Raw genomic sequence first — 144,179 nt, forward strand, 5'->3', positions numbered from 1 at the left:
GCACACGAGCACTAATTAAACTCTGCATCGCAATGTGAAATCAAATTTAAGTTCACAGGATTGCCAGATGGTTCCTATGGCAACTATTGTCAGACTTTGCTTGTAACTTTGCTTCAAGTGTGGGCACATATCAGAGCTGCGTCTGTCATTATAATTGTACAGCAATATTTTATTACGGAATATTGTAACTGGTACAACAATTAGGACGATCTATGGAGAAGAGTCTGTAGATGACTTCTTGGAGAAAGGCTACAATGATGCTTTGGATTACACAAGCCCAATAGTAAAGACAAATGAATTGAACAGAATGTGTCTGTTGTATTGTTCATCTGGAATGAGATATTGCAGCCTTTGTCTGTATCCCAGGAGGGCTCTGTCAGACATGAGTCAGCAGCCAATCAGATTTACTGCCAATTGATTTAATTGGCATGTTACTGACCAAGGAAAGGAGTAAGGAAGACAAATAGGAAATTGTGCTCTACCATGAATAATTCATATAATTATGGAGAGGGCACAACACGCATGAGACAGTATTAGGCACAAGGTTACCACAAAGTTACACATCCTGAATGATATACAGCTACTGTATAACAACTATCTGTTGTACTCCAAGTCCATATATTAAACCTAGAACATATGTAAACAAGTTTGCAAAGTCAATAAATTATAATAATAACAACAATTACAATAATAATAATAATAATAATAATAATAATAATAATAATAATAATAATAATTTTGTATTTAATCTGAATGATTAAATAAAGCATAAAAAAAATTATAGATCACAAAAAACCACTTTTCTTTTAATATTTTCCATTTTTAATCTCTCAGTTTGGCATCCTCTGTACTATTCTGTGCTGCTTCTAAATGAAATCATTTATAATTAGCTTAGTTGACAATGTAATAAAAATCTTAAAAACAAACTTGTGTCAGCCCAGAAATTAAGGCATCCTATCTGCACCCTATTTTGAGTTTTGGTACTGCAAACATTGGCAAAGTTAGATTTTCAGATTTTGCCTGGAGCATTATTCTAATTGAATATTCATATGTAGCAGATTGCAGAAATTTCTCTAGTGGTCAAATGATTATAATTAGAGATGAGCCACCCCCCTAGCGTTCGAGTTCGGTTCGGTTCGCCGAACGGAGGCTCCGTTCGACGAACATTCAATGAACTGTTCGACGAACCACTCAAACCCCATTGAAAACAATGGCAGGCAAACACAAACACGTACAAACATATAGAAAACACCTTCAAAGGTGTCCAAAGGTGACAAACAACTCCCAAGACACCACAAACACATGGGAAAGTGACAAGGACATATACTCATGCAAAAACAAAAGAGCTGAGCGAGTAAAAAGAGGAGGAGACACAGATATAGGCATGTTATGCCCTTCTAAAATCATGTAAAACACAGCAAGGGGTCTCCAAGCAGAGTCTCCCTTTTTTCCCAAAAATTGGGCCACACACACCACTTCAGTGGCATCACTTGTGCCCCAGTTGCAAACTAGATGTGTTGATTTGCATCAAGCACATTCAAAAATATGCCAGCCTTAACTGTCCCCAGGATGACACCGAGGTAGGTAGCAAAGTCCTTGCTGAACCATGACTTGTTTATCTTTGCTCAATGTTAAAAACACAGCAAGGGGACTCCAAGCAGAGTCTCCCTTTTTTCCAAAAATTGGGTCACACACACCACTTCAGTAGCATCACTTGTGCCCCAGTTGCAAACTGGATGTGTTGATTTGCATCAAGCACATTAAAAAATACGCCAGCCTTAACTGTGACCAAGGTCTCCCTCATCTGCTGAGTCTTCCATGCCCATCAACAGTTCGTCCTCAATTTCTTCCTTGTCTCTTACACCTTCCTCAACAGTTTGGCTGCTACCACGCGCTCTTGTTAATCCCTCTGCCCCACTGTCCCATGCCTGCCGCCTTGGTGATGCTGAACATCTGGACCTTGTGGATGCTGGTATCCCTTCCGCATATGAATCCTCCTGTACTTCCTCCCCTTCCTCTTGTCCCACCCACTGACTCTGAAGCATGTAAATGACTGGAATTGTGATGCTGATAATGGCATTGTCAGCGCTAAACATATTTGTCGCCATGTCGAAACTATTCAGAAGGTTGCATAGATCCTTGATCAGAGACCACTCCATCAGCATGATCTTCCCCACCTCTGCATCTTGTTGGCCCAGGCTATACATCATAACGTATTGCACTAGGGCTCGGCGGTGCTGCCACAGTCGCTGCAACATCTGGAGAGTCGCATTCCAGCGTGTCGGCACAACACATTTCAGGCAATGAACCGGCAGGTCGAAAGACTTCTGGAGTGATGCAAGTCGGTCAGCTGCGCCGGAAGTGAGCAGAGAGTGACCGTGCCCTGTGCAGAAGCCTATCTAGGCCAGGATAGTGGGTTAAAAATTGCTGGAGAACAAGGTTCAAAATGTGAGCCATACAAGGCACGTGTGTCACCTTGCCCCGGCATAGGGCCGCACCCGGGTTTGCAGCATTGTCACACATGGCCTTCCCTGGCTGCAGGTTCAGTGGAGACATCCATTTACTAAACTCGCTCTCCAGAGTTGACCATAACTCCTCAGCTGTGTGACTCTTATTTCCCAGACATTTCAAGCTAAAGACTGCCTGATGCCGTTGAGCTCTGCTGCCAGCATAGTAAGGAGGTGTGCAGGATTCCTTGTGCGCAGTTAAAACGTGGGTGGCTTGACCAGGCAGGTTTGAGGCGGAGATAGAGGACCCAGACGAGGTTGAGGAGGCAGAAGCAGTGGAGGAACTTTGACATACAGAGCATTGACGCAAAACTCGTGAGGACGGCAAGACGTGTACAGCAGACCCTTCTGCATCTATCACCATAGTTACCCAGTGCCCAGTCAGCGACATTTAATGTCCCTGTCCATGCTTACTGGTCCAAGTATCTGTGGTGAAATGCACCCTGTCACATACAGAGTTTCTCAAGTAAGCGGTGATATTGTGTGCGACATGCTAATGTAGCGCATTCACAGCTTTCTTGGAGAAGTAGTGGCAACTGGGCATCTGGTACTGGGGCACTGCGACGGACATAAGGTCTCGAAAATCCTCTGTGTCCACCAGGTGGAAAAGCAGCATTTCTGTAGCCAACAGCTTGCAGAGGGTGAAAGTCAACCTCTTAGCTTTGTCATGGCTTGGAGGAAATGGCCTTTTAACTGTCCACATCTGAGGGACCGAGATCTGGCTGCTGTGCGGAGTGGTGTAGGGTGTCCCTGGAAAACTGCTGGTCTGTGAGAAAAGTGCAGGCGGAGACATGATATTGCCTTCATCCAAATATGGTGCTCTCGATGTCTGAGAGAGCTCTACAACAGCACCTGTTTCCCCTCACAAAACAACTGATGATGACCTGCCAAGAAAACTGCCTGTTGTGGTTAAAGAGGTGGAAGGTCTGCGTAGAAAAACATGTGTGACAGCTGTCCCCACAGTCATAGAGGATGAAGAGCGCGTGGATGCACTTGAAGGGGAAGACGGTGGTTGGCCCGCTCCCCTAGGCCGCATTGTAGCACAGTGAGCTTCCCACTGGGACTTATGCTTGTTATTCATGTGATGGTTCATGGACGAAGTTGTCAAACTAGTGAGTTTTTGGCCTCTACTTACAGATTGGCGACAAAGCCTACAGATCACATGAGTTGGGTGATCCTTTGCGATGTCAAAAAAGGACCAGGCAATGGAACTATTGGAGTCCATGCGACCTGCAGAGCCACCCCGACTTGTGCTCAGAGGCAGAGTTGGGGCTGAGGATGCAGTTGTTGACGTGCTTCCAGTACTCTCTCTTTGTCCAGGAAGGTGCAAGCTAACCTTGTCATCAGTCTCATCCTCCTCCACCATCTCTGCTGACCTCCTCAAGTGCCTGACTGTGGGTTGACAGTAAGTGGGATCTAGAACTTCATCATCAACCGTTGTGTTTGCACTCCCATCGCCCTCAGACCTAACCTCTTCCTGCCATGACTGAATAGTTAAGTTGTCATTCCAATCAGGTATCTGAGTCTCATCGTCATCGGTATGTTCCTCATTGTCTCCACCAAGAGGTGTTACAGTTTGTGAATGAGGGTCTACATTATGCTCAGAATCTTGGTCATCAGGGCCTGAGTCAGACTCACAAAGCTTCTGAGCATCACTGCAGACCATTTCCTGGTCTGTACTCACTGTAGCTTGGGAGCAGACCTCTAATTCACAGGCTATAGTGTGACTGAACAGCTCTGCAGACTCACCCGTCTCTGTTACACCATACTCTGCATGGCGGGTGGAGACTTGAGAGCTGGGAGAAAGCAAGTGCGATTGGGGTGACAACTCAGAGGACTGTTGTTTTTTGGATGTTGAAGTTGTGGTGGAGGAGAGGCCACTTGTTGGAGCACTTGAGATCCATTCAAGCATGTTTTTTTTTCTGTGCATTATCTACCTTTGTTACAGTAGTTCGGTTCCGTTAAAAAGGGATCACATCAGATTGTCCACGGAAAGTAGTAGACATCTTACTTTTGCTTGAAGAAGCCCTTTCTTCAACAGATGTTACTGTAGCTTTACCACCTCCCCCACGGACACAAACTTTTTTCCCCTTTCCAACACGCCTGTTCCCCTTTCCACCAGCATCTGTCCTTTTGCTACTCATTTTGTTTGGACACTTAAAATGTCGTAGCAAAAATGGAGAGGCGGTGTACAATGCAGAGGTGGTCTAGCTTTATTGAGAGCTGAAGAATCAACACTGACTATCCCTGACAGTGCAACTATGGCCCTAAAACTGGCAGCACTGTTTGCTATAAAAATTTCATAGCAAAAATGGGCAGGTGTGTAGAATGCAGAGGGGGTGTACCTTGCTTGGCACCAGAGGAACACTAAGTTAGTATCCTAGACACTTTTAGTATGCCACTAAGTGTCAGCACTGTTTGCTATTAAAATTGCGTATCAAAAATAGGCAGGTGTGTAGAATGCAGAGGTGGTGTACCTTGCTTGGCACCAGAGGAACACTAAGTTAGTATCCAAGACACTTTTAGTATGCCACTAAGTGTCAGCACTGTTTGCTATTAAAATTGCGTATCAAAAAAAGGGCAGGTGTGTAGAATGCAGAGGTGGTGTACCTTGCTTGGCACCAGAGGAACACTAAGTTAGTATCCCAGACACTTTTAGTATGTCAATAAGTGTCAGCACTGTTAGCTATAAAAATTGCGTAGCAAAAATGGGCAGGTGTGTAGAATGCAGAGGTGCTGTAGGTAGCAGGACAGCAAAGGAAGCCTCAGTTTCAATCCCTGCCAATGAAAAAATGCAGCAAGGAATTGCCTGAGCAGATGTAGCCAGATGCTGTTATCTAAAGCCCTGCACAGCGTTGGCACGGACCTGCCTAGCAACAATGGCTATGAACGGCTGTAATGTAGTGAATTTACAAGTAGTCCCTAATCCCTAACGCGCTGTGTAGATTGCACTGTAAGTCTATAGCAAACAAAGCAGCAGCAGCGAGAGAGGTAACTATCACCAACAGCAGGAGACAGATAATAGCGGCGACGGGGAAAATGGCCGGATCTTATAGAGCAAAGACATGTGACATGCACAGCCTATGACACATGCCCTTGCTTGTCTGGCAAAAATCCACTTTGCTGTGTGTGTGTCTGTGATTTTCTGACAGCCTGGCCCGCCCCACTGTACACGCGGTTAGAAAAAAAAAATCGCGATCATCATTCTTTCAGCACTCAGCAGCAGCACTGATCTAAACCCCGTCCCCCCCGCACACTATATGCTGAATTTTGATAATATCATTATTCACAGTGACTCACACTATTACAGTGAGAAGCCAGCTAGTAACTAGCTACGCTTTTTGTTGATCGAACTGTTCTCGAACGTAACTTGAACTACCGAACTTTTACCAAATCGTTCTAGTTCGGCGAACAACTCGAACACCCCCCAAAATCACTCGAACATGAAACTGGCGAACCTCGAACATCGCTCATCTCTAATTATAATGTTGGTGAGCATGATCAGGATAGATTATATATCACCTTAGTTGAATAGGGGTTTCCTTTCAATGACTAAAGGCAAAGATCTTAAAAACTCCAATAATGGCTTATTCACACAAATAAGAAAGGGTTCTCTACATAGGAAAGGGTTTTTACAGTTAGAGCAGTCAGACTGTGTAATACCCTACCACAAGAGGTAGTAATGTCAGATACTATAACAGCTTTTAAAAAGGGCTGGATGATTTCCTCAGTGCACACAACATTGTTGGGTATAAGTGACTTAGTAACAAAATATAGAATTGGTGGAGAAAGATTGAACTAGATGGACCTAGGTCTCTTTTCAACCTATGTAACTATGTAAATATGTAAGTATTTGGTCAGTATTGTCAGTGTTTTTATGCCAAAACTAAGAGTGGGGCTTACAAAGAAAAATTATAATTTAATTAAAACAATTAAGCCCCTATAGGTACACAGGGGCTGAGACCATACACCAGAGTGCATGCAAACCTAATCCTAAAATTCTTAACAAATTGCTTGTAGAAAAGGTTTCCTAACCTTTTTGGCCTCAAGGCACCTCTGTGGAAAAGAATTACCGTATTTTTCGGACTATAAGACGCACCTGACCATAAGACGCACCCTGGTTTTAGAGGAGGAAAATAGGAAAATAAAATTTTAAGCAAAAAATGTGGTCATGACACACTTATGGGGCGAGGATCTGCTGCTGACACTGTTATGGGGTAATGTCCTGCTCATATACTCCCCAGCCTGCTCATATACTCCCCAGCCTGCTATGTACGCTCATCCTGCTCATATACTCCCCAGCCTGCTCATATACTCCCCAGCCTGCTCATATACTCCCCAGCCTGCTATATACCCTCATCCTGCTCATATACTCCCCAGCCTGCTCATATACTCCCCAGCCTGCTATATACCCTCATCCTCCTCATATACTCCCCATCCTGCTATATACTTCCCATGCTGCTCATAATATACCCCTATCCTGCTATTTGCCCTCATCCTGCTCATATACTCCCCATGCTGCTCATATACTCCCCAGCCTACTATATACCCTCATCCTGCTCATATACTCCCCAGCCTGCTATATACCCTCATCCTGCTCATATACTCCCCAGCCTGCTATATACCCTCATCCTGCTCATATACTCCCCAGCCTGCTATATACCCTCATCCTGCTCAAAAACTCCCCATGCTGCTCATAATATACCCCTATCCCGCTATATGCTCTCATCCTGGTGTATGGCCGCATCCTGTGGCACATAAAAAAAATAAACGTTCATACTCACCTCACCTCACTCCCTGCAGCACCGCTCCTCTTACCGTCTATGTCAGCGGCAGTGTGGCGCCCTGGGCAAGCCAGGACGTCACAAGCACTACACCAACACACCCCACACCCCCCGGTCAGGCACACCTAAGTCAGAGAAAAACCCTTGTTGCCTCCCTCCAGGGGCTGATATCCACACCAGGGGGTGGGCCAGGCGGTTGGTCCCGCCCACCAAGGAGTTCACAGTCCTGGAGGCGGGAAAAAGAGAGCAGATAGTTTTGGAAGTGAAAGTGAGAGGAGAGGGAAGTGGTAAAGGAGCAGTCAGAAAGTGGTCTGGGTGTGTGGCCCGGACGGAACAGCAAGGTTGGCAGATGGTGGTGACCGTCTGCAGGAGAGGCCGATTGGAGTGAGCCGTAAGGACCGTGGACGGGCGGTGGCCAAAAGGTACCGGACCGGTATGCAAAGAAAAGCCAGCACCATCCGGCAGGGGCTTACGGACCCCGACTAGGCTAGGAGTCGCCGTGCAATTTGTCAAATCCGTTAGCGAAGGGAACCTCCTGGGTTTCCCAGCAGCCAAGTCCCGACAGAAGGCAACAGTCCAACCGTTAGAGGGAAACACAGTCACCGCCAAGGCTAAAGTTCCCAGGGCCAGAGCCTGCGGGCAAAAGGGGCTCCTTCAGCAATCTTCAAGCTGGGGAGCGGGTTACCGGTGGAAACCCATTGGAACCGTTTACACTACACAGGTGCAGGGAAAGGCAGTCACCATCAACCTGCCGGGAGGAGAAACATCGCAGCCATCTGTGGGACCCGTCCATCCAGCCGTTTGTTTTACCGGAGACTTTGTGTACATCATTGGCTGAGTGAGTACCACCGTGCCGTGCGGCACAGCGCTGCCCCCGCGAACCTGCACCTCGCCAGGCCCCGTAACCCACCTGCCATGCATCCCTACCCCCTCACCGGACCCCGGGACAACCAACCCCCTACCCACGGAGGGGAGGACTAACATCCAGGCTGCTCCCTGTCATCGCTCCCGGGATCCCCGTCCAGAGCAGCGGTGGTGTCACTAAACTCACCACAACCGTGGGTGGCGTCACGGACAATATCAAATCCCCACAATCAAATCCCCTTTTCACTCATGGGCGAGGAACGCCGTCCCCAGGATCCGGCCCACAGCTCGAGCCACCACCGAGCAGCAGCAGCCGGATCCGAGCAGTGGGAGAGTGCAGCATCCCCTCCTCCGCCCGCAACAACTTGGCGTCACGAACAGGATCTTACCGCTCTGCCGTCTGGTAGAGGTGCGCCTTGTGACCGCCGGAGGTGTCCGGCCGAAAAATTTGAGAAGCCGCCATCTTGGGCGCGAAAAATTCCCGCTCGAGCGTCTCCTCAAGCAGTGGAGGCGCGAAGGCCAAAACCCCGCCCCTGTAGAGGAAGGGCCGGAAAGAGACTAAGGGGGACGGAAACAAGATGTCTGCACCCGACGAAGCCGCTGGAGGAGCGGTGGTCGCAGTCGCGGGGGCACCCGTAGATAGGAATGGGCCCACCCACCCCGGGAGGCGCCTCGGCCCCAGCTCTCGCTCAGGTGATGCCGTTCTCCTTGCCCTATGTGACCGGAGCTGCCTGGCTGCCGCAGTACGATGGGAAACCTGATGCCTTGCAGGTTTTCTGGAAGAAGCTTAGTCCGCTACTGGAACTGTACCCCCTGACTGATAAGCAACGTGCAGCGCTAGTGCTGGGGCAGCTAACCGGCGTGGCTGAGCAAGAGGTGGAGACCTGGGCCGAGGGGGACCGGTCCTCTGTAGCCATGATCTTTGAGAAGCTGCAAACTGCCTTTGAGACCCGTACCGAGGCAGAGTTGCGGATGCAGTTCTATCAATGCCGGCAATGGCCCGCGGATAGCATTCGGGACTATGCCTTGCGCCTGCAAACCGCACTCCGCACACTGAAGCGGGTGGACACCATTAACAGTGCGGACAGTAACAAAATGTTAAGTGAGCAGTTTGTGCAGGGGATGAGGTCCTCAGAGGACCGCAAACAACTTCGGCTGTGGGCCCTAGAACACCCTGATGTGGACTTTGCCGTGTTAAAGGAACGGGCCATCAAAGCCCTGCAACCCCCCGCATCGGAAGCCCCTGAGCCAGCCCCCTGGCCAGTTGAGACTGCTCCCGTCGTGGTGGCCCCTACCCCACCAGCACCTCCAGTACCTGCAGCCCCAAGCGGAACGATGGAAGAACTCGCTGCTCAGGTCCGCCGCATGGATGGGGACCTCGCTAAGATCCTCGCCGCACTCCAGCCTCCGACCAGATCCCAGGCCCCGGTGAAGATGCAGCTCGCCGACAGCCCTGAGGACGTCCCCTGGATACAGCGGAGAAGGGCTAATGACTCACGGTATGGACCCCCGATCTGTTACAGGTGCAGCAAACCCGGCCACTACTCCCGACGGTGTCCGTTAAACGAGCAACCCCTGGGGCCACGGGCCAATGCTCAGGAGTAGAACCCCATTGCCTCCCAGACTGGCGGGACTGGTACATCAGGGCCCGGCCCATCATCCCCGTGGCCATGGACGGCATACCGGTGATGGCTCTCCTGGACACTGGATCACAGGTAACCACTATACCATACACACTGTATCAACGGTACTGGGGAAAAGACAAACTGGCTCCCACAGACGCCAGTATGACACTGATTGCTGCTGATGGACTCCCATTGACCCAAGTGGGGTACAAACAAGTGGCCATGACTGTGGGATGAGCTGAACTGCAACACCAGGGTATGATTGTGATAATGAATGAACCCAGTGATCATAACCCGAAGGTAGTGCTAGGGACTAACATGATGGAGCACTGTATGAGTGACGTGCTGACCCTACTGCAGCAGCTGGCCGCCACGGCGGCGGGGAGCTGACAGAGAGCTGTGCAGCGTGAGATCCGAGCCCTGATGTACCGCCAACATGTGAACTCGACAGGAGGAGAGATTGGTGGGGTGAGGGTGATGGATGTTGCCCCTTTGATTGTACCTCCCAGGAGCGAGATGATGATTTGGTGTAGGGCAGTGGTAGGGCCCCAAGGGTGTGACTACCCCGCCATGATAGAACCCATGCCCTCTGAACACTGGCCCACAGTAATGGCCACCCGAGGGGTGGTAGACGTAAAGAAGGGGAGAGTGCCCGTGAGGGTGCTGAACTGCGGAGAGGAAGAAGTCAGGCTTCCCCGGTACGCTACCCTTGCCAAGTTGCTCACTCTGGATCCCCACACCATCCACGAGGCCATTCCCCCAACCTCACCACCTACTGCCAGCACTCACCCATCCCAAGGGGAGTTAGACGAGTGGTGCCGACAGCTACACGTACTGCTAGAGATAAGGAAACAAAAGGCGCAATAGGGTCTTACCCGGTAATAACCGTTTAGGAAGTAAAAGTAAAAACACTCACCTGATGAGGTTGTGCAAGTCACAACCCCTAGTAAGGCATGTGAGTGTCAGCGTAGTTCCAAGCAGCGGCCCCGTAGTGATCGTGGTAAAAATTTTTATATATGAATACACATATATGAGAAACGGGTTTGTGCCGCGCTAAAGAACACTGTATCCAAGGTATTTACTTAAAAATCTCTTTCTTTATTACAGTTCCAACGCGTTTCAGAGACATAAACCGTCTCCTTCCTCAGGGAAAAAGAGAAAATGTACACACAGTATGCAGACCGGTTGGTTATATAGAAGTCCATTAAAGCCACGTTAATCCTAATGACGTCAATGCTCTCATGGTTACAAGATGACTCATGAGCACGTGAAGACTACAGAGGAAATCTGTTAGTATTTAAAAAGTCCAAGCATCTGAACTTTTTCAACCGTACATAACTGAATAAAAATAGTAATAAAAAATGATGATAAAATAAAAATTTTGTATATATTAAAACTGTTTGGTTTTTTTCCAAAAGCGCATAAATGTGATAATAGACATAGACCACCTATTAAATGTGGTACTGGAACCCAAAAGAAACATTTCACTGGGTCCTGACTCAAAGTGATTATCCATTACTCTAAAGCTGGCTGTTTATTGGAAATGGGAGAATCAAACAGCTATTTGAATGACCCCATGATAAGGGGTTAAAAGTCTAAAATCATGATGTGCAGATGCGCTATTGTAAAGAGATGCATGTGTAAAAGCCAAAAAATTATAGGTATTAATATGTAAAAGATTGTGCCAGTTTCATGAAGAAATGTGCATTTGGACTTCATGCGTGAAAAGGTGGTGTATCCATTTAATAAGGAAATGTGCATTTGAATTAGAAAATCATGTGTATATACATGCTAGTGAGACTAGACCAAAGGAGCTTCCTAGGAATTCCTAGACAGCAAAGACCGTGAACTTAAAGTAGGAGAAGAGCGCCTGCGCAGAGATACTAAGCTGGTTCACAAATGAGAACCAGGGTGAAATAAGTTCAAACCGTGGGAAATAAAAAACGACGCATGCGTGAAAAAACACAGTGAAGGTAACTCGAGTTTAGATGCCGCACCAACACCCTGGGTGCGGGAGACCGGCACGCAAAAATATATGAATAAATGAAAGTATGAATAGATCAACGGATGTGGTGCACCAATTATTTCTCAAAAAATATATATATATGAGAATATAAATATATATAAAAATATAAAATTGTAAAAATATAAATCAATAACTTATATAGTGCAGATGACTTAAATGGAGAATATACATACATATATACATCTTAATAGATGCACACATTTGCATGAAAATAAATATAAAGGATATAAATCCATATAAAAATCTTTTCTATATATATATAAAAAAATTTTGGATCAATAGTGTAATACTTAATAATTATTAATTAATAATTAAATGAGGACTGACGCTTAAATGAGGAGACTAAGTCCGTATAACATTAAAACGCGCTGGAATAAAAACTTCAATAAAAAACCAATAAAACTCAAGTGGTTTTGCATGAAATACATCAATAATATTATTATAACACCAAGTATATAAAAACATATGCAAGTGTTTCATGTGAAAGGGATAAATTAGTGCTGATCTCCTTAAGGATTATGTAAAATTCATCAATGAACATATGGGAAATATTTTCATTGGTAAGGAGAAAAATAAGAACCTCAAATAGAGAGATATATATATAAAAAAACCGAGTCTAAAAGTTGGTGCTAGCTGGAGAGGGTAAATGATGGTATCATTGTCCATTAAAACCTGAAATCCAGCAATTAATAAAACAGATCTGCAACTTCATTCAAACCAAAAGGGGTTAGAGTATTCAGTTTGTGGATCCAAAAGGTCTCCTTACGACTAAGCATCTCTGATCTATTATGAATCAGGGGGCTGATCTGTTCTATTGGGGTGACCGTAAAGTCCAAACTCCTATTGTGCTGGACTGTGCAGTGTCTGGATAAGCTATGCAGGAGAAAACCCGATCTTACATTGTGGCGGTGTGAGTTTAACCTGTTGTGAAGGGCTTGGCTTGTTCTGCCCACATAAAATTTGCCGCAGGAACATTCTATGAGTCTGGGAAGTCATTTGAGAGACTCAGCTCACCTTATAGAGAAAATCAGTGACATTACTTGGAAGGATTCCTACATGTTCGTCACCATAGACGTGGCTTCTTTGTACTCTAATATTCAACATCATTTAGGTCTGTTCAGCATTGGTTTATTTTTGGAAAACGATATAAAGATACCACAGGCTCAGAAAGAGTTCATACTAAAAAGTATGAGCTTTATACTCCATAATAATTATTTTTATTTCTCTGACATATTGTATCACCAATGCCTTGGGACAGCGATGGGGTCAAAGGCTGCATGCTCTTATGCTAATTTGTTCATGGGGGTTTTTGAACTGTTACACATAGTGAATGGTCCTCATGCAAGAGGGATCATAACCTACAAAAGATTTATCGATGATCTATTTATGTTCATTGATGAATTTTACATAATCCTTAAGGAGATCAGCACTAATTTATCCCTTTCACATGAAACACTTGCATATGTTTTTATATACTTGGTGTTATAATAATATTATTGATGTATTTCATGCAAAACCACTTGAGTTTTATTGGTTTTTTATTGAAGTTTTTATTCCAGCGCGTTTTAATGTTATACGGACTTAGTCTCCTCATTTAAGCGTCAGTCCTCATTTAATTATTAATTAATAATTATTAAGTATTACACTATTGATCCAAAATTTTTTTATATATATATAGAAAAGATTTTTATATGGATTTATATCCTTTATATTTATTTTCATGCAAATGTGTGCATCTATTAAGATGTATATATGTATGTATATTCTCCATTTAAGTCATCTGCACTATATAAGTTATTGATTTATATTTTTACAATTTTATATTTTTATATATATTTATATTCTCATATATATATATTTTTTGAGAAATAATTGGTGCACCACATCCGTTGATCTATTCATACTTTCATTTATTCATATATTTTTGCGTGCCGGTCTCCCGCACCCAGGGTGTTGGTGCGGCATCTAAACTCGAGTTACCTTCACTGTGTTTTTTCACGCATGCGTCGTTTTTTATTTCCCACGGTTTGAACTTATTTCACCCTGGTTCTCATTTGTGAACCAGCTTAGTATCTCTGCGCAGGCGCTCTTCTCCTACTTTAAGTTCACGGTCTTTGCTGTCTAGGAATTCCTAGGAAGCTCCTTTGGTCTAGTCTCACTAGCATGTATATACACATGATTTTCTAATTCAAATGCACATTTCCTTATTAAATGGATACACCACCTTTTCACGCATGAAGTCCAAATGCACATTTCTTCATGAAACTGGCACAATCTTTTACATATTAATACCTATAATTTTTTGGCTTTTACACATGCATCTCTTTACAATAGCGCATCTGCACATCATGATTTTAGACTTTTAACCCCTTATCATGGGGTCATTCAAATAGCTGTTTGATTCTCCCATTTCCAATAAACAGCCAGCTTTAGAGTAATGGATAATCACTTTGAGTCAGGACCCAGTGAAATGTTTCTTTTGGGTTCCAGTACCACATTTAATAGGTGGTCTATGTCTATTATCACATTTATGCGCTTTTGGAAAAAAACCAAACAGTTTTAATATATACAAAATTTTTATTTTATCATCATTTTTTATTACTATTTTTATTCAGTTATGTACGGTTGAAAAAGTTCAGATGCTTGGACTTTTTAAATACTAACAGATTTCCTCTGTAGTCTTCACGTGCTCATGAGTCATCTTGTTACCATGAGAGCATTGACGTCATTGGGATTAACGTGGCTTTAATGGACTTCTATATAACCAACCGGTCTGCATACTGTGTGTACATTTTCTCTTTTTCCCTGAGGAAGGAGACGGTTTATGTCTCTGAAACGCGTTGGAACTGTAATAAAGAAAGAGATTTTTAAGTAAATACCTTGGATACAGTGTTCTTTAGCGCGGCACAAACCCGTTTCTCATATATGTGTATTCATATATAAAAATTTTTACCACGACAGCTACACGTAGGCACTGACGATACCCCTAAACATCACAAAGAAGGGGTATACCGGGTGGTACGGGAGTATGAGCGAGTTTTTAGCAAACATCCCCTAGACTTTGGGCAGATTAAAGGGGTCCAACACCATATCCCCACCGGTGAGCACCCCCCTATCAAAGAGAGGTACAGGCCTATTCCCCCTGCACACTACCAATGTGCCAAGGACATGTTGAGGAACATGAAGGAGGCAGGGGTTATTAGGGACAGCTGTAGTCCCTGGGCCGCCCCGTTGGTACTGGTTAAGAAGAAGGATGGCACCATGCGGATGTGTGTGGATTACCGAAAAATTAACCAGATAACGCATAAGGACGCTTACCCTCTGTCCCGCATTGAGGAATCCCTGGCTGCGCTGAGAACCGCTAACTACTTCTCCACCCTTGACCTCACCAGTGGGTACTGGCAGGTGGCTGTGGCGCCAGAAGACCGAGAGAAGACTGCATTTGCCACCCCTATGGGACTCTGCGAGTTTAATAGCATGCCGTTCGGGCTGTGCAATGCCCCTGGAACCTTCCAACGGCTGATGGAATGCTGTCTGGGGCATCTAAATTTCGAGACCATCTTGCTGTACCTGGATGATGTGATTGTGTACTCCCCGACATATGAAGCCCACCTGGAGCACCTAGCCGAGGTGTTCGCGTCCCTTGCTAAATATGGGATGAAGTTGAAGCCCTCAAAGTGTCATCTGCTGAAACCCAGAGTGCAGTACCTAGGGCATGTGGTTGGTGCAGAAGGTGTCGCCCCTGACCCCGAGAAAATCACCGCCATCCAGGACTGGCCGAGGCCGACTATGGTGAGGGAGGTGAGGCAGTTCTTGGGCCTGGTGGGGTATTACCGTCGCTTCATCAAGGGGTACACGAAGATGCTGCCCCCATGCAAGACCTCCTCGTGGGACAGACCAAAGGTGGTAGACCCCTAGGAGCCCCACTAGTGTGGGAAGAAAGGCATGAGGAATCCTTCCGCCAGCTGAGAGCGACCCTGACCGGAGAAGAAATCCTAGCGTACCCTGATTACAGCCACCCCTTCATCCTCTACACCGATGCCAGCAATGTAGGCTTGGGGACAGTCCTATCCCAGGTCCAAGACGGAAAGGAAAAAGTGATTGCTTATGCTAGCCGAAAGCTCCGACCGACTGAGAGGAACCCTGAGAACTACAGCTCTTTCAAGCTTGAGCTCCTGGCACTGGTGTGGGCTATCACCGAGCGGTTCCGCCACTACCTGGCAGCAGCTAAGTTCACCGCTTTCACGGATAATAACCCGCTGACCCACCTGGACACAGCCAAGCTGGGCGCGTTGGAACAGCGATGGGTGGCCAGGCTAGCCAACTACGATTTCACCATCAAGTACAGGGCCGGCCGTGCCAACGTTAATGCCGATGCACTCTCTCGGATGCCCCACCTGTCGGAAGAAGGGCCCGAAGATGACGACCTCGAAGAGATTGAGTTGCCCACATTTCATCGGCCGCCAACCAAGAAGGTGCATGTCCATCAACAACGGGTGAACCTGGACCCGCTGCCCAGCCTGGAGTGGCAAGAAGCTCAGGACCAGGCACCCGCTGTCCACCTAGTCAAGATCCTGGTAGAATAAGGCGCTGCTGGGATAGACCCTGCCGCCCCAGCCGAAGCCCAGCGCCTGTGGCAAGAACGGACCCGGCTGTATCTACACCAGGGGAAATTGTACCATGAGCTGATTAACCCAAAGACCCATGAGAAGATCCGCCAGTTGGTGATTCCACAGGCTAACGTGCCCACCGTCCTGCAAGCATACCATGATGGTGCTGCACACTTCAGATGGAAGAAACTAGAGATGCTGTTGAGAGAGCGGTTCTATTGGAGTGGAATGCGGGAATCTGTAGAGGCCTGGTGCCGAGAATGTGGCCCTTGCACGCTGAGAAGGAAAGACGAGGCCAGCCAGAAGGCGCCCCTACACCCGATTGTTACACATCAACCGCTGGAGCTGGTTGCCCTGGACCATGTAAAGCTCATCCCCAGCCGAAGTGGATACACCTACGCTCTAACCATTGTAGACCACTATTCAAGGTTCATGGTGGTTGTCCCAGTCAAAGACCTAACCGGCCGTATCGCCGCTAGAGCGTTCCAGGCTTATTTCTGCCGACCACATGGATACCCTGAGAAGGTGCATACTGACCAAGGCCCGGCCTTTGAAGCGGAGGTATTCCAAGAATTTTGTCAGTTGTACGGCTGCAAGAAAATCCGGACCACGCCTTACCATGCCCAAACCAACGGCATGTGTGAAAAGATGAACCACCTGGTCCTGGGCCTCCTTAAGACGCTGCCACTAGAAGAGCAGAACCTGTGGCCGGAGAAGCTACCTGACCTGGTCGATATGTACAACAATATCCCTTCCAGCTCAATGAAATGCACCCCAGCATACCTGATGAGGGCTCGCCCCGGCCGGCTACCGGTGGATCTGGACATGGGATTGGAAGCCCCGGAAGCATTCCCTTCGACAGCTGAATGGGACACTCGGCGGAGGGTGCAGTACCGACAAATCCAAGAGTATGTTGAAAAGAACTTGAGTCGGAGTCGGGAATAACAGGAGCAGCGCTTCAACCAGAAGGCATCTGCTGGCCCTTTCCAGCCTGGAGATGTAGTGCTGAAGCAAAAAAGGAGGACCCACAAGCTGGATGACCAATGGGAGCAAACCCCATATGTCATACAGCCCACAGGATGGGAGAATGGGAAGGCCTACCAGATCAGTCGTGACCAGGGGGGAACTTTGGCCATGGTTTCCCGGGACCATCTAAAGAGGTGCCAACCAGCATTGAAGGTAGCGGCTGAAGCTGCGGTTCCCAGACCGGCGGAGAAGGCAAAAGAGGTAATCCACACCATGATGGGTGATTTTCCAGCAGACTGGCCTACACAGAACGGCGTGGTGATTCTTCCAGTGATACTGTTCCCACAACCCGTGGATGAGGAAGTGATGGAAGTAGCCAACCATGAGCCAGTGCCCAGGGATGAACCTTTACCCAGCTCCCCTATGCCTCCGCCTGCCCCACACGATAGCAGGGAAGAGGAACTGATGGTTCCCTCTGCCCTACTCCCTGTCACCACTGACACCGGACCTCGGAGGTCCACTCGTCCCAACCTACGTAGACCCCCACTTAGGTACAGAAAAACTACTCTTTAGAGGGGGGACTTTGTGTGTTGAAAGTACCGTTGTGAAAGTTTTGAAAATGATAAGTGAATGATTACCGAAGAAGTTACCTGATTTTCAACTCTGATTTGAACCGGTCGTTGCCGGCAACTGTTGTCCCCGTGGGGACTGTTTGCAACCAATGCGTAGAAACTGCTACGGACAAGCCCGAGAACTGGCAGGGCAACCACGAACTTCTGGTAGTATGTAAATAAAAATGTTTTATGGCTAAACGGTTACCGCCTCCAGAGAGGCTGATTTGGAGGATGGGCCTGGAGGGAAGTGATGGCCCAGGCCCGCCACTACCGCAACCGGTGGCGATCCTCCGGGGGTTTCAGGGGTTCCCCATGGACGTGGGTCCCCTGAAAAGGACAGAACCCGCTCGGGTACCTTGTGATGGACTGGGGTCAAGGGGTGCTGCCCGTTTGCTTAAGGGCAGCATCAGGGCCAGGTTGCTTGAGTGGGAGAGAGCGGAAGCCGTTACCGTTAGCAACGTTTAAGTATGTGCCTCCCAATGTGGGAAGATTGAAAAATGTTTTTATATGTTTTACCGTTTATCTTTTTAAGTTGTGAAAATAAAACCGGTGATGGACGGGCAGCCCGCGGACGGTCTGCATTTTACTAAGGGGGAATGTGGCGCCCAGGGCAAGCCAGGACATCACAAGCACTACACCAACACACCCCACACCCCCGGTCAGGCACACCTAAGTTAGACAAAAACCCTTGTTGCCTCCCTCCAGGGGCTGATGTCCACACCAGAGGGTGGGCTAGGCGGTTGATCCCGCCCACCACCACCAAGGAGTTCACAGTCCTGGAGGCGGGAAAAAGAGAGCAGATAGTTAGCAGTAGAGTTTCAGTTTGGAAAGAAAAGTGAGAGGAGAGTGAAGTGGTAAAGGAGCAGACAGAAAGTGGTCCGGGTGTGTGGCCCGGACGGAACAGCAAGGTTGGCAGACGGTGGTGACCATCTGCAGGAGAGGCCGATTGGAGTGAGCCGTAAGGACCGTGGATGGGCAGTGGCCCGGCAGTACCGGACCGGTACGCAAAGAGAAGCCAGAACCATCCGGCAGGGGCTTACGGACACGGACAAGGCTAGGAGTCGCCGTGCAATTTGTCAAATCCACTATCGAAGGGAACCTCCTGGGTTTCCCAGCAGCCAAGTCCCGACAGAAGGCAACAGTCCAACCGTTGAAGGGAAACACAGTCACCGCCAAGGCTAAAGTTCCCAGGGCCAGAGACTGCGGGCAAAAGGGGCTCCTTCAGCAACCTTCAAGCTGGGGAGCGGGTTACCGGTGGGAACCCATTGGAACCGTTTACACTATACAGGTGCAGAGAAAGGCAGTCACCATCAACCTGCCGGGAGGAGAAACACCGCAGCCGTCTGTGGGACCCGTCCATCCAGCCGTTTGTTTTACCGGAGACTTTGTGTACATCATTGGCTGAGTGAGTACCACCGTGCCGTGCGGCACAGCGCTGCCCCCGTGACCCTGCACCTCGCCAGGCCCCGTAACCCACCTGCCATCCATCCCTATCCCATCACCGGTCTCCGGGACAACCAACCCCCTACCCACGGAGGGGAGAACTAACATCCAGGCTGCTCCCTGCCATCGCTCCCGGGATCCCCGTCCAGAGCAGAGGTGGTGTCACCAATCTCACCACAACCATAGGTGGCGTCACGGACAATATCAAATCCCCACAATCAATTCCCCTCCCTTTTCACTCACGGGCGAGGAACGCCGCTTGAGTCCCCGGGATCCAGCCCACCGCTCGAGCCACCACCGAGCAGCAGCAGCAGCAGACGGACCCAAGCGGTGGGAGAGCGCAGCGTCCCCTCCTCTGCCCGCGACAGAAGTGCTGCCACTGAAGAGGTGGGTGTCTGTGTGGCCCAATTTTTGGAAAAAAGGGAGACCCTTGCTTGCTGTGTTTTTAAAAAGGAGCCAAGATAAACAAATCATGTTTCAGCAAAGACTTTGCTACCTACCCCGGTGCTATCCTGGGGACGGTTAAGGATGGCGTATTTTTGAATGTGCTTGATGCAAATCTACCTGTGAAGTGTATAACTGGGGCACAAGTGCTGCCACTGAAGGGGTGGGTGTCTGTGTGGCCCATCTTTTGGAAAAAAAGGGAGACTCCGCTTGGAGTGACCCTTGCTTGCTATGTTTTTAAAAAGGAGCCAAGATGAACAAGTCATGGTTCACCAAAGACTTTGCTACCTACCCCGGTGCCATCCTGGTGACGGTTAAGGATGGCGTATTTTTGAATGTGCTTGATGCAAATCTACCTGTGAAGTGTATAACTGGGGCAATAGTGCTGCCACTGAAGGGGTGAGTGTCTGTGTGGAACAATTTTTAGAAAAAAGGGAGACTCCGCTTGGAGTAAACCTTGCTTGCTGTAATTCTAAAAATGATCCAAGATGAACAGATCTGGGATCAGCAAAGACTTAGCTACCTACCCCGGTGTCATCCTGGGGACGGTTAAGGATGGCGTATTTTTGAATGTGCTTGATGCAAATCAAAATATGAAGTGTACAACTGGGGCATAAGTGCTGCCACTGAAGGGGTGGGTGTCTGTGTGGCCCAATTTTTGAAATACGGTAGACTCCACTTGGAGTAACCCTTGCTTACTGTGTTTTTAAAAAGGCGCCAAGATGAACAAGTCATGGTTCACCAAAGACTTTGCTACCTACCCCGGTGCCATCCTGGTGACGGTTAAGGATGGCGTATTTTTGAATGTGCTTGATGCAAATCTACCTGTGAAGTGTACAACTGGGGCACAAGTGCTGCCACTGAAGGGGTGGGTGTCTGTGTGGCCCAATTTTTGGAAAAAAGAGAGACTCCGCTTGGAGTAACCCTTGCTTTCTGTGTTTTTCAAAAGGAGCCAAGATGAACAAGTCATGGTTCAGCAAAGACATTGCTACCTACTCCGGTTCCATCCTGGGGACGGTTAAGGATGGCGTATTTTGAATGTGCTTGATGCAAATCTACCTGTGAAGTGTACAACTGGGGCACAAGTGCTGCCACTGAAAGGGTGGGTGTCTGTGTGGCCCAATTTTTGGAAAAAAGGGAGACTCCTCTTGGAGTAACCCTTGCTTGCTGTGTTTTTAAAAAGGAGCCAAGATGAACAAGTCATGGTTCACCAAAGACTTTGCTACCTACCCCGGTGCCATCCTGGTGACGGTTAAGGATGGCGTATTTTTGAATGTGCTTGATGCAAATCTACCTGTGAAGTGTATAACTGGGGCAATAGTGCTGCCACTGAAGGGGTGAGTGTCTGTGTGGAACAATTTTTAGAAAAAAGGGAGACTCCGCTTGGAGTAAACCTTGCTTGCTGTAATTCTAAAAATGATCCAAGATGAACAGATCTGGGATCAGCAAAGACTTAGCTACCTACCCCGGTGTCATCCTGGGGACTGTTAAGGATGGCGTATTTTTGAATGTGCTTGATGCAAATCTAAATGTGAAGTGTACAACTGGGGCATAAGTGCTGCCACTGAAGGGGTGGGTGTCTGTGTGGCCCAATTTTTGAAATACGGTAGACTCCACTTGGAGTAACCCTTGCTTACTGTGTTTTTAAAAAGGCGCCAAGATGAACAAGTCATGGTTCACCAAAGACTTTGCTACCTACCCCGGTGCCATCCTGGTGACGGTTAAGGATGGCGTATTTTTGAATGTGCTTGATGCAAATCTACCTGTGAAGTGTATAACTGGGGCACAAGTGCTGCCACTGAAGGGGTGGGTGTCTGTGTGGCCCAATTTTTGGAAAAAAGAGAGACTCCGCTTGGAGTAACCCTTGCTTGCTGTTTTTTTCAAAAGGAGCCAAGATGAACAAGTCATGTTTCAGCAAAGACTTTGCTACCTACACCGGTGCTATCCTGGGGACGGTTAAGGATGGCGTATTTTTGAATGTGCTTGATGCAAATCTACCTGTGAAGTGTTAAACTGGGGCACAATTTCTGCCACTGAAAGGGTGGGTGTCTGTGTGGCCCAATTTTTGGAAAAAAGGGAGACTCCGCTTGGAGTAACCCTTGCTTGCTCTGTTTTTAAAAAGGAGCCAAGATGAACAAGTCATGGTTCAGCAAAGACATTGCTACCTACTCCGGTGCCATCCTGGGGACGGTTAAGGATGGCGTATTTTGAATGTGCTTGATGCAAATCTACCTGTGAAGTGTACAACTGGGGCACAAGTGCTGCCACTGAAGGGGTGGGTGTCTGTGTGGCCCAATTTTTGGAAAAAAGAGAGACTCCGCTTGGAGTAACCCTTGATTGCTGTGTTTTTCAAAAGGAGCCAAGATGAACAAGTCATGTTTCAGCAAAGACTTTGCTACCTACCCCGGTGCTATCCTGGGGACGGTTAAGGATGGCGTATTTTTGAATGTGCTTGATGCAAATCTACTTGTGAAGTCTTAAACTGGGGCACAAGTGCTGCCACTGAAAGGGTGGGTGTCTGTGTGGCCCAATTTTTGGAAAAAAGGGAGACTCCTCTTGGAGTAACCCTTGCTTGCTGTAATTCTAAAAATGATCCAAGATGAACAGATCTGGGATCAGCAAAGACTTAGCTACCTACCCCGGTGTCATCCTGGGGACGGTTAAGGATGGCATATTTTTGACTGTGCTTGATGCAAATCTAAATGTGAAGTGTACAACTGGGGCATAAGTGCTGCCTCTGAAGGGGTGGGTGTCTGTGTGGCCCAATTTTTGGAAAAAAGAGAGACTCCGCTTGGAGTAACCCTTGATTGCTGTGTTTTTCAAAAGGAGCCAAGATGAACAAGTCATGTTTCAGCAAAGACTTTGCTACCTACCCCGGTGCTATCCTGGGGACGGTTAAGGATGGCGTATTTTTGAATGTGCTTGATGCAAATCTACTTGTGAAGTCTTAAACTGGGGCACAAGTGCTGCCACTGAAAGGGTGGGTGTCTGTGTGGCCCAATTTTTGGAAAAAAAAAAGGGAGACTCCGCTTGGAGTAACCCTTGCTTGCTGTGTTTTTAAAAAGGAGCCAAGATGAACAAGTCATGGTTCAGCAAAGACTTTGCTACCTACCCCGGTGCCATCCTGGGGACGGTTAAGGATGGCGTATTTTTGAATGTGCTTGATGCAAATCTACCTGTGAAGTGTATAACTGGGGCACTAGTGCTTCCACTGAAGGGGTGGGTGTCTGTGTGGCCCAATTTTTGGAAAAAAAGGGAAACTCCGCTTGGAGTGACCCTTGCTTGCTGTGTTTTTAAAAAGGAGCCAAGATGAACAAGTCATGGTTCACCAAAGACTTTGCTACCTACCCCGGTGCCATCCTGGTGACGGTTAAGGATGGCGTATTTTTGAATGTGCTTCATGCAAATCTACCTGTGAAGTGTATAACTGGGGCAATAGTGCTGCCACTGAAGGGGTGAGTGTCTGTGTGGAACAATTTTTAGAAAAAAGGGAGACTCCGCTTGGAGTAACCCTTGCATGCTGTGTTTTTCAAAAGGAGCCAAGATGAACAAGTCATGTTTCAGCAAAGACTTTGCAACCTACCCCGGTGCTATCCTTTTACGGTTAAGGATGGCGTATTTTTGAATGTGCTTGATACAAATCTACCTGTGAAGTGTACAACTGTGGAACAAGTGCTGCCACTGAAAGGGTGGGTGTCTGTGTGGCCCAATTTTTGGAAAAAGGGAGACTCCGCTTGGAGTAACCCTTGCTTGCTGTTTTTTTCAAATGGAGCCAAGATGAACAAGTCATGTTTCAGCAAAGACTTTGCTACCTACCCCGGTGTCATCCTGGGGACGGTTAAGGATGGCGTATTTTTGACTGTGCTTGATGCAAATCTAAATGTGAAGTGTACAACTGGGGCAGAAGTGCAGCCACTGAAGGGGTGAGTGTCTGTGTGGCCCAATTTTTAAAAAACGGGAGACTCCGCTTGGAGTAACCCTTGCTTGCTGTGTTTTTAAAAAGGAGCGAAGATGAACAAGTCATGTTTTAGCAAAGACTTTGCAACCTACCCCGGTGCCATCCTGGGGACGGTTAAGGATGGCGTATTTTTGAATGTGCTTGATGCAAATCTACCTGTGAAGTATACAACTGGGGCACAAGTGCTGCTACTGAAGGGGTGGATGTCTGTGTGGCCCAATTTTTGTAAAAAAGGGAGACTCCGCTTGGAGTAACCCTTGCTTGCTGTGTTTTTCAAAAGGAGCCAAGATGAACAAGTTTTGGTTCAGCAAAGACGTTGCTACCTACTCCGGTGCCATCCTGGGGATGGTTAAGGATGGCGTATTTTGAATGTGCTTGATGCAAATCTACCTGTGAAGTGTACAACTGGGGCACAAGTGCTGCCACTGAAGGGGTGGGTGTCTGTGTGGCCCGATTGTTGGAAAAAAAGGGAGACTCTGCTTGGAGTAACAACAAGTTATGTTTCAGCAAAGGCTTTGCTCCTGATATTTACTCCCCGCATGACATTCATGCTATACTTGTGCAAGTCCAACCAAAACACCTGTCTATGGCCAGACAGCTCAGACTTGAATGTGCCCTTCTGATTCCTGAGTATGTCACCCTCAAGAGGTGTAATGTTCTGAATCCAGCCACCCTTTTGCCAGTAGATTCAGAAAAGGGGGAATTGGTGACAATGGTAGCAAGTGAGGATGAATACTTTGACATGACGCACGAGCATGACTGCATAGAGCTGATGAGTCAGGAGACAGCAGGTTTTCCACATATCTATGATACACCTATTACTAATGCAGATTTTGAGTTTTTTGTAGATGGCTCCAGATACCACTTGGATGGGAAATTCTACACTGGTTATGCAGTAGTATCCTCACATGAGGTAATCCGAGCTGAACCACTCCCGCCGCACATGTCCGCGCAGGAGGCGGAGCTAACAGCGCTCATTGAGGCGTGTAGAGCGGGATCAGGTAGGAAAATTAATGTTTATTCAGACTCAAAGTATGGATTTGGGATCTGTCATGATTTTGGCCCTATCTGGAGAAGTAGAGCTTTTCTTACGTCAGCTGGTAAGCCTATTAAAAATGCAGAATTGGTAAAACGGTTAATGGAGGCACTAATGTTACCAGTCCAGATTGGCATCATTAAGGTGAAAGCACACACAAAAGGTGACTCACTGGAGGTAGCGGGCAATAGAAGGGCGGATGCAGCTGTGAAAGCAGCGGCAAAGAGGCCTAGAGATCAGAGGATAGTGGCAGGGAGCCAGCAAGTCCCAGCCACAGTGAGTCTGGATGTCCTGAAATCCCTCCAGCATCAGGCTGCCCAAACAGAGAAGGAACACTGGGAGAAAATGGGAGCTGGGCTGAACTCGAATGGAGTATGGGAAAGTAAGGATAGGTTGTGTTTACCAAGGTCCCTGTTCCCTATGATGGCACAAGCAACACATGGCCCCACTCACGCCTCAAAAAGTCACATGTGTTACCAGGTGAATGCCTTCTGGACCGCTCCTGGCTTCAGTTACGTAGCCTCCAAACACGTACAATCCTGCATTATCTGCGCACAACACAACCCAGGTAAAACAGTAAAAGTCCCTAAGAAAGCAACACCCAGACCGCTCTACCCATTTCAACGACTGCAAATAGACTACATACAACTACCCAAGGTAGGAGTGTATAAATACGTCCTGGTATGTGTAGATCTCTTCTCAGGATGGGTTGAGGCCTATCCAGTAAAATGTGCAAATTCTAAAACAACTGCAGAAAAACTGATGAAGGAACTAGTCTGTCGGTATGGCATCCCAGAAGCCATAGAAAGTGACAGGGGTACACACTTCACTGGAGAAATAATGAGGGACATTATGCAGACCCTGGGAATAGAGCAGGCATTCCATACCCCTTATCATCCACAGGGCAGTGGAAAAGTAGAGAGATTAAACGGGACACTTAAACTAAAAATTCAAAAGGCCATGGCAGAGACAGGAAAGAATTGGGTAGAGTGCTTATCCCTGGCACTCTTTTCAGTCAGACACACTCCAAATAGAAAGACAGGCTTGTCTCCTTTTGAAGTCCTTTTTGGTAGTGCCCCAAAAACAGGTCTCTACTTTCCACAAGTGTTACAGATGCAACACGGCACTATGACAGCCTACGTCCAGGCCTTACAGGAAAGACATAATGTGGTGCATAAACATGTCTTTTCATCCATTCCAGATCCCAATGCAAGTGCAGATTTGCATCAGCTGAATCCAGGTGATTGGGTGGTCGTGCGCAGACACATGAGAAGGAGCCTAGATCCACGCTTTGATGGCCCATTCCAAGTCCAGCTGACCACATCCACCTCAGTGAAACTTGAGGGAAAACCCACCTGGATCCACGCTAGTCACTGTAAAAAGGTCACTCCACCGGCAGAATGACAGTTTTGCTAATTATCCTGCTAGGTGTAGCAGGGTTGCTGCACCAAACAAAGACACTGAGCGAACTTTTAAATACGGACTGGGATAATAAACTCATTCGCCACCATATTTCTCTTACTGAGGACATGGAAGGAGAAAAGCCAAAAGACTGTTGGATCTGCACACACAGTCCTATTTCTTCAAAGACTATGCCTTATTTAGCCTTACCTCTGGAACCACAGGAGGTATTGGTACCAGACTGTATACACAATGAAACCTGGACTCAATCTAGATTTTTGGGAGAAGATGTACCTCGTGATGTATCTGCTACATTGACTATAGTTGGATGGGTCACTAAACCCTGGTTCCAGCTAAATATCACACGACCCGATGGATACTCGTGGTGGATGGAATACGATTCAGACAAGGGCATAATTGCCAAAATAAAGACTAAGATTCCTCATTCGGGCCCCATTCCCCATGATGATTATGGTTCAGTCTTCAATACAGTGGTGTTGGAAATTGTGGAAAAGACAATAACTCTTTCTATATACATACACATGACTTAACCAAGGACAATGAGACAGTATATCAGAAGGGTATTGAGGGCTGTACATCATCATTTATTAGACGGACTTTTAGGAGGGAGCGGGGTAGCTGTATCTCGGGTATGACCGGAAAACAAATGAACAATACATGGTGTGCTCATAAAGTCATGAAGGGGCTTCTGAATCTGCTTTATTGTGTACAAAGTCAAACTCACTTTTGTATTTTCCCAGAGGGAGTGTTTTTGGTTTGTGGGAATTGTGCTCACAAGTGGGTGAGCCCTGACATGAGAGGGGTTTGCACACTTGCCAGACTTACACCTGCCACTTTCATAGTTCCTCATAGTAAAGTAGATGTAGCAGCTGTCCCAATTCATACCTTGTATAAACGAGCAGCAGATAATAAACCCCGGCCAAATGGTAGGCCTCATGTAGTAGAAATGGGAAAAGCAAATAAGGTATTTAGTGCTATTTTCATACACCCTTTCTTAATGCAAATGTGGGACAAGCTAGTAGAGTCCACTGACTACCTGGATGATCAAATTTTTCGGGTTCTTGAGATTCTAAATGCTACCAATGCTATACAAAAACAATTAATTGTAGTCACTAACCAGCATACTATAGTGCTAGACTTTGTGACAGCAAAAGACGGCGGAATGTGTCAAATAATTGGTCCTGCCTGTTGCCATTACATTGACCCTGCAGGCAACCTCCAGGTTAGAGCAGATATACAGAAAACAAGTGAACTTAGGGATAAATGGTTAAAAGAGCACGATGCCAACAAGGACTCCTGGTGGGGAAATACATTTTCTTTTATGAATCCAGCCAATTGGTTTAAGGGCCTAGCAGGTTGGGTTTCTGACATTATACAAACCTGTATGCAAATATTGTTGTTCTGTCTACTGCTTTATATAGCTGTAAAAACATTGATATATGCATTACCTAAACTAATGAATAATGTATGTTCTAAGAGTCCCAGCATTGAACACTCTGTAGTTTACTACGGACCCCAAATGGCCTCTGCTGACCGGGAGTAGGTGTCCACACTGAGGGTGGATGGGTGAAGTGGTAGGAAGACCCCTCATGGGTACTAGGCCCATGAGCCAGCAGCTCCTGTTTGGACGCCTACTGACCCTGTAGTGAAGGTTATACCATTTACAAAAGGGGGAAATTGATATAGAAGGGTTAATCGTTTCTCTATTTCTTCATTAAAGATATTTTATTGTTATTAGTAAGTATATCTGATGGTAGTTCATAGTCATGGAGCCTACGGAATAAGAGACAGGCTCAAGGATTATTATTGTCTCTAAATGTTCTTCTTATCTTCTTCTTATCTAATATGCATGACTCTACATTTTTGTTTTGCTAAAACTTAAAGGTCATATGAGCAACTTGTGAAGTCCAGCTAGAAGCTTTTTTTTTCAATATCAGATTGATCTGTAAATGGTATAAATAAACTGTACTTTGGTTAAATAAACAGAAAAATTGATCATGCTCACATGGATGCAGGTCTTTTTCTCCTAGCGCTCGATCTTGATTAGGTCTGAAGAGGTCTCATTCAGAGGACCTCACTGGTGATCCCATAAGCTGACTTGTGACAAAACAGAACAGCTACAACACTACCTACCCCGGTGCCATCCTGGGGACGGATAAGGATGGCGTATTTTTGAATGTGCTTGATGTAAATAAATAGACCTGTAAAGTGTACAACTGGGGCACAAGTGCTGCCACTGATAGGTTGGGAGTCTGTGTGGCCCAATCTTTGGAAAACAAGGGAGACTCCGCTTGGAGTAACCATAGCTTGCTGTGTTTTTCAAAAGGAGCCAAAATGAACAAGTCATGTTTCAGCAAAGACTTTGCTACCTACCCCGGTGCCATCCTGGGGATGGTTAAGGATGGCGTATTTTTGAATGTGCTTGATGCAAATCTACCTGTGAAGTGTGCAACTGCGGCACAAGTGCTGCCACTGAAGGGGTGGGTGTCTGTGTGGCCCAAATTTTGTAAAAAAGGGAGACTCCGCTTGGAGTAACCCTTGCTTGCTGTGTTTTTAAAAAGGAGCCAAGATGAACAAGTCATGGTTCAGCAAAGACGTTGCTACCTACTCCGGTGCCATCCTGGGGACGGTTAAGGATGGCGTATTTTGAATGTGCTTGATGCAAATCTACCTGTGAAGTGTACAACTGGGGCACAAGTGCTGCCACTGAAGGGGTGGGTGTCTGTGTGGCCCAATTTTTGGAAATAAAGGGAGACTCCGCTTGGAGTAACCCTTGCTTGCTGTGTTTTTCAAAAGGAGCGAAGATGAACAAGTCATGTTTCAGCAAAGACTTTGCTACCTATCCTGGTGCCATCCTGGTGACGGTTAAGGATGGCGGATTTTTGAATGTGCTTGATGCAAATCTACCTGTGAAGTGTACAACTGAGGCACAAGTGCTGCCACTGTAGGGGTGGGTGTCTGTGTGGCCTAATTTTTGAAAAAAATGGAGACTTCGCTTGGAGGAACCCTTGCTTGAAGTATTTCTAAAAATAAAACAAGATAAACAGATCTGGGATCAGCAAAGACTTAGCTACCTACCCCGGTGTCATCCTGGGGACAGTTAAGTATGGCATATTTTTGAATGTGCTTGATGCAAATCTACCTGTGAAAAGTACAACTGGGGCAAAAGTGCTGCCACTGAAAAGGTGGGTGTCTGTGTGGCCCAATTTTTGGAAAAAAGGGAGACTCCGCTTGGAGTAACCCTTGCTTGCTGTGTTTTCAAGAGGAGCCAAGATGAACAAGTCATGGTTCAGCAAAGACGTTGCTACCTACTCCGGTGCCATCCTGGGGACGGTTAAGGATGGCGTATTTTTGAATGTGCTTGATGCAAATCTACCTGTGAAGTGTACAACTGGGGCACAAGTGCTGCCACTGAAGGGGTGGGTGTCTGTGTGGCCCAATTTTTGCTAAAAAAGGGAGAATCCGCTTGGAGTAACCCTTGCTTGCTGTGTTTTTCAAAAGGAGCTAAGATGAACAGATCTGGGATCAGCAAAGACTTAGCTACCTACCCCGGTGCCATCCTGGGGATGGTTAAGGATTGGGTTTTTTTGATTGTGCTTGATGCAAATATACCTGTGAAGTGTACAACTGGGGCACAAGTGCTGCCACTGATGGGTTGGGAGTCTGTGTGGCCCAATTTTTGGAAAAAAAGAGAGACTCCGCTTGGAGTAAACCTTGCTTGCTGTGTTTTTGAAAAGGAGCCAAGATGAACAAGTCATGTTTCAGCAAAGACTTTGCTACCTACCCCGGTGCCATCCTGGGCATGGTTAAGGATGGCGTATTTTTGAATGTGCTTGATGCAAATCTACCTGTGAAGTGTACAACTGCGGCACCAGTGCTGCCACTGAAGGGGTGGGTGTCTGTGTGGCCCAATTTTTGTAAAAAAGGGAGACTCCGCTTGGAGTAACCCTTGCTTGCTGTGTTTTTAAAAAGGAGCCAAGATGAACAAGACTGATGACATGAACAAGCTCACAACCCGTACCCATGTGTCCCGGCGCAGAAATAACAACTACAACTTCATAACCTTTAGTGGACGGGGTCGGCCACAGCTTTATTTTAACCTTAAACTTGTTTTAACCAACTTCCACTCAACACGTGAGTGACATCTCTCTTTGAACCGAAACGGTTGCCCCTCCAGCTCCTGGAGGGCATGTGCGTCCTCGGTCCCTTAACTGTTGAAAATACCGCCTGCTGTGACTTGTATCATAATCGTTAGCAAATTGAAACCACAAACAGGGAGGGTGGGTGGGGAGCTCTCGTCAGCCGATGCCGGAAGAGGAAGAAAACGGGGGTGGGGGAACCTATAAGCCCAAGGGCTAAACCATAAACCCACCAACTATAGGGTGAGCACCATGCAGGGGAGGGGGAGGGGCCCAAGCCCTAACCAGCCCATTAAAGGTCATATGAGCAACTTGTGAAGTCCAGCTAGAAGCTTTTTTTTTCAATATCAGATTGATCTGTAAATGGTATAAATAAACTGTACTTTGGTTAAATAAACAGAAAAATTGATCATGCTCACATGGATGCAGGTCTTTTTCTCCTAGCGCTCGATCTTGATTAGGTCTGAAGAGGTCTCATTCAGAGGACCTCACTGGTGATCCCATAAGCTGACTTGTGACAAAACAGAACAGCTACAACACTACCTACCCCGGTTCCATCCTGGGGACGGATAAGGATGGCGTATTTTTGAATGTGCTTGATGTAAATAAATAGACCTGTAAAGTGTACAACTGGGGCACAAGTGCTGCCACTGATAGGTTGGGAGTCTGTGTGGCCCAATCTTTGGAAAACAAGGGAGACTCCGCTTGGAGTAACCATAGCTTGCTGTGTTTTTCAAAAGGAGCCAAAATGAACAAGTCATGTTTCAGCAAAGACTTTGCTACCTACCCCGGTGCCATCCTGGGGATGGTTAAGGATGGCGTATTTTTGAATGTGCTTGATGCAAATCTACCTGTGAAGTGTGCAACTGCGGCACAAGTGCTGCCACTGAAGGGGTGGGTGTCTGTGTGGCCCAAATTTTGTAAAAAAGGGAGACTCCACTTGGAGTAACCCTTGCTTGCTGTGTTTTTAAAAAGGAGCCAAGATGAACAAGTCATGGTTCAGCAAAGACGTTGCTACCTACTCCGGTGCCATCCTGGGGACGGTTAAGGATGGCGTATTTTGAATGTGCTTGATGCAAATCTACCTGTGAAGTGTACAACTGGGGCACAAGTGCTGCCACTGAAGGGGTGGGTGTCTGTGTGGCCCAATTTTTGGAAATAAAGGGAGACTCCGCTTGGAGTAACCCTTGCTTGCTGTGTTTTTCAAAAGGAGCGAAGATGAACAAGTCATGTTTCAGCAAAGACTTTGCTACCTATCCTGGTGCCATCCTGGGGACGGTTAAGGATGGCGGATTTTTGAATGTGCTTGATGCAAATCTACCTGTGAAGTGTACAACTGAGGCACAAGTGCTGCCACTGTAGGGGTGGGTGTCTGTGTGGCCTAATTTTTGAAAAAAATGGAGACTTCGCTTGGAGGAACCATTGCTTGAAGTATTTCTAAAAATAAAACAAGATGAACAGATCTGGGATCAGCAAAGACTTAGCTACCTACCCCGGTGTCATCCTGGGGACGGTTAAGTATGGCATATTTTTGAATGTGCTTGATGCAAATCTACCTGTGAAAAGTACAACTGGGGCAAAAGTGCTGCCACTGAAAAGGTGGGTGTCTGTGTGGCCCAATTTTTGGAAAAAAGGGAGACTCCGCTTGGAGTAACCCTTGCTTGCTGTGTTTTTCAAAAGGAGCGAAGATGAACAAGTCATGTTTCAGCAAAGACTTTGCTACCTATCCTGGTGCCATCCTGGGGACGGTTAAGGATGGCGGATTTTTGAATGTGCTTGATGCAAATCTACCTGTGAAGTGTACAACTGAGGCACAAGTGCTGCCACTGTAGGGGTGGGTGTCTGTGTGGCCTAATTTTTGAAAAAAATGGAGACTTCGCTTGGAGGAACCATTGCTTGAAGTATTTCTAAAAATAAAACAAGATGAACAGATCTGGGATCAGCAAAGACTTAGCTACCTACCCCGGTGCCATCCTGGGGACGGTTAAGGATGGCGTATTTTTGATTGTGCTTGATGCAAATATACCTGTGAAGTGTACAACTGGGGCACAAGTGCTGCCACTGATGGGTTGGGAGTCTGTGTGGCCCAATTTTTGGAAAAAAAGAGAGACTCCGCTTGGAGTAAACCTTGCTTGCTGTGTTTTTGAAAAGGAGCCAAGATGAACAAGTCATGTTTCAGCAAAGACTTTGCTACCTACCCCGGTGCCATCCTGGGCATGGTTAAGGATGGCGTATTTTTGAATGTGCTTGATGCAAATCTACCTGTGAAGTGTACAACTGCGGCACCAGTGCTGCCACTGAAGGGGTGGGTGTCTGTGTGGCCCAATTTTTGTAAAAAAGGGAGACTCCGCTTGGAGTAACCCTTGCTTGCTGTGTTTTTAAAAAGGAGCCAAGATGAACAAGACTGATGACATGAACAAGCTCACAACCCGTACCCATGTGTCCCGGCGCAGAAATAACAACTACAACTTCATAACCTTTAGTGGACGGGGTCGGCCACAGCTTTATTTTAACCTTAAACTTGTTTTAACCAACTTCCACTCAACACGTGAGTGACATCTCTCTTTGAACCGAAACGGTTGCCCCTCCAGCTCCTGGAGGGCATGTGCGTCCTCGGTCCCTTAACTGTTGAAAATACCGCCTGCTGTGACTTGTATCATAATCGTTAGCAAATTGAAACCACAAACAGGGAGGGTGGGTGGGGAGCTCTCGTCAGCCGATGCCGGAAGAGGAAGAAAACGGGGGTGGGGGAACCTATAAGCCCAAGGGCTAAACCATAAACCCACCAACTATAGGGTGAGCACCATGCAGGGGAGGGGGAGGGGCCCAAGCCCTAACCAGCCCATTAAAGGTCATATGAGCAACTTGTGAAGTCCAGCTAGAAGCTTTTTTTTTCAATATCAGATTGATCTGTAAATGGTATAAATAAACTGTACTTTGGTTAAATAAACAGAAAAATTGATCATGCTCACATGGATGCAGGTCTTTTTCTCCTAGCGCTCGATCTTGATTAGGTCTGAAGAGGTCTCATTCAGAGGACCTCACTGGTGATCCCATAAGCTGACTTGTGACAAAACAGAACAGCTACAACACTACCTACCCCGGTTCCATCCTGGGGACGGATAAGGATGGCGTATTTTTGAATGTGCTTGATGTAAATAAATAGACCTGTAAAGTGTACAACTGGGGCACAAGTGCTGCCACTGATAGGTTGGGAGTCTGTGTGGCCCAATCTTTGGAAAACAAGGGAGACTCCGCTTGGAGTAACCATAGCTTGCTGTGTTTTTCAAAAGGAGCCAAAATGAACAAGTCATGTTTCAGCAAAGACTTTGCTACCTACCCCGGTGCCATCCTGGGGATGGTTAAGGATGGCGTATTTTTGAATGTGCTTGATGCAAATCTACCTGTGAAGTGTGCAACTGCGGCACAAGTGCTGCCACTGAAGGGGTGGGTGTCTGTGTGGCCCAAATTTTGTAAAAAAGGGAGACTCCACTTGGAGTAACCCTTGCTTGCTGTGTTTTTAAAAAGGAGCCAAGATGAACAAGTCATGTTTCAGCAAAGACTTTGCTACCTATCCTGGTGCCATCCTGGGGACGGCTAAGGATGGCGGATTTTTGAATGTGCTTGATGCAAATCTACCTGTGAAGTGTACAACTGAGGCACAAGTGCTGCCACTGTAGGGGTGGGTGTCTGTGTGGCCTAATTTTTGAAAAAAATGGAGACTTCGCTTGGAGGAACCATTGCTTGAAGTATTTCTAAAAATAAAACAAGATGAACAGATCTGGGATCAGCAAAGACTTAGCTACCTACCCCGGTGTCATCCTGGGGACGGTTAAGTATGGCATATTTTTGAATGTGCTTGATGCAAATCTACCTGTGAAAAGTACAACTGGGGCAAAAGTGCTGCCACTGAAAAGGTGGGTGTCTGTGTGGCCCAATTTTTGGAAAAAAGGGAGACTCCGCTTGGAGTAACCCTTGCTTGCTGTGTTTTTCAAAAGGAGCGAAGATGAACAAGTCATGTTTCAGCAAAGACTTTGCTACCTATCCTGGTGCCATCCTGGGGACGGTTAAGGATGGCGGATTTTTGAATGTGCTTGATGCAAATCTACCTGTGAAGTGTACAACTGAGGCACAAGTGCTGCCACTGTAGGGGTGGGTGTCTGTGTGGCCTAATTTTTGAAAAAAATGGAGACTTCGCTTGGAGGAACCATTGCTTGAAGTATTTCTAAAAATAAAACAAGATGAACAGATCTGGGATCAGCAAAGACTTAGCTACCTACCCCGGTGCCATCCTGGGGACGGTTAAGGATGGCGTATTTTTGATTGTGCTTGATGCAAATATACCTGTGAAGTGTACAACTGGGGCACAAGTGCTGCCACTGATGGGTTGGGAGTCTGTGTGGCCCAATTTTTGGAAAAAAAGAGAGACTCCGCTTGGAGTAAACCTTGCTTGCTGTGTTTTTGAAAAGGAGCCAAGATGAACAAGTCATGTTTCAGCAAAGACTTTGCTACCTACCCCGGTGCCATCCTGGGCATGGTTAAGGATGGCGTATTTTTGAATGTGCTTGATGCAAATCTACCTGTGAAGTGTACAACTGCGGCACCAGTGCTGCCACTGAAGGGGTGGGTGTCTGTGTGGCCCAATTTTTGTAAAAAAGGGAGACTCCGCTTGGAGTAACCCTTGCTTGCTGTGTTTTTAAAAAGGAGCCAAGATGAACAAGACTGATGACATGAACAAGCTCACAACCCGTACCCATGTGTCCCGGCGCAGAAATAACAACTACAACTTCATAACCTTTAGTGGACGGGGTCGGCCACAGCTTTATTTTAACCTTAAACTTGTTTTAACCAACTTCCACTCAACACGTGAGTGACATCTCTCTTTGAACCGAAACGGTTGCCCCTCCAGCTCCTGGAGGGCATGTGCGTCCTCGGTCCCTTAACTGTTGAAAATACCGCCTGCTGTGACTTGTATCATAATCGTTAGCAAATTGAAACCACAAACAGGGAGGGTGGGTGGGGAGCTCTCGTCAGCCGATGCCGGAAGAGGAAGAAAACGGGGGTGGGGGAACCTATAAGCCCAAGGGCTAAACCATAAACCCACCAACTATAGGGTGAGCACCATGCAGGGGAGGGGGAGGGGCCCAAGCCCTAACCAGCCCATTAACACCAGGGCGCCCCCTGCCACATTCCACAATCCCTCCTCTTTTTTTTTTTTTTTTTTTAAACAGACTTTAATCATGTACCCCTTGGTACAAAACAGCTGCCGGACACTGCTCCATTCCTTCTCCTCCAACCTAGGCCCTCAGTCAATACAAAGAGAAGCCCTGCGTCACTGAAAAGATAGGTGCTCTGAGGTAAAAAAACATATACAAAAAGGGAGATAACCCCGGCACACTACCGCTCCCAAAAAGGCAATGATACATTAATTTGTATGCAAAAAAATTGTTTTATTGACAAATTTATTCAATATTTCATCACATGTACTTGGTCCAAAAATTGTAATTGACGTTTCGGCTGGAGGCCTTCGTCAGTATGGACTTTTTTATCATATACTTATAGATATAAGTGAAGATATATGGCAGTTAAGCCGCAAAATAACATGTGGAAAGTCTCTCAAAATCCTTATCTGTGACTTTAGGAGGACTTCGGGTAATAAATGTACATAAACAATTTTTTGGCAGGCACTGTGACCATATGCTGTGATGTGAAGGGAGAGAGGGTTCCAAAACTATGGACACCACGTCTTCAATGAGATAACGTATATTGGGTAGTATTGTCATATATGGTATAACCAATCGTCTGAATCGTGGATAAATTCTATACTCCTATAGGGAAGCAGAAATGACTGTCAGCAGTGGGACCCCCCAGCATTTGCAACAGGAATGTGGATAATTCAATCCTAACTGGTCCAGGAGGGGGAGAGAATCCGGTATAACCGGTGGGAGAATATGACCTTCCCTAATGGCTGCTGGACATGTGTTCAGAGAGGAGGGTCCTGCACAGTCCCTGAATTATCCACATTCCTGTTGCAAATGCTGGGGGGTCCCACTGCTGACAGTCATTTCTGCTTCCCTATAGGAGTATAGAATTTATCCACGATTCAGACGATTGGTTATACCATATATGACAATACTACCCAATATACGTTATCTCATTGAAGACGTGGTGTCCATAGTTTTGGAACCCTCTCTCCCTTCACATCACAGCATATGGTCACAGTGCCTGCCAAAAAATTGTTTATGTACATTTATTACCCGAAGTCCTCCTAAAGTCACAGATAAGGATTTTGAGAGACTTTCCACATGTTATTTTGCGGCTTAACTGCCAAATATCTTCACTTATATCTATAAGTATATGATAAAAAAGTCCATACTGACGAAGGCCTCCAGCCGAAACGTCAATTATAATTTTTGGACCAAGTACATGTGATGAAATATTGAATAAATTTGTCAATAAAACAATTTTTTTGCATACAAATTAATGTATCATTGCCTTTTTGGGAGCGGTAGTGTGCCGGGGTTATCTCCCTTTTTGTAGGCCCTCAGTCAGGGACTACTTGCCCATAAAGGGCTCGTACTCCATCAGACTGATGACATGAACAAGCTCACAACCCGTACCCATGTGTCCCGGCGCAGAAATAACAACTACAACTTCATAACCTTTAGTGGACGGGGTCGGCCACAGCTTTATTTTAACCTTAAACTTGTTTTAACCAACTTCCACTCAACACGTGAGTGACATCTCTCTTTGAACCGAAACGGTTGCCCCTCCAGCTCCTCGAGGGCATGTGCGTCCTCGGTCCCTTAACTGTTGAAAATACCGCCATGAAGGGGCTTGTGTACCCCTACACCAAGCCCCGACCGCCACGTAACAACAACAGCGCCTGCTCGACCCCGTCCTGAAGGCCTGACAAAAATATGTCCAAGCCTATCTCATTTAGGTGGACACCATCCGTTCCCATTAACCGCCGATTATCCCCTTCCAGTTGCCTATGACGGATCACCACCCCAGACTTGGACCGCACAAAACGTGATAGACGACAATTAATCGTGCGGCGAGACCGCTCTATTGCCTCCGCATCCCTTGCACCCTGCCATACGACCCTGGGAATCAACTCCGACCAAACTAAAATGACCTCGCTGAAAAAATTGATGATTCTCTCAAGATCCGCCCGCATTAAGGTCATCAATTCAGCCATCTTTAGAAAACAGAGGTCATTACCGCCAGCATGAATTACTAAAATGGTCGGTGGCCGTGCAACCCTGCTGATTTCCATTGCCTCTAGCAACACCTGGTTCCATACCAGCCCACGGGTCCCTCTCCAATACACATCGATGTCCCGTAGCCCGAGCTCTTTTCCACCGGGTCTGCACGCCGCTCTTTGTGATGCCCAAAATATGTATGAATGGCCAATCAGCCACACGTTCGGGCGACGGTGACCTGTAGAAGAAAAACCATTAGATCAAAAGTTCCGGACGAACATAACTATTTACACAGTCCGATTTCCACCTGCCAATCTGCTTCACTTTACCTATCGACAACCCTGCTCTGGACGCTTCTGTCGCTGCTGCAATTCTGAATGAATGAGTCCCGAAATCTCCTGGTGGAACCCCAACAACCGCTAAACATTTCCGCAAAACCGAAATGAATTGAAAACGCGTTAAAGGGGACCCATCAATATGGGATAAAAAGACCTGACCCTCAGTTCGACATGCTAAATATTCCGTGATTATTCTCAGTGGGCACGTGTGCCCCCGTACTGGTTGCAAAACTACCCAAGAACCCAGGCCTCCTTGGTCTGTCTTTGAACGCCGAATTCTCATCTGAACCGTGCCATTGCTTACCACTACGTCATTGTGCAAAAGGCCACCAGGACGCAATTTTGAGACTGATACCAACTCCCCTACCCGCAGCGCGCCGAAACAGGCTAAACAAAAAGCCGCACTAAAAAGCGACACTTCAAAAGGGTCCGTGCACACAGATCCCAAAGCCCCGATCAATTGACCCATCAGCTCATACGACACCGGCCGTCGATTCTCACGCCGCACATGCTGCTTCCTCCAACCCTTTAGTGCCTGCTGCACGAGAAAGATCTTTGTTACATCCGTCATTCCCCTCAGCCGTAGGTGAAAGCTAATACCCGACACCTTTTTAACCGCCGACGAGTATGGAACGCCTTTTTCCCGGAGATGAAGCAAAAAACCCACCACAAGCTCGCGGAGCCGAGCCGGGGGAAGGACCTCGGGGTTCTCCCCCGCCATGACACACCACTCCCTCCACGCCTTACCATATGAGTTCCAGGTGGATTCTGCAACTGACGCTCTGACCAGGGACATCATTCCTTCGTTACCAAGTCCCACACAAACTGGGGGCAGGGTTTGCCCACCCTGCATGCTTCCGGCATTAAACTGTGGAACTCCTGCCATTTGAAATGAGAAAGAGCATCAGCGCATTGGTTTTGAACCCTGGTATATGCCTAGAACGAAAAAACACATTGTGTTGAAGGCAGCGAAGAACCAAATGACGTAACAAAGACAAAACCGGCAAGGAGCTGGATGACAAACTGTTCAGCATTTCGACGACTGACATATTATCAGACCAAAAACAAACCCTCTTGTTGCTCAGCTCAAAGCCCCACAGTTCTATGGCCACCACTATTGGAAAAAGTTCAAGGAAGGCAAGGTTTCTACACAGCTCACCGTGCAACCACTCAGGGGGCCACCGAGCAGCACACCATTCCTTACCCAAAATGGCACCAAACCCAGTGGAACCTGCTGCATCCGTAAATAATGCCAATTCCTTGTTAGATACTTCCTCCGCCTGCCAGCACGTCCGGCCGTTGTAGCTCTCCAGAAAAACCCGCCATATCTCCAAATCCGCCTTCATTGCTCTAGTAACCCGAATCCGGTGCTCAGGCCTGGACACCCCTCTCGTTGCCAATGACAACCGCCAAGAAAACACTCTGCCCATAGGCATGACACGACACGCAAACACCAACATGCCTAACAGTGACTGCATTTGTTTCAAGGTGACCTTGGAAACCGCCAAAAAGCCCTTGACCAAACCCAGCAATTTACTGATCTTATCGGGTGGAAGGCGAAAAACCATTTGAACAGAGTCCAGCTCGATGCCCAGAAAGGTTAGGCACCGAGCTGGACCCACGGTCTTTTCTGATGACAAGGGAACTCCAAAGCGTTGCATTAGGGAGCAAAAAGAATTCAAAAGATAACTGCACCTGGAACTGTCCTGTGCAACGAAAAGAAAATCATCCAAGTAATGAATGATTGCTCTAGATCCCGCTTCATAGCGAGCAACCCACTCCAGAAAAGTGCTAAACAACTCAAAATAAAAACAAGAGATGGAGCAACCCATCGGCAAACATGTATCGTAATAGAATGCATCACCAAAATGACAGCCCAGTAGGTGATAACAGTCAGGGTGGACCGGGAGAAGCCGGAACGCTGATTCAACGTCAGACTTTGCCATGTAAGCACCTTCCCCCGCTTCCCTAAGGAGGGCAACTGCTCTATCAAACGATACATATGATACCGAGACTTCATCCTTAGCTATCCCATCATTCACCGAAGAACCCCTCGGGAATGACAAGTGGTGGATAAGGCGGTACGTGTTCGGCTCCTTTTTAGGTACCACACCTATGGGTGACACTCTCAAGTTTGAAAAAGGAGGGGAACTGAACGGTCCCATTACCCTACCCAAAGCGACTTCTTTTGCAATCTTATCTGCTACCACCTGGGGGTATTGAACGGCAGACTTCAGGTTCCTTGAAAACATCGGACAGCTAGAGAATACGAACGGAATAAAGAAACCGTAAGTAAATCCTACTCGTAGGCATGCCGCTGCGGACTTATTGGGGTATTGGTCTAACCATGGCCCCATCTCTCCCACTTTCACCGGGGCCTTTTCCTTCAACTGCACCTGCCGGGCGGACCTGTGTGCCAGGTTTTGTACACTTTGACGCGGCATGCTGCCCGCCACACGAGGAACACTCGTGCCTGTATTTACACAGGCCAAAGAAACGGCAGTGGCCCTCGTTAAACAGCCAGCATGCCCCCGGTCTACGCACGGCCGCTCCCCCTTGACCGTGGGATGCTGGGGGGGCGGCCGCCGGCTGAAAAGGCCTCTGTGACATCATTAAACGCAGCCACACATCTGTTGCTTTTACTCCCCAACCTATCTCAGGCTGCAAGGCGAGACGCCTGCGAAATTCCTCATCATAGCGGTGCCAGGCTGTACCGCCGTGAGATTTGTAAGCGTTATAAATCAAATCCATATACGCAAAAAGCTCGGAACAGCGCTCTGGGTGTTTTTGACCCATTACGTGACCCAGCACCGAGAATGCCTGCAACCAATTACCCATTGTTCTGGCTACCTTTGGTTTTCTGTCAATCCACCTGTCCGTGTTTGGTCTCCGCTCTCTGTCGATCGTGTGTTGATCAACAGACACCAGAGACCAAATATCTATATATTGGTTCGCCCATATTTTAGCTTTAGTGTCATCCTCCAAATGTGAACCTAAGGGACTTATTCCACAGAAAAAAGCTTCTTTATGAACTGAAGCCCGGGTTAAACTCTCTGACTGTGAAACCAAAGGGGCAGGGGGAGGGGGGTCACTGGAGGCTAACCTTGCTAACAGCGCTTTCACCGCTGATGCTAAACTATCCTCACTATCCCCCGTACCCCAAGCCCCAGCATAGTTAAACTCACCATCTCCAGACGCTGGAGCCGGCGTGGGCCCATGCAGGGAAAGCGGCACTACGCTGGCTTGTGATGCCTCGCGGAACGGCCCACTGGCCGACATCGACGACCTGTGTCTTCCTCTCCGCACCGACCCTGTGGAGCTAGCGGAGCTGCTTGAAGGCGACCTCCACCTCGACGAACGTGAGCGACGGGACCTGCTGCTTCCTCCTGATGATCTAGATCTGTGCCTGCTGCAGCGCCTGCAGTTTGACGCCGGTGTCCTGTCCTGAGCTGTGGCGCGAGAGCGAGACCTGGAGCGATCCCTCCTGCTGTACCTCCGCTCCCCTGCACCTTGAACTGGAGACCCCTCGCCTGGGGCTGCTCTGCTGTAAAACTCGGCCAATGGGGGAGGTGGAGTAGTTATCACTGTGGACCCCTGCTGTACAGTTTCTTGCTCCTGTGTGGGAGGAAGGGTTAATGTTTCCTTTGCAGAAGAGGTTGCCTGTGCAGAATTTCCCATAGTAATGTGCTGTACAGTGACTGAGCCCAATGCCAGCACTGCAGCTGTTTGTGCCTCCTCCGTGCTATGTGTGGCCCGTGAGCTAATAACACTGTCAGTGTTACAAGCAAGGGCTGCAGCAGCACACGTGTATGGGATAGACTGCACAGGGGGCGGGATTCCGGGGGGCGTGGCCACGACGCAAGAAGCAGAGGAAGCCCGAGGCTGTCTCACACTTCCCCCATTACCTCGCCGCCTGTCAGGGAAACTGGGACTCAAACGCTGAGGGGGGCGTGTCCTCCTTGCCGAGCGCCTGCCCCTCTCTACCAAAGTCTGCTGAATATTAGAAGCAGGCGCGCCGCTCACCTCACCACCTATGATATTCAGGAGGTGTTCCCTGAAGCACGGGTCGCTGGACTGGAGGCGTGCAGCCAGCACCGCCAAAAGCTCCCTGTCAGCCACCACTGGAGAGAGGTAACGACACACGCTGAGCTCTCGTCAGCCGATGCCGGAAGAGGAAGAAAACGGGGGTGGGGGAACCTATAAGCCCAAGGGCTAAACCATAAACCCACCAACTATAGGGTGAGCACCATGCAGGGGAGGGGGAGGGGCCCAAGCCCTAACCAGCCCATTAACACCAGGGCGCCCCCTGCCACATTCCACAATCCCTCCTCTTTTTTTTTTTTTTTAAACAGACTTTAATCATGTACCCCTTGGTACAAAACAGCTGCCGGACACCGCTCCATTCCTTCTCCTCCAACCTAGGCCCTCAGTCAGGGACTACTTGCCCATAAAGGGCTCGTACTCCATCAGTCATGGTTCAGCAAAGACTTTGCTACCTACCCCGGTGCCATCCTGGGGACGGTTAAGGATGGCGTATTTTTGAATGTGCTTGATGCAAATCTTCCTGTGAAGTGTACAACTGGGGCACAAGTGCTGCCAGTGAAGGAGTGTGTGTCTGTGTGGCCCAATTTTTGGAAAAAAAAAGGGAGACTCTGCTTGGAGTAACCCTTGCATGCTGTATTTCTAAAAATGATCCAAGATGAAAAGATCTGGGATCAGCAAAAACTTAGCTACCTACCCCGATGTCATCCTGGGGACGGCTAAGGATGGTGTATTTTTGACTGTGCTTGATGCAAATCTGAATGTGACGTGTACAACTGGGGCACAAGTGCTGCCACTGAAGGGGTGGTGTCTGTGTGGCCCAATTTTTTTAAAAAAGGGAGACTCCGCTTGGACGAACCCTTGCTTGCTGTGTTTTTAAAAGGAGCCAAGATGAACAAGTCATGGTTCAGCAAACACGTTGCTACCTACTCCGGTGCCATCCTGGGGACGGTTAAGGATGGAGTATTTTGAATGTGCTTGATGCAAATCTACCTGTGAAGTGTACAACTGGGGCACAAGTGCTGCCACTGAAGGGGTGGGTGTCTGTGTGGCCCAATTTTTGGAAAAAAAGGCAGACTCTGCTTGCAGTAACCCTTGATTGCTGTGTTTTTAAAAAGGAACCAAGATGAACAAGTCATGCTTCAGCAAAGACTTTTCTACCTACCCCGGTGCCATCCTGGGGACGGTTAAGGATGGCGTATTTTTGAATGTGCTTGATGCAAATCTTCCTGTGAAGTGTACAACTGGGGCACAAGTGCTGCCAGTGAAGGAGTGTGTGTCTGTGTGGCCAAATTTTTGGAAAAAAAAAGGGAGACTCCGCTTGGAGTAACCCTTGCATGCTGTATTTCTAAAAATGATCCAAGATGAAAAGATCTGGGAACAGCAAAAACTTAGCTACCTACCTCGGTGTCATCCTGGGGACGGCTAAAGATGGTGTATTTTTGACTGTGCTTGATGCAAATCTGAATGTAAAGTGTACAACTGGGGCATAAGTGCTGCCACTGAAGGGGTGGGTGTCTGTGTGGCCCAATTTTTGAAAAACGGGAGACTCCGCTTGGAGTAACCCTTGCTTGCTGTGTTTTTAAAAGGAGCCAAGATGAACAAGTCATGGTTCAGCAAAGACGTTGCTACCTACTCCGGTGCCATCCTGGGGACGGTTAAGGATGGAGGATTTTGAATGTGCTTGATGCAAATCTACCTGTGAAGTGTACAACTGGGGCACAAGTGCTGTCACTGAAGGGGTGGGTGTCTGTGTGGCCCAATTTTTGGAAAAAAAGGGAGACTCTGCTTGGAGTAACCCTTGCATGCTGTATTTCTAAAAATGATCCAAGATGAAAAGATCTGGGATCAGCAAAAACTTAGCTACCTACCTCGGTGTCATCCTGGGGACGGCTAAGGATGGTGTATTTTTGACTGTGCTTGATGCAAATCTGAATGTGACGTGTACAACTGGGGCACAAGTGCTGCCACTGAAGGGGTGGTGTCTGTGTGGCCCAATTTTTTTAAAAAAGGGAGACTCCGCTTGGAGTAACCCTTGCTTGCTGTGTTTTTAAAAGAAGCCAAGATGAACAAGTCATGGTTCAGCAAACACGTTGCTACCTACTCCGGTGCCATCCTGGGGACGGTTAAGGATGGAGTATTTTGAATGTGCTTGATGCAAATCTACCTGTGAAGTGTACAACTGGGGCACAAGTGCTGCCACTGAAGGGGTGGGTGTCTGTGTGGCCCAATTTTTGGAAAAAAAGGCAGACTCTGCTTGCAGTAACCCTTGATTGCTGTGTTTTTAAAAAGGAACCAAGATGAACAAGTCATGCTTCAGCAAAGACTTTGCTACCTACCCCGGTGCCATCCTGGGGACGGTTAAGGATGGCGTATTTTTGAATGTGCTTGATGCAAATCTACCTGTGAAGTGTACAACTGGGGCACAAGTGCTGCCACTGATGGGGTGGGTGTCTGTGTGGCCCAATTTTTGGAAAAAAAGGGAGACTCCGCTTGGAGTAACCCTTGCATGCTGTGTTTTTAAAAAGGAGCCAAGATGAACAAGTCATGGTTCAGCAAAGACTTTGCTAACTACCTCGGTTCCATCCTGGGCACGGTTAAGGATGGCGTATTTTTGAATGTGCTTGATGCAAATCTACAAGTGAAATGTACAACTGGGGCACAAGTGCTGCTACTGAAGGGGTGGGTGTCTGTGTAGCCCAATTTTTGAAAAACGGGAGACTCCGCTTGGAGTAACCCTTGCTTGCTGTGTTTTTAAAAGGAGCCAAGATGAACAAGTCATGGTTCAGCAAAGACGTTGCTACCTACTCCGGTGCCATCCTGGGGACGGTTAAGGATGGAGGATTTTGAATGTGCTTGATGCAAATCTACCTGTGAAGTGTACAACTGGGGCACAAGTGCTGCCACTGAAGGGGTGGGTGTCTGTGTGGCCCAATTTTTGGAAAAAAAGGGAGACTCTGCTTGGAGTAACCCTTGCATGCTGTATTTCTAAAAATGATCCAAGATGAAAAGATCTGGGATCAGCAAAAACTTAGCTACCTACCTCGGTGTCATCCTGGGGACGGCTAAGGATGGTGTATTTTTGACTGTGCTTGATGCAAATCTGAATGTGACGTGTACAACTGGGGCACAAGTGCTGCCACTGAAGGGGTGGTGTCTGTGTGGCCCAATTTTTTTAAAAAAGGGAGACTCCGCTTGGAGTAACCCTTGCTTGCTGTGTTTTTAAAAGAAGCCAAGATGAACAAGTCATGGTTCAGCAAACACGTTGCTACCTACTCCGGTGCCATCCTGGGGACGGTTAAGGATGGAGTATTTTGAATGTGCTTGATGCAAATCTACCTGTGAAGTGTACAACTGGGGCACAAGTGCTGCCACTGAAGGGGTGGGTGTCTGTGTGGCCCAATTTTTGGAAAAAAAGGCAGACTCTGCTTGCAGTAACCCTTGATTGCTGTGTTTTTAAAAAGGAACCAAGATGAACAAGTCATGCTTCAGCAAAGACTTTGCTACCTACCCCGGTGCCATTCTGGGGACGGTTAAGGATGGCGTATTTTTGAATGTGCTTGATGCAAATCTACCTGTGAAGTGTACAACTGGGGCACAAGTGCTGCCACTGATGGGGTGGGTGTCTGTGTGGCCCAATTTTTGGAAAAAAAGGGAGACTCCGCTTGGAGTAACCCTTGCATGCTGTGTTTTTAAAAAGGAGCCAAGATGAACAAGTCATGGTTCAGCAAAGACTTTGCTAACTACCTCGGTTCCATCCTGGGCACGGTTAAGGATGGCGTATTTTTGAATGTGCTTGATGCAAATCTACAAGTGAAATGTACAACTGGGGCACAAGTGCTGCTACTGAAGGGGTGGGTGTCTGTGTCGCCCATATTTTGAAAAAAAGGGAGACTCCGCTTGGAGTAACCCTTGCTTGCTGTGTTTTTCAAAAGGAGCCAAGATGAACAAGTCATGTTTCAGCAAAGACTTTGCTACCTACCCCGGTGCCATCCTGGGGACGGTTAAGTGTTACGAGGGGGACCCGGGGAAGCGTGCCAAGATGGGAAATGGACTGCTTCCGCCGGTCAAGGTCCACTGTGCGGTGTAAGGGACCGCCGCTATGGTGGGTGAAGAGTGAGCGGGTTGCTGCTAGCGATCGTCTGGAATGTCACAGACGATCTATGTACACCGATCTGCCCTAACCCGTGAGGGTTGTATGGCACAGATCTCACGGCTCGGTGTACCTGTTGCACGGGGAAGCACAGAGGTGCCCACGCACGTGTGCCAGTGGAAGTCACGAGAATATGGCACGAGGGTAGCACAGAGGTGCCCACGCACGTGTGCTTTCAATAACCAGGTGAGTCCAAAGGAGACTTGAGGAGCTCACCTGGGACAGGAACACGGCCTGTTGACGGGGGTACTGCCGGAGCAGCAAGGCAGGAACACGGCCTGCAAACGAGGTACTGCCGGAGCAGCAAGGGCCAAGCCCACAAGAGACAGTAATGCCTGAGCAGTGGCGTGGCAGCACGCTGCCAGACATCCAAACATAGAAGTACGGTCGCGCGCCGCCATGATGGCAGGGGGAGCTTTTAAGGAGGTGCAGCTCCACCCGAGGGCGGGCGCGAGGCGGAGATGACGGACTTGACCCAATCAGGGTCCACGACGTCCCAGCCTGGCCAGTCAGGATTCACCACGTCACCAGCCTTGTCATGAAGCCGTGTGACGTCAGTGAGCGAATCAGGACCCACCACGCATTGCACATGCTCACCCTCCTGCCTCTGGGAAATAGAGGCTGGATCCTCGGTCTCACAATGTGCAGAGATAACGGGAATCTCACTGCTTCCCTGAGCAGTAAACCTCTGCACATTGCGCAGCCTCGCAGACCTTCGGGGCCGCTGAGCAGGAGAGTCTGCGGCAGGCCAGGAATGGGAGACCGCTTCACTCCTTGTAACAGGAGAACCACTAGGTGTCACCCTTCTGCTGCCTCTCTGAGAAGGTATCTCCTGCACACTGTGCAGTCTGGCAGACCTTCGGCGCTGCTGAGCAGGAATGCTCGTGGCAGGCAAGGAATGGGAGACTGCCTCAGTCCTTGCCTCAGGAGAGCCACGAGATGTAACATTACCCCCCCCGTCTAGGCCCCCCCCCCTGTCTGTGCTCGAAGGCCGCTATCAAACCCGGGGCGCGGATATGATCCTCCAACTCCCAGGATCTATGCTCTGGACCACGGCCGGCCCACTCCACGAGGTAGTACCTCTTGCCCTGTATGACTTTTGTCTCCACAAGTTTTGCCACCTCAGGGTCGTCGGACGGGGAGTCGGTTTGAGCCGGCAGGGACCCCGAGAATTTATTAAGTCGTACGGGTTTCAGGAGGGACACGTGAAAGGTGTTGGCTATAGCCCAGCGTGGAGGGAGCTGGAGTCGATATGCCACTGGGTTTACCTGCTGTAGTACTTTAAACGGACCCAGATACCTAGGGGCGAATTTGGCTGCCTGTACCCGTAGGTTAACATTCTTAGAGGACAGCCATACTAGGTCACCAGGGGCGAAGGATGGTGCAGGGCGGCGGCGAACATCAGCCGTTGTCACCATCCGGTCTTTAGCCCTTTTAAGAGCCTCTTGGGTGTCATCCCAGATCTCCCGGGCCTTGGTCGCCCAATCCTCCACTCTAGTATCGGGTGACGTAATGGGCATCGGAACCGGGATTCTGGGATGTTGTCCGTTATTGAGTAGGAACGGAGTCTGGCCAGAGGATTCATGGACCGAATTGTTAATGGCAAATTCGGCCCAAGGAAGGAGGTTAGCCCAGTTGTCGTGGTGCGCGGATATAAAATGGCGGAGGTAAGTTACCAAGGTCTGATTAGTCCTCTCCACTAGTCCATTGGTCTCGGGATGGTATGCGGAGGAGATGTTCAGCTCTATCTGCAGGAGCTTACAGAGCTCTCTCCAGAAGCGAGACGCGAACTGGGGACCCCGGTCGCTCACCACCTTGTCAGGCATGCCATGCAACCTAAATACATGCCGAATGAACAAGGTGGCGAGAGCACGTGACGTCGGGAGTCGTGGGAGAGGCACCAAGTGGACCATTTTAGAGAAGTGGTCCGTGATGACCCATACGACCCTGTGCCCTGCTGACTTGGGCAGATCTCCCAGGAAGTCCATCCCCACCACTTCCCAGGGACGATCCGGCACTGGCAGTGGGTGAAGAAGACCTGCCGGTCTCTGCCGGGACGGCTTATTCTGAGCACACGACATACAGGCTCCCACATATTCCTGTATGTCCTGGGGTAGTCTCGGCCACCAATAATGCCTGGTCACCAGGTCTCTGGTCCTTTTGACCCCGAAGTGACCCCCGACCTTGGAGGCATGGGCCCACGATAGCACCTCGTTCCGTAGTTCAGGGGGAACGAGGGTTTTGCCAGGTGGCACCTGGTCCAAAGAAGTGGGAGTGACCATCCTCAAGCTGTCCGGGGGTAGTATAAGACGAGGCTCCTCCTCGTCCTCCTCCAACACAACCATACAACGTGACAAGGCATCGGCCCGTACGTTCTTCTCACCGGCCAGGTGGCGGATAATAAAGCGGAACCGGGAGAAGAATAAAGACCAACGGGCCTGCCTTGGGTTCAGGCGTTGTGCTGTCTGGAGGTATGTGAGGTTTTTGTGGTCAGAAAAAACCTCAAATGGATGCTTAGCACCCTCCAGGAGATGCCGCCATTCCTGGAATGCTAGTTTCATCGCCAGTAACTCCCTATCCCCTATGGAGTAGTTCCTCTCGGCCGGAGAAAAGGTCTTGGAGAAAAAGAAACACGGATGTTTCCTTCCTCGTTCATTTTTCTGGTACAGGACTGCACCTGCACCGACCGAAGAGGCGTCTACCTCCAGTAGGAAGGGTTTGGAGATGTCTGGACGATGAAGGATGGGAGCTCTGGAGAAGTGAGTTTTGAGAGTGTGAAATGCCTCTACCGTTTCCCGTGTCCATGCTTTGGGATTAGCGCCCTTGCGGGTAAGGGCAATGATGGGTGCTGCCACCGTCGAGAAGTTGGGAATGAACTGGCGATAATAATTGATAAACCCCAAGAATCGCTGGATCGCCTTCAGCGAGCGGGGTTCAGGCCAGTTCATCACTGTCTCCAACTTCCCCGGATCCATTGCTAACCCCTGACTGGACACTATGTACCCCAGGAACGGCAAGGATTCCTGTTCAAAAACACACTTTTCCAGCTTAGCATATAACGAATGGGTGCGGAGCCTCTTAAGTACTCGGATGACATCCCTCCGATGGGTGGTAAGATCGGGGGAGAAGATAAGAATGTCATCCAGGTATGCAACCACGGAAAGATACAAATCCCAGAAAATGTCATTCACAAAGTCTTGAAATACGGCGGGGGCATTGCAGAGTCCGAAGGGCAATACTAGATACTCGTAGTGACCGTCCCTGGTGTTAAAGGCGGTCTTCCACTCATCGCCCTTTCGGACTCGCACTAGATTATACGCCCCGCGTAGATCCAGTTTTGTGAAGACCTTTGCCCCGCGGAATCGATCAAATAGCTCAGTAATCAGGGGCAAAGGGTATTTGTTCTTGATTGTGATTGCATTTAATCCCCTGTAATCGATACAGGGGCGCAGATCCCCTTCCTTCTTCTGCACAAAAAAGAACCCTGCACCAGCCGGTGAAATAGACTTGCGAATGAACCCCTTCGCCAGGCTGTCCTGAATATATTTGGACATAGCCTCCGTCTCTGGAGCAGAGAGTGGATACACTCTGCCCCTGGGGGGCTCGGAGCCTGGCTTCAGGTCTATTCGGCAATCATATGGCCGGTGGGGAGGAAGAGTATCTGCGGCCCTTTTGGAAAAGACATCCCTGTAGGCCTCATAAGGTGTCGGTAAACCCGGCCCCTCAGTATTCCCTGAGGACCCAACCGACCTAATGGTAGCGGGTGGTTCGGTAGTCACGAGGTGCTCTCTACAGGATCCTGCCCAGGATGAGATCTCCCCTGTTGCCCAGTTGAGTATAGGAGCATGCTGTCTCAACCAGGGAAGACCCAGTAGGATCTCATCCGTCCCCCCTGGAAGCACCAGGAAGGACACCTGCTCATGGTGTCCCGGTGGTACATCCATCCTGAGAGGGATGGTGATCTGGGTGATAGGATCGAGTAGTATGGACCCGTCGACTACCCGGACCCTGAGTGGCTTGGGCAACAGAACCAGGGGAACTGAGTATCGGGTTGCCAGGGAGGTCGAGATGAAATTGCCTTCAGCGCCTGAGTCCAAGCAAGCCAGGGCAGAGAAGAGAGTAGTGCCGAACTGCAACTGGGCGCTGATAGTCAACCTAGAGGGAGAAGTAGCGTCTAGAGTCCCCCCTCTGATAGAAACTAGACGCTGTCTTTTCCCGACGGTTTGGGACATCGGGTAGCTATGTGTCCCCTCTGCCCACAGGAAAAGCAGATGACACAAGCCGAGAACCTGGGGCAGAGGAGACCACCTTGGACACCTCCATTGACTCCACGGAGTCGCCTACAGGACTGGCTGGGGGACCTGTCTGATGGAAGACGGGAGTCAGACGCTTTTTAGGCCGAGAAGACGTGGGTGCTGAAGAGACCTCGAGCCTTCGCTCCGCCTGGCGGATGTCTATGCGAGAGGCAACCTGAATCAAGGACTCTAAAGTGGCAGGCACCTCACGTGTGGCCAGTGCGTCTTTGACAAACCCTGCCAGGCCCTCCCAAAACACAGGGACAAGGACCTTATCCGGCCAGTCCAGCTCTGCGGCCAGTGTCCTAAAATGTACAGCAAAGTCCCCGACTGAAGCAGACCCTTGCCGAAGTTGTAGGAGGCGCAGCGCGGAATCGTGGGTGACTTGAGGCCCGAGGAACACCATTCTCATGGCCCCAAGATAAGCTGCTAAGTTATTCACCACACGATCTCCGCGCTCCCACAACGGCGTGGACCACTTCAGTGCTCTCCCTGTGAGCAGGGACTGGACGAAGGCTACCTTCGCCTTCTCGGTAGCGTAAAGAGTCGCGGACAGCTCTAAGTAGGTGGTAACCTGGTTTATAAAACCACGGCACTCAGAGCTGTTGCCACTAAAGCGCTCTGGAAGCGCAAGGCGAGGAGACCTTCCGCCCAATAGCACAGCATGGGTAGCCGCCTGGGTGGCGACTGTCGTCAGAGTAGTCTTATTGGAGGAAGACTGCTCCACTACTGCCAATCGTGACTCCAACTGCTGCACATAACGCAGCAACTGCTGCTGCTCTTCAGCCATAGCCAGACCTTTGGCGCGACCGTAATGTTACGAGGGGGACCCGGGGAAGCGTGCCAAGATGGGAAATGGACTGCTTCCGCCGGTCAAGGTCCACTGTGCAGTGTAAGGGACCGCTGCTATGGTGGGTGAAGAGTGAGCGGGTTGCTGCTAGCGATCGTCTGGAATGTCACAGACGATCTATGTACACCGATCTGCCCTAACCCGTGAGGGTTGTATGGCACAGATCTCACGGCTCGGTGTACCTGTTGCACGGGGAAGCACAGAGGTGCCCACGCACGTGTGCCAGTGGAAGTCACGAGAATATGGCACGAGGGTAGCACAGAGGTGCCCACGCACGTGTGCTTTCAATAACCAGGTGAGTCCAAAGGAGACTTGAGGAGCTCACCTGGGACAGGAACACGGCCTGTTGACGGGGGTACTGCCGGAGCAGCAAGGCAGGAACACGGCCTGCAAACGAGGTACTGCCGGAGCAGCAAGGGCCAAGCCCACAAGAGACAGTAATGCCTGAGCAGTGGCGTGGCAGCACGCTGCCAGACATCCAAACATAGAAGGACGGTCGCGCACTGCCATGATGGCAGGGGGAGCTTTTAAGGAGGTGCAGCTCCACCCGAGGGCGGGCGCGAGGCGGAGATGACGGACTTGACCCAATCAGGGTCCACGACGTCCCAGCCTGGCCAGTCAGGATTCACCACGTCACCAGCCTTGTCATCAAGCCGTGTGACGTCAGTGAGCGAATCAGGACCCACCACGCATTGCACATGCTCACCCTCCTGCCTCTGGGAAATAGAGGCGGGATCCTCGGTCTCACAATGTGCAGAGATAACGGGAATCTCACTGCTTCCCTGAGCAGTAAACCTCTGCACATTGCGCAGCCTCGCAGACCTTCGGGGCCGCTGAGCAGGAGAGTCTGCGGCAGGCCAGGAATGGGAGACAGCTTCACTCCTTGTAACAGGAGAACCACTAGGTGTCACCCTTCTGCTGCCTCTCTGAGAAGGTATCTCCTGCACACTGTGCAGTCTGGCAGACCTTCGGCGCTGCTGAGCAGGAATGCTCGTGGCAGGCAAGGAATGGGAGACTGCCTCAGGAGAGCCACGAGATGTAACAGTTAAGGATGGCGTATTTTTGAATGTGCTTGATGCAAATCTACTTGTGAAGTGTACAACTGGGGCACAAGTGCTGCCACTGAAGAGGTGGGTGTCTGTGTGGCCCAATTTTTGGAAAAAAGGGAGACTCTGCTTGGAGTAACCCTTGCTTGCTGTGTTTTCAAAAGGAACGAAGATAAACAAGTCATGTTTCAGCAAAGACTTTGCTACCTATCCTGGTGCCATCCTGGGGACGGTTAAGGATGGCAAATTTTTGAATGTGCTTGATGCAAATCTACCTGTGAAGTGTACAACTGAGGCACAAGTGCTGCCACTGAAGGGGTGGGTGTCTGTGTGGCCTAATTTTTGAAAAAAATGGAGACTCCGCTTGGAGTAATCCTTGCTTGCAGTATTTCTAAAAATGATCCAAGGTGAACAGATCTGGGATCAGCAAAGACTTAGCTACCTACCCCGGTGTAATCCTGGGGACGGTTAAGTATGGCGTATTTTTGAATGTGCTTGATGCAAATCTACCTGTGAAGTGTACAACTGGGGCACAAGTGCTGCCACTGAAGGGGTGAGTGTCTGTGTGGCCCAATTTTTGGAAAAAAGGGAGACTCCGCTTGGAGTAACCCTTGCTTGCTGTGTTTTTAAAAAGGAGCCAAGATGAACAAGTCATGTTTCAGCAAAGGCTTTGCTACCTACCCCGGTACCATCCTGAGGACGGTTAAGGATGGCGTATTTTTGAATGTGCTTGATGCAAATCTACTTGTGAAGTGTACAACTGGGGCACAAGTGCTGCCACTGAAGGGTTGGGTGTCTGTGTGGCCCAATTTTTGGAAAAAAGGGAGACTCCGCTTGGAGTAACCCTTGCTTGCTGTGTTTTTCAAAAGGAGCCAAGATGAACAAGTCATGATTCAGCAAAGACTTTGCTACCTACCCCTTTGCCATCCTGGGGACGGTTAAGGATGGCGTATTTTTGAATGTGCTTGATGCAAATCTACCTGTGAAGTGTACAACTGGGGCACAAGTGCTGCCACTGAAGGAATGGGTGTCTGTGTGGCCCAATTTTTGGAAAAAAAGGGAGACTCCGCTTGGAGTAACCCTTGCATGCTGTGTTTTTAAAAAGGAGCCAAGATGAACAAGTCATGGTTCAGCAAAGACTTTGCTAACTACCTCGGTTCCATCCTGGGCACGGTTAAGGATGGCGTATTTTTGAATGTGCTTGATGCAAATCTACAAGTGAAGTGTACAACTGGGGCACAAGTGCTGCCACTGAAGGGGTGGGTGTCTGTGTCGCCCATATTTTGAAAAAAATGGAGACTCCGCTTGGAGTAACCCTTGCTTGCAGTATTTCTAAAAATGATCCAAGATGAACAGATCTGGGATCAGCAAAGACTTAGCTACCTACCCCGGTGCCATACTGGGGACGGTTAAGGATGGTGTATTTTTGAATGTGCTTGATGCAAATCTACCTGTGAAGTGTACAACTAGGGCACAAGTGCTGCCACTGAAAGGTTGGGAGTCTGTGTGGCCCAATTTTTGGGAAAAAAGGGAGACTCCGCTTGGAGTAACCCTTGCTTGCTGTGTTTTTAAAAAGGAGCCAAGATGAACAAGTCATGGTTCAGCAAAGACTTTGCTACCTACCCCGGTGCCATCCTGGGGACGGTTAAGGATGGCGTATTTTTGAATGTGCTTGATGCAAATCTTCCTGTGAAGTGTACAACTGGGGCACAAGTGCTGCCACTGAAGGAGTCGGTGTCTGTGTGGCCCAATTTTTGGAAAAAAAGGGAGACTCCGCTTGGAGTAACCCTTGCATGCTGTATTTCTAAAAATGATCCAGGATGAAAAGATCTGGGATCAGCAAAAACTTAGCTACCTACCTCGGTGTCATCCTGGGGACGGCTAAGGATGGTGTATTTTTGACTGTGCTTGATGCAAATCTGAATGTGAAGTGTACAACTGGGGCATAAGTGCTGCCACTGAAGGGGTGGGTGTCTGTGTGGCCCAATTTTTGAAAAACGGGAGACTCCGCTTGGAGTAACCCTTGCTTGCTGTGTTTTTAAAAGGAGCCAAGATGAACAAGTCATGGTTCAGCAAAGACGTTGCTACCTACTCCGGTGCCATCCTGGGGACGGTTAAGGATGGAGGATTTTGAATGTGCTTGATGCAAATCTACCTGTGAAGTGTACAACTGGGGCACAAGTGCTGCCACTGAAGGGGTGGGTGTCTGTGTGGCCCAATTTTTGGAAAAAAAGGGAGACTCTGCTTGGAGTAACCCTTGCATGCTGTATTTCTAAAAATGATCCAAGATGAAAAGATCTGGGATCAGCAAAAACTTAGCTACCTACCCCGGTGTCATCCTGGGGACGGCTAAGGATGGTGTATTTTCGACTGTGCTTGATGCAAATCTGAATGTGAAGTGTACAACTGGGGCACAAGTGCTGCCACTGAAGGGGTGGTGTCTGTGTGGCCCAATTTTTTTAAAAAAGGGAGACTCCGCTTGGAGTAACCCTTGCTTGCTGTGTTTTTAAAAGGAGCCAAGATGAACAAGTCATGGTTCAGCAAAGACGTTGCTACCTACTCCGGTGCCATCCTGGGGACGGTTAAGGATGGAGTATTTTGAATGTGCTTGATGCAAATCTACCTGTGAAGTGTACAACTGGGGCACAAGTGCTGCCACTGAAGGGGTGGGTGTCTGTGTGGCCCAATTTTTGGAAAAAAAGGGAGACTCTGCTTGGAGTAACCCTTGATTGCTGTGTTTTTAAAAAGGAACCAAGATGAACAAGTCATGCTTCAGCAAAGACTTTGCTACCTACCCCGGTGCCATCCTGGGGACGGTTAAGGATGGCGTATTTTTGAATGTGCTTGATGCAAATCTACCTGTGAAGTGTACAACTGGGGCACAAGTGCTGCCACTGAAGGGGTGGGTGTCTGTGTGGCCCAATTTTTGGAAAAAAAGGGAGACTCCGCTTGGAGTAACCCTTGCTTGCTGTGTTTTTAAAAAGGAGCCAAGATGAACAAGTCATGATTCAGCAAAGACTTTGCTACCTACCCCGTTGCCATCCTGGGGACGGTTAAGGATGGCGTATTTTTGAATGTACTTGATGCAAATCTACCTGTGAAGTGTACATCTGGGGCACAAGTGCTGCCACTGAAGGGGTGGGTGTCTGTGTGGCCTAATTTTTGGAAAAAATGGAGACTCCGCTTGGAGTAACCCTTGCTTGCAGTATTTCTAAAAATGATCCAAGATGAACAGATCTGGGATCAGCAAAGACTTAGCTACCTACCCCGGTGCCATCCTGGGGACGGTTAAGGATGGTGTATTTTTGAATGTGCTTGATGCAAATCTACCTGTGAAGTGTACAACTAGGGCACAAGTGCTGCCACTGAAGGGTTGGGAGTCTGTGTGGCCAAATTTTTGGGAAAAAAGGGAGACTCCGCTTAAAGTAACCCTTGCTTGCTGTGTTTTTAAAAAGGAGCCAAGATGAACAAGTCATGGTTCAGCAAAGACTTTGCTACCTACCCCGGTGCTATCCTGGGGACTGTTAAGGATGGCGTATTTTTGAATGTGCTTGATGCAAATCTTCCTGTGAAGTGTACAACTGGGGCACAAGTGCTGCCACTGAAGGAGTGGGTGTCTGTGTGGCCCAATTTTTAGAAAAAAAGGGAGACTCCGCTTGGAGTAACCTTGCATGGTGTATTTCTAAAAATGATCCAAGATGAAAAGATCTGGGATCAGCAAAGACTTTGCTACCTACCCAGGTGCTATCCTGGGGACGGTTAAGGATGGTGTATTTTTGACTGTGCTTGATGCAAATCTAAATGTGAAGTGTACAACTGGGGCATAAGTGCTGCCACTGAAGGGGTGGGTGTCTGTGTGGCCCAATTTTTGAAAAACGGGAGATTCCGCTTGGAGTAACCCTTGCTTGCTGTGTTTTTAAAAAGGAGCCAAGATGAAAAAGTCATGTTTCAGCAAAGACTTTGCAACCTACCCCGGTGCCATCCTGTTACGGTTAAAAATGGCGTATTTTTGAATGTGCTTGATGCAAATCTACCTGTGAAGTGTACAACTGGGGCACAAGTGCTGCCACTGAAGGGTTGGGTGTCTGTGTGGCCCAATTTTTGGAAAAAAAGGGAGACTCCGCTTGGAGTAACCCTTGCTTGCTGTATTTCTAAAAATGATCCAAGATGAACAGATCTGGGATCAGCAAAGACTTAGCTACATACCCCGGTGTCATCCTGGGGACGGTTACGTATGGCGTATTTTTGAATGTGCTTGATGCAAATCTACCTGTGAAGTGTACAACTGGGGCACAAGTGCTGCCACTGAAGGGGTGGGTGTCTGTGTGGCCCAATTTTTGAAAAACCTGAGACTCCGCTTGAAGTAACCCTTGCTTGCTGTGTTTTTAAAAAGGAGCCAAGATTAACAAGTCATGTTTCAGCAAAGACTTTGCAACCTACCCCGGTGCCATCCTGTTACGGTTAAGGATGGCGTATTTTTGAATGTGCTTGATGCAAATCTACCTGTGAAGTGTACAACTGGGGCACAAGTGCTGCCACTGAAGGGGTGGGTGTCTGTGTGGCCCAATTTTTGAAAAAAAGGTAGACTCCGCTTGGAGTAACCCTTGCTTGCTGTGTTTTCCAAATGGAGCCAAGATAAACAAGTCATGTTTCAGCAAAGACTTTGCTACCTACCCCGGTGCCATCCTGGGGACGGTTAAGGATGGCGTATTTTTTAATGTGCTTGTTGCAAATCTACCTGTGAAGTGTACAACTGGGGCACAAGTGCTGCCACTGAAGGGGAGGGTGTCGGTGTGGCCTAATTTTTGAAAAAAAGGGAGACTTCGCTTGGAGTAACCCTTGCTTGCTGTGTTTTTAAAAAGGAGCCAAGATGAACAAGTCATGTTTCAGCAAAGACTTTGCTACCTACCCCGGTGTCATCCTGGGGACGGTTAAGGATGGCGTATTTTTAAATATGCTTGATGCAAATCTACCTGTGAAGTGTACAACTGGCGCATAAGTGCTGCCACTGAAGGGGTGGGTGTCTGTGTGGCCCAATTTTTGGAAAAAAAGGGAGACTCCGCTTGGAGTAACCCTTGCTTGCTGTGTTTTTAAAAAGGAGCCAAGATGAATAAGTCATGTTTCAGCAAAGACTTTGCAACCTACCCCGGTGCCATCCTGTTACGGTTAAGGATGGCGTATTTTTGAATGTGCTTGATGCAAATATACCTGTGAAGTGTAGAACTGCGGCACAAGTGCTGCCACTGAAGGGGTGGGTGTCTGTGTGGCCCAATTTTTGGAAAAAAGGGAGACTCCGCTTGGAGTAACCCTTGCTTGCTGTATTTCTAAAAATGATCCAAGATGAACAGATCTGGGATCAGCAAAGACTTAGCTACCTACCGCGGTGTCTTCCTGGGGACGGTTAAGGATGGCATATTTTTGAATGTGCTTGATGCAAATCTACCTGTGTAGTGTACAACTGGGGCACAAGTGCTGCCACTGAAGGGGTGGGTGTCTGTGTTGCCCAATTTTTGGAATAAAGGAAGACTCTGCTTGGAGTCACCTTGCGGTGTTTTACATGATTTTAGAAGGGCATGCCATGCCTATATCTGTGTCTCGTCCTCTTTTTCCTCGTTACGCTGTTTTGTTTTCGCATGAGAATTTGTTCTTGTCACTTTCCCATGTGTTTGTGTTGTGTTGTCAGTTGTTTGTCACCTTTTGGACACCTTTGAGGGTGTTTTCTAGGTGTTTTTATGTGTTTGTGATTGCCTCCCATTGTTTCCTATGTGGTTCGAGCGGTTCGTCGAACCGGTTCGCCGAAACCAACGCGAACCAGACCTCGGCTAGGCGAACCGAGCTCAAGCCGAATCGCGACCGGTTCGCTCATCTCTAGTCATGAGTTCCATTATTTCATTCTAATGATTCTCTCTTTATTTCAGGCATCCATTATCACCTGATGCATTTGTCTCCTGTGTCAGCAACCTGTCACCTCTATCGAATTGAGACCATCACCTGGCACCATGCCCACAATCTACTGCACGGCCATTGTTCAGCTATTTCACTGCCCATTTGCCTTACATTGTCTAGCACACAGGCTTGTGCTGCTTGCCCTTTGTGTGCGCTGTGCAAACTAACTGCACTGCGCATGCGTTGTGCGCGCTCCACAGGCCTGAATACTATAGCTCCACACTCAATGACGGATTGAGTGACGTCACCAGACACGCGCGGCATCTGCAGGCACCGCCCCATGGTCCTTCCCACACTCTGGCCTGTGCTGCGTGCCCGGCGCATGCGCGGTGCGGGACACCTACACTGCTCATGTGCGGCGTGCGCCCCACCGGCCAGCACACTGCATTCCACCGCACAGGAAGCAGGATGGAGGGCACGTCACCAACCACAGTATAATTAACGCTCTGGCCATGAATATAGTGCACACTCTCCTGAGGGCCCAAGGGCCCACACCCTGTATCACCAATGTAAAGGTATGTACTATTAAAACGAGCCATTCACTTCCCTATTTATACCCATGGTAGACTGTCACTCACCCCTATTTATATTTATGTTCTATTTTAGAATTACATCACCATAGCCCTTTTTGGCTTTCAACTATCCATATATATTGCCATTTAAGGTAATTGCTTATGCAGGCATCTCTCCTATGAGCCAGCATTGGTTGCATATTTGCTGCTGTTTATTCATTATGCATTCACCAGGTCCTTATAGAGCCTTTTTGAGAAGTGTTTTTTCTACATCAGCAACTCATCTAATTTATTACCCCCTGTTACCACATAAAGGTAATGTCTAAAGGTACCGTCACACTAAACAACTTACCAGCGATCCCAACAACGATACAACCTGATAGGGATCGCTGGTAAGTTGCTAGGAGGTTGCTGGTGAGAGGTCACACAGTCAGACGCTCCAGCGATGACACCAGCAACCTGACCTGGCACGGATTGCTGGAGCTTCGCTACACGGGTTGCTGGTGAGCTGTCACCAGCAACCAGTGACCAGCCCCCAGCCAGCAGCGACGCACTGAAGCGATGCTGCGCTTGGTAACTAAGGTAAATATCGGGTAACCAACCCGATATTTACCTTGGTTACCAGCGCACGCAGCTACACATGCAGAGAGCAGGGAGCAGCGCACACTGCTTAGCGCTGGCTCCCTGCTCTCCTAGCTACCTTACACATCGGGTTAATTACCCGATGTGTGCTGCAGCTACATGTGCACAGAGCAAGAGCCGCGCACACTGCTTAGCGCTGGCTCCCTGCTTTCCTAGCTACAGTACACATCGGGTTAATTACCCGATTTGTGCTATAGCTACACGTGCAGAAAGCAGGGAGCAGCGCACACTGCTTAGCGCTGGCTCCCTGCTCTCCTAGTTACAGCACACATCGGGTTAATTACCCGATGTGTGCTGTAGCTACACGTGCAGAGAGCAGGGAGCAGCGCACACTGCTTAGCGCTGGCTCCCTGCTCTCCTAGTTACAGCACACATGGGGTTAATTACCCAATGTGTACTCTGCTACACGTGCAAGGAGCAGGAGCCGGCACTGACAGCCGAGAGCGGCAGACGCTGGTAACGAAGGTAAATATCGGGTAACCAAGGACAGGGCTTCTTGGTTACCCGATGTTTACCGTGGTTACCAGTGTCCGCAGAAGCCGGCTCCTGCTGCCTGCACATTTAAGTCCCCTTTACACACTGAGACTTTCTAGCGATCAGGCTGCACAGCGGGAAACAAAGGACCAAAGAATGGTCCTGAACGATTTGTAGCGATCAGCAACTTCACAGCAGGGGCCAGGTCGCTGATGTGTTTCACACACTGCAATGTCGCTGGGGAGGTTGCTATTACGTCACAAAACCGGTGACGTTACAGCGATGTCGTTTGCGATGTTGCAGTGTGTAAAGCCACCTTTACATTATAACTAATATATTCATTGTTAGGTGTACCTTATACTGGCGTTGACTCACATAGGATTTGTTCCTTGGTCTTTATGATGTATCTAATTATAAGTTGTCTATACCACACAGAAAAAAAGAAAAAAACTTCTCTTGAATTACTTATACATCTTCTGCTCTCCACTAATGCAGAACGCATCGGGTAGATACATGCTGTATGTTTCCTTCACTCCCTGTATATTGATATCTACTTACATAGGTTCCAACTACCAATTGATACAGTATGCATTTTATTAGAGAAATTTTGATTTTTTTTTTTTAAATAAATTTCCCTTGATATAATGTATAAACCATACTAACATTGATATATGTATCCATTTAGTTTCTTTTATACGTCTCTACCAGACTTACACTGCGTCCTGTTCTTGGACACGGATTTCAGTAACTATCACATGACATCGGTGCATAAGGTAGTTATAATATATGCATACTGTAATCATTATTATTTTTCATATTCCTCGTCATACATACTTTTTGGCATTTTTTGATGTTAAACATATTATCTCTATTTCTTATACAGGATTACAAGATTATCTAACACAATATCCTATTGTGGCGATCATCAGTTTACAAATTACCCATTAGCCCGGCTTTTCCCTATAGGTGGGTGTATGTTTGCAATTTGTACCCTTTATATGACTTGATAGCCCATGGTTCCCCTGATTGGAGGTGAGTACTGTTCCCCACTTTTGATATTATTTTTGTATCATACAAGTACATAATTCTTCTAATTTTGTGCTAAAATTATGTCAATCAGATATACGTATTAGACCAAACATTATGTATCTGTTTTTGTAAAAATCTTTATTGTACAGAGATAAATTGTATATTGATTATTTATTTCTTTATTATTATTTTCTCAGATAAATCCTACCCTTGAGAAAGACCACAAATATACAGTCGAAACGTTGGGGATGAGATTTTATCTATTTTTTATGCACAAATAAATATATACACTTGAGCAGCAAAACGATTTCTCTTCTTGTCTTCATTCCTTAAGTGTGCCAGAACTATTCTTTCATCGGATGGACTTATTTTCTCTGAGCACCTAGAATTTGCACAGAGAGCGAGGTTTAATCAACCTTACTGCTACGTTGTCGTCACCCTGCACGGCCTTGGAAGGCCCTGATGCGCTCCCATCATCCGGTGCCTGCATTCTCTCTTCCCCCTCGGTCATTTTCACCACTCTCGCGGGGACTGAGGCACGCTGGGAGCTCCCAGGTCAGGTCACTTCCGACTTCCGCCCGCGCTTATAGGACTAGTAGGCGGGACTTCTGCTGGCGTGCTTTTACACTTTCGCGCCCTTTTTGGCACAGTGATGGCGCAGCCCGTTTTTCAGAATTAAAGATGGCGACAGTTTTGCACAATGAGTCCATTAATTACAGTCTTAAAGGCACACGTCACCCGAATTAATGGGCCTTGTCCGCATCCTGTTCGTGATGCCAGAAAAAGAAGCTGTGTCACCCAGGGAAAGGGGTACTCGGTCCCAGGCGGTTGCAACTGGTAATGTCACTCTGGTAGCCATTGCCCGGTCCATTACCCTGGGGCTTCTTTTGTAAAAGGGGAGTATTTACAGGGGAGATAAGAGTTAATGTTCGTGACGCCACCTGTGGGTTGCAGTTAAAGGTAGAAAACCGCCGCTGCTGAATGTGGGTACTCCCAGAGCTGGTGATGGTAGCAGCAATGATGTTAGGCCCTCCGCAGGTAGGGCTATGCCTGGGAGATGTGACAGGGTAATAACGGAGACCACACCAGGTTGTCTTGAACAGTCTCTACTCACTCAGGCCCTTGGATTATTGGTTCAGGTGCCTTGGAGTATCAGTGTCAATGTAGTGACCCAGGTTGCTCTGTCCCCGGCATTCTCTGTTGGTTTGGTCCCCGTAGCATGGAGCATTTGGGGCCCAACTGTCCATTTTGTAGGTTACAGTCTCCTTCTCCATATGGCGGGCAGTGCGGACCCTGTGGGGAGGTAAGTGTCTGAACCCCAATCCTAGTTTACTGCTGATGCCCCGGATTTTGTGGTTCGGTGAAGTCCGGGAAGGTGTCCTCACCGGGCAGGTATTTCTCAAGCCATGATGAACTGGTGCCTGATCTAGGGCCCTGTGCCCATGCGTACTTCAGTCCCAGAGGTACCCACCCTGGCGACCTCTCTTCCGTGCCCCCGGGGTCACCACTGCACGGACCCAGCTCCGGAACGTCTGCACACCTCTCTGTGAGCTTCACTTCTCTTGACTCACTGCTGATCCCTCCCACCAGGCTGGCTAATCCAGGGACTCGTTCCTTCCATGGTGACCATCCCCTTACATGGTTAACCCTCTATGCTTGGTGTGGAGTGGAGAACAAGGATTTTGGTTGTGCTTTGGTGGTATCGGCACTAGTACTCCAGGTCCCAAGGGGTAGGTCCTGCATCCCCAAGAGGATGCAGTTCCTTGTAGTGCCCTGATTGGCTCAGAGGTGCTACACAGGATTCTAACATATAACTTAGCATTGAGACCACCATCAATCCTGGTCAAGTAGCCAATACCTTTGGCTGTGAAACAACCCTATTTCTTCAGGCTTCCTCCACTTAAAATTTCTCTGTCTGTTAGCCAATTTTTTCCTTGTTTATTCCAGACCCATTTACACTCATCAGAGCCTAGACTTATGACTTTTATCTCATTGGTTCAAATCACCTGTTTACTATCTACTTTTCATATTTTTTTGCAAACTTGATGATGTTGAGGTTTAGGCTTCTTCATCCTTTTTCAGGCACCCATTCCAGACTTGTGTAATGTGCATTGCATGGTGCTTGCATGGACATCTGTGATCTCCCTATTGGGAAGCATACAAGCCAGCTCTACCGACATTGTTTGTCATGCCAGAACTGATAGACCTTGTGATGAGCCAGCTTGTTGACTCTAATATTTTGCTTATACGTCCACCTCTTGGCTTTTGAATGGATTGATGGACTTCATTTCTTGCTCTTCCATCTGTCAGAGCACCTACATGATGCAGTTTGTCAATTTATTTTGGCCGAGAGACCACTAAAGATGAGCTGGATGTAGCTGCTTCTCTTTTCTTGGGAAACATTCTTCATGGCTTCTCTTCGATTTAAATCAGTGACCTTTTGCTAACAAATCACCCTAATAACACATTAAACTATTAGAAAATTTAAAATTCACTACGAGCCTTAGGTTGTTTGGCTCGGGCTCAGTAACCCTAGCACTTTCCCCAAAAGTCGGCTATGTTCATTTTTGTTCGATAACTCATCGCGTTTTAAAAAAAATGTTTTTCTAATAACATGTTAGGCTTTTGGAAGCATTGTGGTGCTGTATGATGAACTGGGGTATGTGTTTAATGAGTGGAGGGTTTGGGGACTCAGGAGAAGCCAGAGGCATGTGGTGCCTTTTTTTTTTTCTTAACTTTATTTGCGAGTGTTCCTGCAGCCACAGTACAGCAAACATCCACAAGGTTCTGACACAAGGCCTTGTGTCATTTGCTGCCTAAGTCACATGTCCCTCTGCATATAAAATGAGGACAAGCAATCATGGCACTATACTCTAAGCCCTCGGCCCAGGTATATTCAAATGGGTATTTGTCCTCAGGATTTAATATAACAAATGGAACGAGGCAGGGGTGCCCTCTCTCCCCCCTGATATTCGTTCTATTGATGGAACCATTTGCTCAGGTCATAAGGAAGGAGAGAGAAATCTCCGGGATCAGTGTGGGAGCCTTGGAGAGCAAGATAGGCCTATTTGCAGATGACGTCATACTATGTGTCACGAACCCTGAGGTCTCCCTACCTCTTATATTTAGAATACTTACCCAATTTGGGCAAGTTAGCTACTATAAAATTAATCTGAGTAAATGCTTAATCCTTGATATGGGTATCCCACAGGCCACAAAACAGAAACTATTGGAACAGTATCCACTGACTTGGAACGCAGACAAAATCCCATACCTAGGGATTCAATTAACTTATCTGATCAAAAACCTGGGAAAAATAAACTATGCAAATCTATTGCAAAATATAAATAAGGAAATACAAGCATACCCCAAGGCAATGATATCCTGGTTAGGCCGGATATCAGTAGTAAAAATGATGTTATTACCCCAAATCCTATATTACTTTCGCAACCTACCTATTCAAATACCCCTGCACACCCTCAATAAGCTCCAGTCAGCTCTAATGAGTTTCATATGGAACTGACAAAAAGCAAGAGTATCGGCAAAATTCCTGTTCATGCCAATAAGGTCAGGGGGACTAGGATGCCCGTGTGTACGTGCATACTACCGAGCTACTATGCTAGATCAACTGAGATACTGGTGGGATGGGAACTCCCCAAAAGCCTGGGTAAAATTGGAAGCACAACTGGTGGGACATTCCTCTATGGCCTCATATATGTGGTATCTCTGTTTAGCCAAAAAAGAGGAATCACCAGGTTACCCCACAATACGAGCAGGAGCAAACATTTGGTTATCACAGAAGGTGGGGCAGAGACTACTCCCCACAAGAACACATAAGCTCCCGATAACCATTATTGGTAAAATGATCCAAAATATGAATCTGGGGGAGTCGATTTCAAAAGGGATAACCAAGGTAGGAGACATCATGAGTAACTTGGAGCTTAGACCGTTTGGTGACCTTGTTAGCACATTTGGGGTAAATAAGAGGGACTTTTACAAATACCTCCAAATTAGACACTTATTGTCAAATGTGAAAACAAAACAACAGGAGTTGGTATCATCATATGAAAATTTCTTTGAGGTTAACAAAGACCCAAAAGGGGGATATCAAAGGCGTATGAAGCCCTGAATGACACACAAAACCCGCACTCCTTACCTTATGTGAAGAAATGGGAAAAAGATTTGCAAACTCAATTCCTGGAAGAACAATGGGAGTATTCGTTTCAAATACACAAAAAAATGTCCCATTGTATCAACCATTTAGAGATATCAAGGAAACTCCTATATAGGTGGTATTACACGCCAGTAAGGCTAAAGAAAATGTATCCTCGGAGCTCAGATAAATGTTGGAGGTGTAACAACCAGCCGGGTTCATTGCTTCACATCTGGTGGGAGTGTGGGATGATACAACCAGTTTGGACAGAGACACAGCAGTGCTTAAGTTCAATACTGGGATATAATATGGAACTGGGCCCGGAAAAAGCTCTGTTGTCCATAGGCCTGGAAGACATGGATTACAATGATGCAATAATAACCGTACAATTTCTGACAGTGGTAAGAGTGTGCATTGCGAGTAAATGGAAAACACCGCAGGTTCCGACTGCTCAAGAAATAAGGGCCAAGATGCAACACAATTGTAGCATGGAACGGATGATTGCAATTAAAAATAATAGAGGGTTCAAGTTCGAAGTAACATGGGGGAAGTGGCTAGATTACTCCGATTCCAGGTCAGAATAGGAGAAGGGGAATGCTGGTGCTCACGTCCATCTGGTGCTGAAGTGGCGGTATAATCATTGGAGTTTGATATTATATGTTGACCGTTCAATTGTTAGCAACGAATGACTGGGAATTGATAATCTTTACTATTAAGGATAACCGACTGGTCAAAATAACTCATTACATGTATGTTCAATTTTTATTGTTAAAAATCAATAAAATGTATGGTTCAAAAAATGAGGACAAGCGGCATCAGCACCATTTTGTGAATGTTAAAGATTAAGGAAAGTGCTTCTGATGGTGCCACTGCTGCTACACAGTTAGCTTAGCTAGGGGTTTATTTAAAAGTAATGGAGATAGATAGGAGAGCGATAGTGTAGAATAGGGACGTGCAGTGTAGGGAAAGGTGTATGCCACAAATTGGCATTTCATGATAGAAATGGGGATTACTACTTTTGAGTGTCTGCTAAAGAGTTGCCAGTGACCAATCTAAATAGGTATTGCTACTTTTTACTGACTGCTCCAGATTACACATTGAACCACATTTCTAAGTATTGTTACTTAGTAGTGCCTGCTCTAAATTTTCTAGTGAACTAGCTAAATAAGTCTTGCACTGTGCCTGTGTCAGTGCCTGCTCCAAATTCCGCAGTCCACCAAATTTCTAGGTATTGCGACTTATTACTGCCTGTTCCAAATTGTCGAGTGAAACACATTTCTAGGTATTGTTACTTAATAGTCCCTGCTCTAAATTTGATAGTGAAATAGCTAAATAGGTCTTAACTAGTGATGAGCGAGTATGCTTGTCACTACTCGGTACTCGCACGAGTATCACTGTACTCGGGCTACTCGGCGGGTACCGAGTAATTTCGCGATACTCGTGCTGTACTCGTGGTCTTCATCCCTGCATGTTGGCGCTCTTTTGAGAGCCAGCCCTCATGCAGGGATTGGCTGGCAGACCACTGCAATGCCACAGCCCTGTTAGTTGTGGAATTGCAGTGATTGGCCGGCCCGCACAGCGTGACCGAGCCTTTATACCGGCGGGCGCGCTGTGCTCTGCACACAGCCATCTCATATTCCCTGCTTTCCCCGCCCACAGGCACCTATGATTGGTTGCAGTGAGACATGCCCCCACGCTGAGTGACAGGTGTCTCACTGCACCCAATCACAGCAGCCGGTGGGCGTGTCTATACTGTGCAGTAAAATAAATAAATAAATAATTTTAAAAAACCGGCGTGCGGTCCCCCCAATTTTAATACCAGCCAGATAAAGCCATACAGCTGAAGGCTGGTATTCTCAGGATGGGGAGCCCCACGTTATGGGGAGCCCCCCAGCCTAACAATATCAGTCAGCAGCCGCCCAGAATTGCCGCATACATTATATGCGACAGTTCTGGGACTGTACCCGGCTCTTCCCGATTTACCCTAGTGCGTTGGCAAATCGGGGTAATAAGGAGTTAATGGCAGCCCATAGCTGCCAATAAGTCCTAGATTAATCATGTCAGGCGTCTCCCCGAGAAACCTTCCATGATTAATCTGTAAATTACAGTTAAAAAACACACACACCCGAAAAATCCTTTATTAGAAATAAAAAACAATAACAAAGTCCCTCATCACCAATTTATTAACCCCGACAAAGCCCTCCATGTCCGGAGTAATCCACGGACCTCCAGCGTCGCGTCCAGCTCTGCTGCATGCAGGTGACAGGAGCTGCAGAATACACCGCCGCTCCTGTCAGCTTCAAACAGCAACTGAGGTGAGTAGCGCGATCAGCTGCTGTCAGTCAGGTAACTCATGGCCACCGCTGGATCCAGCGGTGGCCGCGATTAACCTCAGTGACAGCTCAGCTGATCGCTATACTCACCTCAGTTGCTGCGTAGAGCTGACCGGAGCGGCGGTGAGTAGCGCGATCAGCTGAGCTGTCACTGAGGTTACCCGCGGCCACCGCTGCATCCACCGCTGGATCCAGGTAACCTCAGTGACAGCTCAGCTGATCGCGCGGCTGTCTTCAGTTGCTGTGTGAAGCTGACAGGAGCGGCGGTGTATTCTGCAGCTCCTGTCACCTTCATGCAGCACAGCTGGATGCGACGCTGGTGGACTGTGGATTACGCCGGACATGGAGGGTTTGTCGGGGTTAATAAATTGGTGATGAGGGACTTTGTTAGTGTTTTTTATTTCTAATAAAGGATTTTTTGTGTGTGTGTGTTTTTTAACTGTAATTTACAGATCAATCATGGAAGGAATCTCGGGGAGACGCCTGACATGATTAATCTAGGACTTATTGGCAGCTATGGGCTGCCATTAACTCCTTATTACCCCGATTTGCCAACGCACTAGGGTAAATCGGGAAGAGCCGGGTACTGTCCCAGAACTGTCGCATCTAATGTATGCGGCAATTCTGGGCGGCTGCTGACTGATATTGTTAGGCTGGGGGGCTCCCCATAATGTGGAGCTCCCCATCCTGAGAATACCAGCCTTCAGCTGTATGGCTTTATCTGGCTGGTATTGGGGGGACCGCACGCCGTTTTTTTTAATTATTTAATTATTTATTTCACTGCACAGTATAGACACGCCCACCGGCTGCTGTGATTGGGTGCAGTGAGACACCTGTCACTCAGCGTGGGGGCGTGTCTCACTGCAACCAATCATAGGCGCCAAAAAGCAGGAAAGCAGGGAATACGAGATTGTTTAATGAGCGGCCGGCTTTTTCAAAAGAGGAAAAGCCACCGGAGTTTAGTGAACAGCTGTGCAGCGCCGCGGCAGTGATCGGGGAACGGTAAGTAAGAGAGAGGGGGGAGAATGACCGACAGACTGTGAGAGGGGGACAGACAAGACAGAGAGAGACCGACAGAGCGAGACCGACCGACGGGAGACAGAATGAAAAATAAATGACCGACATCGCTAGTAAAAAGCACAAAACGTGCGTTTTGGACATCGGAGTGCCACACAATGTTTTTACGTAAAATCTTTCATGTAATAATCTCAAAAAGTAACATACACCAGCTCTATCTCACTATTGGGTATGTGCCCTTAACATTTCCGCAATGAAAATTCATTTTGGTGTCATTTTGGAAGGTTTTCTGGTGAGTCCGTAAAAATGGCGTAAAACTCAGACAAAATTGTTCACAGCTGTAACTTTTGAGTGATAAATTCTTCAAGGGGTCTTCCCCATGCTGTTGCCATGTCATTTCAGCACTCTTCTGAGACTTTTGTGACATTTTTAGGGTTTCTACATGCTGCCGGGGGTCATTTCAGAAAAATACTCGGGTCTCCTATAGGATAACATTGGGCTCGGTGCTCGGGCCGAGTACACGAGTATCTTGGGATGCTCGGCCTGAGCCTCGAGCACCCGAGCTTTTTGGTACTCGCTCATCACTAGTCTTAACACTTTCAGTGCCTGCTCTAAATTACTCATTGAACCCCATTTCTAGGTATTGTTACTTAGTAGTGCCTGCTCTAAATTTGTAGCTGAACTAGCTAAATAGGTCTTGGCATTTTTCAGTGCCTACTCCAAATTATGCATTGAACCACATTTCTAGGTATTGTTACATAGTAGCGCCTGCTCTAATTTTGCAAGTGAACCAGCTAAGTAGCTCCTAAATTATGCAGTAAAACAAATTTCTAGATATTGCTACTTATTACTGCCTGCTCCAAATTACCCAGTAAACCACATTTCTAGGTATTGTTACTTAATGGTGCCTGCTGTAAATTTGCTAGTGAACTAGTAAAACAGGTTTTGGCAATTTTCAGTGCCTGCTTAAAATTACACAGTGAATCACATTTATATGTATTGCTACTTATTACTGCCTGCTCCAAATTACCCAGTGAACCACATTTCTAGGTACTGCTAATTATGACTGGCTGCTGAATATTACCCAGTGAACCACATTTCTTGGTATTGCTACTTATTAGTGCCTGCTACAAATTACTGAGTGAACCACATTTCTAGGTATTTGAATTTTTTAGTGCCTTGACAATATTGCCATCTCAGGTGAAGGGTTGCAAAACATCTGTTTAAAAGGGGAAGGTTACATCAATCATGAATAGTACATCACAATGAGGTTGTGGTGGAAGGGTGAATAGGCGGGGTGTTCAAGGTGTGCGTTTTGGACATTCTAATGTTAGTCAGAGCTCTAATGAGCAAACATGGGCTCATCCTATCCCAAGATAAATGAGAACAACTTCCGTTACTGGACAGCTTACTACATTAGGTTTATTTGGCAGCCGCACATCATTTCAACTTCGAAATGTGGGTGAGAAACAGCATGTACTAGAGTGGATGGCAAGTGCTGCATCAAGTGGCATCTCCTCCTCTTCCTGCACCTCAACATCACACATAGTTCATTCCTCAGAGGTGCTACCCCAATTCCACTTGTTTCTCCCAGCTTCACAAATTTCCAACTGGCCGGATCTCGGCCCTTATTAACTGACGTTAACCCCCCTAGACTGGAGGTGATGATGATGAGACTCATGCCTGAGGTGCACGTGTATTGTTCTGTGATGGGAAGTCAAGAAGAGGAGACGTGGGACAACATAGGCCATGACAAAGAAATTGTAGCTCCTACTGGTGTGAACCCAGAGGCATGCAGATGAGTAGCTCAGCAGATGAGGAGGAGGAAGGTGAGGAGGTTATGTTGGTGATTCCTGCACAAACACCTAGTGATGCAACCTCAGACACTGCATCCTCAGACACATCTCTGACTTTGACCAGCAGCAGTCGCAGGTCTGCAGTTTGCAGGAAAGGTTGCCAAGCCTGTGCTTTTTTTGGAGACCACAAAGGATGACCCAACTTTTGTTATCTGCCAACGTTGTAAACAACGACTCAGTAGAGGCAAAAATTCAAATAATTCAAATAGTTTGAGTACTACACGCATGAACTGGCACATGTGCAACCAACATGCATTACTGTGGGAAACTTACTGTGCTACAATTTGGACTATCGGGCCTACCCAACCACCAGCCAACCAAATCAACTGTGTCTACTGCTTTTTTCTCCTCCTTCATCACCATCAAAACTATTCAATCACAGGTCTCTGACAGCAGAACCTCCACTAGTTTACCCGCTTCAGTCGGGTGAGGGAGGGCCCTTCACCTGTTGCGGAAGTGACCATACCTGATATTTTTGACCCACATGAGGCACACATCCTGTGTGTTGCATGGACCATACCTCCTTGCTGGGCAAAGACACTATGGGTAAATGGGGGAGAGCAATTAATGACACTGTCCTGCTGTCTGTTTAAAATGTTTTTAAATGTCAAGACACCATGATGAGTCTCTTCAAGTTGTTTCTTGTCTGTATTAGCAGGGGTGTCAGAACAATAGGCCTAGTCCTGTCACTTATCCACTTTTTTGAATTTTAAAATGGAAATGCCAGGTCACATCCTTTGTGTTGCATGGAGCATACCTCACTGCTGTGCAAAAACACAATGGGAAAATGGGGGCAGGGGCAATTGATTATATTGTCCTGCTGTCTGCTTGAAATGTTTTTAAATATCAAGACTTCAAGATGGGTCTTGAAATTGTGTATTGTCTGTACCGGCAGGAGTGTGAGAGCAAGAGGCCTTATCCTGTCACTCAAACACTATTTGCCCGAAGGGCAACAAGAGGTACCCTAACTAAAGACCTAATCAAATAAACTTTATTTAATAATCGGACAAGAATTAAATTTAGTTTTTAACAGGCAGTGTAGGTGATAGCCAGCCATATTACGTTAGGAATTATCTAGAGTAGTGTTGGTCCGCGGCCGCACTCATCTAATACGGAATTGGCCTCCCACCTGCCAATTTTAATTCTTGTCCAATTATATAATTTAATAACATTTATTTGATTAGGTCTTTAGTTAGGGTACCTCCTGTTGCCCTTCGGGCAAATAGTGTTTGTGTAATTACCCCTACGCTGACCGGGTGTGACAATCAAAGGTTAGTGTTTGTGCTTTATTCTGTCACTCATGCACCTCTTGATTTTAATATGGAAATACCAGGCCACATCCTGTGTGTTGCATGGACCATATGTAACTGCTGTGCAAAGACATTATGGGGAAATGGGGGGGACAATTGATGCCACCTGAGGTGAGTTCACTGAGTTCAATCAGTTCACCTGAGGTGATGTTAATGTTGGCCATAAATTTACTTTGATGCAATCTAGTCATGCATCCCTCTTAAACTGTCTGCAGTCCAAATTATGAGTCACTTGTGGTAGCATGCATACCACTCTCTTTCACACACACCAGAGACGTACTCGGATATGAATAGAAAGTAAGACTGATTTATTCCGGAAGTGAAAATACATTTAAACGGACTTATTGGCTAGGTGCCAAGAATACGTAACACGTCTACTATTGGATAAAGTAGAACAGCTTATCCTGTGATATACAATATACTGTAATGTGCTTGCTTCCTCATTTATATTAAGCAATGTCAGCATGATTCACTTGTCACAAGACTCTGTCTGTCTGAGTCTTATGCCAAGAGATATATGTGTGGTACACTTCAAACACCATCTTAAATCCTGTTCTTTATGGATATCTCCATATAACTCTTATATACTCATAATAGTTCATAATCTGGTCCTTAACAGTCCCCCCTTTGGAGATAGCCAAAAAGTCTTTCCTTACTTTTCCCGAGTCTATTGATCTGTCCTAATGCCGATGGTTACCGCACTCACATATGAGATAACTAGTGATGAGCGAGTACTAAAAAGCTCGGGTGCTCGAAGCTCGGGCCGAGCCTCCCAAGATACTCGTGTACTCGGGCCGAGCAACGAGCCCAATGTTATCCTATGGGAGACCCGAGTATTTTTGTGAAATGACCCCCCGGCAGCATGGAGAAACCCTAAAAATGGCACAAAAGTCTCAGAAGAGTGATCAAATGACATGGCAACAGCATGAGGAAGACCCCTTGAAGCATTTATCACTCAAAAGTCACAGCTGTGAACAATTTTGTCCGCGTTTCACGCCATTTTTACGGACTCACCAGAAAACCTTCCAAAATGACCCCAAAATGATTTTTCATGGCAGAAATGTTAAGGGCACATACCCAATAGTGAGATAGAGCTGGTGTATGTTACTTTTTGAGATTAATACATGAAAGATTTTACGTGAAAACATTGTGTGGCACTCCGATGTCCCTGAGAAGAGACGTACATGAAGGCCTCTTGAGTCTAATGTGCCCATTTTGAGGAAGTGAGTCTTTGTAGTATTTTCCTTTGCCAGGGCAGTCCAAAATTGTGAGGTTCACCAATGCCCCTGCATAGAGACGTGCATGAGGGCCTGTAAACCTGAAGTGCCCATTGTAAGGAAGTGGGTGTATTATAGTATAGCCCTTTGGCAGGGCAGCCAAAAATTGAGAGGCTCCACATTGTCCCTGGATAGAGACGTGCATGAGGGCCTGTAAACTTGAAGTGCCCATTGTAAGGAAGTGGGTGTATTATAGTATAGCCCTTTGGCAGGGCAGCCAAAAATTGGGAGGCTCCACGTTGTCCCTGGATAGAGACCTGTTAGGTTCTTAGTGCCTCCGTGCTTGCATTTAAAAACCGCACGTGTGTGCCTGTTGGTGGCAGCTTTCCGCTGCACTTGTGTGCGTTTTGCAAAAACTTGGATATAACGCACAGGTCTAGTGAATACACATCAGCATCAGCACAGCATTGCAAAATGCGCAAGGGCGTTGTCAACGAACAAGGAAGTGGACGTGATGGTGGTGCAGGCAGAGACCGAGGTCGTGTGCAAGCTCTAATTTCGCCACAACAAAGGGCCACATCTACTAGCTCGCACGTCCTGTCCCAAATTCTTGGGGACCGCAGCAGTACACCGCTATTGAACCAAGACCAGTGTCAACAGGTTGTTAGTTGGATAGCGGATACTGCTTCCAGTCAGATTGGCACCACCACAAACACTCTGTCTTCCACACGGTCAAGTGTCAGTAGCCGTGATACTGCACCGCACATTTCAGAACCTGATCCTCCTTCCTACCACCAGGCCGAGTACACGTCCACGGACATTACTGATCCCACACTTGGACACTCGGAAGAGCTGTTCGTTCACGTTTCCATTCCCACATTCTGGCCTCTCGCCAGCTCCTGTTGAAGTGGGCCATGACGAGATTGTATGTACAGATGCCCAAATATTTGAGCAGCCACGTTCTCACGAAGTTGGCAACGTGTCTCAACAAGGGGTGGACGATGATGAGACACAATTGTCAGGAAGTCAGGAGGAGGAGCAGGGTGCGGAAGAGGAAGACGACGTGGTGGATGATCCAGTAACTGACCCAACCTGGCAGGAGGATATGCAGAGCGAGGACAGCAGTGCACAGGGGGAGGGAGGCGTAGCATCCCAACAGGCAGTAAGAAGCAGGGTGGTGGCCCCAGGCAGACGTCAGGCAACTGTTCCCCGGAACAACACGACACAAGGTGCCTGTACAAATGTTAGGTCTTCCCGAGTCTGGCAGTTTTTTAAGTTGGCTCCAGATGATTCTAAAAAGGCCATTTGCAACACCTGCCGTGCCAGCATCAGCAGGGGTACCAAAACTAGCAGCCTGACCACCACCAGCATGATCAGGCACATGTCAGCCAAGCACCCGACTTTGTGGGATGTACAACAGAGTCGAGGAGCAGTGCTTGCTGATGTCACTGCTTCGTCTTCGCTTGTTGTGCATGCGAGCCAATCCCCTGTCCATGCTGCCCGAGAACAAGCCTCCTCCGGCCCTGCACCTGCAGTTGCCCACGCAGAAATAACACCATCATCAAGCACGTCCTTGTCCCAGCGCAGCGTTCAGTTATCCATTCAGCAAACCTTTGAACGCAGGCGCAAATACACTGCCAACGACCCACATGCCACACTTGTAAATGCTAACATTTCGCGACTGCTTGCGCTGGAAATGTTGCCTTTTAGGCTGGTTGAGACAGAAGCATTCCGCGACCTGATGGTGGCAGCTGTCCCACATTACTCGGTCCCCAGCCGCCACTATTTCTCCCGGTGTGCCGTCCCCGCATTGCTAACCACGTGTCACAAAACATCACACGTGCCCTGAACAACGCTGTTTCACCCAAAGTCCACCTAACCACAGACACGTGGACAAGTGCATGTGGGCAAGGCCGCTACATCTCGTTGACGTCACACTGGGTTAATATTGTGGAAGCTGGGACCCAGTGTGAGCGAGGGACGGAACACGTCCTTCACACACCAAGTTTTGCAGGCCCTACCTCAGTCAGGGTTTCACCCACACTCTACAGCTCCGGAATGTCATGCTCCTCAGCCTCCTCCTCCTCCTGCGCATCCTCATCCACTTTACCCTACACACCAGTCCCAAGCTGGAAGTGTTGCGGGCGGAGGAGGGGACGCTGCGCTCTCCCACTGCTCGGGTCCAGCTGCCGCTGCTCTACGGCTGCTGCTGCTCGGTGGCTCGAGCGATGGCCGGATCCCGGGGACTCGAGCGGCGCTCATCGCCCGTGAGTGAAAAGGGGTCGTTTGGGTTTTGGGGATATTGTCCGTGATGCCATCCACGGTTGTGGTGATTGTGTGGACACCACCGCTGCTCTGGACGGGGATCCCGGGATCCTGTGACAGGGAGCAGCTTTGTTGTTATTTCTCCACGCCGTGGGTAGGGGGGTTGGTTGTCCAAGGGCCCGGTGATGGGGTAGAGATGGATGACAGGCGGGTTGCGGGGCCTGATGAGGTGCAATGTCGCAGGGGCAGCGCTGTGCCGCACGGCACGGAGGTACTCACTCAGCCCAATGATGATGACACAGTTCACGGTAAAACAAGTGGCTGGATGGACGGGTCCCTCGGACGGCTGTGGTTGTTCCTCCCTGCAGGTTAGTGATGACTGTCTCTCCCTGCACCTAAGTTCAGTGTTGGTAGTGATGGTTTCCCACCGGTAACCCGCTCCCCGACCTGGATATGGGCCGGAGGAGCCCCTTTTGCCCACAGGCGCTGGCCCTGGGAGACGGTTGCCCTTGGCGGTGGCGGTGTCTCCCCTTCACGGTTGGACGGTTGCCTTCTATCGTGACTTGGCTGTTTGGAAACCCTGAGGTCCCCTTCACTAACGGATTTGGCAAATTCACGGCGACACTAAGCCTTGCCGGGATCAGAAAGGCCCCTGCCAATGGTGCTGGCTTCTCTTTGTATACCGGTCCGGTACGGCCGGGTCACCACCCGTCCACGGTCCTTACGGCAGACTCCAATCGGCCTCCACTGCAGACGGTCACCACATCCTGCCAACCTTGCTGTCCTGTCCGGGCCACACACCCGGACCAACTTCAGGCTCTTTGCTGTCACTTTTCTCCTCTCTACTACTTTCCTCCTTCAACTTCTTTAGCTTAACTCTCACTGCCTGTTTTTTCCCTCCTCCTTGGTGGGTGGAGACCAACTGCCTGGCTCCACCCCCTGGTGTGGACAACAGCCCCTGGGGAAGGCAACAAGGATTTTGTGTTTTGACTATGATATGCCTGCAGGGAGTGTGGGGTGTGTAAGTGTTGTGCTCTGTGGCCCCTGGCTTGTCCAGGGCGACACAGAAGCACTGCAGCACTGCCTCGGCGAAGCGGCAACAGGCTGTGCTGAAGCTAATCTGCATAGGTGACAAACCCCACAATGCAGAAGAGGTGTGGACAGCTCTGAAACAGCAGGCAGATCACTGGCTCACACCTCTGAACCTAAAGCCAGGAAAGGTCGTGTGTGACAATGGCCGGAACCTGGTGGCGGCTTTGAGGCGAGGCCAGCTGACACATGTTCCATGCGTGGCCCATGTGCTCAACCTCGTGGTTCAGCGGTTTCTAAAGTCATACCCAGAGTTGTCTGATCTGCTGGTAAAAGTTCGCCACCTGTCTGCACATTTTCGAAAGTCACCTACTGCTTCAGCCGGCCTTGCTGGCTTTCAGCGCCATTTGCATCTTCCGGCTCACAGACTGGTGTGTGATGTCCCCACGCGTTGGAATTCAACTCTGCACATGTTGGTCAGGATATGTGAGCAGAAGAGGGCAGTTGTTGAGTACCTGCATCACCTAAGCCGTAGGGAAATGGGTCAAACTCCACACATAACACCTGAGGAGTGGGGATGGATGTCCGACCTATGTACCATCCGCCAAAACTTTGAGGACTCCACCAAGATGGTGAGCGGCGATGACGACATTATTAGCGTCACCATACCGCTTCTCTGCCTTCTAAAATGGTCTCTGCTCAAAAAACAACCATGATGCATTGCAGGCGGATCGCGATGAGTTTGAGCAAGAAACAGTAGTGGGTGTGGGTGATAACACACAGCCCAGCCTCGTCTCATCACAACGTGCAGTGGAGGACTATGACGAGGAGGAGGATGAAGACATGGAGCAACTCTCTGGCCAAATTGGGGATATGACATGCAGTCATATCCTCGGTTCAGCGTGGCTGGCCAGAGGACAGGGTAGATGATGATGAGGAGGAGGAGGAGGAGGAGGACAGCATGTTCAGTCATCGTGTTGGTCAGGATACTGAAGTGATGGCTGTTAAGAGTCTGGCACACATGGCTGACTTTATGGTAAGCTGCCTGTCTCGTGACCCTCGCGTTAAGAACATCTTGGCCGACAATCATTACTGGTTGGTAACACTGTTAGACCCACGCTACAAGGAGAACTTTATGTCTCTTATTCCCGAGGCGGAGAGGTCAGGAAAAATGCAGCAGTTCCAGAAGGCCATAGTCACGGAAGTAGGCAAAGCATTCCCCTCACAAAACGATAGCGGCATAGGTCAGGAATCAGTGGACAACCAAGGCGTACAGCCGAGAGGGGCACAAGTCCAATCCGCCAGAGGTAGGGGAACAGTCTTTAAGATGTGGGACAGTTTTCTCAGCCCCTCACATACCACAGCCCCTGAGGTGCGGGGTAGTGCCACAAGAAATCCTAAGTTTGCCCAGATGCTCAAGGAGTACCTTGCAGATCAAACAACTGTACTCTGACATTCCTCTGTGCCTTACAATTAATGGGTATCCAAGCTGGACACGTGGCATGAATTGGCTCTCTACGCCTTGGAAGTCCTGGCCTGCCCTGCCGCTAGCGTTTTGTCAGAGCGTGTTTTTAGTGCCGCAGGTGGAATCATTACAGATAAACGCACCTGCCTGTCAACTGTAAATGCTGACAGGCTGACTCTAATCAAGATGAACAAGGGTTGGATTGGGCCAGACTTCACCACACCACCAGCAAATGACAGCGGAATTTAAAGTTTGTAACGGGATTTTGCCATGTACCTCCACTCACCCATGGTAACACACTTCTGGACTTTGGCTAATCGCTGGACTGCTCCTCCTTCTCCTCATGCGCCATCATGATGACCGTTACAAGAGTTAGGCCTTTGTTTCAGGTATACCCCCAGTGGTAAATTTTTTCGCCCATTCTTTCAGAATGGGCATTACAACGACAGGAGACCCGCTCCTTTGCAATGGGAACAATGTTTTGAGGCCCTCATGCACATCTCTATCCAGGGACAATATGGAGCCTGACGCTGCCACCGACAGGCACACACATGCGGTTTTTAAAAGCAAGCACGGACGCAATAAGAACCTAACAGGTTTTTAGGAGCGACAATTACTGAGAAGTCTGACACTATCAGCCACTGCTGACTGACGTGTATTATTCACTAGACTTGTGCGTTATATAATAGTTTGTGAAAAACGTGCACCTGTACGCTGCCACCGACAGGCACACACGTGCGGTTTTTAAATGCAAGCACGGACGCAATAAGAACCTAACAGGTTTTTAGGAGCGACAATTACTGAGAAGTCTGACACTATCTGGACTGTTTTAGACTGTGTACACCAGCCCCAGATATGATGAAGGCTGGTATACGGTCACCACTAGGAATGGCTGTATACCCTGCCTGCCTGCCTGCCTGCCTGTATACTGCTACAATAGTCCTGACAAGGACTCTTTTGGTCACTAGCCTGTATTCCAACCTGGCTATACCCTGCCTGTATACAGCAATAATAGTTCTGAGAAGGACTCTGCTACTGTACTCCGACCTGGCTATACGCTGCCTGCCTGTATACAACTAGAATAGTCCTGAGAAGGACTTTTGGTCACACTGTTTGCAGCCCTGCTACGGAAATAGCTATAAAGGGCCGCAAACCTTTCTCTGAAGCAGCGACACTCTCCCTGCACTGACTGTCTGGATAGCTGTGAGCAGAGCACAGCGCGCCGGCCGGTATAAAAGCTCGGTCACGCTGTGCAGGCCGGCCAATCACTGAAATTCCACAACTAACAGGGCTGTGGCATTGCAGTGGTCTGCCAGCCAATCCCTGCATGAGGGCTGGCTCTCAAAAGAGCGCCAACATGCAGAAATGAAGACCACGAGTACAGCACGAGTATCGCGAGATTACTCGGTCCCCGCCGAGTAGACCGAGTACAGTGATACTCGTGCGAGTACCGAGTAGTAACAAGCATGCTCGCTCATCACTAGAGATAACCCATCCCTTGTGGATGAATCTCCCCACCCAACAGACTATGCATAGGAAGCCAGATCCTGACCGTATTCTCTAGACTGTCCTCATGGGTATGTTCCGCTGGCACACGTTATTCAGGAAGGGGGGAACGTGGCAGTAGTCCTCTAATTGGCTAATATTTATCAGGGTTGGTTTCACTCAGAGTCTCATGCTCCTCAGTCATCAGGCGGTAATGGTGGGACATCATCAAAGGTGAGATGTACAGTCATAAGTCATCTTTTGGGCCACAGGCTTGGATATCTTCTTGGCACAAAGTATCGGGTAGAATAGGGAAGACAGCCATCTCCTGGTCTCAGGTTCGGCATCTCTTTGTTGTGGAATGCATGGATCTTCGTCCGAAAGAAAAAAGTGAGAGAAGAGAGAGGAAGAGAGAGAGAAAGATTGAAAAGCGAGGAAGAGAGAGAAAGATTGAGGAAAGAGAGAGAAAGAGAGGAAAAGAGAGAGGAAAAGAGGAGAGAGAGAAAAAGAAAAGAGAAAAATCTAGATCTGGTTGGATCTGGAGGAGAAAACTCCAAAATGTATATTAGGCAAATGTTTAGTTAAACAAACAACAAGCTTAGTTGAAGTATCTGGGGGTACTTCTAAACAGGATTTCATAGGGTCTCAACCTAGTGGTCCCTACTGGGGTGTGTCTGACACTGAACAATTCAAGGGGAAGACTCTCATGCCCTTGCTTTCTACACTGCCCCATCCTCCCAACCTTCCCTCTATTCTGTGGCTGGTATGGGGTGTGTAGAGTCAGTTCTGTGTCTAAGGCCTGCCATATCTCTTTGGCTGGCAGTGAAAGCAGGTCACTAGACACTTTCTATGGTCTCCGGGAGCCCACAGCTGCACCCTATCTCAGTTTTCTTCTTCTTCTGAGACTTGCTCTTGTAGGGTCAGGACAATGTTTTCTCAAGACTTTCCATCTTTTCTTTCTTCTTCACATCGGGGTCATTCAAAAAGCACAGATTGACTGACTGTTTCTTTGGTAAGTGGTCTTGGGGCTTCTTTGGATGTTCTGTCAGTCAGGGCACTTCTTACTGCTTCCCTTGACTGCTCCAATGTAGGCCTCAACCCTGCTCACCGTTACTCTGTCTGGCAATAGCAAAGCTTCCATCCGTTCTTCTATGGCCTCATGGCAGCGTACAGTTCCATTGGCAGTGATCAAGTCTCTTGTCTTCCATACAGAGTAGATGCTGGCTGCCATCTTGCAGGCTTCAGCGAGAGCACATACATCTGCTTCTTCACAGACAGGCATGCGGATAGCGACTGCTCTATCAGCACAGCTTCTTCTGCTACCACCTCCATACCCATGTGGAACCGTCTTCTTGATGCACATCTTGATCCATCCGCAAAGGGGTTAAGTCAGGGTCCAAAGGTGTATCCGTCACTGTATCGAATCCAGAGTTTCCTCAGCTATGCCAGAGTCGACTACCTCTTCCACCAAGGTGTCAGAGGTGGGACACTCCCCCCTTGGAAGAGGGAGAAGTTCAGCAGGATTAAGGACCGCACGCCGGGAGATGGTGACTTTGTCAGGGAGCAGTGATGTCATACGGGCACTGATCTTCAACTGGTGCTTTAGGTAGGTGTTCAATCTGGCTGAGTAGTATTCACAGGGCTGCTGTCTTCTTCCAAGGCAAACAGGTAGAATGACTTCTGGGCTGGAGATGACGTGACAATACTCTTCAGGTGACTGTGACTGTGACTCAGGTGACTGTGACTGTAGAACATCTGTATGTGGGGTGATCTTGTAAGCTGTTAGATTCCTCTCCAGACATCTTGCCACTTGAAGGAGGGTGTCTTGGTCCTTCACTTCTGTAATCAGGAGTTACCAGCTGTAGTTGTTTGCATATGGGCTCTCGGAGACCTGATACAAAGGACTATACCTAGGTTTGTAAGAAAGAGCAATAAGTATAACTTGGGGTCAGGAGAACACTGAAATTCTAAAAACTAAGACTCCCTAAAACCCCGGGGAAAGAGAAAAGAGCACAAGAGGGTTTGGAAACTACCAAGCAGCACCCCCTGACTACATATACACAACTAGGAAAAAGCAGTGGAGCGTATCTACTCTACCTCTCCTGTGCTGACCCTGTAACTGGGGGCCCTGCACTCTCCCTCATCCCGACGGTAGACCTGATGGTGGTCAGGGTCGGGCCTCCAGCGTATCCCTCTCTCCTGTCAGATCCTGCAAACTAAGACACAAAGGATTACTGGGTGCTGCCAAAGAAAACCCTAATATATGCCAACTCCTGATGATCAATGTCCCCTTGGGACCATGTGATCCTCCACCCTCTCTATCAGGGAACTCTTGTGCAAAATACCAGGCTGGAAAACATATAAGTGAAAATATCTCAAACCAGGCTAAGCAGCAACTGCCATAGGCAGAAAAATATTCACCGTCCACCAGGACTAATAGTGAGCAGTCTATATGGTCTACTAAATTGTATACTAGATACAGCAAAAACAAACATGCAAAAGTGAAGGGAAAAGGTTTCCACAGGACTATCAGCAATAACCTCTGCTAAGGTTCATTAGTGGGAACACAATGGTGCACAACTGCATATATGACCGAAAACGGAGTGTGTGTTTCAGGTCCCTATGTCCCCCCCTCTGCAGCCTCTGCTGCATCAGCAATAAACAGAGCAGTGACTTTGGCTGCTGAAACAAAAATGGGCAACTGGGTGTCGGCTGGACTAAAATGGCGTCAAAAGATGAACTATGTAGTGTCTGAGTTAAAACGGGTGCTAAAGATAATTACCAATAAGAAACAGCCGCTAAAAGAGGAAGTAGGTGTTGGCCAAAAATGGCGTCTGAAGAGGCCTGGGAGGGAGTGACATGGATTGTGACATGGGTTGTGCCATCTACATTCAGGAGGTATTCAATCTGTCACTGGAAATATGGATTATATAGGGACCCCTGGGCTGACCCTGTAACTAGGGACCATGTACTCGCCCTCATCTCCTGTCAGCCCCTGCAATAATATCCCCATACCATACCCCACCCAGGGCTGGGCAAAACACAGAGTGACAGAAATCTACATTCAGGACAGGAAATAATGGGGTGGGCTTACGTGGACACAGTGCTCCACAGACAGTACACAAGTCCACCCTATATATCAGCTTATAGCATCTTATTTTCACAGACAGGTAAAATACACATAGTGTAGTTACTAGATTCAGAATTACATCTCTTCAAATCATCTCTCCCTTGGGAGAATTCTCTTTTTAAACATACATGTGTCACTTACAAGTAAACTTCACAGAAGATGAAATAGAAACTAACACTTTTCTTTTTTTTCCCCAATTTCAACTCTCCTATGGTGTTTCACACCAAAAACTGCATACATTATACATACAAATGTCTTCCAGGAAAAACTAGAGCACCAGTGTCACTTGGGTGATAATAAAGTACACTCACCACCCACCCTTACTGTAACACTGTAAACCTGGTTCCATTACTGGCCAGAAAGAATCTCCAGCTTTAATTTGGGTGAGCCCATACAAATCAGCATATGTGACAGAGTGGGTTTTCTGGATTTGGCACATCTTCCTATAAAAAGGCATGGGATGCAAATCAGGATCAGGACTACTAAGGCTTCCATGTCACATATTTAGGGCGTTCTTGTCTGGGACTATCGGAATAATGGTGCGATGCCATGTGTGGGCTGACGTCCTCAAATATGGACAGCACCTGTGGTTTACCTCTATAGCTGGAGATTGTGTGTTTGGTCTCTGCTGGGGACAGTTTTGATGGTGTGGTGGATCATTGTTAAATAATTGTCCTTTTCCTGCCCCCCCTCGGTGGCTTCTGTTGCTCCAGCAACAAATAGGCCAGTGGCCTTGGGTCTTAAGATGGTGGCTGGAAACTAGGTGCGGCCCGACCTGAAATGGAGTCTGGGGAGGCTAGGGAGGGCGTTAGACAACCCTCTGGGGATGACTGATAAGGAGGGGGGCATTGTTTCCTAATGGGCTTGGCCATTTCCTGAGCTGCCATTTTCTGAGCTGGTGCAATATAGAAATATCTACTATCTCCATCCCATTCCTCTTTCCATGCCAATTTTCTAACATCTTTTGACGTTCTATACCATGCCTCAGAATCCATAAGGAGATCTTTATCTTTCAAAATCCCTCGCTTATTTAACAAGACATCTTTCCATTCTTGCTCCTCTCATCCTCCTCTTGGCAGTGATCCCTGCCACCTTGAGGAGCAACTTCATATTTTTAACATACTTTTTACCTTTTTGCTCGCTTACTAATTCATCTGCCGTTAACTTGACAGGTGTGGACTGATTAGACCCCATGCTTAAAGGGTACACGACCTAAAACTAATACGTCAACCTGGATGTCTGGTCTGTGCCTTTATACACTTCCTCTCCTGGACCAGGGACTATACACATCCACAGAATACACAGATTTCTGTTATGATCCGGAACCATGGTACCTCCCGTACTTGTCCCACATGAGAGTCCCAATCATCAGAAAAAATCAAGATGTCATCCAAATACACAATCAAAAATTTACCAATAAGGTCCCGAAAAATATCATTCATGAAGACCTGGAAGACGGAGGGTGCATTAGTGAGCCCAAAAGGCATCACTAGGTACTCAAAATGCCCCTCAGGAGTATTAAAAGCCGTCTTCCATTCATCACCCTCCTTAATACGGTTGAGATTATACGCACCATTGAGATCCAGTTTCGTAAACCATTTGGCACTCTGCACTCTAGAGAACAGATCAGACATCAGAGGCAAAGGGTATTGGACTGTAATTTTATTAAGAAGACGGTAATCAATACAAGGCCTCAATGAACCATCTTTCTTAGCAACAAAGAAGAAGCCAGCACCCAAAGGAGAAGATGAGGGCCGAATGTGCCCCTTCTCCAATGATTCTCTGATGTATGACCGCATGGTATCATGTTCGGGCACAGACAAGTTGAAAATCCGCCCCTTGGGAAATTTACAACCGGGCACCAACTCAATGGCACAGTCACAGTCCCGGTGTGGGGGCAGAAAATCAGATTCCTGGTCATTAAATACATCACGGAAATCAGACAAGAAAGCCGGAACATCAACTGCCTGAGCAGACGTGGACGACACGGAAAGGTCCTGATGCAAACCTTGACAACCCCAACTAGCTACCGACAAGGAACTCCAGTCAAGAACCGGATTATGGGTCTGCAACCACGGAAATCCCAGTACCAAGGTATCCTGTAGATTATGCAATACTAAAAATGTACAAGTTTCCTGATGCGCTGGTGCAACTCTCATAGGCACCTGGGTCCAAAATTGGGGTTTATGTTCTGCCAAAGGGGTAGCATCAATGCCCCTTAAAGGAATAGGAGTTTGCAAAGGAACCATGGGAAAACCACAATCCCTAGCAAACCCAAAATCCATCAAATTGAGCGCTGCTCCTGAGTCCACAAAGGCAAATGCAGAAAAGGAAGACAATGAGCAAATCAATGTGACAGACAAAAGAAACTTTGGTTGCAAAGAACCCACAGAAGAAGAGGAAAAACACCAAAAAAAAATAAAAAAAAAAAATTTCTAAGCAGCTTTTTTTTTTCCTTCTTAAGAGTACCCTTTAAATTTGTTTGGCCGGATGTACTGTTATGATCCAGAACCATGGAAGATCACCACAAATCATTGGCAAAAAGGTGACAAGAGCATTGGCAACTAATCTGGCCGCCATCCCCTTACTAACCAACACAACTAGAAGTAGCCGAGTGGTGAACTAACATCCTGTGCACCGCGAACCCAGCCGGAGAACTAACTATCCTAAAGGTAGGAAAGATGAATAACTCTCTGCCTCAGAAAATAGACAAGAATAGCAAGCCCCCCACATTCAAAGACTGCGGTGATATAGGAAAAACACAATACACAGGTAGATGACAGGATTAGCAAAAGGTGAGGCCCCCGCTGACTAAAATAGGAAAGGACAGGAAAGGGACTGATGATAGCCAGAGAAAAACCCTGCAAAATACCAACTTTCTGATAGTACAAAAAGGCCCTCAGATCGCTCGATTTGAACTCCGTCCTATACCAGGTGCCCTTGTCATACCAATGAACAGAAAACAAGAATTATAACAAATTCAACAAGCCATAAACACATGGACCCAAAGGAGCTATACTCCACACAGAACTGCAGGGAGTTCCTCAACAATCCACTGAGGGGGAAAATCCCTGGAAGGAAATAAACTGAAACCAACCACAACAAATGACAAACCCAGATAAGCAAAAGAACCAGGCAATAAATAAAGAGCAAGAACTTATCTGGAGTGGATGTGGTGTAGTAAAGGATTAAGCAGGCTAGAGATACAAAGAACAACTGACATCCGGCAACAGCCTGCAATCAGACCAGGACTTAAATAAGCAGAGAGTTAGGAAAGGAAACACCCACTGCACAACACACCTGGTCTCTGTCCAAACCCTTTCTGGCCACCAGAGGGAGCCTCCCAGCAGCCAAGACATAACTAACATTCACAACAGTACCCCCCCTTGAGGAGGGGTCACCGAACCCTCACCCACGCCACCGGGTCGCTCGGGATGAGCATGATGGAAGGCGCAAACCAACCTGTCTGCAATGTCAGAAGCCACAACCCAAGAGTTATCCTCCTGCCCATAACCCTTCCATTTCACAAGGTACTGAAGCTGACGCCTACTGCGACGGGAATCCAGAATTTTTTCAACCTCATACTCCAGATCCCCTTGTACCAAAACAGGGTCAGGAGGCGCTGCTGCAGGAACTGCCGGCTCCACATGTTTCTTCAACAAGGACTTATGGAAGACATTGTGAATTTTAAATGACGCAGGCAGAGTCAAACGGAAAGATACAGGATTAATAATCTCCGAAATCTTATAAGGTCCAATAAATCTGGGCTTAAATTTAGGAGACGGAACTCTCATAGGAATATTTTTAGAGGACAACCACACCATGTCTTCTACTTTAAACCGGGGACCAACAGTCCGACGACGGTTGGCAAACTTTTGGGCAGTTTCTTGGGACTGAAACAATTTATCCACTACCTGCCCCCAAATCTGCTGCTTTCTGTTGACCACCGAATCCCCCCCCGGACAGTCAGACGCCTCAAGCTGCCCTGAGAGGAACCTACGGTGATAAACAAAATTGCAGAAAAAGGGGGACACCAACGTGGTAGAGCTAGCTCTATTGTTAAGGGCAAATTCAGCCAAAGGCAAAAATGAAACCCAGTCATCCTGATCAGCAGAAACAAAACACCGTAAATAGGTCTCCAGGGTCTGGTTAGCCCTTTCAGTCTGACCGTTGGTCTGAGGATGAAACGCCAAGGAGAAAGACAGCTGAACACCCAATTTGGAGCAAAAAATCCTCCAAAACTTGGATACAAACTGCACCCCTCTGTCAGAAACAATGTTTTCGGGAATACCATGCAAACGGACAATATGTTGCAAAAACAAAGGCACCAACTCTGATGAAGACGGCAACTTAGATAGGGGAACCAAGTGGACCATCTTGGAGAATCTGTCACAGATCACCCAAATCACAGTCATTTTCTGAGAGACGGGAAGCTCTGAAATAAAATCCATAGAGATGTGCGTCCAAGGTTTCTTAGGTACAGGCAAAGGCAATAATAGCCCACTAGAACGTGAACAACAGGGCTTGGACCTAGAACAAACTCCATCCGACTGCACAAAACGACGGACATCTCGGTACAGGGAAGGCCACCAAAAAGAGCATCTCACAAGATCCCGAGTACCAAAAATGCCAGGATGACCCGCCAAAACAGAGCAATGAACCTCAGAGACAACTCGGTCTCTCCATTGGTCTGGGACAAACAGTTTCCCTGTAGGACATCTCTCAGGTTTATCCCCCTGAAATTCCGCCAGTGCCAACCGCAGATCAGGAGAAATAGCCGAGAATACTACACCATCATTCAGGATAGTAGACGGTTCGACAACCTCCAAAGAGTCAGTGCAGAAACTCCTGGAAAGGGCATCAGCCTTAACATTCTTGGTGCCCGGCAAAAAAGAGACCACAAAATTAAACCGGGTAAAAAACAAAGCCCACCTGGCCTGCCGAGGATTCAACCTCTTGGCCGATTCCAGATAGATGAGATTCTTGTGGTCCGTAAGCACCACAACTTGATGCCTAGCCCCCTCCAACCAATGCCTCCACTCTTCAAATGCCCACTTCATAGCCAATAATTCCCGGTTCCCCACATCATAATTCCGTTCAGAAGGAGCAAACTTCCGAGAGAAAAAGGCACAGGGCTTAAGTTTACCCGAAGTAGCGTCTCGTTGAGACAGAACAGCACCTGCTCTGATCTCTGAGGCATCGATCTCAACTTGAAATGGGCGAGACACATCAGGTTGCTGCAGAACTGGGGCAGAAGTGAATCACCTTTTAAGCTTCTGGAAGGCCACAATAGCCTCAGGGGTCCAATGCTCAGCATCAGCTCCCTTCTTTGTCAAATCTGTCAGAGGTTTGACAATGGCAGAAAAATTGGCTATAAATTTACGGTAAAAATAAGCAAACCCCAAAAACTGCTGCAGGGATTTTAGAGAAGTTGGTTGCACCCAGTCGTAAATAGCCTGAACCTTAACCGGGTCCATTTCAATAGTGGAGGGAGACAGGATGAAGCCTAAAAAGGAAATCCTTTGCACCCCAAAGAGGCACTTTGACCCCTTAACGTACAGTGCATTATCCTTAAATATCTGAAAAACCTCCCGTACTTGCCCCACATGAGAGTCCCAATCATCAGAAAAAATCAAGATGTCATCCAAATACACAATCAAAAATTTACCAATAAGGTCCCAAAAAATATCATTCATCAAGGCCTGGAAGACGGAGGGTGCATTAGTGAGCCCAAAAGGCATCACTAGGTACTCAAAATGCCCCTCAGGAGTATTAAAAGCCGTCTTCCATTCATCACCCTCCTTAATACGGTTGAGATTATACGCACCATTGAGATCCAGTTTCGTAAACCATTTGGCACTCTGCACTCTAGAGAACAGATCAGACATCAGAGGCAAAGGGTACTGATATTGGACTGTAATTTTATTAAGAAGACGGTAATCAATACAAAGCCTCAATGAACCATCTTTCTTAGCAACAAAGAAGAAGCCAGCACCCAAAGGAGAAGATGAGGGCCGAATGTGCCCCTTCTCCAATGATTCTCTGATGTATGACCGCATGGTATCATGTTCGGGCACAGACAAGTTGAAAATCCGCCCCTTGGGAAATTTACAACCGGGCACCAACTCAATGGCACAGTCACAGTCCCGGTGTGGGGGCAGAAAATCAGATTCCTGGTCATTAAATACATCACGGAAATCAGACAAGAAAGCCGGAACATCAACTGCCTGAGCAGACGTGGACGACACGGAAAGGTCCTGATGCAAACCTTGACAACCCCAACTAGCTACCGACAAGGAACTCCAGTCAAGAACCGGATTATGGGTCTGCAACCACGGCAATCCCAGTACCAAGGTATCCTGTAGATTATGCAATACTAAAAATGTACAAGTTTCCTGATGCGCTGGTGCAACTCTCATAGGCACCTGGGTCCAAAATTGGGGTTTATGTTCTGCCAAAGGGGTAGCATCAATGCCCCTTAAAGGAATAGGAGTTTGCAAAGGAACCATGGGAAAACCACAATCCCTAGCAAACCCAAAATCCATCAAATTGAGCGCTGCTCCTGAGTCCACAAAGGCAAATGCAGAAAAGGAAGACAATGAGCAAATCAATGTGACAGACAAAAGAAACTTTGGTTGCAAAGAACCCACAGAAGAAGAGGAAAAACACCCAAAAAAAATTAAAAAAAAAATTTTCTAAGCAGCTTTTTTTTTTCCTTCTTAAGAGTACCCTTTAAATTTGTTTGACCGGATGTACTGTTATGATCCAGAACCATGGAAGATCACCACAAATCATTGGCAAAAAGGTGACAAGAGCATTGGCAACTAATCTGGCCGCCATCCCCTTACTAACCAACACAACTAGAAGTAGCCGAGGGGTGAACTAACATCCTGTGCACCGCGAACCCAGCCGGAGAACTAACTATCCTAAAGGTAGGAAAGATGAATAACTCTCTGCCTCAGAAAATAGACAAGAATAGCAAGCCCCCCACATTCAAAGACTGCGGTGATATAGGAAAAACACAATACACAGGTAGATGACAGGATTAGCAAAAGGTGAGGCCCCCGCTGACTAAAATAGGAAAGGACAGGAAAGGGACTGATGATAGCCAGAGAAAAACCCTGCAAAATACCAACTTTCTGATAGTACAAAAAGGCCCTCAGATCGCTCGATTTGAACTCCGTCCTATACCAGGTGCCCTTGTCATACCAATGAACAGAAAACAAGAATTATAACAAATTCAACAAGCCATAAACACATGGACCCAAAGGAGCTATACTCCACACAGAACTGCAGGGAGTTCCTCAACAATCCACTGAGGGGGAAAATCCCTGGAAGGAAATAAACTGAAACCAACCACAACAAATGACAAACCCAGATAAGCAAAAGAACCAGGCAATAAATAAAGAGCAAGAACTTATCTGGAGTGGATGTGGTGTAGTAAAGGATTAAGCAGGCTAGAGATACAAAGAACAACTGACATCCGGCAACAGCCTGCAATCAGACCAGGACTTAAATAAGCAGAGAGTTAGGAAAGGAAACACCCACTGCACAACACACCTGGTCTCTGTCCAAACCCTTTCTGGCCACCAGAGGGAGCCTCCCAGCAGCCAAGACATAACTAACATTCACAACAGTACCCCCCCTTGAGGAGGGGTCACCGAACCCTCACCCACGCCACCGGGTCGCTCGGGATGAGCATGATGGAAGGCGCAAACCAACCTGTCCGCATGAATGTCAGAAGCCACAACCCAAGAGTTATCCTCCTGCCCATAACCCTTCCATTTCACATGGTACTGAAGCTGACGCCTACTGCGACGGGAATCCAGAATTTTTTCAACCTCATACTCCAGATCCCCTTGTACCAAAACAGGGTCAGGAGGCGCTGCTGCAGGAACTGCCGGCTCCACATGTTTCTTCAACAAGGACTTATGGAAGACATTGTGAATTTTAAATGACGCAGGCAGAGTCAAACGGAAAGATACAGGATTAATAATCTCCGAAATCTTATAAGGTCCAATAAATCTGGGCTTAAATTTAGGAGACGGAACTCTCATAGGAATATTTTTAGAGGACAACCACACCATGTCTTCTACTTTAAACCGGGGACCAACAGTCCGACGACGGTTGGCAAACTTTTGGGCAGTTTCTTGGGACTGAAACAATTTATCCACTACCTGCCCCCAAATCTGCTGCATTCTGTTGACCACCGAATCCCCCCCCGGACAGTCAGACGCCTCAAGCTGCCCTGAGAGGAACCTACGGTGATAAACAAAATTGCAGAAAAAGGGGGACACCAACGTGGTAGAGCTAGCTCTATTGTTAAGGGCAAATTCAGCCAAAGGCAAAAATGAAACCCAGTCATCCTGATCCACAGAAACAAAACACCGTAAATAGGTCTCCAGGGTCTGGTTAGCCCTTTCAGTCTGACCGTTGGTCTGAGGATGAAACGCCAAGGAGAAAGACAGCTGAACACCCAATTTGGAGCAAAAAATCCTCCAAAACCTGGATACAAACTGCACCCCTCTGTCAGAAACAATGTTTTCGGGAATACCATGCAAACGGACAATATGTTGCAAAAACAAAGGCACCAACTCTGATGAAGACGGCAACTTAGATAGGGGAACCAAGTGGACCATCTTGGAGAATCTGTCACAGATCACCCAAATCACAGTCATTTTCTGAGAGACGGGAAGCTCTGAAATAAAATCCATAGAGATGTGCATCCAAGGTTTCTTAGGTACAGGCAAAGGCAATAATAGCCCACTAGAACGTGAACAACAGGGCTTGGACCTAGAACAAACTCCACACGACTGCACAAAACGACGGACATCTCGGGACAGGGAAGGCCACCAAAAAGAGCATCTCACAAGATCCCGAGTACCAAAAATGCCAGGATGACCCGCCAAAACAGAGCAATGAACCTCAGAGACAACTCGGTCTCTCCATTGGTCTGGGACAAACAGTTTCCCTGTAGGACATCTCTCAGGTTTATCCCCCTGAAATTCCGCCAGTGCCAACCGCTGATCAGGCGAAATAGCCGAGAAAACTACACCATCATTCAGGATAGTAGACGGTTCGACAACCTCCAAAGAGTCAGTGCAGAAACTCCTGGAAAGGGCATCGGCCTTAACATTCTTGGTGCCCGGCAAAAAAGAGACCACAAAATTAAACCGGGTAAAAAACAAAGCCCACCTGGCCTGCCGAGGATTCAACCTCTTGGCCGATTCCAGATAGATGAGATTCTTGTGGTCCATAAGCACCACAACTTGATGCCTAGCCCCCTCCAACCAATGCCTCCACTCTTCAAATGCCCACTTCATAGCCAATAATTCCCGGTTCCCCACATCATAATTCCGTTCAGAAGGAGCAAACTTCCGAGAGAAAAAGGCACAGGGCTTAAGTTTACCCGAAGTAGCGTCTCGTTGAGACAGAACAGCACCTGCTCTGATCTCTGAGGCATCGATCTCAACTTGAAATGGGCGAGACACATCAGGTTGCTGCAGAACTGGGGCAGAAGTGAATCGCCTTTTAAGCTCCTGGAAGGCCACAATAGCCTCAGGGGTCCAATGCTCAGCATCAGCTCCCTTCTTTGTCAAATCTGTCAGAGGTTTGACAATGGCAGAAAAATTGACTATAAATTTACGGTAAAAATAAGCAAACCCCAAAAACTGCTGCAGGGATTTTAGAGAAGTCGGTTGCACCCAGTCGTAAATAGCCTGAACCTTAACCGGGTCCATTTCAATAGCGGAGGGAGACAGGATGAAGCCCAAAAAGGAAATCCTTTGCACCCCAAAGAGGCACTTTGACCCCTTAACGTACAGTGCATTATCCTTAAGTATCTGAAAAACCTCCCGTACTTGCCCCACATGAGAGTCCCAATCATCAGAAAAAATCAAGATGTCATCCAAATACACAATCAAAAATTTACCAATAAGGTCCCAAAAAATATCATTCATGAAGGCCTGGAAGACGAAGGGTGCATTAGTGAGCCCAAAAGGCATCACTAGGTACTCAAAATGCCCCTCAGGAGTATTAAAAGCCGTCTTCCATTCATCACCCTCCTTAATACGGATGAGATTATACGCACCATTGAGATCCAGTTTCGTAAACCATTTGGCACTCTGCACTCTAGAGAACAGATCAGACATCAGAGGCAAAGGGTACTGATATTTGACTGTAATTTTAGTAAGAAGACGGTAATCAATACAAGGCCTCTACAAACCATCTTTCTTAGCAACAAAGAAGAAGCCAGCACCCAAAGGAGAAGATGAGGGCCGAATGTGCCCCTTCTCCAATGATTCTCTGATGTATGACCGCATGGTATCATGTTCGGGCACAGACAAGTTGAAAATCCGCCCCTTGGGAAATTTACAACCGGGCACCAACTCAATGGCACAGTCACAGTCCCGGTGTGGGGGCAGAGAATCAGATTCCTGGTTATTAAATACATCACGGAAATCAGACAAGAAAGCCGGAACATCAACTGCCTGAGCAGACGTGGACGGCACGGAAAGGTCCTGATGCAAACCTTGACAACCCCAACTAGCTACCGACAAGGATCTCCAGTCAAGAACCGGATTATGGGTCTGCAACCACGGAAATCCCAATACCAAGGTATCCTGTAGATTATGCAATACTAAAAATGTACAAGTTTCCTGATGCGCTGGTGCAACTCTCATAGGCACCTGGGTCCAAAATTGGGGTTTATGTTCTGCCAAAGGAGTAGCATAGATGCCCCTTAAAGGAATAGGAGTTTGCAAAGGAACCATGGGAAAACCACAATCCCTAGCAAACCCAAAATCCATCAAATTGAGCGCTGCCCCTGAGTCCACAAAGGCAAGTGCAGAAAAGGAAGACAATGAGCAAATCAATGTGACAGACAAAAGAAACTTTGGTTGCAAAGAACCCACAGAAGAAGAGGAAAAACACCAAAAAAAAATAAAAAATTTCTAAGCAGCTTTTTTTTTCCTTCTTAAGAGTACCCTTTAAATTTGTTTGGCCGGATGTACTGTTATGATCCAGAACCATGGAAGATCACCACAAATCATTGGCAAAAAGGTGACAAGAGCATTGGCAACTAATCTGGCCGCCATCCCCTTACTAACCAACACAACTAGAAGTAGCCGAGGGGTGACCTAACATCCTGTGCACCGCGAACCCAGCCGGAGAACTAACTATCCTAAAGGTAGGAAAGATGAATAACTCTCTGCCTCAGAAAATAGACAAGAAAAGCAAGCCCCCCACATTCAAAGACTGCGGTGATATAGGAAAAACACAATACACAGGTAGATGACAGGATTAGCAAAAGGTGAGGCCCCCGCTGACTAAAATAGGAAAGGACAGGAAAGGGACTGATGATAGCCAGAGAAAAACCCTGCAAAATACCAACTTTCTGATAGTACAAAAAGGCCCTCAGATCGCTCGATCTGAACTCCGTCCTATACCAGGTGCCCTTGTCATACCAATGAACAGAAAACAAGAATTATAACAAATTCAACAAGCCATAAACACATGGACCCAAAGGAGCTATACTCCACACAGAACTGCAGGGAGTTCCTCAACAATCCACTGAGGGGGAAAATCCCTGGAAGGAAATAAACTGAAACCAACCATAACAAATGACAAACCCAGATAAGCAAAAGAACCAGGCAATAAATAAAGAGCAGGAACTTATCTGGAGTGGATGTGGTGTAGAGAAGGATTAAGCAGGCTAGAGATACAAAGAACAACTGACATCCGGCAACAGCCTGCAATCAGACCAGGACTTAAATAAGCAGAGAGTTAGGAAAGGAAACACCCACTACACAACACACCTGGTCTCTGTCCAAACCCTTCCTGGCCACCAGAGGGAGCCTCCCAGCAGCCAAGACATAACTAACATTCACAACAGTACCCCCCCTTGAGGAGGGGTCACCGAACCCTCACCCACGCCACCGGGTCGCTCGGGATGAGCATGATGGAAGGCGCAAACCAACCTGTCCGCATGAATGTCTGAAGCCACAACCCAAGAGTTATCCTCCTGCCCATAACCCTTCCATTTCACAAGGTACTGAAGCTGACGCCTACTGCGACGGGAATCCAGAATTTTTTCAACCTCATACTCCAGATCCCCTTGTACCAAAACAGGGTCAGGAGGCGCTGCTGCAGGAACTGCCGGCTCCACATGTTTCTTCAACAAGGACTTATGGAAGACATTGGGAATTTTAAATGACGCAGGCAGAGTCAAACGGAAAGATACAGGATTAATAATCTCCGAAATCTTATAAGGTCCAATAAATCTGGGCTTAAATTTAGGAGACGGAACTCTCATAGGAATATTTTTAGAGGACAACCACACCATGTCTTCTACTTTAAACCGGGGACCAACAGTCCGACGCCGGTTGGCAAACTTTTGGGCAGTGTCTTGGGACTGAAACAATTTATCCACTACCTGCCCCCAAATCTGCTGCATTCTGTTGACCACCGAATCCCCCCCCGGACAGTCAGACGCCTCAAGCTGCCCTGAGAGGAACCTAGGGTGATACCCAAAATTGCAGAAAAAGGGGGACACCAATGTGGTAGAGCTAGCTCTATTGTTAAGGGCAAATTCAGCCAAAGGCAAAAACGAAACTCAGTCATCCTGATCCGCAGAAACAAAACACCGTAAATAGGTCTCCAGGGTCTGGTTAGCCCTTTCAGTCTGACCATTGGTCTGAGGATGAAACGCCAAGGAGAAAGACAGCTGAACACCCAATTTGGAGCAAAAAATCCTCCAAAACCTGGATACAAACTGCACCCCTCTGTCAGAAACAATGTTTTCGGGAATACCATGCAAACGGACAACATGTTGCAAAAACAAAGGCACCAACTCTGATGAAGATGGCAACTTAGATAGGGGAACCAAGTGGACCATCTTGGAGAATCTGTCACAGATCACCCAAATCACAGTCATTTTCTGAGAGACGGGAAGCTCTGAAATAAAATCCATAGAGATGTGCGTCCAAGGTTTCTTAGGTACAGGCAAAGGCAATAATAGCCCACTAGAACGTGAACAACAGGGCTTGGACCTAGAACAAACTCCACACGACTGCACAAAACGACGGACATCTCGGGACAGGGAAGGCCACCAAAAAGAGCATCTCACAAGATCCCGAGTACCAAAAATGCCAGGATGACCCGCCAAAACAGAGCAATGAACCTCAGAGACAACTCGGTCTCTCCATTGGTCTGGGACAAACAGTTTCCCTGTAGGACATCTCTCAGGTTTATCCCCCTGAAATTCCGCCAGTGCCAACCGCTGATCAGGCGAAATAGCCGAGAAAACTACACCATCATTCAGGATAGTAGACGGTTCGACAACCTCCAAAGATTCAGTGCAGAAACTCCTGGAAAGGGCATCGGCCTTAACATTCTTGGTGCCCGGCAAAAAAGAGACCACAAAATTAAACCGGGTAAAAAACAAAGCCCACCTGGCCTGCCGAGGATTCAACCTCTTGGCCGATTCCAGATAGATGAGATTCTTGTGGTCCATAAGCACCACAACTTGATGCCTAGCCCCCTCCAACCAATGCCTCCACTCTTCAAATGCCCACTTCATAGCCAATAATTCCCGGTTCCCCACATCATAATTCCGTTCAGAAGGAGCAAACTTCCGAGAGAAAAAGGCACAGGGCTTAAGTTTACCCGAAGTAGCGTCTCGTTGAGACAGAACAGCACCTGCTCTGATCTCTGAGGCATCGATCTCAACTTGAAATGGGCGAGACACATCAGGTTGCTGCAGAACTGGGGCAGAAGTGAATCGCCTTTTAAGCTCCTGGAAGGCCACAATAGCCTCAGGGGTCCAATGCTCAGCATCAGCTCCCTTCTTTGTCAAATCTGTCAGAGGTTTGACAATGGCAGAAAAATTGACTATAAATTTACGGTAAAAATAAGCAAACCCCAAAAACTGCTGCAGGGATTTTAGAGAAGTCGGTTGCACCCAGTCGTAAATAGCCTGAACCTTAACCGGGTCCATTTCAATAGCGGAGGGAGACAGGATGAAGCCCAAAAAGGAAATCCTTTGCACCCCAAAGAGGCACTTTGACCCCTTAACGTACAGTGCATTATCCTTAAGTATCTGAAAAACCTTCCGTACTTGCCCCACATGAGAGTCCCAATCATCAGAAAAAATCAAGATGTCATCCAAATACACAATCAAAAATTTACCAATAAGGTCCCGAAAAATATCAGTCATGAAGGCCTGGAAGACGGAGGGTGCATTAGTGAGCCCAAAAGGCATCACTAGGTACTCAAAATGCCCCTCAGGAGTATTAAAAGCCGTCTTCCATTCATCACCCTCCTTAATACGGATGAGATTATACGCACCATTGAGATCCAGTTTCGTAAACCATTTGGCACTCTGCACTCTAGAGAACAGATCAGATATCAGAGGCAAAGGGTACTGATATTTGACTGTAATTTTATTAAGAAGACGGTAATCAATACAAGGCCTCAACGAACCATCTTTCTTAGCAACAAAGAAGAAGCCAGCACCCAAAGGAGAAGATGAGGGCCGAATGTGCCCCTTCTCCAATGATTCTCTGATGTATGACCGCATTGCATCATGTTCGGGCACAGACAAGTTGAAAATCCGCCCCTTGGGAAATTTACAACCGGGCACCAACTCAATGGCACAGTCACAGTCCCGGTGTGGGGGCAGAGAATCAGATTCCTGGTCATTAAATACATCACGGAAATCAGACAAGAAAGCCGGAACATCAACTGCCTGAGCAGACGTGGACGACACGGAAAGGTCCTGATGCAAACCTTGACAACCCCAACTAGCTACCGACAAGGATCTCCAGTCAAGAACCGGATTGTGGGTCTGCAACCACGGAAATCCCAATACCAAGGTATCCTGTAGATTATGCAATACTAAAAATGTACAAGTTTCCTGATGCGCTGGTGCAACTCTCATAGGCACCTGGGTCCAAAATTGGGGGTTATGTTCTGCCAAAGGGGTAGCATCAATGCCCCTTAAAGGAATAGGAGTTTGCAAAGGAACCATGGGAAAACCACAATCCCTAGCAAACCCAAAATCCATCAAATTGAGCGCTGCCTCTGAGTCCACAAAGGCAAATGCAGAAAAGGAAGACAATGAGCAAATCAATGTGACAGATAGTGATGAGCTAGTACTAAAAAGCTCGGGTGCTCGAGGCTCGGGCCGAGCATCCCAAGATACTCGTGTACTCGGCCCGAGCACCGAGCCCAATGTTATCCTATGGGAGACCCGAGTATTTTTATGAAATTACCCCCCGGCAGCATGTAGAAACCCTAAAAATGTCACAAAAGTCTCAGAAGAGAGCTCAAATGACATGGCAACAGCATGGGGAAGACCCCTTGAAGCATTTATCACTCAAAAGTCACAGCTGTGAACAGTTTTGTCCGCGTTTTACGCCATTTTTACGGACTCACCAGAAAACCTTCAAAAATGACACCAAAATGAATTTTCATGGCGGAAATGTTAAGGGCACATACCCAATAGTGAGATAGAGCTGGTGTGTGTTACTTTTGGAGATTACATGAAAGATTTTACGTGAAAACATTGTGTGGCACTCCGATGTCCCTGAGAAGAGACGTACATGAAGGCCTCTTGAGTCTAATGTGCCCAATTTGAGGAAGTGAGTCTTTGTAGTATTTTCCTTTGGCAGGGCAGCCAAAAATTGGGAGGCTCCACATTGTCCCTGGATAGAGACGTGCATGATGGCCTGTAAACCAGAAGTGCCCATTGTAAGGAAGTGGGTCTATTGTAGTATAGCCCTTAGGCAGGGCAGCCAAAAATTGGGAGGCTCCACGTTGTCCCTGGATAGAGACGTGCATGATGGCCTGTAAGCCTGAAGTGCCCATTGTAAGGAAGTGGGTCTATTGTAGTATAGCCCTTTGGCAGGATAGCCAAAAATTGGGAGGCTCCACATTGTCCCTGGATAGAGACGTGCATGAGGGCCTGTAAACCTCAAGTGCCCATTGTAAGGAAGTGGGTCTATTGTAGTATACCCCATTGGCAGGACAGCCAAAAATTGGGAGGCTCCACATTGTCCCTGGATAGAGACGTGCATGATGGCCTGTAAACCAGAAGTGCCCATTGTAAGGAAGTGGGTCTATTGTAGTATAGCCCTTTGGCAGGACAGCCAAAAATTGGGAGGCTCCACATTGTCCCTGGATAGAGACGTGCATGAGGGCCTGTAAACCTGAAGTGCCCATTGTAAGGAAGTGGGTCTATTGTAGTATAGCCCTTTGGCAGGACAGCCAAAAATTGGGAGGCTCCACATTGTCCCTGGATAGAGACGTGCATGATGGCCTGTAAACCAGAAGTGCCCATTGTAAGGAAGTGGGTCTATTGTAGTATAGCCCTTAGGCAGGGCAGCCAAAAATTTGGAGGCTCCACGTTGTCCCTGGATAGAGACGTGCATGATGGCCTGTAAACCTGAAGTGCCCATTGTAAGGAAGTGGGTCTATTGTAGTATAGCCCTTTGGCAGGACAGCCAAAAATTGGGAGGCTCCACATTGTCCCTGGATAGAGACGTGCATGAGGACCTGTAAACCTGAAATGCCCATTGTAAGGAAGTGGGTCTATTGTAGTATAGCCCTTTGGCAGGACAGCCAAAAATTGGGAGGCTCCAAATTGTCCCTGGATAGAGACGTGCATGATGGCCTGTAAACCAGAAGTGCCCATTGTAAGGAAGTGGGTCTATTGTAGTATAGCCCTTTGTCAGGACAGCCAAAAATTGGGAGGCTCCACATTGTCCCTGGATAGAGACGTGCATGATGGCCTATAAACCAGAAGTGCCCATTGTAAGGAAGTGGGTCTATTGTAGTATAGCCCTTAGGCAGGGCAGCCAAAAATTGGGAGGCTCCACGTTGTCCCTGGATAGAGACGTGCATGATGGCCTGTAAACCTGAAGTGCCCATTGTAAGGAAGTGGGTCTATTGTAGTATAGCCCTTTGGCAGGGCAGCCAAAAATTGGGAGGCTCCACATTGTCCCTGGATAGAGACGTGCATGATGGCCTGTAAACCAGAAGTGCCCATTGTAAGGAAGTGGGTCTATTGTAGTATAGCCCTTAGGCAGGGCAGCCAAAAATTGGGAGGCTCCACGTTGTCCCTGGATAGAGACGTGCATGATGGCCTGTAAGCCTGAAGTGCCCATTGTAAGGAAGTGGGTCTATTGTAGTATAGCCCTTTGGCAGGATAGCCAAAAATTGGGAGGCTCCACATTGTCCCTGGATAGAGACGTGCATGAGGGCCTGTAAACCTCAAGTGCCCATTGTAAGGAAGTGGGTCTATTGTAGTATACCCCATTGGCAGGACAGCCAAAAATTGGGAGGCTCCACATTGTCCCTGGATAGAGACGTGCATGATGGCCTGTAAACCAGAAGTGCCCATTGTAAGGAAGTGGGTCTATTGTAGTATAGCCCTTTGGCAGGACAGCCAAAAATTGGGAGGCTCCACATTGTCCCTGGATAGAGACGTGCATGAGGGCCTGTAAACCTGAAGTGCCCATTGTAAGGAAGTGGGTCTATTGTAGTATAGCCCTTTGGCAGGACAGCCAAAAATTGGGAGGCTCCACATTGTCCCTGGATAGAGACGTGCATGATGGCCTGTAAACCAGAAGTGCCCATTGTAAGGAAGTGGGTCTATTGTAGTATAGCCCTTAGGCAGGGCAGCCAAAAATTTGGAGGCTCCACGTTGTCCCTGGATAGAGACGTGCATGATGGCCTGTAAACCTGAAGTGCCCATTGTAAGGAAGTGGGTCTATTGTAGTATAGCCCTTTGGCAGGACAGCCAAAAATTGGGAGGCTCCACATTGTCCCTGGATAGAGACGTGCATGAGGACCTGTAAACCTGAAATGCCCATTGTAAGGAAGTGGGTCTATTGTAGTATAGCCCTTTGGCAGGACAGCCAAAAATTGGGAGGCTCCAAATTGTCCCTGGATAGAGACGTGCATGATGGCCTGTAAACCAGAAGTGCCCATTGTAAGGAAGTGGGTCTATTGTAGTATAGCCCTTTGTCAGGACAGCCAAAAATTGGGAGGCTCCACATTGTCCCTGGATAGAGACGTGCATGATGGCCTATAAACCAGAAGTGCCCATTGTAAGGAAGTGGGTCTATTGTAGTATAGCCCTTAGGCAGGGCAGCCAAAAATTGGGAGGCTCCACGTTGTCCCTGGATAGAGACGTGCATGATGGCCTGTAAACCTGAAGTGCCCATTGTAAGGAAGTGGGTCTATTGTAGTATAGCCCTTTGGCAGGGCAGCCAAAAATTGGGAGGCTCCACATTGTCCCTGGATAGAGACGTGCATGATGGCCTGTAAACCAGAAGTGCCCATTGTAAGGAAGTGGGTCTATTGTAGTATAGCCCTTAGGCAGGGCAGCCAAAAATTGGGAGGCTCCACGTTGTCCCTGGATAGAGACGTGCATGATGGCCTGTAAACCTGAAGTGCCCATTGTAAGGAAGTGGGTCTATTGTAGTATAGCCCTTTGGCAGGACAGCCAAAAATTGGGAGGCTCCACATTGTCCCTGGATAGAGACGTGCATGAGGACCTGTAAACCTGAAATGCCCATTGTAAGGAAGTGGGTCTATTGTAGTATAGCCCTTTGGCAGGACAGCCAAAAATTGGGAGGCTCCACATTGTCCCTGGATAGAGACGTGCATGATGGCCTGTAAACCAGAAGTGCCCATTGTAAGGAAGTGGGTCTATTGTAGTATAGCCCTTAGGCAGGGCAGCCAAAAATTGGGAGGCTCCACGTTGTCCCTGGATAGAGACGTGCATGATGGCCTGTAAACCTGAAGTGCCCATTGTAAGGAAGTGGGTCTATTGTAGTATAGCCCTTTGGCAGGGCAGCCAAAAATTGGGAGGCTCCACATTGTCCCTGGATAGAGACGTGCATGAGGACCTGTAAACCTGAAATGCCCATTGTAAGGAAGTGGGTCTATTGTAGTATAGCCCTTTGGCAGGACAGCCAAAAATTGGGAGGCTCCACATTGTCCCTGGATAGAGACGTGCATGATGGCCTGTAAACCAGAAGTGCCCATTGTAAGGAAGTGGGTCTATTGTAGTATAGCCCTTAGGCAGGGCAGCCAAAAATTGGGAGGCTCCACGTTGTCCCTGGATAGAGACGTGCATGATGGCCTGTAAACCTGAAGTGCCCATTGTAAGGAAGTGGGTCTATTGTAGTATAGCCCTTTGGCAGGGCAGCCAAAAATTGGGAGGCTCCACATTGTCCCTGGATAGAGATGTGCATGAGGGCCTCAAAACATTGTTCCCATTGCAAAGGAGCGGGTCTCCTGTCGTTGTAATGTCCATTCTGAAAGAATGGGCGAAAAAATTTACCACTGGGGGTATACCTGAAACAACGGCCTAACTATTGTAACGGTCGTCATGGTGGCGCATGAGGAGAAGGAGGAGCAGTCCAGCGATTATCCAAAGTCCAGAAGTGTGTACCCATGTGTGAGTGGAGGTACATGGCAAATTCCCGTTACAAACTTTAAATTCCGCTCTCATTTGCTGGTGGTGTGGTGAAGTCTGGCCCAATCCAACCCTTGTTCATCTTGATCAGAGTCAGCCTGTCAGCATTTTCAGTTGACAGGCGGGTGCGTTTATCTGTAATGATTCCACCTGCGGCACTAAAAACACGCTCTGACAAAACGCTAGCAGCAGGGCAGGCCAGGACTTCCAAGGCGTAGAGAGCCAATTCATGCCACGTGTCCACCTTGGATACCCAATAATTGTAAGGCACAGAGGAATGTCGGAGTACAGTTGTTCGATCTGCAAGGTACTCCTTGAGCATCTGGGCAAACTTAGGATTTCTTGTGGCACTACCCCGCACCTCAGGGGCTGTGGTACAAGAGGGGCTGAGAAAACTGTCCCACATCTTAAAGACTGTTCCCCTACCTCTGGCGGATTGGACTTGTGCCCCTCTCGGCTGTACGCCTTGGTTGTCCCCTGATTCCTGACCTATGCCGCTAGCGTTTTGTGAGGGGAATGCTTTGCCAACTTCCGTGACTATGGCCTTCCGGAACTGCTGCATTTTGGCTGACCTCTCCGCCTCGGGAATAAGAGACATAAAGTTCTCCTTGTAGCGTGGGTCTAACAGTGTTACCAACCAGTAATGATTGTCGGCCAAGATGTTCTTAACGCGAGGGTCACGAGACAGGCAGCTTACCATAAAGTCAGCCATGTGCGCCAGACTCTTAACAGCCAATACTTCAGTATCCTAACCAACACGATGACTGAACATGCTGTCCTCCTCCTCCTCCTTCTCCTCATCTACCCTGTCCTCTGGCCAGCCACGCTGAACCAAGGATATGACTGGTGTGCATGTCATATCCTCAATTTGGCCGGAGAGTTGCTCCATGTCTTCATCCTCCTCCTCGTCATAGTCCTCCACTGCATGTTGTGATGAGACGAGGCTCGGCTGTGTGTTATCACCCACACCCACTACTGTTTCTTGCTCCAACTCATCGCGCTCCACCTGCAATGCATCATGGTTGTTTTTGAGCAAAGACCGTTTTAGAAGGCAGAGAAGCGGTATGGTGACGCTAATTATGGCGTCATCACCACTCACCATCTTGGTGGAGTCCTCAAAGTTTTGGAGGATGGTACATAGGTCAGACATCCATCTCCACTCCTCAGGTGTTATGTGTGGAGTTTGACCCATTTCCCGACGGCTTAGGTGATGTAGGTACTCAACAACTGCCCTCTTCTGCTCACATATCCTGACCAACATGTGCAGAGTTGAATTCCAATGCGTGGGGACATAACACACCAGTCTGTGAGCCGGAAGATGTAAACGGCGCTGAAAGTCGGCAAGGCTGGCTGAAGCAGTAGGTGACTTTCGAAAATGTGCAGACAGGCGGCGAACTTTTACCAAATCAGACAGCTCTGGGTATGACTTTAGAAACCGCTGAACCACGAGGTTGAGCACATGGGCCACGCATGAAACATGTGTCAGCTGGCCTCGCCTCAAAGCCGCCACCAGGTTACGGCCATTGTCACACACGACCTTTCCTAGCTTTAGGTTCAGAGGTGTGAGCCAGTGATCTGCCTGCTGTTTCAGAGCTGTCCACACCTCTTCTGCATTGTGGGGTTTGTCACCTATGCAGATTAGCTTCAGCACAGCCTGTTGCCGCTTCGCCGAGGCAGTGCTGCAGTGCTTCCAGCTTGGGACTGATGTGGAGGGTAAAGTGGATGAGGATGCGCAGGAGGAGGATGAGGCTGAGTAGCATGACATTCCGGAGCTGTAGAGTGTGGGTGAAACCCTGACTGAGGTAGGGCCTGCAAACCTTGGTGTGGGAAGGACGTGTTCCTTCCCTCGCTCAGACTGGGTCCCTGCTTCCACAATATTAACCCAGTGTGCCGTCAACGAGATGTAGCGGCCTTGCCCACAAGCACTTGTCCACGTGTCTGTGGTTAGGTGGACTTTGGCTGAAACAGCATTGTTCAGGGCACGTGTGATGTTTTGTGACACGTGGTTATGCAATGCGGGGACGGCACACCGGGAGAAATAGTGGCGGCTGGGGACCGAGTAACGTGGGACAGCTGCCGCCATCAGGTCGCGGAATGCTTCTGTCTCCACCAGCCTAAAAGGCAACATTTCCAGCGCAAGCAGTCGCGAAATGTTAGCATTTAGAACTGTGGCATGTGGGGCGTTGGCAGTGTATTTGCGCCTGCGTTCAAAGGTTTGTTGAATGGATAACTGAACGCTGCGCTGGGACAAGGACGTGCTTGATGATGGTGTTATTTCTGCGTAGGAAACTGCAGGTGCAGGGCCGGAGGAGGCTTGTTCGCAGGCAGCATGGACAGGGGATTGGCTCGCATGCACAACAAGCGAAGACGTAGCAGTGACATCAGCAAGCACTGCTCCTCGACTCTGTTGTACCTCCCACAAAGTCGGGTGCTTGGCTGACATGTGCCTGATCATACTGGTGGTGGTCAGGCTGCTAGTTTTGGTACCCCTGCTGATGCTGGCACGGCAGGTGTTGCAAATGGCCTTTTTAGAATCATCTGGAGCCAACTTAAAAAACTTCCAGACTCGGGAAGACCTAACATTTGTACAGGCACCTTGTGTCGTATTGTTGTTCCGGGGAACGGTTGCCTGACTTCTGCCTGGGGCCACCACCCTGCTTCTTACTGCCTGTTGGGATGCTACGCCTCCCTCCCCCTGTGCACTGCTGTCCTCGCTCTGCATATCCTCCTGCCAGGTTGGGTCAGTTACTGGATCATCCACCACATCGTCTTCCTCTTCCGCACCCTGCTCCTCCTCCTGACTTCCTGACAATTGTGTCTCATCATCGTCCACCCCTTGTTGAGACACGTTGCCAACTTTGTGAGAACGTGGCTGCTCAAATATTTTGGCATCTGTACATACGATCTCCTCATGACCCAGTTCAACAGGAGCTGGCGAGAGGCCAGAATGTGCGAATGGAAACGTGAACAGCTCTTCCGAGTGTCCAAGTGTGGGATCAGTAATGTCCGTGGACGTGTACTCAGCCTTGTGTTAGGAAGGAGGATCAGGTTCTGAAATGTGCGGTGCAGTATCACGGCTACTGACACTTGACCGTGTGGAAGACAGAGTGTTTGTGGTGGTGCCAATCTGACTGGAAGCATTATCCGCTATCCAACTAACAACCTGTTGACACTGGTCTTGGTTCAAGAGCGGTGTACTGCTGCAGTCCCCAAGAATTTGGGACAGGACGTGCGAGCGAGTAGATGTGGCCCTTTGTTGTGGCAAAATTATAGCTTGCCCACGACCTCGGCCTCTGCCTGCACCACCATCACGTCCACTTCCTTGTTCGTTGCCAACGCCCTTGCACATTTTGCAATGCTGTGCTGACGTGTAGTCACTAGACTTGTGCGTTATATCCAAGTTTGTGCAAAACACACACAAGTGCACCTGTACGCTGCCACCGACAGGCACACACGTGCGGTTTTTAAATGCAAGCACGGACGCACTAAGAACCTAACAGGTTTTTAGGAGCGACAATTACTGAGAAGTTTGACACTATCAGACACTGCTGACTGACGTGTATTATTCACTAGTCTTGTGCGTTATATACTAGTTTGTGCAAAACGTGCACCTGTACGCTGGCACCGACAGGGACACATGTGCGGTTTTTAAATGCAAGCACGGATGCACTAAGAACCTAACAGGTTTTTAGGAGCGACAATTACTGAGAAGTTTGACACTATCAGACACTGCTGACTGACGTGTATTATTCACTAGACTTGTGCGTAATATACTAGTTTGTGCAAAACGTGCACCTGTACGCTGCCACCGACAGGCACACACGTGCGGTTTTTAAATGCAAGCACGGACGCACTAAGAACCTAACAGGTTTTTAGGAGCGATAATTACTGAGAAGTTTGACACTATCAGACACTGCTGACTGACGTGTATTATATTCACTAGACTTGCGCGTTATATCCAAGTTTGTGCAAAATGCACACAAGTGCACCTGTACGCTGCCACCGACAGGCACACACGTGCGGTTTTTTATTGCACGCACGGACGCACTAAGAACCTAACAGCTTTTTAGGAGCGACAATTACTGAGAAGTCTGACACTATCAGGACTGTTTTAGACTGTGTACACCAGCCCCAGATATGATGAAGGCTGGTATACGGTCACCACTAGGAATGGCTATATACCCTGCCTGCCTTTATACAGCTACAATAGTCCTGAGAAGGACTCTTCTGGTCACTAGCCTGTATTCCGACCTGCCTATACCCTGCCTGCCTTGCCTGTATACAGCAACAATAGTCCTGAGAAGGACTCTGCTCCTGTACTCCGACCTGGCTATACCCTGCCTGCCTGTATACAACTACAATAGACTTCTGGTCACACTGTTTGCAGCCCTGCTACGGAAATAACTATAAAGGGCCGCAAACCTTTCCCTGAAGCAGCAACACTCTCCCTGCACTGACTGTCTGGATGGCTGTGTGCAGAGCACAGCGCGCCCGCCGGTATAAAGGCTCGGTCACGCTGTGCAGGCCGGCCAATCACTGTAATTCCACAACTAACAGGGCTGTGGCATTGCAGTGGTCTGCCAGCCAATCCCTGCATGAGGGCTGGCTCTCAAAAGAGCGCCAACATGCAGGGATGAAGACCACGAGTAGAGCACGAGTATCGCGAGATTACTCGGTCCCCGCCGAGTAGCCCGAGTACAGTGATACTCGTGCGAGTACCGAGTAGTGACAAGCATACTCGCTCATCACTAGTGACAGACAAAAGAAACTTTGGTTGCAAAGAACCCACAGAAGAAGAGGAAAAACACCAAAAAAAAAATAAAAAAACAAATTTCTAAGCAGCTTTTTTTTTCCTTCTTAAGAGTACCCTTTAAATTTGTTTAGCCGGATGTACTGTTATGATCCGGAACCATGGAAGATCACCACAAATCATTGGCAAAAAGGTGACAAGAGCATTGGCAACTAATCTGGCCGCCATCCCCTTACTAACCAACACAACTAGAAGTAGCCGAGGGGTGAACTAACATCCTGTGCACCGCGAACCCAGCCGGAGAACTAACTATCTTAAAGGTAGGGAAGATGAAGAACTCTCTGCCTCAGAAAATAGACAAGAATAGCAAGCCCCCCACATTCAAAGACTGCGGTGATATAGGAAAAACACAATACACAGGTAGATGACAGGATTAGCAAAAGGGGAGGCCCCCGCTGACTAAAATAGGAAAGGACAGGAAAGGGACTGATGGTAGCCAGAGAAAAACCCTGCAAAATACCAACTTCCTGATAGTACAAAAAGGCCCTCAGATCGCTCGATCTGAACTCCGTCCTATACCAGGTGCCCTTGTCATACCAATGAACAGAAAACAAGAATTATAACAAATTCAACAAGCCATAAACACATGGACCGAAAGGAGCTATACTCCACACAGAACTGAAGGGAGTTCCTCAACAATCCACTGAGGGGGAAAATCCCTGGAAGGAAATAAACTGAAACCAACCACAACAAATGACAAACCCAGATAAGCAAAAGAACCAGGCAATAAATAAAGAGCAAGAACTTATCTGGAGTGGATGTGGTGTAGAGAAGGATTAAGCAGGCTAGAGATACAAAGAACAACTGACATCCGGCAACAGCCTGCAATCAGACCAGGACTTAAATAAGCAGAGAGTTAGGAAAGGAAACACCCACTGCACAACACACCTGGTCTCTGTCCAAGCCCTTCCTGGCCACCAGAGGGAGCCTCCCAGCAGCCAAGACATAACTAACATTCACAACAGATTTCTCTCTCAGTCCTACCAGAAGAAGTGTCACGTGAGTGATAGAAACTAAATTCACCCTCACTATATCTTACTTCAAGTACTAGTAACCTCTGTTCACCTTATATACACCACATAAGTACGGTCAATCCAGACCATCAATAACCGTGATTAAGACCAAAATTAAGGATTTTCCCCAATGTATTCAATCCTAGGTAATCAAATACATTGACATCCACTAAAACAAAACCAATGAGTACGCATACAACGTTCAACTCACTGCTTAGCAGGAAAACCGTACCAGGTGACAGTCAGGGTTATCTCACCCTCCTTTCATAACACTGCACCTGTACATAGAAAACCCTTCCAAATCTTCTATTCCTGAAGATCAGGTCCAAGGCCTTATCAAACATCAACTATTGACCGGACACGTCGTCACAAATCGGTGTATCTTGCAGTATACACAGCAGTATACATAAACAGTTAACCTTCTCAAAGTACAGCTTCTGAGTTTTTGTTTTTTTTCCACTCAAAAGACAGCTCTCACTACATTATCGTGACACTTCCCCTTTTTCCGCCGTAACTGAACAAAACAGAACTTCCCGTTTCTCGTAAGTCAGAAAGTACTCCACCTGCTGCAGATAAACAGACATTTCAACAGGTAGACACAGGTAAACACAATGACATAACAATAAGGACACTATATATACCATCCAGGTGGCTGATCTCACCTGCAGATATAACCATATACAGTGCCTACAAGTAGTATTCAACCCCCTGCAGATTTAGCAGGTTTACACATTCGGAATTAACTTGGCATTGTGACATTTGGACTGTAGATCAGCCTGGAAGTGTGAAATGCACTGCAGCAAAAAAGAATGTTATTTCTTTTTTTTTTTTTTTTTTTTAAATTGTGAAACGTTTATTCAGAGGGTAATTTATTATTCAACCCCTCAAACCACAAGAATTCTGTTTGGTTCCCCTAAAGTATTAAGAAGTATTTCAGGCACAAAGAACAATGAGCTTCACATGTTTGGATTAATTATCTCTTTTTCCAGCTTTTTCTGACTAATTTATATCCCTCCCCAAACTTGTGAACAGCACTCATACTTGGTCAACATGGGAAAGACAAAGGAGCATTCCAAGGCCATCAGAGACAAGATCATGGAGGGTCACAAGGCTGGCAAAGGGTACAAAACCCTTTCCAAGGAGTTGGGCCTACCTGTCTCCACTGTTGGGAGCATCATCCGGAAGTGGAAGGCTTATGGACAGCCTTTGAAAGTTTCCACCCGTGCCGAGACTAGGCTTGTCCGAAGAGTCAATGCTAACCTAAGGACAACAAGTAAGGAGCTCCGAGAAGATCTCATGGCAGTGGGGACATTGGTTTCAGTCAATACCATAAGTAACGTACTCCACCGCAATGGTCTCCGTTCCAGACGAGCCCGTAAGGTACCTTTACTTTCAAAGCGTCATGTCAAGGCTCATCTACAGTTTGCTCATGATCACTTGGAGGACTCTGAGACAGACTGGTTCAAGATTCTCTGGTCTGATGAGACCAAGATCGAGATCTTTGGTGCTGACCACACAGGTGACGTTTGGAGACTGGATGGCACTGCATACGACCCCAAGAATACCATCCCTACAGTCAAGCATGGTGGTGGCAGCATCATGCTGTGGGGCTGTTTCTCAGCCAAGGGGCCTGGCCATCTGGTCCGCATCCATGGGAAGATGGATAGCACGGCCTACCTGGAGATTTTGGCCAAGAACCTCCGCTCCTCCATCAAGGATCTTAAGATGGGTCGTCATTTCATCTTCCAACAAGACAACGAGCCAAAGCACACAGCCAAGAAAACCAAGGCCTGGTTCAAGAGGGAAAAAATCAAGGTGTTGCAGTGGCCTAGTCAGTCTCCTGACCTTAACCCAATTGAAAACTTGTGGAAGGAGCTCAAGATTAAAGTCCACATGAGACACCCAAAGAACCTAGATAACTTGGAGAAGATCTGCATGGAGGAGTGGGCCAAGATAACTCCAGAGACCTGTGTCGGCCTGATCAGGTCTTATAAAAGACGATTATTGGAAAAAACTGTGGAAAAAAAAGAGCGCAATAGGGTCTTACCCCGGTAGGAAGGGGGGGTGAAGAGGGGTGGTCAAACTCACCTATAGGGGTTGTGAAAGTAACAACTCCTATGACAGCATGTAAGTAACTCCGAGTCACGGCAGCGGTCCCCAAAATGGCAGATAACAGAGAGTGGTAGAGCAGGGTATTTCCAAGCCGCGCCAATGACTACCAGATCATGAAGATTTGAAGATCAATGTAGCTTTATTTGTGCAGTGGTCAACGCGTTTCGGGAGACTCTGCTCCCTTCCTCAGGACAGTCAGGCAAAGAACATTAAATCTGCAGTAAAGCCGATGCTTACAACATTATATACCATAGCAATGATGTCATGATCCACCCCTTTTAGAAAAAATCGGCGGGAATCTATACATTTAAGGCAACCACATGACGTAGTATGTTGTATTAACAATATTTTAAGAAAAAAATCTCATCATCGCTTTTCCTATCCTAAGGATTAAAAATTAATGAATAAAAAAATGCTAATAAAAAAAATGTGTCTGAAAGTGTTTGATAATGTAAAACAACCAAAAAATAAAATTGTCAGTCTATGAGTACCCATGATTTGCTTTGAACACCGTATATAGTGTCATGTGTTAGCAAGCCAAGGTTGTAAGATTCCCTGTGAAGAGTGTGCAGCCGCTTATGCCACTGATCATGGTTATCAGAACGTGTAAGAAAAAGAAGGAGAAGAAGAAAGAAAGAACGGGGAAGCGATTCACCCTGAAAGGGAAAAAGGAGAAAGCCACGTATAGTGAATATGAAATTCAGGGTCAATGTAATGTTCTTGATAAAAAAAGAGGGGGGGGGGGGGTTCACTCAAGGGATCCACTGAAGAAAAAAGAACAAGCAGCAGAAAAAACGGGAAAATTAAATTTATTAATTAACCCTTTTGAAAACAAAGGGGAAATTGTGTGTCAATACCGTTAAGCAACTATGAGTGCAAACCCCTGACATGAGTGTATAATATTGGAAAGACAAGATGTTGGTGAAGCTGTATCAGCAGGGTGTGCTAATGTTACCATGTATATAGATTTGAATGAAAATCATATCCAAGTTTAATATGTTGTTTAACAGTGTAGAAAGTCAAAGGACAGAGGGGCAGAAAAATTAGAAAAAGACATGCTGTATCATTACCATCATCTGCCACAGCTAAAAAGCCGTGTCAGAGTAAAAGTAATAGCATAGACAGCGGGTTGAGCGCTGAGGTTAAACCCGATCAGGACCGTGGGAAAAAAATTCACCACGCATGCTCGGTTGGGCGATATAGAGCTAGTGTATGAAATTATCAATGTGCCCGAGTACAGGGGTGAAGCAAGTTCAGGAGCGTGGGAAAAGATTCACTGCGCATGCTCAATTTAGAAGATATGAAGCTAGTGTTTGAAAACCTCATTGTGCCAGAGTGAAAGGGTGAAGAAAGTTCATAAGCGTGGGAAAGTTATGTGTGCGCATGCCTAGGAGCCATTTTAAGGTGCAACGGCTCTGTAACATGAAAAATATAGTGTATTATATCTGTGATAGCACGAAAAATAGAATAAAAAATAATAATAAATAAAAATAAATGATAAAAATCCATACATGAAGATAAAACCAATGATAATGTAAAAATGTAAGATTAAAATTTGCGTTATTCCGACCAATAAAAAAGTGCCTATAAAAAAATATTAATAAAATATATACATAAGGATAATATACATATGGTAATAATTATTGAAAATTGGTAATCTTAATAGCCATATCACATATGATAAAAATATATATATGTATAGATATTTAAAAATGGTAAAAAACATAATACTAATAACAAGGTAATATATATAAATACAAAATAGTGCCCTCCTTTGGAGTATATTAACGACCTAATAAAACAAATCCGTCACCTCAATGGTTTTAGCGTATTGAGTTTGTAGATCCAATATGTTTCTTTTCTCTTAAGTAATTCAGTACGATTATGAGAAAGGGGGGGTATTCTTTCAATAGGGGTGATTCTAAGTTTGAATTCCCATTATGGCATATAGTCACATGTGTCGACAGACCATGCAACATAAACCCTATTTTGATGTTGTGTCTATGGGAATTAACCCTATTGTGTAGGGCCTGGGCCGTTCTTCCAATATACTGTTTATTGCATTCACACGCAATCAAATAAATCACAAAATCAGACTGACAAGTCAGGTGTGCTTTAATGGGAAAAATATCTCCCCCTGTTGCTGAACTGAAATTTAACCTTTTGTGCTGAATGGACTTGCAGCACAAACAATTTCTTGTAAAGCATTTAAAAACTCCAATGATATTATTAGCAGACTCAGTGTTTTTTTTATCTCTCAAACGACTGGGGGACAATTGGTTTTTCAGAGTCAAAGCCCTACGGTAGGTGACTCTTGGTACCTCCGGTATAGCACCCTTCAAAAAGGGGTCATTTAGAAGAATTCCCCAATGCTTGCGAATAATGTCTCTAATTAATTCCCCATCATTACTATAGGTAATCAGAAGATTGGAGGAAAACCTATGCTTTGTTTCCTTGACCTGATCCTTGTTAAGCTGTATCAGATCCGTTTGTGTTATATTTCTGTTAGCATTATACGCTTTTTTAATTAATGAGAGGGGATAATTTTTATCTAAAAATCTTTCCCTCAGGATATTTGCTTGTGAAGTGAAATCTCCATCTAGTGTACAATTTCTACGAATTCTCTGGAACTGATTTTTAGGCACATTTTTCAGCCATTTATTATAATGGTTGCTTGAAAAATGGATATACCCATTACTATCTACCTATTTAAAAAAGGTTTTGGTGTGAATTACTCCTTTTTCATGCGAAATAGTGAGATCTAAAAAGTCAATCGTGTCCTTTTTAACATTAGGGGAAAAAATGAGGCCCCAATTGTTGTTCATTATCTGTCCCAGAAAATCATTGACATTTCCCTCTGAATTGTCCCAAATTACAAACAGGTCATCAATATATCTCCTATATACAATCACATATTTGAAAAGTTCAGAGTTGAAGATAAACTGTAACTCAAACATACCCATAAAAAGGTTTGCGAACGTAGGTGCGACCTTAGACCCCATTGCAGTTCCGCATCACTGATGGTATAATTTATCTTGGAATGTGAAATAGTTGTTAGACAATATAAATTTCATTCCTTCCAAGAGGAAATCTTTTTGTGCCTCAGGTAATCGATCATCCGACAATAAGAATTGTCTGAAGCACTCTAACCCTAATTCATGGGAAATATTCGTATATAGGGCTGATATATTAAGAGATATAAACACAAAAGAGTCCTTCCACTTAATATTCTTGATTGTGTTAATAAGATCTGTAGAATCCCGAAGATAACTTCTCAGGTTGGTAACATGTACCCGCATAATCTGGTCTATATAGGCAGCCAGATTGACAGTCAAAGAATCAATCCCAGATATGATGGGTCTCCCAGGAGGATTCTTAAGATCCTTATGAATTTTGGGCAGATGGTAGTAGAAGGCCATTTTAGGATTCTTAATGTTGAGGAATTTAATCTCCTCTTTACTCAATATGCCTAATGAACCTGCTTTATTTAGCAGGGCATAGTAATCTACCATCACTTGATTATAGCTGGCTATGTCCACCACTTCGTAGTGCAGTGGATTTGAAAGGTTTCTCAAGGCTTCCTTTATATACGTGTCTCTGTTCTGTATCACGATGCCCCCCCCTTTATCCGCATTCCTAATTACCAGATCGGGGTTATTTTTTAGTGAGAGAAGGGCTTTCCTCTCCTCAATGGTTAGATTGGTCCTGTTACGGGGGGCTGTCTGATAATAACCGAAAGGAGTATCAGACAGTCAGGGTCCACCGTGCAAAGACTTTGCTGCAGACTATGGCAGAGTGCAATACCTCTGTTAACTCACAGAAGGATATAATAAGTAAGTAAATATAATAAGTAAGTAAAGCAATTCCTCCCTTACTTGGAGGGTGTGTGGAATGATCTCTGTTAATAATCACAGAGACAAAGGCAATGTGTGCGAAATGGCACCTACCTAGGTCCGCTCTTCTAGTGGTGCAAAAGAGACGAACAGCAGCATAAGCCGCACAAAGCTCCTACCTGCGTTCGCTCCACTAGTGTGCGAGGACACGAACCACTAGATATGGCACCTGCCTAGGTCCGCTCTTCTAGTGGTGCAAAAGAGACGAACAGCAGCGTAAGCCGCACAAAGCTCCTACCTCTGTTCGCTCCCCTAGTGTGCGAGGATACGAACAACTGCCAGACGCAGTATAAGGAACGTTACCCTAGCGGCAACGTCCACCTACGAGTAGAATCACAAGGCCCAGCCAGACCATGTGCCTCAGGCACCTGCCTATGTCCGCTCCCCTAAGAGGTAAGGATACGGACAGCAGCCGAAGCTGTAAGGTATAAGAACGCTACCCTGCCGGTAGCGCTCACCTAGCATAGACAGAGGAATGCCTAGAGGAACGCGCACAGAGCGTCTACTCATATGCATGAAACAAGAGGACTGAGCACCATGCGGCGTGTGTCAGGGTCTTATATAGACTCTGTGCCTCATCCAAGATGGAGGACACCAGAGCCAATCCGCTGCCAGAACGACAGGAGTGACGTCATGCTGGCCTATCACCGAGCAAGACGTCACAAGCACATGACCAGCGACCAATCGGCATAGAAGGTGTCAGAGACATGTGACCTCGTGTCAGCGATGATGTCACCCGCACATGTGCAATGGCTCCAAGATTGGACTTAGTCTCCGGCGCTCGCACATGTGCAGTAGCAAGAAATCTGGACTTAGTCTCCAGCGCTCGCACATGTGCAGTAGCAAGAAATCTGGATTTAGTCTCCAGCGCTCGCACATGTGCAGTAGTAAGAAATCTGGACTTAGTCTCCAGTGCTCGCAGCAACCGTAACAGTACCTCCCCCTCAAGGGCCCCCCTCCCGGCGACGCAGGTAATCGGCAACTAAGTCGGGAGCATGGACAGCCTCCTCAGGCTCCCAAGAGCGATGTTCCGGGCCATAGCCCTCCCAATTAGAGATGAGCGAACCGGTCGCGGTTCGGCTCGAGGTTGGTTCGCCGAACGGACCTCCCGTTCGAGTTCGGTTCGTCGAACGTTCGACGAACCGAACTCGAACTGCATAGGAAACAATGGCAGGCAATCACAAACACAGAAAAACACCTAGAAAACACCCTCAAAGGTGTCCAAAAGGTCACAAACAACTCACAACACATGGGAAAGTGACAAGGACATATACTCATGCGAAAACAAAAGAGCTGGACAAGGAAAAAGAGGAGGACACACAGATATATGAGTATATGCAAGGAAACATGCCATTATTGTGCAACTTGAGCCCTGCTCATTCTTGGCTTCCAATCTTGATAAATTGCCTGAGCTCGCCACGTACGTCTTGGGGATCTTGTCGTGTCCTGCAGCCAGCGTTCTCTCGGAACCTGTCTTCAGTGCTGCTGTGGGTCTGCTGGCAGATAAGCACACGTGTCTGTCCACTGACAATGTGGACATGGCTCTCAGAGGACTTTTCTTCCCCGGGGTCAGCCAGGGGACGGGAAAGGCACGCGTATTTTTGAGAGTGCTTCATGCAAAGCATCTTTTTCTTTTTCAAAAGGGGGCTCAACCGATGCCAGTCAAGTGGGGTGTGTGTGGCCCAGTGAGTGGCAACGAGGGAGACTGTGGTTGGAGTCCCCTCGCTGTGTTTCTAAAAGAACCAAGATGAACAAGTCATGGCTCTCAGAGGACTTTTCTTCCCCGGGGTCAGCCAGGGGACGGGAAAGGCACGCGTATTTTTGAGAGTGCTTCATGCAAAGCATCTTTTTCTTTTTCAAAAGGGGGCTCAACCGATGCCAGTCAAGTGGGGTGTGTGTGGCCCAGTGAGTGGCAACGAGGGAGACTGTGGTTGGAGTCCCCTCGCTGTGTTTCTAAAAGAACCAAGATGAACAAGTCATGGCTCTCAGAGGACTTTTCTTCCCCGGGGTCAGCCAGGGGACGGGAAAGGCACGCGTATTTTTGAGAGTGCTTCATGCAAAGCATCTTTTTCTTTTTCAAAAGGGGGCTCAACCGATGCCAGTCAAGTGGGGTGTGTGTGGCCCAGTGAGTGGCAACGAGGGAGACTGTGGTTGGAGTCCCCTCGCTGTGTTTCTAAAAGAACCAAGATGAACAAGTCATGGCTCTCAGAGGACTTTTCTTCCCCGGGGTCAGCCAGGGGACGGGAAAGGCACGCGTATTTTTGAGAGTGCTTCATGCAAAGCATCTTTTTCTTTTTCAAAAGGGGGCTCAACCGATGCCAGTCAAGTGGGGTGTGTGTGGCCCAGTGAGTGGCAACGAGGGAGACTGTGGTTGGAGTCCCCTCGCTGTGTTTCTAAAAGAACCAAGATGAACAAGTCATGGCTCTCAGAGGACTTTTCTTCCCCGGGGTCAGCCAGGGGACGGGAAAGGCACGCGTATTTTTGAGAGTGCTTCATGCAAAGCATCTTTTTCTTTTTCAAAAGGGGGCTCAACCGATGCCAGTCAAGTGGGGTGTGTGTGGCCCAGTGAGTGGCAACGAGGGAGACTGTGGTTGGAGTCCCCTCGCTGTGTTTCTAAAAGAACCAAGATGAACAAGTCATGGCTCTCAGAGGACTTTTCTTCCCCGGGGTCAGCCAGGGCACGGGAAAGGCACGCGTATTTTTGAGAGTGCTTCATGCAAAGCATCTTTTTCTTTTTCAAAAGGGGGCTCAACCGATGCCAGTCAAGTGGGGTGTGTGTGGCCCAGTGAGTGGCAACGAGGGAGACTGTGGTTGGAGTCCCCTCGCTGTGTTTCTAAAAGAACCAAGATGAACAAGTCATGGCTCTCAGAGGACTTTTCTTCCCCGGGGTCAGCCAGGGGACGGGAAAGGCACGCGTATTTTTGAGAGTGCTTCATGCAAAGCATCTTTTTCTTTTTCAAAAGGGGGCTCAACCGATGCCAGTCAAGTGGGGTGTGTGTGGCCCAGTGAGTGGCAACGAGGGAGACTGTGGTTGGAGTCCCCTCGCTGTGTTTCTAAAAGAACCAAGATGAACAAGTCATGGCTCGCAGAGGACTTTTCTTCCCCGGGGTCAGCCAGGGGACGGGAAAGGCACGCGTATTTTTGAGAGTGCTTCATGCAAAGCATCTTTTTCTTTTTCAAAAGGGGGCTCAACCGATGCCAGTCAAGTGGGGTGTGTGTGGCCCAGTGAGTGGCAACGAGGGAGACTGTGGTTGGAGTCCCCTCGCTGTGTTATACATGCTTTTAGAAGGGCATGACATGGCTTGGAGGTTGACTTTCATAAAATGCAAACTGTTGGCTACCAAAATGCTGCCTTTCCAACAACTGTGGTTATAGGCAATGAGGAACATACTGATGAAGATGAGACGCAGATACCTGATTGGGATGACAACTTAAATATTCGGTCAGGGCAAGAAGAAACTCGGTCTGAGGGGGAGGGGAGTGCAAACACAACAATTGATGATGAAGTTCTAGATCCCACCTACTGTCAACCCACAGTCAGACACTCGAGGAGGTCAATAGAGGCGGTGGAGGAGGATGCAACCGACGTCGAAGTAACCTGGCGCCTTCCTGGACACAGTCGGAGCACTGGTAGCACGTCTACAACTGCATCCTCAGCCACCACTCTGCCTCTGAGCATTATTCGGGGTGGATCAACAGGTCGCATGGCCTCTAAGCCTTGCCTAGCCTGGTCCTTTTTTGACATAAAAAAAGATCGGCCAAATTATGTGATCTGTAACATTTGCCATGGTTATCTTAGTAGAGGTCAAAACCTCAGCAGTTTGACAACTTCTTCCATGAATCGTCACATGAATAAATATCATATGGCCTGGTGGGAAGCTCACCGTGCTGCAATGCGGCCTAGTGGAGCCAACCATCCACCGCCTGCCCCTTCCAGGGCATCCGCGCGCTCGTCATCTTCTAGGACTGTGGGGACAGCTGTCACACCTGTTTTTCCACCCACAACTTCCACCACTGTAACCGCAACAGGCAGTTTGCTTGGTAGGTCGTCAGTTGGTTTGGAAGGGGAAACAAGTGAGTGTGTACAGCTCTCTCAGACATCGATAGCACCAACTTTGGATGAAGGCAACATCATGTCTCCGCCTGCACTTTCCTCCCAAAGCTGCATTTTTCCAGGGACACCCTACTCAACACCGTCTACACACAGCAGCCAGATCTCTGTCCCTCAGATGTGGTCAAATAAAAGGCCACTTCCTTCGACCCATGACAAAGCGAAGAGGTTGACTCTATCCCTCTGTAAGCTGTTGGCTACAGAAATGCTGCCTTTCCGCCTAGTGGACACACAGGATTTTAGAGACCTTATATCTGTCGCTGTGCCCCAGTACCAGATGCCTAGTCGCCACTACTTCTCTAAGAAAGGTGTGCCCGCGCTACACCAGCATGTCGCACACAATATCACCGCTTCCTTGAGAAACTCTGTGTGTGAACGGGTGAATTTCAGCACCGATACTTGGACCAGTAAGCATGGACAGGGACGTTACATGTCGCTGACTGGGCACTGGGTAACTATGGTGATAGATGGTGAAGGGTCTGCTGCACAAGTCTTGCCGTCCCCACGACTTGTGTGTCAATCCTCTGTCTGTCCAAGTTCCGCCACTGCTTCTGCATCCTCCACCTCATCTGGGTCCTCCACCTCCGCCCCAAGCCTGCCTGGTCAGGCCACCAGCGTTCTCACTGCGCAGAAGGAATCACGCACCCCTCATTACTATGCTGGCAGCAGAGCGCAACGGCATCAGGCGGTCTTTAGCTTGACATGTCTTGGGAATAAGAGTCACACAGCTGAGGAGTTGTGGTCAGCTCTGCGGTCCGAGTTTAATAAATGGTTGTCTCCACTCAACCTGCAGCCTGGTAAGGCCGTGTGCGACAATGCTGCAAACCTGGGTGCGGCCCTTCGCCTGGGCAAGGTGACACACGTGCCTTGTATGGCTCACGTGTTGAACCTTGTTGTCCAGCAATTTTTAACACACTATCCCGGCCTAGATGGCCTTCTGACCAGGGCACGGAAACTGTCTGCAGTGCTCACTTCCGCCGTTCAAGCGCCGCAGCTGAGCGACTTGCATCGCTCCAGAAGTCTTTCGGCCTGCCGGTTCATCGCCTGAAATGCGATGTGGCGACACGCTGGAATTCAACTCTCCACATGTTACAGCGACTGTGGCAGCACCGCAGAGCCCTGGTGCAATACGTCATGACGTATAGCCTGGGCCAACGAGATGCAGAGGTGGGGCAGATCACCCTGATGGAGTGATCTCAGATCACGGACCTATGCACCCTTCTGCACAGTTTCGACATGGCGACGAATATGTTTAGCGCTGACAATGCCATTATCAGCATGACGATTACAGTCATTTACATGCTGGAGCACACGCTAAACACTATTCGGAGTCAGGGGGTGGGACAACAGGAAGGGGAGGAACTACAGGAGGATTCATATGCGCAAGACACAACAACATCACCAAGGTCCAGACGTTCATCATCACCAACGCGGCAGGCATGGGACCATGGGGGACAGGGATCAACAAGGGCGCATGGTAGCAGGCGAGATGTTGAGGAAGGTGCAGGAGGACATGAAGATATGGAGGACGAACTGTCCATGGACATGGAAGACTCAGCTGATGAGGGGGACCTTGGTCAAATTTAAGTTGAAAGAGGTTGGGGGGAGATGACAGAGGAAGAAAGAACGGTTAGCACCTCTATGCCACAAACACAGCGTGGACTTGGTCCGCATGGCTGCGCAAGACACATGAGTGCCTTCTTGTTGCACTACCTCCAACATGACCCTCGTATTGTCAAAATTAGAAGTGATGATGACTACTGGCTTGCCACACTATTAGATCCCCGGGACAAGTCCAAATTTTGTGACATAATTCCACCCATAGAAAGGGACGCACGTATGCAGGAGTATCAGCAGAAGCTGTTACTCGATCTTAGCTCGGCTTTTCCACCAAACAACCGTGCAGGTGAAGGGAGTGATTCTCCCAGTTGTAACTTGACAAACATGGGACGGCCTCGTCATCTTCAACAGTCTACCCGTACCAGTAGGACCGTATCTGGTGCTGGTAACAGCAATTTTATGGAATCTTTTCATAATTTTTTTAGACCCTCCTTTGCAAGGCCACCAGAGACATCAAGTGTGTCACATAGTCAACGGATGGAGAGGATGATACAGGAGTATCTCCAAATGAACATCGATGCAATGACTTTGCAAATGGAGCCTTGCTCCTTTTGTGCTTCAAATCTAGAAAAATGTCAAGAGCTCTCCAGTTACGCCTTGAAGATTTTGTCGTGTCCAGCTGCCAGCGTTGTCTCTGAACGTGTCTTCAGTGCTGCTGGGTGTGTGCTGACAGATAAGCGCACGCGTCTGTCCAGTGACAATGTGGACAGACTGACGTTCATCAAAATGAACAAGTCATGGATCCAGAAGGAATTTACTACCCCTGTGTCATCCTGGGGAGAGTAAATGCTTGTGGATTTGGAATGTGCTTGATGCAAATCAAAACATCCTGTTTGCAACTAGGGCACAAGTCCTGCCACTGATGGGGTGTCTGTGTGCCCAATTTGGGGAAAAAAGGTAGACTCCGCTTGGAGTAACCCTTGCTTGCTGTGTTTTTTAAAAATGATACAAGATGAACAGATCTGAAGGCAAGATGAAGGCAACATCATGTCTCCGCCTGCACTTTTCTCACAAACCTGCATTTTTCCAGGGACACCCTACTCAACACCGTCTACAGACAGCAGCCAGATCTCTGTCCCTCAGATGTGGTCAAATAAAAGGCCACTTACTGCGACCCATGACAAAGCTAAGTGGTTGACTCTATCCCTCTGTAAGCTGTTGGCTACCGAAATGCTGCCTTTACGCGTAGTGGACACACAGGATTTTACAGACCTTATGTCTGTCGCTGTGCCCCAGTACCAGATGCCCAATCACCACTGCTTCTCCAAGAAAAGCATGCCCGCGCTACACCAGCATGTCGCACACAACATCACCACTTCCTTGAGAAAATCTGTGTGCGACAGGGTGCATTTCAACACAGATACTTGGACCAGTAAGCATAGACAGGGTCATTACATGTCACTGACTGGGCACTGGCAAACTATGGTGAGAGATGGAGAAGGGTCTGCTGTACAAGTCTTGCCGTCCCCACGAGTTGTTTCAATCCTTGTTCTGTATGTAGAAGTTAATACACTGCTTCTGCCTCTTCAACCTCGTGTGGGTCCTCTACCTTGGCGCAAACCCTGTGTGGTCAGGCCACCCTTCCTTGCAACTGCGCACAAGGACTACCACACACCTCCTTACTATGCTGGCAGCAGAGCTCAATGCCATCAGGCGGTCAAAGTTTTACTTTGAAATGTATGGGAAATGTGAGTCACACCGCTATTACAGAGAATAGTAGTCAGGCAGGGTCAAAACATTAATTGAGGAACAGGAACAGAATGGGACGGCCAGGAAAGAATCAGAAAACAAGCAGAGGTGAAATGCGTATCGGCCAACAAGGTACATAAACAGCAAGCAGGAAAAGTAGTCAGGTAACAAGCACACAAAATCATAAAACTGAACTGGGGGTAAAATTAACCAGAGGTTCATAGCTATGTCTGGCAGTGGTCTGCAGACAGGATGGGCATAAAAAAGGGTGTGGTGTCTTCCCATTGGTTGTAGCTGAATGATGGTATTTCATCTGTGAGATACCCACCAGCTACATTCAGCCAGAGATTCTGCATCTGTCAAGGTAATGCAGCCCAGTGGGTGAGCATAACCTGCGTCCACCTGCGCCGCTGGCATCGACTACTCTCCCATCATCAGCACTATTCATGAAAGGAACACGTTGTCACCTGGCGACCGGAGTACAAATTGACGGAGCGGACTCCGTTGGTGACTTAACAGCCGTGTGCGGCAATGATGCAAACCTGGCTGCGGGCCATCCTCAGGGCAATGTGACACACGTGCCTTTTAGGGCTCACGTGTTGAACCGAATTCGCCAGCAATTTTTAAAACACCATCACGGCCTACATGGCCTTGTGCAGTGGGCACGCTCGCTATGTGCTCACTTTCATCGTGCGCACACAGCAGCTCAACAACTTTCATCACTCCGGAAGTCTTAGGGTCTGGCAGTTAAACGCCGTAAATGCGATGTTTCGACACGCAGGAATTGGAATCTGCACATGTTGCAGCGTGTGTGGCAGCACCGCAGAGCCCTGCTGAAATACGGTAAGACATATAGCCTGGGATAACTTGATCCAGAGGTGGTGCAGATCACGCTGCTGGAGTGGTGTCAGATCAAGGACCTATGCACCCTGCTACACAGTTTTGAAATGTCGACGAAGATGTTTAGCACTGGCAATGTCATTCTCAGCGTGACAATTCTGGTCATCTACATGATGGAGCACACTGTAATTATTATTCGGAGTCAGGTGTTGGGACAAGAGGAAGGGGAGGAAGTACAGGAGGAGTCATATGCGGAAGGGATAACAAGATCTACGAGGTCCAGATGGTCAGCGGCACCTATGCGGCAGTCATGGTGAGGGAGAGGGATTAACAAGGGCGCATAGTATCAGCAAAAAGTGTTGATGAAAGTGCAGGAGCCCATGAAGAAATGGAGGACGAACTTGCGATGGGCATGGAAGACTCAGCAGATGAGTGAGAGCTTGCTCACATTTCGGTTGTGCGAGGTTGGGGGGAGAGGGCAGAGGAAGGATGCACGATTCTCACCTCTCTGCCACCAACACACCAAGGACTTGGTCCTCCTGGATGCACAAGACACATGAGCGCCTTCTTGCTGCACTACCTACATGACCCTCGGATTGTATGAATTTGAACTAATCCTGAATACTGGGTTGCCACACTGTTAGATCCCCGGTACAAGACAAAATTTGGCGAACTAATTCCTGCCATAGAAATAGACGCACGTATACAGGAGTATCTGCAGAATGTGGTACGCAATCTTAGATCTACTTGTCCACTAAACACCAGTGCTGCACAGAGTGAATCTCAACGCTTTGTCATGGATAGGAGGAAATGGTCTTTTACTTGTCCACATCGGAGGGACCGAGGGATGGCTGCTGTGCTGAGATGGCGTTGAGTACGGTGTCCCTGCACAGTTGCACTTTTGGTCATATCCCAAAATGAGTTGAAAAAGGACAGATGCTGTTGGAAAGGGGAACAGGTGTGTTGGAAAGGGGAAAAAAGTTTTGGTCCGTGGATTTGGTGGTTAAGCAACTGTAACATTTGCTGAAGAAACAACATCTGTTACAGTGGGACTGGCAGATTTGGATAAAGTGGTATATAATCTGTGACCGCTATATAACGAAAATTAATAAGAAAAGAAAGAGAAAGGTATATATCCCCATCAGCAGTCAGTGTCCACCGTGCTCCCAGTTGGAAAAGGAGAGGTTGGCAACTTGAAGGTTTGGTGGAGGATACAGAGCTGTGTGGCTATGAAACTAATAGTAGCCTGAACCGAGTTAGACGCCATTCGGATCTGGAGACTGTGAGCCCTGTTAGCGTCACAGGGTCCACATGCCCACCCAGCCCAGGAACTCCCTGTTAACAACACAGGGGCCATTGAGTACGCTGACCGTGTGCGTAGGGGCCACACCTGTGGACAGCAGGCGCATCAGCAGCAGCAGGCCTGTTAATGCCACTGGGCTGCACAAGCAGGACTGTTAGGACAGGAGCTGGTCTTAACCGTTCTGCGTTACCAACTGTGGTGGTGGCCTGCATCCACCACCCGATCCCTGCCTACCTCTGGCCTAAAGCCGCAATGGGTTCAACACATGGAGGTGTGCTCTTTCGGAGCATAATAGAAGACTGCGCACCTCCTTGTTGGCTCCAGCCCCTTTTATAACCTGGGTCCGCCCCAAACCAGGGTGAACCACAATGCACCTCCTGGAGACAAAAGTAGAGTGACACGTCATGAGTGGCATAACTAGCGTCCTATTTGGAAACGCAACTTCAATGATGACCTCATGGCTGCCATGACCCAAACACCTCACCAGTCATCGTCTGAGCATCAATAATGCGGTGACAAGTCATAGGTGTGGGCCTCTGCAAGCCATTTGGGAGGACACCTGATGCCCTGTGGTCTATATGGGACCCCCACATCAGGGCCAGGGCCAAAGAGTTCATTACCGGACCTAGTCTCTGATGCAGGAAGTGCCTGAGCATGCTCAGTAGCATGAAATACAGTCTCTGAAAAAAGACTATCAGCTTTAGCATGGTGTCTATGCCCAAAACAGGACTTATACCCGGCACGGAATGCAAGCACCTGTGCAAAGAGGCTTTTCACACTTAGTGTGGGAGCATGCGCTGTATCCCGAAATGAAAACTTAGCGTCAGGAATGGCACAGTCAGGCTGAGCATACTCACTAGGCGAAACACTGTAATTATGCTGCAGCTGGGGTACATCGGCACACGCATGCGCACTAGCTGCCTCTCCACACTTAGACGTGGAGGGGAAATTTGTCTTGGAGATGCTGTCTATGAACAGAAGGAAAAGCTAAAGGAAGCCTGACTTTCTATCCCTCCGAATTATGAAATGCAGCAATGAATTCCATGAGTTTGCTATAACATTAGCGTAGCAAAATGTGCATGAGGGTGTGATGTAGAGGTGCTAGAAATAGCTTGTCACCAGTGGGGCACTAATGGAATACAACAGTCAGTTCTATGATGCCACAAAATGGCAGTATTTTGTGCTATCATTATAGCTTATTAAAAACAGAGCACGAGGTTGTCATGCAGAGGTGCTGCACATAGATTTGCAGTAGTGTGAATTGACAAAAGTACAATAGCCACGTTTAGGATACAACTAGGTACAGTGAGTGTTTGCTAGTGTGAAGCCCCACAGGTGTTGTATCGGTGCATACCTTCAGGGACTCCACGTAGCTGGTGCTAGTCACAGGTAGGAAATCTTCGGTTTTGATCGTGACGCCACTCTCAGTATTGCGGTCAGTGGGGACCGCCACTGCAGGTTAGGGGACGCCTGGGGCTGATGGTGTGTGCAGTTAGTTGGAATAGCCTCCTGAGAGTGAGGCAAGCCCCAGGGCCCGGTGTAGGTTTGTAGTACCACAAGTCGCAGAATGACTCACACAGGCAGAACTGTCTTTCAAGGGCTTTACTCACATTTGATGGAAGGGTGAGTAGCCCGGGCGTAGCTGGGATGAACCAGATGGGAACCAGGTATCCTTCAGGCTGACTTTATGAGGGTGACTACTGACTCGCCTTCCTTAGCTCTTGGTGGTTTGGGGTGACCCCGACTTTGAGTCCCTCTGGGGGTCACCCAGGGAAGATGCTGCAGCCTCTCTCCCCCTTTTGTTTGCCGTTTGCTTGTTCCCCGGACCAGGCCACTCCAGCTGCTTGCCTCCTGTGACCTATGGGCCCTCACTGCGGTTACGTGGCTGCGGCTTTTGTGGTGTTGTGGTGTGGGCTTTGAGAGCCCCACACCGGCAGGTTTAGCAGAAGAAAGCTGGATCTATCTTCGCTTCGGGATCTGCCGCCCGGTTGGGCCTGGTGCTCTCTAGCAGTCTCCTTACTTCCCACTCCGTGCTTTCTCTCTAGCTGAAGCTGGCTTTCAGGCAGCACTCCTAGTTGACCGTTCTCCCCCGTCGGTAGCCACTGCGCGGGCGCTGTTAGACAGCATCTGCCCCACAGGTCTGCTCCTCACTGAGCCCTCTGGAGTTCTCCGCTCTAACTGACTCACTGCTCCTCCTCTCCTGTTCTTGCCTACGCCACCTAGCAACCAGACTCTCCACCACACCCCTTGAGAGGAGATGGAGGCTTTTGACCCCCTGCCACTATTCCAGTGGAGGTATAGGCTTTTCCCCCTCCTGGGATCCCCAGGGGTCCTCTCATGGGTACATGTGTGAGACCTGATCACTATGCGCCTGTGTTCCACACCCCTGTCAGCCTTCTGGATTACCTGTATTGTACTGTCCCCAGCATGGGTGCAGTACTCAGTGGTGCCTGACCAGGTCAGGGGCGCCACATTCCCCCTTAGTTATCACCAGCACGTCCTCGGGCTGCAAGACAACATTTTAAAATGCATAAAACATTAAAACATGGTAAAACATTTTTAAAAGCACCAGGTACCATACATCACCACCCTCCACCCACAAGTCCGTTAACCCACCCAAACCCTTTCAGGAGGCAGGTCACCGGTCCTTTTGGTAACCAGATCTGGGCCATCTACTTCCCCAGACCTTTCCTCCAATCTGCCTCTCCCGTTGACCGCGGCTTCAGCCACTTCTGGCAGGATGTAGAGGCGGCTTTCATGGGCTGGTGGTTTCAGGGTATACCTGGCCTGGTGGATCCGCGCCTTCAGCCTCTTCTGGCAGGATGTAGAGGCGGCCTCCACAGTTGGTGCTGACCAGGTACCCTCTTTGTGGTGGAGAGCCAGGCCCCATAAACAGGCATGCTCTCTGGTTGCAGGTAAGCCAAGGCCCTATATACGGACGGGCTCCCTGGTTGCAGACGAGCCAAGCCCCTAAACAGGCTGACTCTGGTGGTGGTGGTGCCCTCTGGTGTAACTATTTACACTGCGAGAGTTTGTGGCTATAGCCAGTTCATAGCCTTAAGGTTTATGGTTTTCTCACAATAGTTTTTGTGGGCACATACTTGAACTTGAGAACGTTGCAAAACAAACTTTTTCAAAACTTTAACTGGTAACTTCTTTCTTTACTTTACTTTACTCCTCTTTACCAGGGCTTGAGCCTGTATGGCGGTGGCACCTGCTGCTTTCCTGCTCTCTGTCGTCGTCTGTGGTTGTTTCATCTGTAGGTTCTTTTTCTCTGCTTTGTCTTCCTTCTCTTTCTTTAGGACTTTGTGTTACGTCCAGGGCATACAATCCTCTTTCACCTTGATGCATAGTAAACTGGACTGAATCTCCCATCTTTAGATTTCTGCCAGGGTGTCCTCTAGGCAGATGAGCTCTCACATCTCTTCTGTTGACAAATATCCCTTCTTTGATACCAGGTGCTACGATGAATCCGTATCCACTTCTCAGATTAAAATCCTCCACTACTCCTCTGAAAAGGGGTCCTCTGGCCTGGGCTTTGGACCTTCTCAGGGCTCGTTTTTCTTGCAGGTCTCTGGCGGTGACTTCTCTCTGCTCTGGGGATGACGGTGCAGGGGATAGTTGCGTTCTGTTGCGGTGTGTCTTACGGGCTGGATTCTGTAGGGTGCAGCTCACAAACTCCCAGGTAAGGCTTTTGGGCAGTTCTTCTTCTGCAGATGGTGTCAGGTCTTCCTCATCCCAGCGAGAATAAGGCAGCATCTCTGGCTCTGGGTATGGCTCTGGAGTCAGCCCCTCAACCTCCTGGCCTCCTCCCCCCCTTAGTTCTTCCTGGCACTCCTTGGGTAGCAGTGCTGGGGGTGGACTTCTTTCTGCCGGCCCAGGTGGGGAACTCTTTGCCGTGGTTGCTGCAGGAGCTGTCGGGATACTCTTTGGGGTGTGCGGAGGGAGCATGTACCGCTCCACCATCTCCCGTGGGAACTTAGCTTCCAGGTCGGCTTTTAGCTGCCAGTACGCGGAGTCCTCACCTACCAGGGATTGCCTAGCAGGGACTTCCTGAACCTGGGGAGCCTTGTCTGCTCTGGCCTTGCGGGCCGGGGTAAATGGTACGTCAGCCTTGTCTTGGCGGGCCGCGCCTGGCATGGCGGCGGCCTGGTCTTGGCGGGCCGCGCCTGGCATGGCGGCGGCCTGGTCTTGGCGGGCCGCGCCCTGTATGGCGGCGGCCTGGTCTTGGCGGGCCGCGCCCTGTATGGCGGCGGCCTGGTCTTGGCGGGCCGCGCCCTGTATGGCGGCGGCCTGGTCTTGGCGGGCCGCGCCCTGTATGGCGGCGGCCTGGTCTTGGCGGGCCGCGCCCTGTATGGCGGCGGCCTGGATCGGCGTCGCAGCTGCGATGGGATCTGTGCAGGCTGGGCTGGGCGTCGCTGCAGGGACCGGGTCTTGGTGGGCCGAGCAGGGCATCGCTGCGGCGGCCTGGATCGGCGTCGCAGCTGCGATGGGGTCTGTGCAGGCTGGGCTGGGCATCGCTGCAGGGACCGGGGCTTGGCGGGCCGAGCAGGGCATCGCTGCGGCGGCCGGGGCTTGGCGGGCCGAGCAGGGCATCGCTGCGGCGGCCGGGGCTTGACGGGCCGAGCAGGGCATCGCTGCGGCGGCCGGGGCTTGGCGGGCCGCACCTGGCGTGGCTGCGGCCTGGTTCAGCGTCGCCGCGCCGGGCGCCTCTTCAGGGACCGCGGGCGTGGCAGTAGGGGTCGGGGCACTTGCGCTAGCCGGGGCATCACTCGACTCACCCATCGTTGGCAGCATCGGGGTCTGAGTTGTCACCGCCCGATCTGGCACTCGGTGCGCGGCTCTCTCCTCGTAGGCCCGAACCGCCGCGGTCATCCATAGGAACTCCTCGCGTCCCTCTCTGATCAGCCTTCCGACCCTGGCTTCCAGTTGATCGCAGAACTCGGCGAGCTCCCGACACCACCAGGCAGCGGAGCCTGGCTCTGAGTCTCTGCTCTCAGACGCCATCTTCATTAGCAAACTGCTGGCTTCTCTTCTGCTCCGCCGTCTCCGGACGCTTCCGCTCTCTTTGCTGGCAAGCTCCGAACTCTGCAGGGGATCTCTGGGTAGCCACACCTCTTCGTGGGCGGTAACTTCTTCCAGCGCGGGCTGCTGTTGTTTTTCAGCGCGCTTTTCATGGTGGCAATATGGCGGCACTTCCAATTTTTCAAGCGGACCGCCCAGGCACATGGTCACCTGTCTGAACAGGTCTAGTCCTTATCCTGTTCGTGACGCCAGATGTGAAGCCCCACAGGTGTTGTATCGGTGCATACCTTCAGGGACTCCACGTAGCTGGTGCTGGTCACAGGTAGGAAATCTTCGGTTTTGATCGTGACGCCACTCTCAGTATTGCGGTCAGTGGGGACCGCCACTGCAGGTTAGGGGACGCCTGGGGCTGATGGTGTGTGCAGTTAGTTGGAATAGCCTCCTGAGAGTGAGGCAAGCCCCAGGGCCCGGTGTAGGTTTGTAGTACCACAAGTCGCAGAATGACTCACACAGGCAGAACTGTCTTTCAAGGGCTTTACTCACATTTGATGGAAGGGTGAGTAGCCCGGGCGTAGCTGGGATGAACCAGATGGGAACCAGGTATCCTTCAGGCTGACTTTATGAGGGTGACTACTGACTCGCCTTCCTTAGCCCTTGGTGGTTTGGGGTGACCCCGACTTTGAGTCCCTCTGGGGGTCATCCAGGGAAGATGCTGCAGCCTCTCTCCCCCTTTTGTTTGCCGTTTGCTTGTTCCCCGGACCAGGCCACTCCAGCTGCTTGCCTCCTGTGACCTATGGGCCCTCACTGCGGTTACGTGGCTGCGGCTTTTGTGGTGTTGTGGTGTGGGCTTTGAGAGCCCCACACCGGCAGGTTTAGCAGAAGAAAGCTGGATCTATCTTCGCTTCGGGATCTGCCGCCCGGTTGGGCCTGGTGCTCTCTAGCAGTCTCCTTACTTCCCACTCCGTGCTTTCTCTCTAGCTGAAGCTGGCTTTCAGGCAGCACTCCTAGTTGACCGTTCTCCCCCGTCGGTAGCCACTGCGCGGGCGCTGTTAGACAGCATCTGCCCCACAGGTCTGCTCCTCACTGAGCCCTCTGGAGTTCTCCGCTCTAACTGACTCACTGCTCCTCCTCTCCTGTTCTTGCCTACGCCACCTAGCAACCAGACTCTCCACCACACCCCTTGAGAGGAGATGGAGGCTTTTGACCCCCTGCCACTATTCCAGTGGAGGTATAGGCTTTTCCCCCTCCTGGGATCCCCAGGGGTCCTCTCATGGGTACATGTGTGAGACCTGATCACTATGCGCCTGTGTTCCACACCCCTGTCAGCCTTCTGGATTACCTGTATTGTACTGTCCCCAGCATGGGTGCAGTACTCAGTGGTGCCTGACCAGGTCAGGGGCGCCACACTAGTATAATGGCTGAGTTTAAAAAAGTTTGAGTGTGCAATGCAGGCAGATGTCCTGCAAATAACGTTCCAATACTGTGAATTGACAAAAGTACAATAGCCACGTTTAGGATACAACTAGGTACAGTGAGTGTTTGCTAGTATAATGGCTGAGTTTAAAAAAGTTTGAGTGTGCAAGGCAGGCAGATGTCCTGCAAATAACGTTCCAATACTGTGAATTGACAAAAGTACAATAGCCACGTTTAGGATACAACTAGGTACAGTGAGTGTTTGCTAGTATAATGGCTGAGTTTAAAAAAGTTTGAGTGTGCAATGCAGGCAGATGTCCTGCAAATAACGTTCCAATACTGTGAATTGACAAAAGTACAATAGCCACGTTTAGGATACAACTAGGTACAGTGAGTGTTTGCTAGTATAATGGCTGAGTTTAAAAAAGTTTGAGTGTGCAATGCAGGCAGACGTGCTGCTAATAACGTTCCAATACTGTGAATTGACAAAAGTACAATAGCCACGTTTAGGATACAACTAGGTACAGTGAGTGTTTGCTAGTATAATGGCTGAGTTTAAAAAAGTTTGAGTGTGCAATGCAGGCAGACGTCCTGCAAATAACGTTCCAATACTGTGAATTGACAAAAGTCCAATAGCCACGTATAGGATGCCACTAGGTACACTGAGTGTTTGCTAGTATAATGGCTTCGTTATAATTAGTTGGAGTGTGCAACGCAGGCAGATGCGCTCTGCAAATGTCTTGGCACTAGTGGGACTATAGCAAAGTCCAATAGCCACGTATAGGATGCCACTAGGTACACTGAGTGTTTGCTAGTAAAATTGCTTAGTTTAAAAAAGTTGTAGTGTGCAATGCAGGCAGACGTGCTCTGCAAATGTCTTTGCACTAGTGGGACTATAGCAAAGTCCAATAGCCACGTATAGGATGCCACTAGGTACACTGAGTGTTTGCTAGTAAAATTGCTTAGTTTAAAAAAGTTGTAGTGTGCAATGCAGGCAGACGTGCTCTGCAAATGTCTTTGCACTAGTGGGACTATAGCAAAGTCCAATAGCCACGTATAGGATGCCACTAGGTACACTGAGTGTTTGCTAGTAAAATTGCTTAGTTTAAAAAACTTGGAGTGTGCAATGCAGGCAGATGTGCTCTGCTAATGTCTTTGCACTAGTGGGAGTATAGCAAAGTCCAATAGCCACGTTTAGGATGCCACTAGGTACACTGAGTGTTTGCTAGTAAAATTGATTAGTTTAAAAAAGTTGTAGTGTGCAATGCAGGCAGACGTGCTCTGCAAATGTCTTTGCACTAGTGGGACTATAGCAAAGTCCAATAGCCACGTATAGGATGCCACTAGGTACACTGAGTGTTTGCTAGTAAAATTGCTTAGTTTAAAAAAGTTGTAGTGTGCAATGCAGGCAGACGTGCTCTGCAAATGTCTTTGCACTAGTGGGACTATAGCAAAGTCCAATAGCCACGTATAGGATGCCACTAGGTACACTGAGTGTTTGCTAGTAAAATTGCTTAGTTTAAAAAACTTGGAGTGTGCAATGCAGGCAGATGTGCTCTGCTAATGTCTTTGCACTAGTGGGACTATAGCAAAGTCCAATAGCCACGTTTAGGATGCCACTAGGTACACTGAGTGTTTGCTAGTATAATGGCTTACTTAGAATGAGTTGGAGTGTGCAGAGGACAAGAGGGTACAGTGGCAGGATTGTGGTGCTCTGGGTAGAGGAATGGAAGCCTGCCTTTCTATTCCCTCCTAATGGTGAAATGCAGGGAGGAAATCCCTGACCTGGGCTACACAGACGCTGTTGCTGTTTGCAGGACCTGTCACTTATGGCTCTCTGACCCTGCCGCTTTGAGCCCTTAAAAGGACTGCTAGAATGTGCTCTCCCTAAGCTGTCTAACGCTGTGTATGCAGCGCATACAGCTGTATCGGCTATAGGACTCAGGAGGACGGAACTGCGACAGTGATGTCTGACACCAAAGACGCAGAAGGCAGATAATGGCGTTCGTGAAGAAAATGTCCGGTTTTATAATGCAGGGACATGTGACATGCAGATCCTATCACACATGCCGTTGCTTCTCTGGCTCAAAGTCCACTTAGGTGTGTGTGTGTCTGTGATTGGCTGACATGCTGGCCCGCCCCACAAGACGCGCGCGCTTAGGGAAGGAAGACAAGAAAAAAAAAAAAAAAATGGCGATCGCCATTATAGAAACAGCAGTGATCTGAAGGCGCTGTTCACGCACACTATACACTGAAATGTGATAATAGTTTGATTCACAGAGTGACTTACACTATTACAGCAGAAACCAAGCTAGGATTTAGCTGTTTTTTGGCTGCTAGAACCGTTCTCGAACGTTTCTAGAACTATCGAGCTTTTGCAAAAAGCTCGAGTTCTAGTTCGATCTAGAACATGCCCCAAAATCACTCGAGCCGCGAACTGGAGAACCACGAACCACGAACCGCGCTCAACTCTACTCCCAATCTATCAAGAAGAACCTGCGCCCTCTAACCATCTTAGAACCAACTATGGCTCGTACCTCATAGCTAGAGCGAGAGGAATCAGAGGCAGGAGAGTGCACTTCACGAGCGTGAGGTAAAATAGCCGGCTTTAGCAGTGAGACATGGAATTTGTCATGAATCCTAAGATGGACAGGTAACTTCAATTGATAGACTACAGGATTTACCTGTCGAAGAACCTCATAAGGACCCAGGAAGCGAGGAGCAAATTTGACAGAGCTCACTCTAAGTCTCACGTGTTTTGCAGAGAGCCACACAAAGTCCCCTGGAGAAAAGACAGGAGCCGGGCGACGAAACCGATCGGACACCGTCTTCATACGGTCCTTAGCTGCTTGGATCGACTCTTGAGTCCGATCCCAAACCTCTCTGGCATTAGTTGCCCAGTCGGCCACAAGAGGAGGAGGTGCAGCAGCGGGAAACGGTACCGGTACCCTAGGGTGTTGCCCATTATTGAGTACGAACGGTGTCTGCCCAGTGGCCTCAGCCAGCAAATTGTTAAGGGCAAATTCTGCCCAGGGTAGGAGGGAGGACCAGTTATCGTGGTTCTCAGCAACAAAGTGTCGAAGGTATATAATCATAGATTGATTGGTACGTTCAACCAAACCATTAGTCTCCGGATGGTATGCCGAAGAGAGATTCAACTCAATTTGCAGAAGGCTACAAAGATCTCGCCAGAAACGGGAAGTAAATTGCGGGTCTCTATCACAAATGATACGATCTGGCATCCCGTGAAGCCTAAAGACATGCTTGAGGAATAGTTTGGCTAGTACCCTGGAAGATGGGATTCTCGATAACGGTACGAGATGAACCATCCGGGAGAAATGGTCCGTAATGACCCACACAAATCTATGTCCCTGTGAACATGGAAGATCACCCACAAAGTCCATGCCTACCACCTCCCATGGTCTATCTGGCACTGGTAAAGGATGCAAGAGCCCAGCCGGTCTCTGCCGTAATGGACGGTTGCGAGCACACGAGTAGCAGGAACCGACATATCTCTTGACGTGGCTGGCTAAGTGTGGCCACCAATACCACCTCTCCAGTAACTCTCGTGTCCGCCTAATACCAAAATGCCCACCCACCTTTGAGGTGTGGGCCCATGACAGTATATCATTCTGTCGATCAGGCGGAACAAAGGTCTTGCCCAGTGGGATTTGGTCTAACGTCACAGGGGAGAGCGTATGAAAAACCCTGGAGGGAAGGATAAGACGAGGTTCGTCAATCTCTTCCTGGGTAGAAAGCATAGAGCGAGACAGGGCGTCTGCCTTGTTATTCTTACTCCCAGACAGATAGTTGATGGAGAAGTGAAAGCGGGAGAAAAACAAGGACCAGCGGGCTTGGCGAGAATTCAGACGCTGAGCGGTTTGTAAGTACGTCAGATTCTTATGGTCTGTATAGACCTGGAAAGGATGTTTCGCTCCTTCCAGCAAGTGACGCCACTCCTCCAAGGCTAATCTCAAGGCGAGCAGTTCCCTATCCCCAATGGTATAGTTTCTCTCTGCCGGTGAAAAGGTTTTAGCAAAGAAGAAACACGGCCTTTTTCTACCTGCACCGTTCTTTTGATACAAGACCGCACCAGCACCCACTGAAGAGGCATCAACCTCTAAGAGGAAGGGCTTATTCTCATCGGGTCTTTGAAGAACGGGAGCAGTTGAAAAGTGTCTTTTTACTGCCTCAAAAGCCTGAGATGTCTCAGTAGACCAGGCTTTGGGATTAGCACCTTTCTTAGTCAAGGCCACCAAAGGGGCCACCAAAGTAGAAAAATGGGGTATGAACTGCCTGTAATAATTTATGAATCCTAAGAAGCGTTGCACCGCCTTCAAGGAATGAGGTTCGGACTATTGCAGGACAGCAGAGAGCTTCGCAGGATCCATAGCCAGACCCTCTTGTGAGATAATGTAACCCAAAAAAGGCAATGAGGACTGCTCGAATACACATTTCTCGAGTTTAGCAAACAATGAGTGCTCCCTTAAACGGGAAAGGACACGAACGACATCCTGACGATGAGTCTCCAGATCAGGAGAAAAAATCAGGATGTCGTCTAGATACACCACTACTGAGGATAACAGTAAATCCCTGAACACATCGTTTACGAAGTCCTGAAATACTGCGGGTGCATTACATAACCCAAAAGGCATGACGAGGTATTCATAGTGACTGTCTCGGGTGTTAAAAGCGGTCTTCCATTCGTCACCCTTTCGAATTCGTACCAAGTTATACGCACCCCGCAGATCCAACTTCGTAAAAACTTGAGCTCCTCTCAGTCTGTCAAAGAGCTCCGAAATTAAAGGTAATGGGTATTTGTTCTTTATTGTGATTGCGTTGAGACCCCTGTAATCTATGCAGGGACGCAAATCACCCTCTTTCTTCCGAACAAAGAAAAACCCAGCTCCCGCGGGAGAGACAGACTTACGAATGAACCCCTTCTCTAAACTCTCTCTTATATAGGTCAACATGGCCTCCGACTCAGGTATCGACAGGGGGTAAACCCTGCCTTTAGGTGGAACCGAACCTGGGATAAGGTCTATGGCACAGTCATACGGCCTATGGGGTGGAAGAACCTCAGCACCCTGTTTGGAGAACACGTCAGCGAAATCCAAATAGGGTGTAGGTATGGGAGAGAGATCAGTTGATGCAACCGCAACGACCTTAGGTGGTAAGGGAAGACATCGGGACTGACATTTCGAACCCCAACTAATAATGCTGTCAGACTCCCAGTCAATGTGAGGAGCATGAGTACGAAGCCATGGAAGACCCAGAAGGACGTCGTCTATACCCTCAGGCAAAACAAGAAAAGAAATCTCCTCTATGTGACCCTGAGACAGGGAAAGGCGCAAGGGAACTGTCCTCAATGTAATGGAGTCAGACAACATAGTTCCATTAACAACACGGACAGGAATAGGCGCCTCTAACATGATAGAGGGAATATTGTGTCCCTTTACAAATCCTGAGGACACAAAAATCCCGTCAGCTCCGGAATCCACAAAAGCCATAATAGGCCATGTATTCTCAGATAACGAGAGCTGACCTGGGATACAACACTTAGAGGGTGCAGAAGACGTCTCTAGTAACCCCCCTCTAATGGTTGCTAGGCCAGGGAGTTTCCCTGACGACTAGGACACTTGTTGGCATAGTGCCCAGCCTGACGACATACGTAACATATAGGAGGACCAGACTTGCGTAGTCTGGAGAACGTATGACCTAACTCCATAGGAGTGGGAGATGTTTCAGATGCTGAGGAAGATGGTAGTGGACCCTCAACAACTGGAATAGCCCGATGCTTAGGGCGTGAGGAAGAGACCTCGAGTCTACGTTCCTTATGGCGTACATCGATCCTCGTTGCTACTGTGATCAAGTCCTCCAGAGAAGCAGGGACCTCACGAGTAGCAAGGGCATCCTTGACATAGCCTGCCAACCCTCTCCAGAAGATAGGAATCAACACCTTCTCTGGCCAATCTAGTTCTGCCACCAGAGTTCTAAAAGCAATGGCATAAGAACTAGTGGATAACGAACCCTGAGATAGATCTAACAGTCTCAGGGCCGCATCATGGGTAACCTGCGGACCCATGAATACCGCCTTAAGAGCATCAAGAAAGTCTTGATGTCTCAGAGTAACCACATCAGAGCGCTCCCATAGGGGAGTCGCCCATTCTAAGGCTTTGTCCTGAAGTAAGGAGATGATAAAGCCTACTCTGGACCTCTCCGTAGAGAAGCGAGAAGAGTTGACCTCTAGGTGTATCTGACACTGACTAATGAAACCACGACATGATCTGGCATCGCCAGAATATCTGTTTGGCAGAGCAAGTCGAGGATCATGTGCAGATGTCACCATGGTCTGAGGTTTATCCTCTATACTCTTGAGCCGTGACTCAAGTACTTGTATGTAACGGTGTAACTGCTGATATTCTGCCATAACTGCCAGACCCTTGGCTCAGTCCTAATGTTACGGGGGGCTGTCTGATAATAACCGAAAGGAGTATCAGACAGTCAGGGTCCACCGTGCAAAGACTTTGCTGCAGACTATGGCAGAGTGCAATACCTCTGTTAACTCACAGAAGGATATAATAAGTAAGTAAATATAATAAGTAAGTAAAGCAATTCCTCCCTTACTTGGAGGGTGTGTGGAATGATCTCTGTTAATAATCACAGAGACAAAGGCAATGTGTGCGAAATGGCACCTACCTAGGTCCGCTCTTCTAGTGGTGCAAAAGAGACGAACAGCAGCATAAGCCGCACAAAGCTCCTACCTGCGTTCGCTCCACTAGTGTGCGAGGACACGAACCACTAGATATGGCACCTGCCTAGGTCCGCTCTTCTAGTGGTGCAAAAGAGACGAACAGCAGCGTAAGCCGCACAAAGCTCCTACCTCTGTTCGCTCCCCTAGTGTGCGAGGATACGAACAACTGCCAGACGCAGTATAAGGAACGTTACCCTAGCGGCAACGTCCACCTACGAGTAGAATCACAAGGCCCAGCCAGACCATGTGCCTCAGGCACCTGCCTATGTCCGCTCCCCTAAGAGGTAAGGATACGGACAGCAGCCGAAGCTGTAAGGTATAAGAACGCTACCCTGCCGGTAGCGCTCACCTAGCATAGACAGAGGAATGCCTAGAGGAACGCGCACAGAGCGTCTACTCATATGCATGAACCAAGAGGACTGAGCACCATGCGGCGTGTGTCAGGGTCTTATATAGACTCTGTGCCTCATCCAAGATGGAGGACACCAGAGCCAATCCGCTGCCAGAACGACAGGAGTGACGTCATGCTGGCCTATCACCGAGCAAGACGTCACAAGCACATGACCAGCGACCAATCGGCATAGAAGGTGTCAGAGACATGTGACCTCGTGTCAGCGATGATGTCACCCGCACATGTGCAATGGCTCCAAGATTGGACTTAGTCTCCGGCGCTCGCACATGTGCAGTAGCAAGAAATCTGGACTTAGTCTCCAGCGCTCGCACATGTGCAGTAGCAAGAAATCTGGACATAGTCTCCAGTGCTCGCAGCAACCGTAACAGGTCCTAACTGAGGTCCTGTAATAGGATAGTTTTTTGAGGTCCTCCAACACTAAGTCACTAAAGGTCTTTAGGTGGTGACCTTTACTTTGTAATGGGTAGAAGTTGGACTTCAGTTTGAGATCTGTATAATAGAAATCATCCAGCCCTTCAATATTGTGTGTAGGATTAAATTTGTGCACCTGAAAATGTCTGGTTAATGTAAGTTTTCTGATGAACCTTTGGATATCCAGGTATGTCTCAAATAGAGATGAGCGAACCGGTCGTGATTCGGCTCGAGTTCGGTTCGCCGAACGGAGGTCCCGTTCGAGTTCGGTTCGTCGAACGTTCGACGAACCGAACTCGAACTGCATAGGAAACAATGGCAGGCATTCACAAACACATAAAAACACCTAGAAAACACCCTCAAAGGTGTCCAAAAGGTGACAACTCACAACACAAACACATGGGAAAGTGACAAGAACAAATTCTCATGCGAAAACAAAAGAGCGTAACGAGGAAAAAGAGGACGAGACACAGATATAGGCATGGCACGCCCTTCTAAAATCATGTAAAACACCGCAAGGTGACTCCAAGCGGAGTCTCCCTTTTTTCCAAAAATTGTGCCCCACACACACCCACCCATTCAGTGGCAGCACTTGTGCCCTAGTTGTACACTTCACAGCTAGATTTGCATCAAGCACATTCAAAAATACGCCATTGTTAACCGTCCCCAGGATGACCCCGGGGTAGGTAGCAAAGTCTTTCCTGATCCCAGCTTTGTTCATCTTGGATCATTTTTAAAAACAATGTAAGCAAGGGTTACTCCAAGCGGAGTCTCCCTTTTTTCCAAAAATTGGGCCCCACACACACCCACCCCTTCAGTGGCAGCAGTTGTGCCCCAGTTGTACACTTCACAGGTTCATTTGCATCAAGCACATTCAAAAATACGCCATTGTTAACCGTCCCCAGGATGACACCGGGGTAGGTAGCAAAGTCTTTGCTGAACCATGACTTGTTCATCTTGGCTCCTTTTAAAAAACACAGCAAGCAAGGATCACTCCAATTGGAGTCTCCCTTTTTTTCCAAAAATTGTGCCCCACACACACCCACCCATTCAGTGGCAGCACTTGTGCCCTAGTTGTACACTTCACAGCTAGATTTGCATCAAGCACATTCAAAAATACGCCATTGTTAACCATCCCTAGGATGACCCCGGGGTAGGTAGCAAAGTCTTTCCTGATCCCAGCTCTGTTCATCTTGGATCATTTTTAAAAACAATGTAAGCAAGGGTTACTCAAAGCGGAGTCTCCCTTTTTTCCAAAAATTGGGCCCCACACACACCCACCCCTTCAGTGGCAGCAGTTGTGCCCCAGTTGTACACTTCACAGCTAGATTTGCATCAAGCACATTCAGAAATATGCCATTGTTAACCGTCCCCAGGATGACACTGGGGTAGGTAGCAAAGTCTTTGCTGAACCATGACTTGTTCATCTTGGCTCCTTTTAAAAAACACAGCAAGCAAGGATCACTCCAATTGGAGTCTCCCTTTTTTTCCAAAAATTGTGCCCCACACACACCCACCCATTCAGTGGCAGCACTTGTGCCCTAGTTGTACACTTCACAGCTAGATTTGCATCAAGCACATTCAAAAATACGCCATTGTTAACCATCCCTAGGATGACCCCGGGGTAGGTAGCAAAGTCTTTCCTGATCCCAGCTCTGTTCATCTTGGATCATTTTTAAAAACAATGTAAGCAAGGGTTACTCAAAGCGGAGTCTCCCTTTTTTCCAAAAATTGGGCCCCACACACACCCACCCCTTCAGTGGCAGCAGTTGTGCCCCAGTTGTACACTTCACAGCTAGATTTGCATCAAGCACATTCAGAAATATGCCATTGTTAACCGTCCCCAGGATGACACTGGGGTAGGTAGCAAAGTCTTTGCTGAACCATGACTTGTTCATCTTGGCTCCTTTTAAAAAACACAGCAAGCAAGGGTTACTCCAATTGGAGACTCCCTTTTTTTCCAAAAATTGTGCCCCACACACACCCACCCATTCAGTGGCAGCACTTGTGCCCTAGTTGTACACTTCACAGCTAGATTTGCATCAAGCACATTCAAAAATATGCCATTGTTAACCGTCCCCAGGATGACCCCGGGGTAGGTAGCAAAGTCTTTCCTGATCCCAGCTCTGTTCATCTTGGATCATTTTTAAAAACAATGTAAGCAAGGGTTACTCCAATTGGAGTCTCCCTTTTTTCCAAAAATTGTGCCCCACACACACCCACCCATTCAGTGGCAGCACTTGTGCCCTAGTTGTACACTTCACAGCTAGATTTGCATCAAGCACATTCAAAAATACACCATTGTTAACCGTCCCCAGGCTGACCCCGGGGTAGGTAGCAAAGTCTTTCCTGATCCCAGCGCTGTGCATCTTGGATCATTTTTAAAAACAATGTAAGCAAGGGTTACTCCAAGCGGGGTCTCCCTTTTTTCCAAAAATTGGGCCACACAGACACCCCATCAGTGGCAGCACTTGTGCCTTAGTTGCAAACAGGATGTTTTGATTTGCATCAAGCACATTCCAAATCCACAAGCATTTACTCTCCCCAGGATGACACAGGGGTAGTAAATTCCTTGTGGATAGATGACTTGTTCATTTTGATGAACGTTAGTCTGTCCACATTGTCACTGGACAGACGCGTGCGCTTATCTGTCAGCACACACCCAGCAGCACTGAAGACACGTTCAGAGACAATGCTGGCAGCTGGACACGACAAAATCTCCAAGGCGTAAGTGGAGAGCTCTGGCCATTTTTCAAGATTTGAAGCCCAAAATGAGCAAGGCTCCATTTGCAAAGTCATGGCATCGATGTTCATTTGCAGATACTCCTGTATCATCCTCTCCAGCTGTTGACTATGTGTCAGACTTGTTGTCTCTGTTGGCCTTGCAAAGGAGGGTCTAAAAAAATTATGAAAAGATTCCATAAAATTGCTGTTATCAGTAGCACCAGATAGGGTGCTACTGGTACGGGTACACTGTTGAAGATGACGAGACCGTCCCATGTTTGTCAAGTTACAACTGGGAGATTCACCCCCTGCACCTGCACGGTTGTTTGGTGGAAAAGCCGAGCTAAGATCGAGTAACAGCTTCTGCTGATACTCCTGCATACGTGCGTCCCTTTCTATGGCTGGAATTATGTCACAAAATTTGGACTTGTACCGGGGATCTAATAGTGTGGCAAGCCAGTAGTCATCATCACTTCTAATTTTGACAATACGAGGGTCATGTTGGAGGTAGTGCAGCAAGAAAGCACTCATGTGTCTTGCGCAGCCATGCGGACCAAGTCCACGCTGTGTTTGTGGCATAGAGGTGCTAACCGTTCTTTCTTCCTCTGACATCTCCCCCCAACCTCTTTCAATTGAAATTTGACCAAGGTCTCCCTCATCTGCTGAGTTTTCCATGTCCATGGACAGTTCGTCCTCCATTTCTTCATGTTCTCCTGCACCTTCCTCAACATTTCGCCTGCTACCATGCGCCCTTGTTGATCCCTGTCCCCCATGGTCCCATGCCTGCCACGTTGGTAATGATGAACGTCTGGACCTTGGTGATGTTGTTGTGTCTTGCGCATATGAATCCTCCTGTAGTTCCTCCCCTTCCTGTTGTCCCACCCCCTGACTCCGAATAGTGTTTAGCGTGTGCTCCAGCATGTAAATGACTGGAATTGTCATGCCACAGCACAACAAATAAACACTTTTTGTCTGCTACTTGGCAAAAACCATGTGCGCTATACTAAATCGAATGCGCTGAATCCAAATCTGAAGTTAGTTTTTTTGTAGCACGTCAGGATATTAAGTTATTCCAATTTTTGTGAAAATTAAAATAAGCAATTAATAAAGATACAGAATCGTTATGTCCCACAGTTTCACAACATGTATTATCATTTTTATTGAAAAAGAAGTATAGGTAAATAAACCAAAAAACTTAAAAAACACTTATAGTAGCTTAAGAAATCGCCTTGAACTCAGCAGAGTACTTTTAAAAGTGCTTCAGGCACTTGCTTTTGCGCTTGTGAGTGGTCCTAGTGGCCCGTTGCAAAAACCAGCAGTAATCGCCCATCATGTTGGGGTTAAAGTGACCTGGGTATCTTTTTTCCATAGTAGAAATGTCCTGGTGGAATCTCTCACCATGTTCGTCACTGACATTACCCATATTTGGAGGAAAGAAGTCAAGATGTGAATGTAGGAAATGCATTTTCAATGACATTCGGGCACCATGCATTTCGTATGCTTGAAGCATATTGTCTATTAGTTTAGCATAGTTTTCTGCTCTTTCGTTTCCAAGGAAGTTTTGAACTACTACTATAAATGCATCCCATGCAGTTAGTTCAAGTGGGGTGAGTTCTTTCTTGAAGATTTCATCATGGATTAGTTGGTGGATTTCAGGACCAATAAAGATTCCTGCTTTGAGTTTGGCCTTAGTTTTCCATGCACTAAACTTTTCCTTCAGATACTTAAATCCATTCCCTTGACGATCCATTGCTACTACAAAATTTTTCATTATTCCTAGTTTAATGTGAAGAGGTGGAAGATAAACTTTAAGTGGATCGACAAGTGATTCGTGTTGAACATTGTGCTTACCAATCTTATGTTCATCTCTATTGGGCCACCGTTTAATTTTATAATGGTTGTTGTCATCTCGACTGTTCCATAGGCACAGAAAGCACATATGCTTAGTGTAACCTAACTGCAAACCAAGGACTAGTGCAACAACTTTGAGGTCAGCACAAATGTTCCATTGATGTTCTGAATATTTAATCAATTTCAGAATGATCTGCATAGAAGCATAGGTCTCTTTCATTCCAACCGCATGTGCAATTGGGACAGATGGCTTTTCATTGCCATTGTGCAACAGAACAGCTTTCAAGCTTGCTTTACTAGAGTCTATGAACAGTCTCTATTGATCTGGAAAATCTCTACAACCCAACTCTAGCATAAGCCCATTCACATCAGTACAGAAGCAGACACCATTTTCCATGACATAGTATGAAGCTAACTTTTTGTGTCGATAACGAAAGTGTGATATTGATGTGCCTTCTTGTAACAAATTCCATTCCTGAAGTCTAGAGGCTAACAGTTCTGATTTCTCTTTAAACAACAACAGATCTCGTATCAGATCATCTAAATCAGATTGGTTTAGTAGGTGTGGCTTACTCTTCTGATATTCCTGATCTTCTTGGGCATGAAATTCATCATCGCTGCCATCATCTTTTTTATTAGGATCTGAGCTATCACTGTCTGTCTCAGTAGCAGCGGCTGGTGAAGGAGGAACAGGCACTGGATTCTCCGCATCGTGTGGTAATGGCTTACGAGCAGACTCACAGTCAGGGTACACAATTTGTAATTTATTCCTCTTTGAATATCCGGCAATTTTAGTCATACAGAAATAACAGTCCGAACTATGATCTTTCTGTTCACGCCAAACCATGGGCACTGCAAATGTCAATCCTTTTCTTTTCCCATTCAACCATTGCGTTAGCCCAGAGTAGCACACAGTGCAACACACATGAGGTGCCCAGTTTTTATCCTGATCTCCTACTTGACAATCAAAATAATACTTGTAAGCAACTCTTACTCTTCTGGTCAAATTCTTGCGTTGATCAAACGTAATAAATTTCCCGCAAACATAACAAAAATTGTCTGGGTCGTTAAGACATTTACGTCTATTCATTGTAATCCAGATAAATCGCACTACTAGCTTTAAAAGAAAACTTTATTGAACACTGTCCAACAGTTGTCTGTAAATCTGGTGTCAGCACTCCCTATATATAGCCACAACTGGTTAATGCTGACATCAGCTCCCAGACCTGTCTGGACATGTCTGGATAGGTCCTACATATAGCCATAACTGGTTAGTGCTGATATCAGCTCCCAGACCTGTCTGGACATGTCTGGATAGGTCCTACATATAGCCATAACTGATTAGTGCTGATATCAGCTCCCAGACCTGTCTGGACATGTCTGGATAGGTCCTACATATAGCCATAATTGGTTAGTGCTGATATCAGCTCCCATACCTGTCTGGACATGACCGGATAGGTCCGGGGAGGTCAACGAATGTGTGTAAGAATATCTTCAACAATGCCTGAATAGGCGTATGGCCTTTTCTAAGTATAACTCAAAATCTGGACGTGCTGTGCAAATTCTGAGTTCATATTTGGAATCAGCATGTTCAAATTAGTAAAGAACACATGTTTTACCCTCAGTAGCAAAAACATTGTTGTGCTGTGAATGGCATTGTCAGCGCTAAACATATTCGTCGCCATGTCGAAACTGTGCAGAAGGGTGCATAGGTCCTTGATCTGAGACCACTCCATCAGGGTGATCTTCCCCACCTCTGCATCTCGTTGGCCCAGGCTATACGTCATGACGTATTGCACCAGGGCTCGGCGGTGCTGCCACAGTCGCTGTAACATGTGGAGAGTCAAATTCCAGCGTGTCGCCACATCCCATTTCAGGCGATGAACCGGCAGGCTGAAAGACTTCTGGAGCGATGCAAGTCGCTCAGCTGCGGCGGTTGAACGGCGGAAGTGAGCAGACAGTTTTCGTGCCCTGGTCAGAAGGCCATCTAGGCCGGGATAGTGTGTTAAAAATTGCTGGACAACAAGGTTCAACACGTGAGCCATACAAGGCACGTGTGTCACCTTGCCCAGGCGAAGGGTCGCACCCAGGTTTGCAGCATTGTCGCACACGGCCTTACCAGGCTGCAGGTTGAGTGGAGACAACCATTTATTAAACTCGGACCGCAGAGCTGACCACAACTCCTCAGCTGTGTGACTCCTATTCCCAAGACATGTCAAGCTAAAGACTGCCTGATGCCGTTGCGCTCTGCTGCCAGCATAGTAATGAGGGGTGCGTGATTCCTTCTGCGCAGTGAGAACGCTGGTGGCCTGACCAGGCAGGCTTGGGGCGGAGGTGCAGGACACAGATGAGGTGGAGGAGGCAGAAGCAGTGGCGGAACTTGGACAGACAGAGGATTGACACACAAGTCGTGGGGACGGAAAGACTTGTGCAGCAGACCCTTCACCATCTATCACCATAGTTACCCAGTGCCCAGTCAGCGA

The sequence above is a fragment of the Anomaloglossus baeobatrachus genome, chromosome 7 (genome assembly GCF_048569485.1).
Source record: "Anomaloglossus baeobatrachus isolate aAnoBae1 chromosome 7, aAnoBae1.hap1, whole genome shotgun sequence".
Lineage (NCBI taxonomy): Eukaryota > Metazoa > Chordata > Amphibia > Anura > Aromobatidae > Anomaloglossus > Anomaloglossus baeobatrachus.